The 144,179-nt window shown below is 43.2% G+C and overlaps 3 protein-coding genes across 3 annotated transcripts in view; all 3 read right to left on the reverse strand.

The window, feature by feature from the left end:
• Window positions 1-2,109: 2,109 nt before the first annotated feature.
• On the reverse strand, window positions 2,110-54,205 carry LOC134392872 (cytochrome c oxidase assembly protein COX16 homolog, mitochondrial). Its single transcript, XM_063117596.1, has 4 exons — window positions 54,080-54,205; window positions 30,939-31,016; window positions 17,166-17,228; window positions 2,110-2,389 (listed from the first exon to the last, which is right to left on the reverse strand). Exons 1-4 carry the CDS (start codon window positions 54,173-54,175, stop codon window positions 2,297-2,299), a joined length of 330 nt encoding a protein of 109 aa, XP_062973666.1. The 5' UTR covers window positions 54,176-54,205; the 3' UTR covers window positions 2,110-2,296.
• A 17,297-nt stretch (window positions 54,206-71,502) lies between these two features.
• On the reverse strand, window positions 71,503-122,043 carry LOC134393760 (deubiquitinase DESI2-like). The gene is made up of 5 exons (XM_063118851.1): window positions 121,830-122,043; window positions 86,029-86,101; window positions 81,710-81,803; window positions 79,457-79,598; window positions 71,503-71,745 (listed from the first exon to the last, which is right to left on the reverse strand). Exons 1-5 carry the CDS (start codon window positions 121,866-121,868, stop codon window positions 71,503-71,505), a joined length of 591 nt encoding a protein of 196 aa, XP_062974921.1. The 5' UTR covers window positions 121,869-122,043.
• Window positions 122,044-143,937: 21,894 nt separating this feature from the next.
• Window positions 143,938-144,179, reverse strand: part of LOC134393409 (disintegrin and metalloproteinase domain-containing protein 21-like) — a 2,196-nt gene continuing 1,954 nt past the window's right edge. The window contains 1 exon segment of the mRNA XM_063118437.1: window positions 143,938-144,179. This exon segment is cut by the window's right edge and continues 1,954 nt beyond it. Within this exon segment, the coding sequence (XP_062974507.1) occupies window positions 143,938-144,179 (242 nt within the window).

Below are 144,179 nucleotides of genomic sequence, written 5' to 3' on the forward strand. Positions count from 1 at the left end.
AATTTACACATTTGGCCTAGCTGTTGTGGTTGAGGTTCGTTCTCTCTCTCTCTCTCTCTCTCTCTCACACACACACACACACACACACACCGTGGAATATCAACATGGTGAAACAGCTCCTGTACTGTTCAGTCTACATGTGAATGAAGCCTCACACATCAAGGAATCAGGGTCAGTTTCTAGAAAGTAAAACAAAAATTATTCATTAGTAGTAGACTCCTTACAGGACACAAGACAGAAGCCTGAGACTGTTGGACTAAGTAGTAAATGGTAACTGGGACACTTGCCCCTGCTCTGGCTGAGGTGAAACTGAAGCCTACTTCTAAAATTCTGGGATACAGTACATCTCCATGGCGGCCTTCACCGGAATGTTCCATGTACCATATGCTTCGCAACTTTTTATTTTCCACCATGATTTATATTAATGTGAGATCAGATGTAAATCTTTTAAAAGTAAACACATACCTACCAAGAATTAATACATAAAGACACAGAATCACACAATTACATGACTGAAGAAAAAGCCATCTTTGAGTTAGTCTCAGCCTCCCTCAATCTCAAAGTACACACAGCATGAACAGCCAGGAATTGCTGAACTTAAAAAATGTTGGGTTAAAACATTCTACAGCTTTTGTACAGGGAAAGCTGCCACCAGCAAATTGAAGAAGAGAGCAAGGCTACTGTAAAATAAAATGTGTGGCAAGCAGAATGAGCAACTGATGGGCCACAATAGCTCTTGTGGCTCCATGAGCTTGTATTTAGCCTCAGACCACAACTGAAGCTAATGGAACAATTATTTCACTGGGACCTGCTGGGTGATGGAAGCTTGATACAGCAAACAAAGGACTCTGTGTAAGAGAAGGCTGCTCATGAAGAATTCTGAGTGCTTGAGGGACTGAGGTGTAGCCTTGGCAAGTCATCTTCCCAGACAAACAGGCAGCTTGGAACCTTTCCTCAGACATGTTACTGTTCTAAGTTGGGATATTTCAAACACTCACAAGAAGCTTAACTAAAGATCGAATAGCCTTACCTGGTCCACAGTAAAGTGGTAGAGCACATGTGTTGCATGCAGATGATCCCAGATTCAGTCCGTAGCACCACCAATGAAAGGACCTCAGGTAACGAGGCTGGGACTCCAGTATGGTCAGCTCAGAACTGCTCCCATTCACAGCAGACAAGACTAGGTCAGATGACCTAAAGTTCTGATCCCATAGAAGAGTGCTTCATAAGTTCTACAGGATCATAGGAGAGGGCCATAGCTCAGTGGTAGAACACATGCTTTGTATGCAGAAGGTCCCAAGTTCGATCCCCAGCATCCCCAGATAGGGCAGGAGAAACTCCAGCCTGAAACCCAGCCAGTCAATACTGGGTGGGATGGGATCAACGCTCTGTCTCAGTATAAGGCAGCTTCCAATGTTCCTATCAAGCAGCACTTTGTTGAAAAGAAAATTCCAAGTGCCTTTACAAAAGTAGTAATTCCTATGTTTTGCTGAAGGAAGACGTGTTCTAGCCTACACTGAAGCCTTTTACTGTCCTGGCCCAGCTCCCCCAAATGTGATGCACTCCCTCCTTCCCACATTGAGGCTCACACCTCACTCTCCTTGGATCCATCAGCGCAGATTTCTTGCTGCCTCCTACAACATACAACCACTGAAGTCAGGAGTGGGCAATGTGGGCTAGAGGACCACAACTTCTATCAGCCACAGTTAGCCAATGGTGAAGGATGATAGGATTTTAGTCGTAGGCTAAAATATCTGGAGTGCAAGTTCCCCACCACTAACTTAGAAAGGACAGCCTTGGGAAGCATGTGTCATGGGTGATCTCCTCAACCATCCACTCAGAGGTTGAAACAGACAAGTACACACTTTTCATGTTCACTTGTAAAGCTGGCAACGCTGACTAACACGGCCAGTATTACATTAACATTCATAAAATTCATGGGTCTAATAAAAAGGCGAGAACCTGGACTAAGTTACTAGATATCAACCCACCTTTCGATGTCATGATTTTGGCCTTAACTGGTTGAAGAAATAGCAATAAAAGAAACTCTGGTGTTCTTGGCTAAAATGGTACAATTATTACACAAATAAAATGTACGGAGTATATCAGTTATTACTGGGAATCACACATCCGGATCTTTATTTGTAAGTTTCTGCTTAGCCATGATATCAGATCAAGACAGTTATTTCTTTGCTGGAGATAACCCCTAGTTATCCCATTCACTGGAAAAAGGCAGAGTTCAATGAAACACCAAGTGAATGAAGCCAGGCTGGCTTTCAGAGAAGTTCTGTTGCTGCTACCGCTGCTGATCTTGGAAGGACTTGGAATCTTCCCACGGACGGGGCCCTCGGATGTTCTTCCAGTCTTCAAAGTTGGCATTTTTCACTTTCTGTAGGGAAAAACAGGGGGGGGGACCCCAATATACAAGTTGGAAAACATTACTAGATCCTTCAGACATCTTTGATTCCTATCCATGAGTTGTAGCTTCTCCTTTGAAACCCGTGACCAAGATTTGTAGAGGAAATGTAGGGCAGTATCCCAATCGAGTGCTTATGACCCTGCCAATCTTTTTTGCACCCCACCGATTATCTTCTGCAAGCTGTGGGTCTTACTGATACCGTTGCGAAGTGGGACACACTGCTCATGTAACAGACGTTTAGTGCTTCCTGGGGGGAGGGGGAGCCTCAAAATGAGCAGAAACACTCATTTCTGGATCAGAATAGGTAGGCAGAGCTCACTTATGCAAGCTCCACTGACCTGCCCTGTTCCACAAATGAGTGTTTCCATTCATTTCTGGTTGCTCCTGAAAATGCTAAATCTCCATTCCAGAGTCAGTGGGTGCTGCCTGTGGAAGGGAATTGGCAGGGCGCAAAAGAATTGACGGGGCGTAAGCGCCCTGTTGGATACTAGCCAATATTAAGGAAATATGCAGAGGAGAACACATGTGAAGACAGAATTGAATATATCCAAAACTGTAACAGAAGAAAAGATGGAGATCCTCACGCCAGAGGTGGAACCTCTCATTTTCATCTGGCGCTTTGCAGCTTCCCCATAATCCCCTGTTACATGTTGCTGTGCCTCTAGAGCTTGGCTAACAACAAATTCACCACATACTGAATTTCTGCCAGGAGTTCATTACTCATAGGGTCCTTTTTAGCAGATGTGGACAAGACAAGAATTGTTGATTTGAGGTAGCGATAAAACTGAAAACGCACACAGACAGTATGACATCCCCTCTGGTCTTTCTTCCTGGGTCAATCGGTACAAGAGATCGTGGCCTGGAGGCACAATCAGTGGTAAAAGCAGAAAATACAACTTATTATATTAATAAAAACTGAATTGAAAAACAAATAATAAGGCCAAGAAAATTACAAGCACCTCAGAAACTTAGGAGTTAGAAATAGCTATTTAGCTTTGCAGAAGGCACATAATGAAAATGTTTGTGCTGTCTTCCAAGAACCAGAAATTTTTTTTTCCAGAAAAAAGCAAACTATTGTATAACCTGCCTGTTAATTGAAGCAAGAAATACTGGGAGTTGGGAGGAAAAAGTACTGGGGATCCAAAATGCTGAATGGCACCCCCAGGCGTTGCAATAGGTTCAAATATTAAGAGAACCTGGTAGGAATTATTAAAAGCCATGGGACTAACACATGGCAAGACATGACCTCCTGTGCTGAAATTTCCAAAAGCCACCAGATATTTGAACACAGACTACAGACGAGAGGGACTCAAAATCTCACATGGAGCCTAGGGGTACACAACTGAGGTTTTGAAAGGAAGAAAATAAAATCCAAAGGAAATATGAACTGGGACCAACATAATCAGCTGCCCATTCTATTTATAAGATGTGTTTTTTATAGCCAATCTACTATACTCAGTTTAAGTAGCGTCTCCCACGATTCCTTTTAAGTTAGCAGCTCAAGTCACTTTTCATCTGGTTTAGTTATTTTATACTCCCTAAGCAACAAGCGCTTTTCTCTATTAACAACTCCATTTTCCATCTTAATATTGAAAAAAGGGAAGAAAGGCAAAGAAAAGAAAGAGCTGCTCTTCATTGCCTTGTCTTGTTAGGCCTGTCCAAGAGGAAGTTTAATATCTTTGGAACTCCATGCCCACTTCTTAAAGTTTTCCTCCAACAAACACCCTTCCTTGGGTAGGCAGATTACTTACACCCAGAGCTCCTGTTTTGCTTTTTTAAATAATTATACAGAGAACAGAAATCCAGTTGGTGCAATTTCTTCTCAAAGTATACCTGGCTTATGAACAGAAAGCACCTAAAATAGACTTTCATTTTTTAAAAATTGAACATGTCCCAGTACTCCAAGTAATATCTTTTTATAGTTTCCACTGAGCTGCCCCCCTAAAAGGTAGAGTTGCAATGTTTAGCCAAGTAATCAATTAGATTGATTTAACAAGCAGATGCGATCAGGCCGATTTTTATATATTAAAAACAACAACAATACATGCAAGTACTTAAAGAAGTGCAAACAGCAGGTACATTCTTAAGAGGTATTCCACCTTCTGACTGACATGGGGGAGGCAGGGGCTGCCTCTTGTGAGATCCACCTTCTGACTGACATGGGGGAGGCAGGGGCTGCCTCTTGTGAGATGACGCACTTGCATGTTGCAGGAGGCACCAAGTGAACGGTTACCAAGTGTCCTTGTTAACATGTGTACACGAACCCACATAATTTACATGTATTCAACAAACCCGGAAATACAGTGATGTTTTACAAAGAAATAGTGAGCACATGATATATTTCACACTGTACCTTCACAAAACGGAGAAATTAGCTCACTGACCAAGATTAGGAACAAACAACACAAGTTTTATCTTACCATAAATGTTTACAGAGAGACAAAGACTTGATGAGTATATCAACCTCCTAGTCCTGGACCAGCAGGATATTTCTAACAACATGCTAATATCAGGACCCTCTTGATTCTAGCTGCCAGGAGCCTCTTGCTATAGGGCAGGGTTCGAAAAGTGCAACCCATGAGCCACATGAGGCCCACCAAGTCATTTCTGGCAGCCTGCCAGACCCTTTCACATCTGCCCCCACGGTGGTACTTCCTATCCCTTGCTTATCTGTGATCTCTTAGAAATCAGAGATGAGCAAAGGATTCTCTAAAGTCTAAGACAACCATTCCAAAACAAACATGGGTGCTTTGAACAAATTGCTACAGTGATGCAAACGAACTACAAATACGTGTGTACAAGTCAGCATAGCTGAGCTTCTCAGTACCAAAAGACAAAGAAAACAAGTGTACATAGATTTAATTAATAACTTAAAATTAATACAATTGATCAGCTAGGATTTCTTTAAATTGGGTAAATGGACTTTAAACTGAACTACTGAAAAGTCCACTACATTTTCTCTCTACTTTAAGCCAAAGCAAAACATTAGCAATATCCGGGGTGGGGTGGGGGTGCTAAATCAGGGTAGGGAACCTTTTTCCTGTTGAAGTCCACATTATCTTATTAAAAATTTGTTGGCTCTGTACTCCAGCAGTGGGTATGGACAGAGCCAAAGGTGAGTGTGGAGTTATGGAAGAAATTTCGGTATGCAAGAACGATAAAGATAACTGCATCCAAGCATTCTCCTTCTCCAACTTGCTCCATTCTCTCCACCAACTTTGTAGCTGAGAGACAGAGTAAATAATATCAATAACCCAGATTGCGACTGGTGAGGGGGCTTGGCTTGGGAAAATGGGCCATGGCCTGAGGAGACCCCAGAAGTCAAGACTGAAAGAACTGGAGGGTCCACATATGGTCCTTGTGCTGGATTTTCCTCAACCCACCCGAGTTAATGGTTGTAACTAGGGATGTGCACGGACCCCCGCTCCGCTTTTCTTCAAGATTCACGATTTGCGGATCGGGCCTCTTCGCTCCGCCTATGTCCGCTCCGCTCTGCTGCGGAGCTCCGGATCCGGATCGGAGCTCCGTTTCCCCCCCCATAGGCTTGCATTGAAAGCTAAAAAAGTATACAACTTTTTTTCTGTTAAAGTTAGAAACCTCAAGTTTGGCACCATGACACCTCATGGAGGTATACACACGCACGCCAAGTTTCAAGCCAATCCCATCATCCCCTGATTTTTGGGGAATTTATGAAAGTCGGACACCCCAGTATCTCAGGGATTTAAAGCTGCAGACAGCTCAATGGGCCCATTTCAAAGGAAATCCCAACATGCCATGAATTGGGGAGTAGAGATAAACCTAAATATTAATCTTCTTCCACACTTGAAAAATTGATTTGGAACTTGAGCACAGGAAGGACTTCTCCCCTGAGTCAAAGCAAGACACACAAAAACCATCCCTGCGAGGTGAGCAGGGGAGGAGGGAGGGAAGGCAGGCAGGCAGGCAGCAGACATTTCTGGGGGCACAAGGAAGTGAGCCAAGGATAGTTTCAAAGACAGTAATGCATATAAAATGGAATAAATAAATAAATAAATAAACAAAGGAGGGGTGGAATTAAAAGCAGCAGTGTTGCTGAATAAACAACAAGAATAATTTTTTAAAAAAGGCTATATCTGTCTTTTACCAGTAAGAGGGGAGTGGACGTGCCCAAGGGGAGGGGGAATCATCTGCCAATTTGACTGGTCCTGTCTAGGTACCAGTCTTTAAGAAGCAAACGCTCACTTCAACTCATGATAGGCATTCTCTCCAGTGATTTACCTTTGGAGGACTCTGATGATCCTCCAAGGTCAGGAGAGTGCACTGGGCACGTCCACATGCCCTAGGGGAGCTCATCCCCTTGCACCACATCTATGCAGTTGTTCCCCAAAGTTAGGGTGGGTAGCAGTGCTGTGTTTTCTATCTCTTATTATTGGCTTAGTATATGATTTCAGGTTGTGTTTGTGCATTTGGTGGGGCTACTGTTTTAAAAAACACTGGGAAAAGTCCGTTCAGACTAAGAAAGAGAAGTTCCCAGAATCCCAAGTTACCCGTTTTGCCTATCCCCTCCTCCAACTTTGGGATCATGTGATCATGACCGGGAGTTGAGTCTGCCCCTCAGCCCTTCGAAAAAGGTACATTTTCCTGCTGTTTTACCCGATTTTTCCAAAAATTCTAGCAAGCGAACCGCAGAACGCAGAGAGCTGAGAGTAGGCTCAAAATGACCCCCAGCCATGACTCTCTAAGCACAAGAAGTTTCAGAAAGATAGCTTAAAAAACAACACAGTTATCCCCTATTCTTTTCCGCAATGCAATTCTATGGGTGAAATTTTTCAAAATGGCGATCGGATCGGTCAGCGAAAAGAGAAGCGCTCCGTGTATGGGCGCTTCTCTTCGCCGTGCTTCTACAGGTCCCCGGTCTGCTTCTACTCCGCCTCTGGGCAAGGCGGAGCAGGCCAATTCGCTTCTGATTCTCCCCTTCTAATCGGAGCGGAGCACATCCCTAGTTGTAACTTACTTCCCTAATCTATATCAGATGGCATGGTGGCAGCTAGGACTAGTTCAATGTCCAATATGACGTCCTGGGTTTAGGCAACTCCATTTACTCCAAATCTGTAGAAGGTATTCTGTTCTGGCCATTATTTGGCAGTTGTGTTGAATACTGTTCTACTGGGAAATAAGAAAGCAGAGCTGAACAAGAAGCGGAATCTTAATACAAAACTTCACTGAGAAGGGGCAACTTTTCTGTTTCTGCCAACTTTGGTAAATGCAAAAATAAACAGTTGACAAGGAATCCCAATAATACTCAATAGCCCCTCTAGTGAACCTTCCATGATGAGAATGAAAGATTGTAATTAATTATATTTTCTAATGAGGAGTGGGGGGTGGAGGAGAAAGGAGACATACACATGTAATTCCCATATCGTAGCACTTACGATGCTCCAACATACTTGGTTTGACTATGGCTTAAAGCTTGATCTATACATGTAGCAGAAGGAGCTGATAAAGTCCACATCAAAGGAAATGTACCATTTCATGTTCCAGATGTGGGATACTATTTTTAAATGCTCTGCAACATACCAAAAAAGTGCATACCATAGGAAAACTAGAAAAGCAGGAAGAAAGAAGGTAGGGCTAATATATTAGCTCTGCAATGCTACTCTTTCTTCTTTATCTTTTCTTTCTTTTTATTTATTTTTTGTCAAGGATATTCACCGCTTACAACCTAAAATAGTGCAGGCTTCTCTACCAGCACTTTATCACCTAATGCTATGGTATGTGTAAATACCAGCTTGAAAGAATTAGCCCAGGGCCAAAACAGGTATGTTCGTGTAATGGCAGCCTTCCCGCCAAAAAAAAATCCCTAATCCAGTCAAAGCTGCATAAAGTATGGAGTCCATAAACATAATGACATGTGGATGGGTCACATTCCCTCCTCAATTTGAAATGTCTGTGTAAGTATAGCCCCAAGCCTCTAGTTCCCAGTGCCCAGCTCTGAACTTTCACCTCTCCTACTGTTGCTTCAGATATGAACCCTTCACTTACACACTGGATGAGCAAACTCAACCCCTCACATAATAAGATTACATTTATTATTAACCAGATGCTTGAGAAGAACAGCTGATTGTGTGGTGGCCCTGTTTTTATGTTATGTTATGTTATTTTATTTATTGTACTTATTATTAGCATTTTTATACTACCTTATTTGCAAAAAGCCATGAATGTGGTGCACAGCAATTTAAAACAATAAAACCTCAAAATAAGAGCATTAAAAACAGTAAAACATTAGAACAGGGGAGCAGAACCTCAGGCTTAGGGGCCAAATCCATCCCTCCAGGGGTCCCCAAAAGACTGTGCCCCTTTCGCCGCCTACCAATCATTTGGCAGTTTCTGGACAGTTCTTTCTGCATTCTCAAAGGTTGAAATGCCTCTGCTGAGGCCTAGTTCTGCTAAAATATTTCTGCTAAAATAGTCTGGTCCCTTTGGCATTTGGGCTCTGCCTTTTTTGCCTTTGGCTCGGTCCGCCCCTGGAATGTAGCTCCCAAGAGAATTCGTCCCTTGGACTGAAAGAAGTTCAAAACCCTTGCAAATGTTAAAACAACTACATAATTTAGAAGGTTACTTTTAAAAGGTTACTTTAAAAAGGTTACTTTAAAAAGCTGGGTCTTCACAGCCTTTCTAAAAGCCAAGGGAAGGGGAGCCAACTATACTTTTTGAGGGAGAGCATTCCATAGTTTGGGAGTGATACAGGAGAAAGCTCTGTCATGCGTGCCTGATAAACAGGCCTCTGTAAGTAATGGTGCCCTCAAAAGGGCCTCTCCTGAAGATCATAATATTTGTGTAGGTTAATAATGAGACCAGTAGCCCCTAAGATAGCCAGGTCCTAAGATGTTTAGCTTAGGTTAAAGCCAACACCTTTCAATGAGCCTGGAAAACAACTGGCAACCAGTGCAGCTGGTGCACCAAGTGTAATTGTGTAAACACACTCCTTGCCAGCACCAGCACCTGAAGAAACGAGGACAGCGTAGCATCAAAGGGCACTTCCAAGGGGCAACCCTGATCCTTTAGGGAAAGAGCAAGCCCTTCCAGAATGGATTGAATCCCAATCCCAGAGTCAGGCTAACCAACAATACGATTCTTTCCCTTCAAAGTGGATTGGGGCATCCGGGGAGGGGGCTGTGCCTGGCTGCGTATTTGTGTGGGATGTTTGGTTCAGATGAGATGTTATCTGACTATTGGAGGAGCGGCAGGAAAGCTTGCTCTTCTACCACACAAGCTACGTCTTCAATAAGTTTGATCAAAATTAAAAGAGGAGATGGGCAGGGATGGAATGCATCAATCCTAGATCGAATCATTAAAAAGCTGGAGTTAAGGGGGAGAAAAATGGTTGAATCAACACTAATGATAAAACAGTATGTGCACTAATAAAGCATGTTTACCCTAGCGATCAGAGAGAAAATGAGGGAGGCAGCCAAAGTTGGACCACTCACCTCCATGAACCACCACAATGGCACTCCAGTACATGTAAGAAAAATTGGGGTATTTCTCCCTGTCCCCCTTAGTCTCCATTTGCTACTGCTATTTCACAGCTGGCTATACTATACACACATCTGGGGGGAAGGGACAAAAAATAAACAAATAGTCCTTGTGCAATGAGAACATAATATAACCTCCTGCAAGAACCATAAATTGGAATGGACAGAGATAAGCAATGGCTTGACAGTACACTTGACAGAACTGTCACTTTTGGGGAAAGCCTGCACACACTGCTGAGTCAGGTGAGTAACTAGCAGAGGCAAGGCTCAAGTACCGAGCACACTCGAGATCCCACTGGTTCCCTCAAGCTTCATCCTAAAGAGGGTTAGCTTAAATGTTCAAGACAAGCAAAGGATTGTTAGGTGGAAGGAGGAGAAACAATCTCTGCCCAGTCCTACCCTAGGCTGTTTTGCACTTTGTAAACCAACAGACTGAATCCAGTGCTGTGCTATTATTTCAGTGGTTTTCTACACCACACTGGATCCATTAAGCAGGGACACCTCTCCACACTGCCAAGCATACCTAGGCAAGAGGGATCACAGTCAAGCCCTTAGCTCTGAGTTGGGAACACATTAATGAAACCTTTGGGCACAGCTTTACTCAGTGAGCGTAAGGCCTAAACAGCTATTCTGAGCTGCTTGGAGACAGGACAGGACATAAATTTAATACAAATATGCTAATTTGCTTTGGAACTCTGGGGATTAGAGTTATTTAGAAATAAAGAAAATGGTGATTACAAGAAGTTCTCTACTATTTAAAGAAAATTAGCTTATCAGGATATGTTTGCTTCTTATACTTGCCTTTGTTTTGGGGTTTTCACACACACACACACACACACACACACACACACACACACACACACACACTCCACCACCTCAGATAATGTAGACCACGGTGTTCTAGCATGAAATCCTGTGCTTTGCATTTTTACAATCTGCTTTACAAGGTGCATCCCAGAAGTGGAGCTCCGCTCCCATTAGTTCTGGTGGCACTTGTAGAACGACCAGTGATTTATTAGGCAAATGAGACAGCAAGGCCTAGCTGGCTGCACAAGAACATACACACTTGTGAGCAGAATGCTTAAACAGTGTGTGTATGTGTACTTGGGGCAGTAGCTTATTCCCAGAGCACCAAATAGACAGAACACATGATAGACCTGCAAGTGCAGCCATTTGATATATAAATATATGCACCAATTGTAGCTCTCGCATGAGACCTTGAAAGAACATCAATATCAGAAGCAGTGCTGTATGGATAAACAGAACTTCACCCGTCTTATACAATACAGCTTAGTAATTATTCACCAGCACAAGCTCCTTCTCGAAATATATGGTACTAATATGAACTACAAACTATTCCCCCTTCTAAATATGTTGTTTAGAGACTCTCACTGCAGAAACAAAAAAGTGGTTGAATGGGGGATTGAAGCAGCTAACATTCTAATTAGATAATGGATAACTATTAGCATGCACTTAATAATGAGTGCTATTACCATACGAGTTGGGCAGAGATTCAGAAGAATAAGGCTGTCCTATAAAGGACATTTAGCAGTCATCAATCAGAAGGGAAGAAATGAGAGCTACCTCTTCACTGTCCTGAAGTTGCATCTGCATTACAAACATTATAATTTTAACCCTTCTCCCTAGGAGCATGGAAATTGTAGTAAAAATTATGTTAGAAATGCATACACCCTTCACAATTTCAAGGAAGCAACAGATCTTTAAAATATGTATATGCCGCAAGAACAGTTGCTTCTAGTCAGCATCACTACAGAAATAGTACTGAGGCAGAATGCAAGAGGTTTACCACATGCACATGGATTCACTCTGTGTGTGGGGGGGGGGGGTGCGCGCACGCGCAGAAGATGTAAACTACCTGTAGATCTCCAGTTTACTCTTTCAATAAGGTCCTTGATGTGGAACAAGGCCCTGAACTTCAAGATTCCTTCCTATTTTACTGTTCTAACCTTCATTGAACAATACACACAAACCTATAAAGCCTTTATACAACTGTTGGGAATTTGCTATTACCTTTAACAAGGAGTACCATAAAAAAAAAATCATATATCTTTCTCCTTCAAATTCCATTCATCTTCTCGTGCAATGGCAACGAGACTGAATGAAATCGTTTTTACAGCACCTTAAAAGTACCATTTACTCATACATTGAAAGGAAGCACAAGGTGACCAAACCTCCAAGCATTCTGCAAACACAGATCATGGCTGTTACTGCAAATCTCCCTTCCACCAGTCAAAGTCTGATTCAAGTATGTTAAGGGCAATGGAATCACCACAGCCCAGCCTTCTCTGACTTGGTGCTCTACAGATATTTTGGACTATAACTCCTAGGATTCCTCAACACTGGCTCATGGGAGTTGACATCCAAAAGATCTGTACACATCTTTTCTAGCGGTCCTCAAAGGGGTTTGTAATAATTTATTTATCTATTTATTACATTTTTATACCACCCAATAGCCGAAGCTCTCTGGGCAGTTCACAAAAATAAAATCAGACTTATGGGCAGACAATATTGCCCTCACAATAATTGATTTGGAATACCTTTCTCCGCTGTGGCACCCCGGTTGTGGAATGAGCTCCCCAGAGAGGTCCGCCTGGCGCCTACACTGTACTCCTTTCGTCACCAGCTGAAGACCTTTTTATTCACTCAGTATTTTAACACTTAATTTTAACTTAAATTTAAATTATACTGTTTTAACTCTGTATTTTAACCTTATATCAATTTTGCTGCGTGGTTTTATCCTGGTTGTGCTTTTTATATTGTATTTTGTATTTGTATTTTTAACTTGTTGGTTGTTTTATGATGGTTTTAATTTTTGTGAACCGCCCAGAGAGCTTCGGCTATTGGGAGGTATAAAAATGTAATAAATAAATAAATAAATAATACCAGGTGCTCTTCCTGATATCAGACAATGGTATCATGTGACTCCTGAAACTGTTTCCCTGAAAGGTGGTAGTGGTAGCAAAGGGTGGGGTGATGGTACTGGTGGGCAGATGTTCTCCAGAATCTTCTCCACAGCCCATCAGGTGTTCCTGTTGCCATTAGTACTCTGAGCAGATGGTACTGTTCTGTAATGACATCTATTATGCATGAAATGTCACACCCTAACTTTTAACCATTAATTGCAAAATTACCTATTTTCAGACTTTTCTAGTAATCAGGACAACTTGAATCACACATTTACCAAATTTTAGTTTTCTAGATTATGTGGAAGTACTTCACCACTTCATGCACATCTCTTTTGAGGAAAAAAAAAGTTTGTAAATGTACAAAAAAACAAAGGGTACCAGCCTTCGGCAAGACTGAGGCCCTTTCTACACCTAAGGATTATCCCAGGAAAATGGAGGGATTGTCCCTGCCTGCTCCCGGGATCTTCTGTGTGTCACTTGGATGCACAGGGATGATCCCGGGGAAAAAAGCAGGTGTAGAAACGGCCTGAGACTCTGAATAGGAGAAAGGAGGGCACATCATTCCTAAAAGCAAGTTTCCTGATTGAGGTCAGGGTAGTAGTAGCAGTAACAATAACAATAGTAACAACTGCAGGCAAAGTGTTGAACAGTTCACTATGAGCTCATGTTTTTCTTCAAATTCCCTCTGTACATGCAGGGCTGTGGAGTCAGAGTCGTGGAGTCGGAGTCGGAAGCAATTCTTGGGTTACTGGAGTCAGAGTTGGTAAAAATGTACCGACTCCGACTCCTAATAAATTAAAATTGTATATAGAGTTGCGATATGTCCCTGAAAACCAAGATTGTCCTGGGTTCCAGCCAATTCCAAAATATTCTGGCTGGTTGGACAAAAATCCTGGATTCACAGTCCAGCTGGCCAGAGAAATTCAAACCCCCCCTCAGTGGATCGGCAGCAGCAGAGAAAAAGACGGATCAACGTGCTGCCTTTTCCAGAGTGCCGCTGCTTCTTCACAGGCAGGCTCAGACGAGTCACCGTGACTCAGGTGCTCCAAGCATGTGAGTTCCAAGCACAAGAAGGAGTTTGGTAATCTTGGCTGGTTGTGGTAAGTGCTGGGCCCCGCTGAGTTGTTTGTGGGGGAAGAAAGAGTTTTTGGGGGTGTATGAGGGAGGGATTGGGGGGAGGAAGGAAAGGAAGCACAAAAACAAACTTTCACTTTTAACTGAATAAAATACAGTTGTTACGAAGTAGCTCTCCTGTGAGTGAGCAGTACAGACTCCATTTTGAGGCAACCAACAGTCAAGGTGTCTTCACCCCTCCATCTCCAACAGAGATGAGGAAAAAAACACAGGAATGGGGCTGAGAGCAATCACAAGGCTAGGTCAAGCAATTCATTTAGATAAGAATCACCTTACTTAGCCACAGATGCTCTATGACCAATGTCTAAAGATTCCTTACAAGTGTGTGTGTGTGAGTCTCATTAGAATGTGTGCAAGTTGTACACAGGTCTAATGAGAGCATATCACGTAACACAGTAAAGGAGATTTTTATTTGGATTTTAGAAAATATAACCTCATTGTTTTCATTTTGGGGCTTCTTTAATAAATAAAATAAAAAAACCAGAATGTCTTAGATACAACCTTTAGACCAGGGCTTTAACAGGTTAGGGTTCTAAAAAGTTGCATGCTTGCAGTCGATGTAGGAAATATATAGAAAATTTATTTCCTATATTGATATATAATTAAAGGAGTCGGAGATGCCATGAATAAAGGAGTCGGAGTTGGAGGTTTTATGTGCCGACTCCACAGCCCTGTGTACAGAAGCATATAATTAAAGATATCCAACATATTATTTATTTATTTATTTATTTATTTATTTATTTATTTATATAGCACCATCAATGTACATGGTGCTGTACAGAGTAAAACAGTAAATAGCAAGACCCTGCCGCATAGGCTTACATTCTAATAAAATCATAATAAAACAATAAGGAGGGGAAGAGAATGCAAACAGGCACAGGGTAGGGTAAACAGGCACTGGGTAGGGTAAAACTAACAGTATAAAGTCAGAACAAAATCTTGTGGGTTTACACCTCGACTTATATATCTAGCTCAGAGATGTGCCCCTGGACATCTTTCCTAGAGTTCACCAAGGTGGCCTACACCTTCCATTTTAAAAAAAGGAACATATTTTCTTACTGGAAGCTGGGATTGCAGTGAAATTGGATTCTTTTGGTGCTGAAAACTGGGTTCAAAGGAATTGTTTAGTGACTCAGACCGCCACCTCTTCCTTGTACTCAGTCTTTTGGGCAGATTTCTTGTACCTTTTCCATACCTCCCATGGCAGCCATTTTGTGGTGGTACCCAGGACAGTTTCTCAAATTGCCAAATGTAACCAAATGTCCCAAAAAGGTCGCCTACCCATGCTTTTGCTGAACCCTGTAGGTTCTGAGACACTTTCCAAACTGGGACAAACTGAGTTTCCCTCTACTTTGAGAAATGTGTCGATTTCCAGTGGGTCAAGGCAAAGCATAAGAATTCTTTAGCCACTTCTTCCATCAGGTACAATCCTTGCAAGGATAATCTGAATGGATATTTAATGTTTTCCTAATTCGTTTTTGTGGTATTACTTTTAATTTTCTCATAACAGTTAATACAATTCTGGCTATTTAAATATTTCCCTTCGAGAAACTATTTAAACCTAGCAGAAAGGAAGTACTGCATATCTATCTATGCACACAATTCCAGAATGAGTTGTGGGGAGCTCATTGTACTATGCACAATAATTGTACTATGTACAATAATTGAATAAAATAAAGTTAAATCAATATTAAAACGAGACACTTTTTTTTAGCTATGTGATAGTTCCTCCACATAAATAAATCAGAGCAGAGTTACAATAACAACAAGGGAGCATGGAAGGCAAAAGGCTTCCGAAAAGGCAAACAGATTAAGAATTTTAAACATGGATATTTAGAGAGGCATTTCATTCCACTTACAAAGTAGTAATTAATGATTCTGAATGAAAATGCATTTTTAAATATGGTGATGCCCTAGACTTAATTATTACCAATCATATTTTCCCCCTTCCTCTTCCATCCTTAAGTAAATAGTAAAAACTGAAGTGGAAAACTGCTCTACATAAAATGCTTGAGAAGCCAGACGAGGGTATTGGATCAGCGTTGGTCTGTATTCTACTCCTGCTGCCTACCCTCTTTGATCTTCCTTGGAGTCTGGCTCTAGACCTAGCTAAACAAGGATTGCGAAGGGAGTGGGGAGAAGATGACAAAATTATAAATCGTGCGGAGAAAGTGTATGGGGAGAAGTTTTTTAGCTCTCTCCCATAACAATAGATTCTGGGGTTATCCAATGAAGCTAAATAGTGGGAGATTTGGGACAGACAAAAGGCAGTACGTACTTCTTCATATGGCTTAGGCTTAGCATGGAATTTGCCACCACAAGATTCTAACTTGAATAGGTTTAGAAGGAGATTAATCGAGGATATGGCTATCAATGGCTACTAGTCATCTTAACTATATAATGCCTCCAGGTTCTGGGTCAGCATGGCTCTGATAGCAGTTGCTGGGGAACACAAGCAGGAGTGTGCTGTTTCACTCATGTCCTACTTGTGGGCTCCCCACAGGTATCTGGTTGGACAGGCCTTTGATCTGATCCAACACGGCTCTTACGTTCTTACTGTCCAAGTAAATAAAAGACAATGGAGACCTCTCCTGTCCTGGTGAAAATGAAATTCATTTCCAGTCCTAAGGCTAGTCATTAGTGGAAAATGCGTATCTTCCCAAATCACATGCATTTCTTAAGAAAATGAAAAAAAAAATCTTTTCAACGGTATATATTTTAATGCTGGCTGTCAAGTGGAGCCAGAAAACCACAAAAGTTGCAAGCAGCATGAGAGGCTGATAAATTAACAGCCAGTGTCACAAAGGCAATCATATGGTTTTGCAATTAGCCACATGGATCCATCATAAGGTTAGCTGTATAAATGGAGGCATATGTGTATTCCAGTCAGACCTGCAATTTTTTTATAGTCTAACCACAGGAACAGTAAAAATGGCATTTGCAGTGCTGTATTTGGCAGATGGACATCAAAGGAGGGGTGTGCACTAAAAAGGCTTTGAACTCTCAAAAGATTGTTTCTACCAAAATAAATAAAGCAGCCTGGTTTTACTGGATGGCTTTGAAATTAAAGCCAGGGGTTGTTTAATTTTAGTTATGGGTAGAAAATGCCATATTATCACTAGGGCAGGGTAGAAAAGAAAATGCTTTAGTACCAGTACATGCAGTGAACCATACCTCATATTCCGATTCCAGAGTCACTTTGCTATTTTTTATTCTTTCTTCCAAAGCTGGATCAACCTGCCAAGTTAAGAATAAAGAAAATATATAACAAGTAAATTTGTTAGAAATCCTAATTTTCTGAAGGCTGACAAATCAAGACTTTTTTCTCTCCAGCCTGTTATAAATGTACTATTTCCCTGTGTGAGGAAAGGAAAGGAAAGGAAAGGAAAGGAAAGGAAAGGAAAGGAAAGGAAAGGAAAGGAAAGGAAAGGAAGTGAATCTCTTAATTCATAGATGATTGGCAAGGCATCAGTATTCTAACTGGTTCTTTGTGACAATAGGGTCTGGCAAGATCTACAGAATAGATCTTGCAAGGAGTGGTCAACTTGAAATTCTGAGCTTTTCACCTAGATTCTCCTGGCTAGTCTACAGGAAGGAAGGAAGGAAGGAAGGAAGATTACCAGCATGTTCATAAATGGTACACTGAAAATGTCTTGCACCCATTTCTATTCCTAAAATGAGAACCTGGACAGGTTGACAAATCTCCAGGGAAGATTTGGTTTATTTATTTTCATGGCTAGATGTACTTTTTTTCTGGCTTAATTCCAATTCTGATCACAAACCAAACAGTTTAAGATTGCCAGAGCCTCACTAAAGTTCAACAGAACTGATCACACCAGGAATACAAACACAACAGCCACGTTCTGCTCATTTCCTGTCCTCAAGGAGTCCATTTTGGAAACTGCATACTGATGTTCTAGAGACTTGAAGAAACACCTCGTTCCAAAAAGATGGTATACATTCAAACGCATAGCTAACAAATTCTGCATAGTTAAAGCAATGGTATTCCCCATAGTAACCTATGGCTGCGAGAGCTGGACCATAAGGAAAGCTGAGCGAAGGAAGATAGATGCTTTTGAATTGTGGTGTTGGAGGAAAATTCTGAGAGTGCCTTGGACTGCAAGAAGATCCAACCAGTCCATACTCCAGGAAATAAAGCCAGACTGCTCACTTGAGGGAATGGTATTAAAGGCAAAACTGAAGTACTTTGGCCACATAATGAGAAGACAGGATACCCTGGAGAAGAGGCTGATGCTAGGGAAAGTGGAAGGCAAAAGGAAGAGGGGCCGACCAAGGGCAAGATGGATGGATGATATTCTGGAGGTGACAGACTTGACCTTGGGGGAGCTAGGGGTGGCAACGGCCGACAGAAAGCTCTGGCGTGGGCTGGTCCATGAAGTCACGAAGAGTCGGAAACGACTGAACGAATAAACAACAATATACATACTGTCATATTCTCTCCACTTCTGAAAGTGGTGAGAAGTTCCAGGGGTGCAAGCACTCACCTGGGATTGGATTTCTTTGGAAGGAGGGTCACTGAAGACTTATGACATTCTTAATATTTGAGGGCTGGGTTTTTTGCAAGCTGAGCCAGGTGGACTCATAGCTTAAACACTCCAGCAAACAACTAAATCCACTGTCCCACATCAGATTTCCAGAGAAAGGCAGCCAGTATTCCAAAATGCTTTAGCAAACACGGCCCCCAAGGTCAGCTTTCTGTAACTCTCTCTGATTCAAACTGCATTCTCCTTTTCACACACCTAGGGCAGTATCCAATATTGTCGCTGTGCCTCTGCTCATTCTGCTGTACCCGGAGGTCTGACTGCTAGCACAACAGCAAGCTAGCTCTCCCTAAAGTAACCAAAAAATTAGTCTGAATCCTCATTTCTGGAACATGACAGCTCCCTTCTGCAACCTCTGCTGATCTGTCCCATTCCAGAAAGGAGCATTTAGTCTCATTTCTAGTTGCTTCAAGATTTGCACTAGCAGAATGACCAGCACTGGATATTGTCCCTAGATTGTATCATCTTTAGTTAGAAGTTGGGGGAGGAAGGCATCTCCCCATTAAACATTTTCTAGGCTTTCTGAAGATTTATTGAAGATTGTCTAACTAATTCCCATGAAAGCACATCACCTGAATATTCGGGGCTATTAGCATTCCTTTTTCATGTTCAAGACTCTGTCCAGATATATTGCCTTAGGTTAAGGCAACACAGGGACAGTCCTATTCACAGAAAACTAAGAGGAAACCTATAACGATTTCAAAGTGAACAACTTGTAAAGTTATGGGTATGAATGCAAGTATAAAGTGTTGGTACTATTTTCTTTCTACAAGCTCTCCCCTCCACCATGCTTATATATCCACTACCTTTCTGGCATTTGACCTTTCTGCATACCTCAATAGTACAAAACATTTTAAACATGAAGAAATGGTTCTGGTTATAAGGCGACGTCTGCCACTACTAAATATGTTCTATGATGGCTGAACCTCCATGATGGCTCGTTTTGGTCCAACAATAATCTAGTCTGAAAGCTAGGGCTGAACTGCATCAATGCAACTCTCTGTCCTCAAGTGGAATAGATAGTTTTACCACAAAAAAAAGGGGGTGGTGAAGAGGAGGAAAAAACCCAGGGAAGAATACAAGGCTCCATAGCAGACTGGCAGTGTCAATTTCATTAAGTAACCAGAAAGAAAAGATTCTTTGATGGGAAAAAAGGTTTCTTCTTTTCCTCCTTATGGCAGTATCTCTATCAACCCCTACACTGAATTCAGTCCTGAGTTGTAGAAACATTTCACAGCCACAATGTATTTATAGATACAAATTTTTGGCCAAAGGATTGAGGCTCACAGTAAAACTCACTCTGCTGTGTTCAAGCCCTTACTATAGCTTTGGCTTTCCTCTATGAACTAAATGGCTTACAAGACCCTCTTCAACTGTACAATTCTATGATCCTTTAATGTATTAGAAAAAACAAACAAACATGTAACCCAAGTCCCTAACCAGGTCCCTCAACCCAAAAGATTTTAGGGTTATTGGACTGTTGGGTAAACTGGCAACACTTTACTTTGAGGTTGGCAATCACTGATCAAATATTTGTACTTCAGAATTTTATGGGCTGCAAAACTAATTTACACTGTTGGGCATTTCCAGAAGATTAAGAACAGTTGTTTACACCCCAGAAAGGATATTTGTAAGTGGTGCTGTTTAAAAATTGAGCTCCCTTTCCTGCCATAACCCATAAAGTGCAAAATAAATTCAGCTTTCATGCTGGGAAGGCAAAGATATTTTTCCCTTCCCCCAACTCAAAGCATGAAAAGAAGCATACACTAAGAACTCTGGGATCCAGCAGTGGTTACACATTACTATGATATTATTATTATTATTATTATTATTATTATTATTATTATTATTATTATTATGTATGGACTTTGGGGAGCTTCCCTGATATGGGGCATTACCAGCGTTGGAAAGCATGAGATCAAGAGAAAATAAAGTGAGCTGATGAAGAATCTTTCTTGATTGATTCTGGACCAAGGCAATACAGGCCTATACCTACCACTATTTGCCATTGCTAGGAAGCATAGCAATCATCAGCTTTTGCAATGCTGTTGGCTTCCTTTGTCATCTTTGACATCTAACAAGTGATCTTTTCACAACCTTGTCAAAGATTTACTTGATCCATCATTTATTCTTTTTTGCCGTATTGCATGCCCATTTTAATCTTCATTCACAGGGCATCAATATGCATGCTCTATCCCTAAATTTTGTGATCAGCATATAGCTTTCTAGAACTCCTAAGCTGGCTTGTATATTTATTATTTAGACATTTTCTTAGTTTCATTGATATGCTGGCTAAATACAGTCTTTACTGGGCTTTGAGATCTTAAATACAAGCTGTCCAAAACCACTCCATATCGTTTTCACTCTCTTATTCAACAGAATTTTAGTAGCAGACGTTAGCTATCCCAAATATTCATGATCTAGGGTTCAGAATATCACATCTATGCAGTGAACCAAGTAAATGGCTTGGATTAAAATAGCTTGTTCATAACGTATAGGATAAAGAATTGTGTGCTGTTCACACCTAGCCTATCACTGCCCTAAATACCCACATCCTCTAAGGGAAAAGGGGAAAGTCTTGCAACGTGTTCTAAATGTTAACAAATTCAACAGTGCATCACCTTTCTCTGGTCATACACTCAGCTACAGAACCTACTCAACTCCCTTGTGTTGCACTACAAAGTGTACCTCTATATGAACTTTTTGTGCATTCTTTTCATGGATTTCTTGTCTACCTTCACCAAATATGAGAAAAAGAACCTCTAAGGTATTTGACTACACATGCCCAACTTTTTTGTCAAAATAAAATAAAAAATGCTTTGCACTGGAAAAGACCACAGTAACAGAGGCCCATAACAATTTAACACAGATGGAGAAGGGGAGGAATTTCCTGTGCTACAAATCCTTTTTCTTTCCAGTTCTCTCTTTCCAGCCTTAGCCACCCTGATTATTATTATTATTATTATTATTATTATTATTTATTTATTTATTTATATAGCACCATCAATGTACATGGTGCTGTACAGAGTAAAACAGTAAATAGCAAGACCCTGCCGCATAGGCTTACATTCTAATAAAACCATAATAAAACAATAAAGAGGGGAAGAGAATGCAAACAGGCACAGGGTAGGGTAAACAGGCACTGGGTAGGGTAAAACTAACAGTATAAAGTCAGAACAAAATCAAGTTTTAAAAGCTTTAGGAAAAAGAAAAGTTTTTAGCTGAGCTTTAAAAGCTGCGGTTGAACTTGTAGTTCTCAAATGTTCTGGAAGAGCGTTCCAGGCGTAAGGGGCAGCCGAAGAAAATGGACGAAGCCGAGCAAGGGAAGTAGAGACCCTTGGGCAGGCGAGAAACATGGCATCAGAGGAGCGAAGAGCACGAGCGGGGCAATAGTGTGAGATGAGAGAGGAGAGATAGGAAGGAGCTAGACTGTGAAAAGCTTTGAAGGTCAGCAGGAGAAGTTTATATTGGATTCTGAAGTGAATTGGAAGCCAATGAAGAGATTTCAGCAGTGGAGTAACATGGTCAGAGCGGCGAGCGAAGAAGATGATCTTAGCAGCAGAGTGGTGAACAGAAACCAACGGACTGATGTGAGAAGAAGGAAGGCCAGTGAGAAGAAGGTTGCAGTAGTCCAACCGAGAAATAACCAATGCATGAACAAGAGTCTTGGCAGAAGAGACAGACAAAAATGATCGAATCCTGGCAATGTTACACAGGAAAAAACGTCAGGATTTAGCTACTGCCTCAATATGAGGAATAAAGGAGAGCGAGGAATCAAATATAAAGCCAAGACTACGAGCTTCCTTGACTGGAGTAAGTGTAACATCATTGACAGTAAGAGAGAATGAGAGATGAGGAGAAGGTTTAGGAGGAAAAACAAGCAATTCAGTCTTTGCCATATTAAGTTTCAAACGACGATGAAGCAACCAAGCTGAAATATCTGAGAGACATGTTTGCCACTTGCAGGGGATCTGTGCCCTTCCATTCTACAAGAGGAGGAAAGATCTGCATCATGACTCCAGTTTTGCCATCCACTATTAAAAAAACCATTAAACTAATACCCAGATGCTAATTTAATGATAATGTCCCATAAATTGGTATTTGAATTTATTTATGTAAAACCTGTGCTCCCCTATCCTTCAGTTTTACATCTCCCAGGATAGCTTGCAGTCCTTTAAAAAAAAAGAAAGCTGAATCATGACTATAAATATGTATCTTTGATAAAGTCGCCTAAAATAACTCTGTTTTTTAGCTTACGTAGTTACAGAAGTCCCCACAAGACATGTAAAAAAATTAAATCTGACCAACAACAAAACAATGCTAATAAAGCACACACAAAAAAGTTGTTTATAATTAGGAGATACTCAAAAAAAGCAATATACTGAACTATAACATAACAAACATGAGTAGGGAATTAGAATAAATAAACTGAGGCCACACAGAATACAAAGATGCACATTATATAGAAGTAAACATAAAGCTGGATAGAATGCAATCTGAGAATCTTGGTATGAACATAGATCTTGATCTTTACAGGATTCCAGCATAATCCTGTTTTGCAGTGACCACTTCTTCAGAAATTAAACTAAATAACGCCTCAAAGACAACACACACACCGTGGGAGCAACGATAAGGATAGAAAATATTCTTTGATTATACTGCATTACTTCTCACCACAAAACATGTGTTATCTCCAAAGCTAATAAGGCTCAAATCACAGGCAGCTGGTTCACTCGCTCTACTAGCAGTGAGGGTTTTTTTTTTTAATGCAAATTAAATCTGCCCTGATGTTTTGCCTTGACTACATTAATGTGAAGACTATTTTGCTCACTTGTCCAAATGCTGCCTAGGATAGAGAACATGCACACCAGATAGCTATTGTTAACAAGCATTAGCATTACATCGTAAAAGCTAGCAAACATTTCTTACAGAGTCACCTCCTCATTACTGAAACAGTAGCTCCTCTCTATCAACAGATGAATGTTCAATTGTGCCATTCATGGACACGATGGTGGTGATGTTTTGTTTTTAAACAACAGCAACAAGGGAAATTCTGACTGCAACAGTCCCTTCACAAGACATTTGTTTCACTTTCGTAACAGTGGTGCTGTGAGAACAAGGCTTCAGGATGGAATTTTGGAATGGAGCCAACAGTGCAGATCACCTATAGGGTGCAAATGCTCTTTATTTAGGGTTATTTACAGTGACAGAGGGGCAATGACAGGTTCTGGCCGAAGAGCCCACAATAACATAGATGGCTTTAAAAATATATTAGATAAATTCATTAGGTATGTGGCCTATTAGCCGCAACTGTTTCCAAGTCCAGCAAGTATACCTGTGAATACCAGGTGCTAGGCACCAGCAGGCCCTGCTTGTGAACTTTATAGAGGCATCCAGCTGGCTACTGTTGCAAACAGAATGCTGGACTAGATGAAGCCGCAGGAACCAGTGGGATGCTGTGATGTCAGACTAGGACTGGGCAGACCCCGGCTCAAACCCTCAATGTGCTACAAAGGTCACAGGGTGACCTGGGGCCAGTCACCATCTCTCAGCATAGCCTACCTCCCAGGGTTGTTGAGAGGATGAAATGGAGGGAAGGAAGAACAACATCTGCTACGCTGAGCTCCCTGGGTGAAAGGTAGGATATAAAATGCTGTTAGCAAATAAATAAATGTGGGGCCCTTGCTATGAGTGCACAGCCAGCCCTGACATCACTGTGTTCCTCTTTCCGCTCTCTCATTGGCTCTGTTCAGAAGACACCTTAAACCATGGCGGTTAAGCCACAAAGCCGGGATGTGTTCAGAAGACACCTTAAACCATGGCTTTAACCATGGTGAATAAAGCAAAAAGCCTTATTCACTGTGGTTAAAGCCATGGTTTAAGGTGTCTTCTGAATGGGCCCGCTATAAAAGCATCTAAGCTCCACTACTCCCAAGAGGAGCAGCATAAGTTATAGCCCTAGATGAGCTAACCAAGGAAGGAAACAAACACTGCCCTAAACAATTCATAAAAGGCCTGCACAACAGTGGAGAATACTGGAGAGTTGTCAGAGATCAACATACTGATTTAAAAACACACACACATGGGACAGGAATGTATGTAGAGACCCCCTGTGGCAGTTGAGAGACGAGAGAATGCATCCAATGTGATATAGAGTGGGGGGGGGATTGGGAGGAGAACATGGAATTCAGAGACCTGCAGCGTAAGGAAACAGGATAATCAACGTAGGGGCAAAATGACGTGTAGTGCTGTAGAAAGAGAGAAGAGGGGCAGCGCTACAGACGATAAAAAAAAAGAAAGCTGTGAGGTTGCAGAAAGAAAAGAGAGATGTGCCCTTCCTGAATTAATTTAAAAAACATAAAAGCAGCAACTAGTTCAGAGAAATACAGGGTCATATTTAGACCATTTATTTACCACCTTTCCAATTTAAAATGGGGGCTTAAGCACGTCCAAAACCAGCCAGGCTGCTATTGAAAGATACACAACTTGGTATATAGGTTCTCTTTTTAGAACTGGAACTCTTCTGCTGAATAACTGGCTGACTCATCCTGAATGTAATGGAGGTAGATGGGGCAAGGGAGTAAGAAAAGTAAGACACCTATGTTTAAAATATTAAAAGACAATTCCTCAAGGTGCCTTTGTAAAGCCTCTTTAATATGCTGTACCTGTACTTTTACAAACCACTTAAATAGCCTGAAGTGCAGGATTTAAAACAAAATGCCCTCGAGGCTTAGGCTGAGGAAGAGGAAATGTTATATAGTACAGTGCTTCAAAACTTTCCTTCTTTCCTTCTGTTCTTCAAAAAGGGTGCAATTATATGAAAAACGCACTGGTGTTTTCTGCTAGGTTTTGAAGCCTTTAAACATCAAACATGCAACTTGGAGATTCATCTACTGCAGTGTCGTTAGAGAGAGATCTGCTGGGTCATCACATTTATTTCTATAGTGCATTGTTACTAACTTGTTTTGAACTCCAATTAAAATCAGTTTTCTGCAAGTCCGATTGACCCATAACTCAGGTATTTGGTCCCTTACATTCAAAAGTATGATTGTCTTTTGAGGCTGCAATGCCCCTGGAGCTTCACGTAAATAGAACTAGAATATGTTGAAAAGACACAACCCAAGGACCAGATTCTCCTCCTTGTGCATGTTCAGAGAAATACATATGTAATGGTTTTGACTGGAAGAAATGGTGAGGAGGCTTAGTGAGTTCTCACAGGTCTGTTCAGTGTACAAATATATATCAATATCTTATATACATTTACGATCATATTATGCATGGATAGAAGCTAGTATAGTCAAATGTAGGCAGCATCTTTCAGAAGGCTTCAGGTAGCCAAAGTAGGCCTCTTCAACAGCAAAGCTTTCTGACCTGTCCCTCACGCTGCCAATTAGTGCAAGGCAGCTGTAGCTCCATATCTTTTGCCTCTACTCTCAGTGATAAGGGCATTGGACATTATTTCATTCCTTAACCTGGGATCGTTCTTCCTTTTGCTTGGGAAAGTTTTGGCTTTCCAAAGAAAACAGCTCAGCATGTTCCCAAGGTAGGGTAAAATGTCTCAAAGATCTAGATAACCTTGGGAACAAAGGGATTTCAGCAGTCTCGCTTTAGGAGGAGTTGCAAACTAGCCTGAAGAATCTGCTTTGGCCCCGAGGAAAGGCATTCTGTATGCCGTGGGGACCCTGACATACAACCAGGTGGACAACTGCTTTGTACCCTGAAGGGACGTGAGCTTTCTTTGTTTATTCTTTCTACCCCCATATATCATCTTTTATGTATTCAATAAACTGTTAAACTGAACCATTAACAATTCAAGAGAACATAACAATTACATTCTATTATTTGTTCACAAGTAATGGTTGCATCTACCAAATAAAACTTCTACATAAACATCAGTAGTTTCAAAATGGCACTTAGGTGGGAGCAGCTTCATGTATGAAAGTAAATTATAGAATTTAACTACAACCCTTTAGTTCATACATATAATGAACCATTCTTCAATATTTCATTAAAGGCATCAAATTCTTAATCAAATGGATTCACTTTTCCTCAGGGCTTAAAGAGAATAAAACCAGAGCTCAATCCAAGATGCACTAAATAGCAGTCAAAGTAGCTTCTATACTGACATCTAGTGAACTGCAACAGCTATAGGAAAAAAACATCATCCATAATTTTAAGTATTTACACAATACTTTTCATGCCCAAAGTGCTTTATAAACACTTACTTTCAAATCCCCGGTAAAGCACGTAAAATGAGAATTTATGTATTTGTATTGCTCTAAATAGATTTCCTTGGAAGCAACAGAATTGTTTTTGAATGCCATTTTGTTTTTGTAGCCAATATTTGTTATTCTGAAGATGGCATTAGAAATATCTGGAGAGTTTAGGTTCATGTAGTTTGCATTCAGAACATTGTACTGATGGGAGAAAATTGCCAACACTGTTTATAGGACCAGAACATTCAGTCTTTTTAATTTGGACTGAACGCAGGGGTCCTATAAACACTGTTGGCAAAGAGTTGAGTGTGAAGTGGAGCAAGTACCATGCTAAGTTTTTAATTTTTGTGTATACTGGTGTGTGTGTGTGTGTGTGTGTGTGTGTGTATGTGAGGTGCTTGCTAAATACTGAGGCCTTGAAAAGAACAGATACTATATTCTACATAAGGCACTAAAGCACCAGAGTCATCAGGGATCTTGTTCATGGTACTGTAAGCACAGCTGAACACTAAGTACCTACTCAGGTCCACCACATACAACACCTCTAGCATCTTTCCCCATATCACAAGTGGATCAGCGCAATCACAGGCTGATAGTGGGGTAGTACAAAGTTCTGAATAATTGTACTTACAAACTCTGCTGGACAGATTGTCTGGATTGGGAGTTGGAAGCCCTGTGCAAATTCTACTTTGATGGTTGTTTCCAGAATGTGGTGCTGTGGGATTATCGTCTGGGCCTTGGTAGCTATGCTATTGGGTTTCTCATGGCTCTCTTCTATCGACCATGCTGTTCAACATCTACCTGAAACCAGGGGGGGAGGTTATCTGGAGGTGTGGGCTGACATATTATCAATATGCAAATGACACCTATCTCCCTCTCCCACCCCCCTTTTCATTAAATCCAGGTGATGCATTGGTTGTTCTGAATCAATGCCTGGACATGGTAATGGTCTGGATGAGGGCCAATAAACTGAAACTCAATCCAGGCAAGATGGAGGTACTGTTAGTGGGTGGTTTATCTGCTCAAGTAAGTGATGTTCAACCTGTTTTGGAGTGGGTTGCACTCACCTGAAAGGATCAGGTTCTTGGTTTCAGGTGCTCTTGGATCCAGAACTCTCACTAGAAGCACAGGTGAATTCAGTGGCATGGAGCACCTTTTATCAGCCTGGGCTGATATACCAAGCACATCCTTATCTGGAAAGCGATAGCCTAGCTACATTTATCCATGCTCTGGTGACCCCTCATCTGAATTACTGAAATGTGTTATATGTGAGGCTGTCTTTGTAAAAGGTCTGGAAACTTCAGCTGGTCCAAAATAGGGCAGCAGGATTGTTAACGGGGACTGGCAAATGTGATCATATTATGCCAGTACTTTTCAATCTGTGCTGGCTGCCAGCCATGTCCGGCCCCAATTCAAAGTGCTAGTTTTAACATTCAAAGCCCTAAATGGCTCGGAGACAGATTACCTGAAGGATAATCTGGACAGGTTACCTGAAGGACAGGTTACTGGAAGGATAATCTGGACCCTAAGATTGTTCTCAGTGGTTCTTCTCTGGTAGCCCCTACCAAAAGAAGTGAGGTGGACGGCTACTAAGAAGAGAACCCTTTTTGTTTTAGTATCCCAGTTGTGGAATGAGCTTCCCAGAGAGGCTCACCTGGTGCCTACGTTGCACTCTTTCCGGTGCCAGGTGAAGACTTTTTAATTTCCCCAGGCATTTTGGTCTTTCAGTTTCTGTTGTTTTAAATCTTTGCATTGCTGCTAGTTTTTATTTTGGTTTGTACTTTTATTTTATAGGTAGTTTTAAACATTTAAGGTTTATCTGAAGTTATATTTTACAGTTTTAATTGTTGTGAACCACCCAGAGATCTTCAACTATTGGGTAGTATAGAAATGTAATAAATAAATAAATATAAAGTCATAGCACTGAAACACTGTGCATTCAGAATCCAGGTACTGAAACCAGCAAGGGGGAGGGGTGGGAGTTCTTGCCTGAAACCTTAAACAGGGTCGACAATCTGCTCAAAGACAATACACAAAACTGAAAGACAGCTAGCAGCCTTTTCCCAGATTGTGACAGCACCTTTCCAAGCTGTTGCTATCATGGGAATTGCTGAGGCTTGATCTGTGTACAGCTTGGTTCACACAAACATTTCCACATGTGCCTGGGGAGAGGCCACTGCAACTGCTTGCAGGGAAAGGGGAAATGACTTGAGTAATCCATTGTGTGGAAGACATCGACATATTCCATCATTCTTCTCTGCTGTACTTCAGCATGGCTCAAAACTAAGGCTCAAATAGAATCTAGGATTATTTGCCAGAAGCAAATCTATTTATATATCATCATCCAATTCTGCACCAGTGGAAAAACAAAAAAATTACAGTATTAATTATTCAGCTGCATCAAACCATCCACTAACTGGGATGTGCAGCACTGAACTAGTCTGATTTTTTAAAAAAAATATGTTAAGCAAATGACTTTTATTATTACAGCTCTGATGAACAACAATAGGTTGTTCTGAGTAGTACAAATGTTTATATCACTCACCAACCTTGAACATGTGAAATGACATTTCTAAGTGATTCTTTAAAAAAATTGGAGTTGCAGTCAAGTTGACACACTAATGAATTTGGTCTCTGAAAATTAACTTATACAGAGAAATTAGCAAGGGTTTTTCTTCATTAAACTCAAAGTTCAGCCCTATCTGAATTGCTTAACAAGAAGAGGGGGAGGGGGACAAACAGGATCATCATCAATCCCTTGCTACATGCAGTCACTGTGATTAGCTTATTGAAAGCCAATTAAATGTAGGAAGCCTGGCTAGACAAGACAACTTAATTATTCCGTAAAGTTCAGCAACAGACTCCACAATGGCTGTGCATGCCCTTGTTGGCAGACTGAACACACAGCCACCGCTTTTCTAGAAAAAGCTTTTATGCTTTATATGCCGCCTGACAAAGGGCGGATCCGCACGTCGGCCCCAGAGCGCATTTATGCGACCCCAGGGCACCCCGAAAACGATAGTCTGTACTTGCCTGTAAAAGGAAATGAGGAAGAGCCGCCGCCGCCGCCCAGCTTCCTGCTCCCTGGCCGGCTCGGAGAGCTCTTTTTGAAGAAGGCGGGGTAGAGAGCTTCTTCCGCTCTCCACCCAGCTCTCCGTCCCGGCCGGGGAGCAGGAAGCTGGGTGGCGTTGGCGGCGTCATCGTCTCTTCCTCGTTTCTTTTTACAGGCAAGTACAGACTATCGTTTTTGGGGTGCCCTGGGGTCGCATAAATGCGCTCTGGGGCCGACGTGCTGATCCGCTCCTAGACAGTGGGTTGGCTTGGTTTAACTGATACCTTCATTATGTCATAGTGCTGGAGGAAAAGGCACCATATCTTACTATGCCCAAGAGCCATCCCATTTTATATGCTTATCCATCAATTATGCTTATAATTCTATCCTAATTTCACAATCTGCTAGGAAATTCTGGTCCATACCTTATTTGCTATATTTTGATTTCCCTTTGCTCCAAAAACAGAAGGTAACAACACACCAAGATTCTTAGCCATGCAACCAACCTACCATGCAACACTGCAGGCAGGCCCAACACAAGTCTTGGCAGCTCAGAACTACCGATACTTAGCCCGCAAAGTGTGAAGGGCTGTGGAGACAGGCAGTGAGGATGTGGAGGGGACAAGGCCAATGGGCCCATCCCTATTCTCCTCCTCATGTAATTCCAATCACATGGGTAGGGGAGAAATTCTAAATTTCATCAACTTAACAGTCTTTTAGCATTTAAGAAAGCTATAAAAACTGATCTCTTCCAGCAGGCCTATCAAGTGGAATTTTAGGATGCTTTTAGTATGTTTTTAGGAAGTTTTAAATATTGTGTTTTGATTAATATTTTATGTATTTTATACTTCTTGTTGTTCCCTGCCTTGATCAGGCTGTAGAGGCAGGTTAGAAATTATTATTATTATTATTATTATTATTATTATTATTATTAATAATAATAATAATATAAGGCTACAGTACCTTGGCCACACATGTACTAAAGTTTCATCTTTCTCCCAAGCATATACATTTGTATGTCTGTTAGTCCTCGTAACAGTTGGCACAACCCAATGTATGCTGTTTGTCCAGTTCTCTTGAAGCTTGCACTCTTTAAAACAAGGAGAATTCAGCTTACTTTGCTGTGGAGCTGATGAGCATCGTATCGAATCTGGGTGAACTCACGAAGTCCAAAAGAGCCACCAACTACAAGCAGCTGAAACATATAAAATGAGGGGGAAGTTAATCAGAATGGATGCAAAATAGAATCCAAAACATTATGTACAATTCTGAGAGGCTACAGACATAGGATGTGGACTCATCTTGAAGAACTGTTGTTAGGATGCCCAAGGTGACGATGATTTATTTCATTTCTACACTGCCCAATAGCCGAAGCTTGCATAATGCATGCAAAATCTTTAAATCAGGGGTCCCCAACAGTTTGGGTCCAGTGGGCATATTTGTAATATTGAGGAAGTGTCATGTGTACTGTCTCAGAATGGCTGCCATTTACAAAATTCATGCCATGATGGGTATGTCCAGTCACGTAACATCTACTTCACACAAAGTCATACTGGTGAGGCTAAGGGCCTGTTCACATATCACACTAACCCATGATAGGTGGCAAGCTATGCTGGGTAGGTGGTTATGCAAACAACCTATTGTGCTCCCGTCAGAATATCTCACAAACGAGCAACTCAGGGTAGTTTAATTCCCCCCTGCTCACCCCTCCTCCCCTTGTAGACCTCCCGCCTGGCAGGGGAGTTATCCCAACTTCCTTTGCAGTAGAAACCATATCCTGTGATTGCTCACGCTCCTGCTACTTCAGCAGCCAAACTCCTATTGGTCCACTTCATGCAAGAGGCATCTTCATCTGCCTCAGCTGGCTGCCCGTTCTCAGTCCGCTGTCAATCCATACCTGCTGCTCCCCACCCCCCCTTTTCAAGCCTTTGCCAGCTCTCATTCTCACGTTTTCTTCCCCTTCCCTCCCTTCCAGTCCTACCCCTTCCTACCCAGTGCCAATTCCTTACCTGCTGCCCTGATTTCAACGTCTGAATCCCAAGACTTTGCCACTTCCCCTCCCGCTCCTAACCACCCTTCCCTTCCATTATTTTCCCATGGCTGCCCCCCTCCAGTGCCGCTTCCTTGCCCATCGCTCTGATCCAAGCCGGATTTCCAAGCCTTCACCAGCTCTCTTTTCTCCACTCATTTTCAGCAAAAAAAGAAAAAGAAAAGAAAAGGTGGGGGCTCCAACTCCTTGAAAGTTTGCAGGCATGTGATGAAATTTAATATACAAGCTCCACATATACCTGTTGCACTACTGGATAAATGCACCACTTTGCATTTTCATGAAAAGTGATGTTTTATCAACACATGAAGCTGTTTGGGAAATGGGAGGGAGGGGAAAAGGTTGCTTTGGAGCCAGAGACACAGCTGAATGTGGAAGGAAATCCAGCTTGATCAAGGTCACTCTGCAGATTAGACACATGTGAGAGCGAAAAGAACTTTGCGTCTTTGCAGAGTGCATCAGCGAAGGTGGAGGGAAGGAGGAGTAGGGTAGCAAAGGAGGGGGAGCACTGGCAGTAGGCACAATTTGTTGCTAGGCAGATCTCTGGAACAGAGATCGCTTGACAGGTCTAGAGCAACAGCAGCTTTTTTTGCTGCTCTTGCAGAGCGTCTCTGTAGGTGATCGCCATAACCCACCATAGGTAAAACAACACCTACAGTAGACCGTGGGTTCTCAGGGAGGGTTGCTTGTGGGAAAGAACCCACTCTGTGTAGGGCGGTGGAACAGCACACATACGACACACTAACCCATTGTGGTTTACGTAGGAAACCAAACTACCTTGATTTGTGTGCTGTGCGAACCCAGTTCACAAAAGGACAAACTCTGAGAACACCCACAAACCTCCACTCCACAGTCAACACTCACAAACAAATCTCTGCCCTGCTCCCTCTTGTCCCCCACTGGGTTGTCCTCTTCAGCCCCTTGACCCACCAGCTTCCTGCCCCCCCCCCCCACCGCTTGCCAGGCAGCATAATTCCTCCATTGAGTGCAGGGTTCCCTCCCCCAACACACACAAATTGCCAGTGTGCCCCCCACCCCAATCTGGATTGGGAGCCTAGTGTAGGAGGGAGGGGAACTTTAACCCATGGGAGGCCTGATCTGGATTGGCCAAAGTGGTGGTGGGGGGAGGGTCATCCCCCTTACTCCCATGCTAGGATCCTGATCAGTACTCCTACTGCACTGGTGGTTTTAAAAAGCCCTGCCTACCTACCCCTGCTCCCAGTCACTCAACAGGCTTCAAACTTCCTTCCCAGCGGATACTACTTGACCCCTCCCTTCCAATTTATCATTTTCTTCTTGGCAATTGGACACACTTCAAAGTGAGGTGCTAGACTGTAACCCACCCCCCTGCCCATCAGTTTCACTTTCTAAGAATGCCTCTTGGACCAAATGCTCCCAGGGAAATAAAGATGGCACTGAAGGCTGGCCCTTCAACCTGCAGTGAAAGTTTGGTACAATAAAATGTGGGACCTTGCAGTGATAGCTAAATTATATTAGAACAAAAGAAAATAGAAATGGGATACCTGTACAGAAAGGTGTGTGTGTGGGACTTTTACTGATTATTGCAAAAAGAATGTAATACATCCCAATGTCATATATATATTCTTCATGAAAGTTTATGTTAACATTTATGGTATATATTTTGCAATGTTTTCCATCCTCATATTTCATTCAAGTTTATTCTGATATGGGGATTTAGTATGATTAATTAGAGGAAGACATGTTTTTTCTCTGTATGTTGAATAATATATTTTAAAATTTGCCTCTTAAAACAAAAAGCTAAGCATGCTATAAGTATAACATTGGCTCAGACCCAGCAACTCTTGCACAATGGCCCAGGGCACAAATATTAAAGTCAGTTAAATGGTACATGTGGGTGCTCGTGTGAGAGATATTGATGCTGTTCTAGGTAAGAGGTTTGTACTGTTTCCTGAGAAACTAACTTGATTGACCATCTATGTCAAGTGGGCAGGTCTACGACAGCTTTCATTTTCAAACATATCAACAATTCCACTTTTGTACAGAGGATATCCTGAAGAATCAGATTTTCTTGATCTCTGCTGCCTTCCAGTGTTCATATCTCCCCTCCTCTTGAGTCTCCTTCACTTAGCAGCATTAAGGAGCCTTAGCACCAGAGTCCCGGCACCTGTTCTCACCATTTTCATACTTTTAACAAGTGAAGCCACATTACTCAGTAGGTGGATTGTGATGCCAAGGTGAAAAGGACCCAATTAAGCTTCCAGAACACACCAGCAGGTTGGAACCAGGATCCTACTGTACGTTATTATATAGCTGGAGAAATCAATTGCTGCTGCACCTATATCATAATTAGTTCTGTTGTTATTAGCTCCAAACCACCGAGACTTATGAATAGGAGCTGTAAAAAAACAGGAAAGAAGTGGACATCTCTGCATAAAGGAAAATGAAACTACTTTTCTTGGTCAAACCATGGCATAAAAAGTACCTTGCTATACTGCAGCAAGATCATATATATTCATGCATGACCAACCTTGGTTATTGAAGAGTTCCATGTATGACCAAATCTGTGGATCATGGGCCTACCCTAAACACATCTGACAAAACAGAAAAATAGTAAGGAGTAGATTCAAATCCAAAGTTGGTAAAGGAAATCCTCTAATGCTAGATTAGCTGGTACTAGCCCATGTGATGTAGCCTCTATGACTAAAAAGAATAATTAGTAGAGGTCTGACCTTATGAAAGCAGTGAAAAGGATTGAATTGAGCTTTTGTGGGGTGGAGCCCAGGCCATTTTTGAAAAGGTTCTTACATTCTGCATAAAATACCCTCCCTTCAGCATTTATTGAGAGGACCTACAAAAAGGAAGGAAAAAGTGTTCATCACTCAGATTGAAGGAAACAATGCCCTCATTTTGATTTGATTTTGTGACATTGGCTATACAGCATTGTAACATCACAAGCTGAGCAACAACCTGCAAATGGATTTTAATCCAAAGTAATATTTTAATGAACATACACAAATACTGCTGTCTTCTTTAATAATTATTACCACTGTAATAATTTACACAGGTGGACATCGAATGTAGCTTCACTCTACAGTGATTAAGTGTTTATACATGAACACTGGTTACTCAAGCCAAAGCAACATACTGTATGAACAGCAGCTACGCTGGACTGAAACAGCTGCACTAGGAAGTTATGTCTCCATAATAGAAAGTAACAGTTAGCTTTTGCTAGAACTATTAAAGTCTAGTTTGTCTCACTTCAAGCATGCAAAATGTGTGCTACAGAATCCATGTTAATGTTACAGTTTATTCACATAAAGATACAACAGCTATATCTCATAACCCAACTCTTAACAAATTGAAACGGACCAATATAGGCCTGCCATTAGAAAACGAATGGAACAATCCGATATGTATCTACCCAAAACTAAGTCCCACCAAGTTCAACAAGGCTTGCTCCCAGTTGAATGGACACAGGATTACAGCCTAAATGACCCTATGCATAGCCCCCCCCCCCCAAATAATGTTTTTCACATCCAGAGTAGTCAGTTGGATTATGGTAGTGGTCCTCAACCTTTACAGACTCAGAACTAAACATAGAACCTACTTTCAACTTGTAAAGTTTTATTATTATTTTTGTCTCTTTATAGTTGTGGTGCCTCTGGTGCAAAATGCCCTAAGTTAGTTTGCAACAGAGCTATGGCTCATGACCCACCAGCTGAAGACCTGGGAGGGGCAATAATTCAGCAGTAAAAAGTCCAGCGTGAAACCTGGGGAGCTGCTGCGAATCAGTGTTGTCAATACTGGGTTAGATGGATCAATGGTCTGACTCAGTATAAGGCAGCTTCCTATGTTCCTAAGACCAATTAGTTATGACACTTACACATGCCCAACGTGCTCTGGATTGTACCCATCTGATCCCATAGAATCAGCATTAGTTCCCTTGCATTTTTTTCTTTGAACAACAAGTCATATAATATATTCCTGTCGCTCTCACATTTTTCTTGACCAAGGTTGCCACATCTTCAGGCAAGAAGAAGGGAACTGGCTTTCCCCCCTCATTCTCACATTTCATTTACCAATGTGCCAACTTTAATGTTGGTCACTGACTAAAAACTCAGCTAAAAGAGATTTGTCCAGGTAACATGAGTGTGATTTCACTGACACAGTGCAAGCCACAAATCAGCAATTCCTTGCCTTGGGAACCAATAACATAATCTGGATCTGCATAAACTATAGCTGTAAACTGGTGAATATACTTCAGCAACATCAAGCACGCTCTTCCAACAATCCCCAGAAGAAAGTATTTGGAATTATCTTTCAGAGCAACAAGGCCTTCTTGGCTCTGGTGCCTGTGGTCATAGAGACAAGACTTCTCCGAGCCTATTACAAGATATACCAAAACCTGTAATATGATGACTGGGCCATACACCAATGAGCTGAGGCTATAATAGACAACCCACCAATGTCCTCTCTAAGGCTCAGTCCTCTCCTTGACCCCCAAACCACTAAAGCGCTCATCCCTTTCAGACAAGATCTGTTTGTCTGCTTCAGTCTAGTGATTACAGGGAACAGTACACTTTAAGGGTCAGGATAGACTTATTTTCTTTCTTTGAAAGGAACAAGTGAGCCAATTTTGATTCCCAAGATACTCTGTCACATCTTGGCAAAGACTTGTAGTAATTAATACAGATGCTGCTGCTGTTTGTACCTTCTGTTTCACTGTGATGTTTTTATTTCTTATTGCTATAATGGATATTTTTACAAGTTTATATAAGCTGCTTTGGGCATCAAATGATGGAAAGGCAGCATATAGATAAATAAAAATCTATGACCAATAATCTTGCTTTCCCAATAGACAGACAATAACGTATAATTTGTCTTCAAACGCAACCTATTTTCCTAGTTTAGGGGCATAACATAGTTTGTAACATTGTGCTCTTTCAATTGTTAGTTCTCCCTACTGTAGACATTTTTGTATTGGATCAGAGGTTTTTCACGTTTGAGATTAACAACACGGGGGATCTGTTAATATTTTGTAGTCTGTGTGTTATACAAGAGAAGCAGGAGAATTGTCTCACTTTGACTTTGACTACTGTAAAGCCCTGAAAACATGGATCTGATGATAGATTTTACATCTGAAGGTCACCTTTAATAACACATAACAGGAATATTCCTCACTTGGCCTGCTTCCAGGATACTTTGTCAAGCACAGTCTAGCAGCATTGTGATTAAGATACTCAATATTCAGAAAGGGATTTTGTTGATGTTTCAGTGAGTTCACACACACACACACACACACTAATGTTTAAATGAAATTGTGTGCACAGGATACAAAGTAAAATAAAACATGGGATGTGACACAGAAGCACCATCTGTCATATAGGCTCAGCAACCTCAGCAAGTGTTTCATGCAGAAATTGACATTAATTTCTCATTAATAGCATGTCGAAAAGCTACTTGCAGTTCCTTGAGGAAAAAGAATGATGAGCAAACATCTACAGATGGTATTGGGCTGACTATTAAAGCTACAATAAAGATGGAGTATATTATTACTCATCAATACATAGACCTGATACATTCAGTCAGGCCTCTGATACTATAAAAACTCTGCACTCTACTACAGATTCTGATCTCAACAAATTATTCAGCAAAACCTCAAGCAGCCAACTCCTAGGTTAACAAAACATGCAGAAATTGTTCCAGCACTGCCTAGCAATGTGCTATGTTAGCTCAGTTCTGTTGCTAGAGAAACTCATTCTATGCTGTAGCACTGATTTCAAAAGCCAGATTACAAAAATTACATTCCCTTTGTCACAAATCCCTAAATTAATCACATCACAATATTCACTGCTGGCAACACCGATCATGCACTAGTGAAAAGAAAGAATGGGAAATGTTATGAAATATTTTACTCGGAGAAAGAATATGATAATTTTCAAGCCTCTTCTTTAAGGTTGCTGCTGTTGAAGCCTCGAGCTATGCATTGTGTAGCTGCAGAACTGGAACAGTCAAATGAAATATTCTCTTTTTACTTCACAGTGATGGGAATTACAGAGGTTTTGGGGGTTTCCTTTCCGAAAGAAAAATTGCTGTGTGTGCAACTTAGGGCTGCCGAAAGGTCCCAATTTGACAGCTCTGGAAACTTCATTTATTTCTTATCCAAGTACAGCAATGGCAGTGACGTTACCAATATGGCGCAACCACAGCCTGAAAAAGAGGCACCCCAAAGAGTCTCCAACTTTTTATTTAGCTTTCAGATTAAGTTGAGTTTTTGCTGAAGGCAGCCCTTACAAACAAAAGAAGTGCCCTGCTGGATCAGACCAAGGGTCCATCTCATCCAGCACTCTGTTCACACAGTGGCCAACCAGCCATCTCTGGCATTTTGTGCTGGCCCATTCTTCTGCTCCAGGAAGCATATGCCAACAAAATATTTTTGTCCAAGGGAGTTTATTCAGCAATTGCAAATTTTGAGCTTGAATAAGATGAGACTTTAAAAATGAAAGAACCTCTTATTCAGTCACTTTTCTCCATTAAATTGAGGATGGCTAAGGCCTGTATTCTCAGTGGTCTAGTACCCTGCAAGCCTATTTTGCCCCTGAGCTATAAAGAATGTAACATAAAGAATGTTCCTTAGAGATTGTACTCCCACCTTAGAGAATGTATTTCCATCTACAAGTCTATTGTTGCCTTCCTTGTCTCCCAGTTTTCCTCAGTACAGGCCCCCACTAGCCCCTTCCCTTCCATCTCAAGCAACCCTGACCCCAGAAAGCCCTCCTGCAATGTGGAGCCAACACACTCCAAATTGAGCATTGCTGTTCTTCTCCCTGCTGGTTTGCAAGAGGGCACCTCTAGTTATAGGCAGCCATCCCATAGTTTCAAGAGTCACTCCAAGTACTCCTGTGGAAGCACTCTCACATATGTGGGAGTCCAATGTGTGGCTTGATGTAAGTTAACTGCCCTCAAAGATGTGGAAGAAGAAATGTGGAAGTGTGCATACATTTTGGATAAATAACGTGTTCATAAATTGGCAAACACACATTCTGAGTCCAGGTCATGGACAGTCTCTCTCCTCCATTTCAAGCAGAGGGGAAAGCCCTAAGAATAAGTGCCATGGTGAAAAAAAGGATAAATTCCTGGCGTTTTTCTTAGTCTTTATGACATAGGCTGATAGAATTCTGCCAGGACAACTCACTGTGCATAACAAACACTCTCTTCCAACAACCGAAAAGACAGCTTTATACATGGACTTCACCAGATGGCCGACACCGAAATCAGATTGACTACATCCTTTGCAGCCAAAGGTGGCGGACATCTATACAGACAGTAAAAACAAGACCTGGAGCTGACTGTAGTTCAGATCACGAACTTCTTATTGCACAATTTAGAATAAAACTAAAGAGAATAGGAAAGACCCACAGATCAGTTAGATATGAGTTCACTAATATTCCTAATGAATATGCAGTGGAAGTGAAGAATAGATTTAAGGGACTAGATTTAGTAGATAGGGTCCCGGAAGAACTATGGACAGAAGTGCGCAACGTTGTCCAAGAGGTGGCAACAAAAAACATCCCAAAGAAAAAGAAAACCAAGAAGGCAAGATGCCTGTCTGCTGAGACACTGGAAGTAGCCCAAGGAAGAAGGAAAGCAAAAGGCAACAGTGATAGGGGGAGATATGCCCAATTAAATGCAAAATTCCAGAGGTTAGCCAGAAGAGATAAGGAATTATTTTTAAATAAGCAATGTGCGGAAGTGGAAGAAAATTAGAAACATCGGAGGTAAATTCCAGGCAAAAATGGGTATGATCAAAAACAAAGATGGCAAGGACCTAACAGAAACAGAAGAGATCAAGAAAAGGTGGCAAGAATATACGGAAGATCTGTATAGAAAGGATAATAATATCGGGGATAGCTCAGACAGTGTGGTCAGTGAGTTAGAGCCAGACATCCTGAAGAGGGAGGTCGAATGGGCCTTAAGAAGCATTGCTAATAACAAGGCAGCAGGTATCCCAGCTGAACTGTTTAAAATATTGCAAGATGAGGGCATGCCATATGCCAGCAAATTTGGAAAACACAAGAATGGCCATCAGACTGGAAAAAATCAACTTATATCCCCATACCAAAAAAGGGAAACACTAAAGAATGTTCAAACTATCGGACGGTGGCACTTATTTCATATGCCAGCAAGGTAATGCTCAAGATCCTGCAAGGTAGACTCCAGCAATTCATGGAGCGAGAATTGCCAGATGTACAAGCTGGGTTTAGAAAAGGCAGAGGAACTAGAGACCAAATTGCCAATATCCGATGGATAATGGAGAAAGCCAGGGAGTTCCAGAAAAACATCTATTTCTGTTTTATTGACTGTTCTAAAGCCTTTGACTGTGTGGATCATAACAAACTGTGGCAAGTTCTTGGTGGTATGGGATACCAAGTCATCTTGTCCGCCTCCTGAGGAATCTGTATAACGAACAAGTAGCAACGGTAAGAACAGACCACAGAACAACGGACTGGTTTAAGATTGGGAAAGGAGTACGGCAGGGCTGTATACTCTCACCTTACCTATTCAACTTGTATGCAGAACACATCATGCAACATGCTGGGCTTGACGAATCCAAGGCTGGAGTTAAAATCGCAGGAAGAAACATTAACAATCTCAGATATGCAGATGACACCACTTTGATGGCTGAAAGCGAGGAGGAGCTGAGGAGCCTTATGACAAAGGTGAAAGAAGAAAGTGCAAAAGCTGGGTTGCAGTTAAACCTCAAAAAAACCAAGATTATGGCAACCAGCTTGATTGACAACTGGCAAATAGAGGGAGAAAACGTGGAGGCAGTGACACCCTTTGTATTTCTGGGCGCAAAGATTACTGCAGATGCTGACTGCAGCCAGGAAATCAGAAGACGTTTACTTCTTGGGAGGAGAGCAATGACAAATCTTGATAAAATAGTTAAGAGCAGAGACACCACACTGACAACAAAGGTCCGCATAGTTAAAGCAATGGTATTCCCCGTAGTAACCTATGGCTGCGAGAGCTGGACCATAAGGAAAGCGGAGCGAAGGAAGATAGATGCTTTTGAACTGTGGTGTTGGAGGAAAATTCTGAGAGTGCCGTGGACTGCAAGAAGATCAAACCAGTCCATACTCCAGGAAATAAAGCCAGACTGCTCACTTGAGGGAATGGTGTTAAAGGCAAAACTGAAGTACTTTGGCCACATAATGAGAAGACAGGACACCCTGGAGAAGAAGCTGATGCTAGGGAAAGTGGAAGGCAAAAGGAAGAGGGGCCGACCAAGGGCAAGATGGCTGGATGATATTCTGGAGGTGACAGACTTGACCTTGGGGGAACTAGGGGTGGCAACGGCCGACAGAAAGCTCTGGCGTGGGCTGGTCCATGAAGTCACGAAGAGTCGGAAACGACTGAACGAATAAACAACAACTTAAGGGTTGTTAACTGTCCTCCTATCAGAAGGATAGTTGTTCATTCAGATAATTTTCCTCCCCCCCTCTTTTTTATTTGTTCTTTGTCAAATATAAAAGAAAACCCAAAAAATAGCTTTAAAAAAATCCTTAAATCAAAAATTGGACTTACTTTCGAGCATTATATGTAGCAATTTCAGTATGAAAATAAGTTTAATTTTCTCTAATTTGCTCCATTTCCCCACCTCTCTTTATTCCAAGGGTATTCCATAACCCCCCTGGGTTCCAGCAATATATTGTTATGCCCTAAAATGTTCCATGGCTAATTTAGTTTTGGAAATGCTGCTCTAGATTAGAATAAGGATGCCCACTCTTCTGCTTCTATTTCTTTAACTTTAGAAAGGAGCTCCAAGGCCCTGAAGATATTTGACCCAAAGCAGTGCATATTCACAAAAAAGCATGGGAAAGATGAAAAATATTTTAAAAAATGACTATCCAGAAGAGAAAAACATAGGCGACCCTCTATACACACACATCATCTAGCTTCAACAGCAGGGGCCTCCTCTTTCAGTTGTCATTTTGTCTAACAGAAAACCAGGTCTGGCAATACTGGAGAACTGATTACTTACACAATACTGCAACTTGCCGTTCTCTGACCTCCCCATCTCTCCTTGTTGCTGCCAGATGAATTATTCTGCACTAATCAAAATCAGCTAGCAAAATCAGCTAGCACAACCTTCTCAGACACATAAAACTTGTCTAACTGCCAGTATTACAAGCATGTGTGGGGATGTTTTCCCACTCAATTCAAGCTATGGGAGATTTACGTAGGAGATAATCTGCCCCTCTTGGAAAAATAGGAAATAAGCATCAAGACAGTATGCATGCTCATGCTCCCCACATTCCTTGGCAGGGTGGTTGTCGTCGTCCCCCGTCCCCCCGCCATTTTACAGATTGGGAAGCTTCATAGTGCACCAAGGGATCTCTATGAAGATCACTCCCATAGAGATATGTTGGCACGCTATGAAGCTTCCGTATCAGGAAAATAGGGGGGGGGGAGACCCCATTGCTAAGGACTGATGGCCCCCACAGTCCTTGGTAGGGGGGTCGTTTTCACACACACACCATTTCCTGCTTTTTAAAATTATCCTTATAAGCAAATGGGCTTATAAGGGAAATAAAAAAAGGCTGGTGCCCCAGTGGGGCAATGTTTGTGGATGTCCCCACACCCTGGCATGAAGGGGGTTCTGCTGGGAAGTGGGTCTTTAAGACTCTTCCTCCCACCCATGTACCCTGTTTCTTCTGAGTTGCACCCCATTTCTTCTGAGGAAACGGGGGCACCAGGCATGGGGGCAGGGTAGAAGTGGAACCCCTGCCACCCTTCCCCATGCCTGGCACCATAGAAGAAACAGGGTGCTTCCCCAGCTCCCCATAGGGATCTCTCTCTCTGCCTTGCTTTTGAGAGCTGTCATTTTTGACAGCTCTGAAGAGCTTCATGCAGAGACAGGGACTGCAAGGGGGAATCCGCACCACTATTCAATGGGAGGACAGAGAGGGGGTAAGGGTGGGTGGGGGAAGAGCTAGTCAACTACAGTTAGTTAATAGTGAACTTGTGGTTGATAATTATCGTGTCATCTGAGGAGTACTCCCTAGATAATCGGGTTGACTATTAACCCACCATTGACTACTGTGATGACCAAACAAGCACATGTTCTAGATATGGTGGGATATAAATGTAATGAATGAATGAATGAGTATGTTATTCACTGATTCACATGGAGAATCTACTTTTAAATAATGGCACGGCAGAGATATGGAGGGGGATTTTTTTCCATTTCATAAGTTCATTGGAAACAATGAATGGATGCCAATTGCAAATAAACAATTTGGCAAGCTTGGAAGTTTCAAAGTTGTAATTAATATTTTTCAGTGACTGTCCCTATCAAGTATATGAGAGAATGTAACCTTCATGCTCTCATCCATCTTGAATAGAGAGGTGCAAACAATAGATGCTCCATATTTCTGCACAAAGTACTCCATTTAAGTAAAGCAGCCCAATTATTACTTGAACCAAAGTGGACAACAGCATTGTGCAAACAGTGCATGGCACATACGTCCCCGCCTGACGTCTAGACTGTTGTAACCAAATTTTCAACATGGAAATGGATGTGGGCAGGCATAAAACTCTAGGGGAGGTGCATAGTAAAAAAAAGGAGCTCCCTTAGGCAGATTAGAACGTGTCTTTCATAATGGGTAAGGGAGAACAGAAAAGGCATTTTTCAAAACCCAATCTCAACAAGAAGGCAGCCCATATGTTCCATTGTGCAAGCATGAGCAAAAATGGCTTCTTCAACCAGACTGTTGTCATTTTGCATTACACACAGTGCTTGGCCAGGTCAGATAACAAGGGAATTATCACAGCTGCAGCTGTTTGAAGAACAAGTCTGTTGAGGTGGGTCAAGAACAGCTTCCTGTTAAAAACAGGGCTGTCCCTTTCTTCCCTTAAACCAAAGCACATTTCATTTTAAGAAGTGATGAATGTTCTCTCCTCTTCATTTCAGCTCCAAATATAGTCAAAAGCTATAGCTATCTGAAGACTGTTTGGCATTATTTCTTCAGTTGCTTCCACACGACAGGGAAGGGAAGCATCACACACTCCCATAGAAGAAATTAATATTCTCTTTTACCATACTGCATTCCATGGTGTAAGAAATTCTGGCCAGGAAAAAAAGGATAAATATATGGAGCCCATCATCTCCAGAGTTAAATGACACACCTCTTCCCATTAATTGGGCAATGACTTCCTTCACCAGTTAAATGGACTACAGGGTAAAAGAGGAAGTGGTGGAAAAGCCCACAAAGCAAGAAAATTCTGAAAGAAAAAAAGAGGGAGGAGGGGTAAAAAAGAATGAGTTAACAAAAAGAGCAGCTATAAGGCCCTCTGAACCATAGACAGCATCACTTAGTAAATGGCATGACGGAGCAATGCTCAAAGCCTGAGAGCATCATCTGAGGAGTGTTTTATAGTATGCTCGTTACTGGCTACTTAGAGATGTTTGCAGGTCCTTTTGATGACGATACCCACCTCCCATGCATCTCCCGCTCCTTCTGCTCTTTTTCCGTGGCAAAATAAAACATGGTAAATCCGACTTTTTGACTGAAGCGAAACTTGCTGCTATTTCCTGCTGTGTGTAGGAAAAGCAACGCGATAAAACTGCCCAATGAATGGGCCACGTGGTCGATGCTTGCTTCCTCTTTCTTCCCGGTGTGAAGAAAGAGGAAGTTGCTTGCCTCTGTTGTGGGACAGAAAAGCGATGGTAGGGAGATGCAATCCCCCACCCCACCCTGTCTGATGCTGCTCTGAGAAAGGCTTACCAATGTTAATTCAGTTTAGAGGCTGCCTCCTTTTTATGGCTTATTGTCTATTAAAATTGAAAGTAGCCTTTAAGCAACATTAGATGCACCACATTTTTGAATGACAATTTTTCTCAATTAATTTTCTTCAATTAGTTGTCTCAGAACTATGGAATGCCGTTCCCATAGGGGTTACTTTTGCATAAACATTTTCTGACAGCAGTCTTGTTTCAATTTGGGATATATCTGGCTACCAGTATATCAATATTATTTCTTATTTTATAATTTCTTGATTTTCAATATACTGACAATCCACTTGACTTCAGCTTTAATCATTCTTCTTCCAACATTAAATAGTATTATGAACAATATGATACCATCCATTGTATCTACTGCCCTACTACAAATGCATTAGATGTCAGTAGCCACAAACAACAAATGAAGGCCCTGGCAAATACAGAGATTAAAATCTGGTTTGCGAAGATCTGTTAACATATGCAACTGGAAAAAGACTTGTCAGTATGATAGGGTGTATTTATTTTCTCATATAGAAATCAATGAAGACATTGACTTCTGAAGGACTAGCAAAATACCTGCAGTGACAGCTATTGAGTTTTGGGGCAAAACTTGTAAACTTCTCCTATGGATGCTCCCAAGTTCAGCAGTTTCCTTTTCCTTACAGAAGTGAACGGCTTCCATTCATCTGAATGAGAAACAACGAAGTAGCAGTGTATGAGCATCCTCCAAAGGGCAGGAGGAAATGTGCACCACAAGTTCTGCCTGATCAAACAGAAATCAGAAACTTGCATTTGTAGATATGATATTAAGGTTTCTACACTCACCTTCTGTTTATCTTAAAGGGATTCTTTTGACTATCCTTTAAGATGAGTTTATTGTTCTAAGTATGTAATTCCACATGCTCAGGAAAGGGTCTAATAGTAGTTTATTGTAGCAGTGCCAAAGACTCTTGCACTCCCAGTACAGTAAGGAAGAGTCACATGGGGAATGAGTCACTGGCAGCTGCACCCATTATCAGAAATGTGAAGTCAACACTGGAATAGCAGTTACCATACTTTAGAAATTGGAGCACCATCTACTGTACTTGAGAGCCAGGTGCACTTCTAATATGGGTTGCAAAAAGGAAAGAAGTAGCGCTCTCTGTCCTTTGAAATCAGCTTGGGAACAATATAGAGAAGTAAGTAGCAATGAAATGTGAAAATCTATGCAAGCAGCACAACCTCTTGCAAGACATGTAAGAAATATCCATGAGGTCACAAGAGTCCATCCCAACATCCGGACAGATGTTACCATCCTGATGCTGCAGGATGTTACACCCTGGAGCACACAAGCTGTTAAACAGTGTTTAATGCCAGCTTATATCACTCTCCTAGGTTTGTGTTGGCTTATGCTAGGCACTGATATAACACATACTGTCAAGTTCATAGTTGGAGAAAACCTGATTGGCAAAATCCATCAAAGAACTACTGTGTCTAGTTCATTTCACTGTGTTGGTTTATTATTATAATAATAATAATAATAATAATAATAATAATAATAATAATAATAATTTCTTACCCACCTCTCCCTTTGGATTGAGGCGGGGAACATTAGTACAGGAATCAACACATCTTAAAAATCCTTGATTTTACATTGATCTGGGTAAGCCTGCTGGAAAAGGCTAGTCTTCAAAGCTGCCTTAAAATCAGAGAGAGAGTTAATTTTACGAATCTCTTCCGGCAGGCCATTCCACAATCCGGGGGCGACAGAAGAAAAAGTCCTCTAGGAAACTGATGTCAGCCTAGTCTTGGCTCACTGAAGTAAGTTCTCCCCAGAGGACCTGAGTGTGCGGGGCGGACTGTATGGGAGAAGGCGATCCCTCAGGTAACCTGGACCCAAACCATTTAGGGCTTTAAAGGTAATGACCAACACTTTGTACTTTGCCTGGAAACTAGCTGGCAGCCAGTGGAGTGATTTTAATGTTGGGGTAATATATGCTCACCCCTAGATGTACTGGTGACCAACCTGGCTGCCATATTTTGAACTAGTTGAAGTTTCCAAACTAGGTACAATGGTAGCCCTATGTACAGCACATTGCAGAAGTCAAGCCTTGAGGTTACCAGTGCGTGCACAACCGTCTTTAGGTCTCCTGACTCTAAGAAAGGGCGCAGCTGGCGTATCAGCTGAAGCTGATAGTAGGTACTCCTGGCCATTGCGTCTATCTGGGCTGTCATTTGGAGCGATGGATCCAGGAGCACCCCCAAACTGCGAACTCAGTTTTTCAGGGGGAGTGTAGCCCCATCCAGAACTGGTTGACACACCTCCAAACCTAGGTCAGAGCCCTTGACAGCAAGCACCTCTGTTTTGTCTGGATTCAGCTTCAGTTTGTTTTGCCCCATCCAGCCCATTACCGCCACCAAGCATTCATTCAGAGGAGACACACTCTCCTTAGCTGATGCTGTTATTGAAGGCATAGAGAAATATATTTGGGTCATCAGCATACTGATAGCACCCCGCCCCATGCCTCCGAATGATCTCTCCCAGCGGTTTCATGTAGATGTTAAACAGCATTGGGGATAGGATGGCACCTTGTGGTATGCCATACAACAGCTCCTTTTTTGAGGAGCAACTATCCCCAAGCATCACCATCTGGAATTTACCTGAGAGGTAGGACCGGAACCACTGGAATACAGTGCCCCCGATTCCCAAACCCATCAGGTGTTCCAGAAGGATACCATGGTCGATGGTATCGAAAGCCGCTGAAAGGTCCAAAAGTACCAGCAGGGACACACTCTCCCTGTCAATACTCATGCGGAGATCATCCACTAACGCGACCATAGCTGACTAATAACTCACATCCCTCATAATCCAATTTCATCTCTGGTCTGAAGGCTTATTTTGTTATCTATTCACATTTGTTGTCTTCCTAATCCTGAAGTATAATTACAATAATTTAAAAAATCCTTTTAAAATAACTAAAAGACAACTAGCAGATACTGAAACTACATTTCCCTTACAAGGCTTCAAATTGTAAGTTATGATCCACAACTTGGTCATACCAGTGGCAAACTCACCATTTGGTAACTTTGGAGGGGTGGTGGTTAAGACGAGAATGACAGTAAGAGAAAGAATGGCATACAAAGAATAAGATTACCGGCCAAAGTTAAAAGCTGAAGACTACTGCTCTATAAGGTCACCCCTAGTTACTAAAAACCAGATCCAAATGGGAACAAGTCCTCAGATTAAAAATACAGGGCAATTCTGGTTTTTTTGCAGTTCTAAAAGTAACCCCAGAAACAAGTAGAAACATTAGTTGCCAGATAGGGACAGATCAGCAAAGCTCCCTTTTGGGAACTCCACTGGCCTGCCCCACTCTGGAAACGAGTGTTTCTGTCTGTTTGGGGTTGTTTGCAGAACCACAAAATTCCCATTGGGCAAAGGGCACATGGGCACAATAGGATAATGCCCTTTGTGACACACTAGCCATATCCATTTTGACAAATCATATGTAAAGCCTGATTCAGAGAAAGCCCAAAGCCACCTATTAGTTGGGCAGTACAAACAAGTTTCTAAAACAACACAAGGATGATGATGCAGTTGAGATGGGGTGGGGTTGAAGATCAGTTTTATCAGACTTATATATGATCACAACACCAAAGGCAAATTACTATTATCAAAACAGTAGTCTCCTATCCCTTAATTTGTTTTGTTTTGCTTTAAAGATAATTGGGAAGCTACTACTAAACCTTTTCCCTCCCTACTGCTATTGGACCAAAGTTTTCCAAGAAACTGATGAGATACCTGTCAGTTTTACTGAAGCACAAAAGATTCTCAGTTGCACCAACAAAGCTGATCACAGGAGAAAGATTTATGCTCATACATTTAATTACGACCAATATAACTGAATATCTTAAAATTCTTCAAAATAATCAGCAGATAGCCAAAGGAGATCCATAGGAAAAGCTTATACAGTTTCGACATTTGACAACAAGGTCTGCTAGCCTTTCACCAGAATCAACTTCACTAAGGGGGCAATCCGTCGCATGTTTAAACAGAAAAATGCCCTACAACTCCCCTCATGTTGGCTGGCTGGGGCATGCTGGGAGCTATAGGTCTTTTTTTCTGTCTAAACATGCATAGGACTGCATCTGAATTTATTTATTTATTTATTTATTTATTTATTTAGAAGAAGCATATCCCACCTTTCAGACAAATGATCCCAAAGGCAGTTTATAATAAGTTTCAATAAAACACACATAACCCAGCAGCCCTTGGTCCCCTGGCCAGTGGATGGGCCCAAATGTGCAACTGTCAGTTGGAGCAGAGTGTTCTTTCTGGCAAGAGGGTGGAAGCTCCCTGAATCTGCTCATTCTCTGACCACAGGACGGTGCCAGGACGGTCTTCCCATTACCATGGTGATGTTTTTCCTAGGAGACAGGGGATTCACCTTTACAGTGGCACTTGGTCCCCTGGCTAACGGCAGAACCCATGGATGCTTAACCTCCAGTTGTGCAGACTTGCCTCCATTTGGGAACACCTGAAAACTGAGAACCCCAATACATTAAATCACTCTTCTTGTATTATGCCTGCCTACTGGGTAAAGAAATAAGCATGAATCCATTTAACAAAGGTGCCACTACGAGAATTCTACAGAGCATTCTACAATTCATTCTTTTCTGAAAATATTTCACATATAGAACACACAATAGCATATGTTTTTCTCGGGGGGAGGGGGAATCAAACAGGTTTTACAATGTGCCACCACTTCCCTATATTGAGTTTTATTGCATTAGGTTGCCCAGTGCAAATGCTTTATTATATCAATTCTTATGCTGTTATTGTGTTTGCTGTGTGTGCTTTTAACAGCTCAGAAGAATTCTGTGCTACTTGCTTCACTAAGCCATCATACACATTATTGAAAACGAAAAAAGAAAAATCTCCTCAGTGTAAACAGATCTTGGAGAGAGAGAAAATAATAGTATAGAAAACAGGAATTCACACAAAATGCTACATTCTATACAAAGTCACATTTGCTGTCTGTTTAGTGTCTGCAGAAGCACGTACCATTAAAAATTGAAAATGACCAGAATCCTGAAACGAATGACACAAAAACTGTCAAAGAAGGGAAATCCACTCCCACAAGCAAACAAATTCATGTCAGCAAAAAACAAATCAGTGAAATTCAAAGGCCACCAAGCTAAGTGTTCTGTAGCCCATCAGCTATATATTATGTCCTTCAAGATGCTCGACAGCTTTTGCAGTCCAAGCAACAAACTCAAGTAGGTTACCAAGGCGCCAGCACACAGCAATACATAGCCGTTGGGCTGTACTCAGTTGTGCAGTACTGTTTAAAGAGTAAATTACTGAAATGAAGCACTAGAAAGAGGATTTATCCAGAGGAAACGTCTATAGGGAAACAAGCATCAGCTGTTAACAGCTAAGAGAATGGTAGCTATAAATTCTCAAGCTCATTTAGCAACTGAAGTAACCTAATTGGCATAATAGTTGACCAGGTATTCCATGAAGATGAATGCAAGGGGTTGCAGAGGAGCAACAGATCCTCCTCTGACAACCCACTTAGCAGGGGAGGAACAGAGTACTTCCTCCCTCCACCAGTCCACTTGGCGGAAAGCATTTTTCCCCAGTTGCCAGCCAAGAGGCTAGATGCCTGAATTTCCAGGTGGACCACAAAAGATGGGGCTTTTCTTTCTCCTCAGCTAGCACAGAAACAGAGGCTTCCAGTCTCAGGCCTGAAGCAGAATTCACACCATCACCACACACCCCTCCTTCCCTCCTGCTACTGTGCACACATGCCCATCCCCCCACCCCCTTTACCTTTGCTGCTGCACTGGGGCTCTCATGAGATATCATGAGGAATGGCTGCTATCTCATGGGACACGTACAAGATCTCAATCTGGAACCCCACAGCGACAGAGAGCCAGCCGCTTTCTTACTGCGGGCAATGCCGCAGCAGGAGAGCAGCTATGATGAGCTCTTCTGACTGGTGTGGGGGAGAGGCGCAATTTGCCACTCCTCTGGTTCCACTGCCTCATGTAGGCACCTCATCCTGCTTCATTGGTGGGCCAGCCCTGGCCAGTCTCACAGTAGCCTAATTGTACTGCTTTCCGTTTCTTTTTTTGCAGGCTAGTAACTTTTGTGGGCTTATTTACAAGGCTGCCCAAAGTGCACACTGGCATTTCTTTTTCCAGTTATAACAAAGAACTTTGCTGTATTAATCCATAGGCAGATCTAATCAAGGATTCTAACCATGGTCAGCCAGTAGTATCTGGGAAGCTTCGGAGGAGGGCATGAGGGCAATAGCCAAAACAACACCTAAGAAGGCCAGACATAGAAACAAGAAGGAGAGCTAGTTCAGTGGTAGAGTGTATGTTTTACATGCAGAAGGTCCCAGGATCGATCCCCAGTATATCTCCAAATAGGATTGGAGAAACTGCTTCCTGAAACCCTGGAGAGTCACTGCTGCTCAGTGTCAATAATACTTGGCAAAATGGACCAGTGGTCTGACCCAATATAAGCCACCTTCTTATGTTCCTAACCACAGATCAGTGACATTCCAATGCTTTCACCTGGTTACCAATTGTCCATACTTGGCTGGATTTATCCAGTGTCAGGAAATTAGGGACAGGGCACTACAGAAATAGAGGAATTGTGTTCCTCCAAGATTTGAGACAGCCTGGGAAAAGATCCAGAATGCTTCCAGAAAAGACATTATTTACAGCATCATCCTGCCTCCTTCCCGGAATTTTATGGGGATCCAGACGACCCCCATAAAATCTGCAATTTATTGCTCTCCCGTGTTTTCCCACCACATCTGTCTTTTCTCTTACCACTGAAAATCCATTAAGAAAAGATGTAACAGCAGTCTATTTACTGGTAGCAGAAGGAGCCTTGTCTGGAAGCATAACCGGGTGGGTGTGTTCCCCACCCCCGTCCCCGAACTTTCACATCTCTAGCTCCTCCTGCTCCTCACATGGTTGGATTTCACTCATTGTTTGGAAAGTCAGCATTGTGCATTGATCTAGCCCAGCCTTTGTCAACCCAGTACCCTTCAGATGCATGTTGTAATTTAAAAAAAAATGTGGGGCGTTTTGTACATTTCTTTTCCTAGGTTTTAAAATGTATATTTTTAAAATTTTGTAAGGCCGCCTTGAGGCCCAGTATTGGGCAAAAGGTGGGACGACTGGAGGAGGGCTAACGTTGTCCCTATCTTCAAAAAGGGCAAAAAGGAAGAACCTGGGAACTACAGACCAGTCAGTCTGACATCCATCCCTGGGAAAATTCTGGAGCAGATTATAAAGAAGTCAATCTGTAAACACCTTGAAATCAATGTGGTGATCACTAGAAGACAACATGGATTTGTCAAAAACAAGTCCTGTCAGACAAATTTGATCTCATTTTTTGATAAGGTAACCTCCCTTGTGGACCGTGGGAACACTGTGGATGTCATATATCTTGACTTCAGCAAAGCTTTTGACAAAGTACCACATGACATTCTGATTAACAAACTAGCTAAAAGTGGACTAGATGGAACAACTATTAGGTGGATTCACAGTTGGCTACAGAATCAGACTCAAAGAGTACTTATCAATGGAACCTTCTCAAACTGGGGAGAGGCAACGAGTGGGGTGCTGCAGGGCTCAGTCCTGGGCCCAGTGCTCTTCAACATTTTTATTAATGATTTGGACGAGGAGGTGCAGGGAACGCTGATCAAATTTGCAGATGACACAAAATTGGGTGGGATAGCTAATACCCTGGAAGACAGAAACAAACTTCAAAGTGATCTTGATAGGCTGGAGTGCTGGGCTGAAAAAAACAGGATGAAATGTAATCGGGATAAATGCCAAGTTCTACATTTAGGAAATAGAAACCAAAGGCACAGTTACAAGATGGGGGATACTTGGCTCAGCAATACTACAAACGAGAAGGATCTTGGAATTGTTGTAGATTGCAAGCTGAATATGAGCCAACAGTGCGATATGGCTGCAAGAAAGGCAAATGCTATTTTGGGCTGCATTAATAGAAGTATAGCTTCCAAATCACGTGAGGTACTGGTTCCTCTCTATTCGGCCCTGGTTAGGCCTCATCTAGAGTATTGCGTCCAGTTCTGGGCTCCACAATTCAAGGAGGCAGACAAGCTGGAGCGTGTTCAGAGGAGGGCAACCAGGATGATCCGGGGTCTGGAAACAAAGCCCTATGAAGAGAGACTGAAAGAACTGGGCATGTTTAGCCTGGAGAAGAGAAGATTGAGGGGAGACATGATAGCACTCTTCAAATACTTAAAAGGTTGTCACACAGAGGAGGGCCAGGATCTCTTCTCGATCCTCCCAGAGTGCAGGACACAGAATAGCGGGCTCAAGTTAAAGGAAGCCAGATTCCAGCTGGACATCAGGAAAAACTTCCTGTTAGAGCAGTGCGACAATGGAATCAGTTACCTAGGGAGGTTGTGGGCTCTCCCACACTAGAGGTCTTCAAGAGGCAGCTGGACAACCATCTGTCAGGGATGCTTTAGAGTGGATTCCTGCATTGAGCAGGGGGTTGGACTCGATGGCCTTGTAGGCCCCTTCCAACTCTGCTATTCTATGAAATAAATAAATAAATAAATAAATACAATTTGCTAGTTGGGGGAAGCTGGGAATGTAGTTCAATACATTTGGAGGACACCAGGTTGGGGAAAGCTCTCTCACTCCATCTCTCATTTCAGGTTATACTCCTTTTTCAGAGAGGCTGACAACAGTGGCTATATTATTATTATTATTATTATTATATTTATTTGTATCCCGCCTTTTGCCCAATGCTGGGCCTCAAGGCGGCCTTACAAAGTTTAAAATATACATGGCGGGGGGATATATCAGCATTACTATTTATTACATTTATGTCACTTCCCATTGCAAAAAGCAGTCTCAAAGCGATTTACAAACACAATACAGAAATCCATTATTAAAGAAAAAGGAAGATTATTTTTTTAAAAAAATCCAAAACAAATATCGTATGACGACACATCATTTAAAACAACACCAACACCGAACAGCCCTTTCAAAAAACATTACAACCTGTTTTAAATTACATATGTCATACTATATAGTACATCTTATACAATCCTAAGAATAAAAAGGTGACCCCACCCCCAGCCACCCACCCCAGTTTTCCCTTCAGGTCATAGAATCTCCACTTCCCCGTCAGGCGGGCTGAAGGCGCGCGGAGAACGCGAAGGCGGCGCAGGGGTGGGGGTGGAAGAGCCGTTATTTTAACGTCATTCCCGCCCGCCCGCCCGCCGGCCCCCAAACCCGGTTCCTTACGCGCCCTCTCAGAGCAGAGCGCAGGGGGGCTGCCCTCGCGCCGCCTGTCACGTCAATACCGCCCCCTGGCGCTACAACCAGCGAACGCCATGGCCATCTAAGCCCCTCCCTCCAAACGCCTCGCCGTCCCGCTGCCGTCACTCACCATCATCGGGATTCCATAGCGTAGCGTCTTGCTTTTCCGCAGCGCTCGAATGCCGGCCATGACGAGCCCCGTCCACCGTTTCACCTCATTAGGCATAGAGACAGGCCGTTCCTTCAGCACTTCCGCGGTCACGCAAAAAAAAAACCATGTCCCCTGGATTCCGTAGCCGGAAGCAGCAAGGTTCCGCCGTGCGAAGGTGCCGCGCACGAGAAACCGCGCCGTGATTCCCTGAACAAAAAAGAAGAAGAAAAAAAGAAGCCCGGCTGCTTAAAACCGGCGGAAGCAGAGCTCCTGTGACTTTAAGAACGGCTCGACAGGCAGGAATTCAGCTGGTGCAGTTTTCCCCAGTTTGGAGACATGGCAAATTAAACGAGTATCAAAACGTGAAGCCACCGTGGTTAGTGTGCTTAGCATAGTTAATTCTACAGAGTTTATTTAATTCTATGTCAAGCTTCGTCCCGAGAACGCATTTCCCACAGTCCCCATTTCAGTGGGGCTGAGACTCTGCTTTGGGTTTCAGTCAGAACTCCAAAAAGAGCTATCCGAGGTTCTCAATCCTATTCCGAAAATAGGTCCAACACGCTACATGACCTTCCTGACTGTTAGAGCAGTTTTATTGTTTATTCGTTCAGTCGTTTCCGACCCTTCGTGACTTCATGGACCAGCCTACGCCAGAGCTTTCTGTCGGCTGTCGCCACCCCCAGCTTCCCCAAGGTCAAGTCTGTCACCTCCAGAATATCATCCATCCATCTTGCCCTCTTCCTTTTGCCTTCCCCTTTCCCTAACATCAGCCTCTTCTCCAGGGTGTCCTGTCTTCTCATTATGTGGCCAAAGTACTTCAGTTTTGCCTTTAATACCATTCCCTCAAGTGAGCAGTCTGGCTTTATTTCCTGGAGTATGGACTGGTTTGATCTTGCAGTCCACGGCACTCTCAGAATTTTCCTCCAACACCACAGTTCAAAAGCATCTATCTTCCTTCGCTCAGCCTTCCTTATGGTCCAGCTCTCACAGCCATAGGTTACTACGGGGAATACCATTGCTTTAACTATGCAGACCTTTGTTGTCAGTGTGGTGTCTCTGCTCTTAACTATTTTATCAAGATTTGTCATTGCTCTCCTCCCAAGAAGTAAACGTCTTCTGATTTCCTGGCTGCAGTCAGCGTCTGCAGTAATCTTTGCGCCCAGAAATACAAAGTCTGTCACTGCCTCCACGTTTTCTCCCTCTATTTGCCAGTTATCAATCAAGCTAGTTGCCATAATCTTGGTTTTTTTGAGGTTTAACTGCAACCCGGCTTTTGCACTTTCTTCTTTCACCTTTGTCATAAGGCTCCTCAGCTCCTCCTCGCTTTCAGCCATCAAAGTGGTGTCATCTGCATATCTGAGGTTGTTAATGTTTCTTCCTGCAATTTTAACTCCAGCCTTGGATTCGTCAAGCCCAGCACGTCGCATGATGTGTTTTGCATACAAGTTAAATAGATAAGGTGAGAGTATACAACCCTGCCATACTCCTTTCCCAATCTTAAACCAGTCCGTTGTTCCGTGGTCTGTTCTTACCGTTGCTACTTGTTCGTTATACAGATTCCTCAGGAGGCAGACAAGATGACTTGGTATCCCCATACCACCAAGAACTTGCCACAGTTTGAATGGAATCAGTTACCTAGGGAGGTTGTGGCCTCTCCCACTCTAGAGGCCTTCAAGAGGCAGCTGGACAACCATCTGTCAGGGATGCTTTAGGGTGGATTCCTGCATTGAGCAGGGGGTTGGACTCGATGGCCTTGTAGGCCCCTTCCAACTCTGCTATTCTATGATTCTATGTTTCTCATCCTTGCCCTAATGCCTCTGTTTTTTCTAGAAATTGAAAACTGGTTGGTAAACTATGTCCAGTATTTAAAGAAATACCCAACATGCAGGCAATGCAATGTGCATGATACAGCACTTCAAAGCAAAGCAATGACCACCAGCTTATAATTTTATAGATTTTAAAAATTTTAAATTAAATTTATAGATGTATATGTAGCATATTTTAAAATGTTAAACATTTCTCTATAAAACTCCAGCTTCAGTCACAAATAAGAATATACTACAATACCACTTGTAAGCTGAACCAGAATCAATCAGGAGCAGGCCAAACCTCAGTGAAGAAACACAGATTAACAAATTTATATAAATTTATAAACTGGATGTGCTACTGGTGGTCATTAGTTTTGTTTAAAAAGAAAATATCCCACTGCCACAGAAGGTTGGTGGCAGTGCCTAGCCGCTAACAATGAAGAAATGGCATGCTAAAATGGGGGATATGAAAGAAAATGTGAATCTGAGAAAAGTGTTGTGTATTTTAGGCAGATTTGATCAGACTGACTAAAGCTGAGTACATTCCACCAGCACTCTGGTCATGTGACCATATCACATACTTCAATTTGGCAAAGTAGATTTGACCGTTCTCCTGGTGTTTCTCCACTAGATGGCATGTTCTTTATATCAAATGTTAGTGCAATCCCTTTTCTTGTTGCTTGCAGAGAATTAACAGCTATAAAGTAAATGAAGTGTTACCTTATCTTCCATGAAGGCTTCTAGATTACACAGAGCTCTTCACCAAACAGAATCAAGAAAGCATTATACTCTACTGCCTTTGAATTACTGTAGATTGTCAATTCTCATTGTTTTACTATGATTTTATTAGATTGTAAGCCTATGCGGCAGAGTCTTGCTATTTACTGTTTTACTCTGTACAGCACCATGTACATTGATGGTGCTATATAAATAAATAATAATAATAATAACCAAAGGAAAAATAAACACTTATGATTTGAAAATAATCTCTAGGTAATGTTTATGGGTAGGTGTTTTTTAAAAAAACTAAACCAAAATGCAACTCTGATTTCCTGTGGGAGCTGGCAACTACATAGCTTAATTTGAGCCAGAGTTCACTAGGATGATGTCTTTGAATTCATTTTTCATCACCAGGGCACTAGCAATGGTTCATGTGAAGAAATACCACAGAAATTAGTTTCTGAGCATGTGCAGGGCATCTGTCTTTCATCCTTAATTAACTTCAGCCTCGCCCCTTGCATTTGGGATTAATGGTGAGATTTCTCCCCTCTCCCTTTTTACCTTTTCTTTTTAAAGAACAGAGACTGTGACTTCCAAATAAAATTGAACCAGCACTACAAACTTTTAAAATAAGGGTGCCCCCAGCTTATATTCAGCTTTCTCAATGACATTATTTATATATTTACTACATTTCTATACCATCCTCTGGCCAACTCTCTCTGGGTAGCTCACAAATTTAAAACCTCAAAATGCAACATGATAAAATATAAAAGTTTTAATCAGCATAAAACCAAATTAAAAATCCGAGTAAAATCTAGCAGTAGTGTAAAAATCTAAAAACACATTGGCCCAGTTCACATAACATGCAGACTCACTATTGGTTATTTAACCTATGATGACCCACAGTATGTGCTGGCTGCCATTTTGAATATGCAACTCCTGATGGGGTTGCATGCAATGTGCTGTGCAAACCTGGCCATTGGGGGTTATGTAAGGGTTAAACAACCCTTGTCTAATCCTACATAAACTGAGAATTATGCAAGGGTTGTTTGGCCAGGTTCACATGATGTGCTGGGGGTTGCATATTCAAAATGGCTGCCAGCACGTGCCATTGCTCATCGTGGGTTAAATAAACCATGGTGAATCCAGTGTGTCATGCAAACCAATAGTACATTTAAAAACAAAGCTGAAGAACTAAAAAGCCTGGGAAAATAAAAAGGCCTTCACTTGGTGCTGAAAAGACCATGATGTGTAGGTGACAGGTGAACCTCTCTGGGGGAGCATTCAGTAACCACCACTGAAAAGGCCCTGTTAGTAGCCACCCACCTCACCTCATTTGCTGGAGAGAAGCACCTTTGAAGATGATCTTAGGGGCCAGGCTGGTATATATGGGAGGAGACAATCCTTCATTAGCTGCATCCTGAGAACAAAACAGGAATGATCGAGCCCACCTCCACCACCCACCAACAGATCCTGTATGAATAGTATAGGACTTGTAGCAATCAGTCTGAGGAATTGTCAAAGTTGCATTGTCTACACCAGCCGTTTATTCCAGAATATTATCAAAGTCGTCCCTACCAGGCCATATGACACACAGCTGGTCCCGCTGTGATCTTGGGTCGACCCCTCAGTTATTCAGGAATATCACTGACTGCTTTTTTAATGTTTTTTCTGCTCTCTCGCTACAATCCCAAAGTCCACTGCTGGTGTGCCACACACTTAATGAAGCTGTTGCTGTTTGGTGCAAGGACCTGGCAAACAGCCAATCAGCTGTGAGGTGCATGGGCATGTTTCATCGCCAAGGTGTTTTTTTAAAAAAACACATGCATATCTCTGCACAGGAGCGCTTTTTTGACACAGTACCTATCCCCCCTTGTGTTGCTGCATGTCTGCGCTGGTGCGCAGATCTAGAGTGACCACATGAAAAAGAGGACAGGGCTCCTGTATCTTTAACAGTTGTATAGAAAAGGCAATTTCAACAGCTGTCATTTGTATGCATACAGCACCTGGTGAAATTCCCTCTTCATCACAGCTATTAATTTATTTATTGCATTTATATACCGCCCCAAAGCCGAAGCTCTCTGGGCAGTTTACAAAAGTTAAAAACAGTAAACGTTAAAAACAAATATACAAAGTTTAAAAACATAAAAAGCATAAAAACAACAGTATCCTTGTAAAAACAGCTATTCTGGGGTCAGTTAGAAACAAACAACCCATGGTTTCTGCAAGAGCTCTGCCAGAGTGACCAGATATAAAAGAGATCAGGGCTCCTGCACCTTTAAGTGTTGCGCTTAAGAGGGAATTTCTACAGGTGCAGCATGCATACGAATGACACCTGCTGACATTGCCTTTTTTATGCAACTGTTAAAGATACAGGAACCCTGTTCTCCTTTTCATATGGTCAGCCTAGCATATCTCAGGAGATTTTTTTTAAAAAAATTATGTGCCCCATAGCCGTCTGCCTAGTCCTGCCCATATTTGGAACCACCGTAAAGGGGCACATGTTCTCCCTCAACAGCTCTCCTTTAATTGCAGGAAACATCGGTGGCATGTTCCCTGTGAGTGCCGATCGTGGAAGCTGGGAACCCTCGCAATCATCCTTCCTCCATTGCAAAAGGGCTGTAGGTGTAGATTAGGCTCAAACTGGCGGAGGCTGGGGTCCGTTAGCAGCCTTCGCATCAATGTGATGGTGCCAGTCACATGTAAAAGCACTAAGGAAGAAGGCAGAAAGGGAGTGAGGGCGAGGCTGTGCAATGGCTGTGATTTCTGTTTGACTCCAAAAGATGCTTATAGACTGCTTTGTAGCGCTTTTTAAATTATTCTGATGTAGCCACTAGTTTTTAATCTGCATCATGCCCTGGTAGTGAACAGATCTTGGTCTGATTCAGCAAGGCAGTTCCTAGCTGTTATGATCTCAAGAAGTCTGTGAGCTGCCTTAAATGGATAGGATAAAACTATTTGATTCTTTACATTTTATTTTTATTCAGTAAAAAAATATACAAAATGCCTCTGAATTATATGCACCCAAATTAAGGCTTAAAATCAAATATAGTCAAATCCTAATTTGATATCTGATCATATTAACAATGCATGATGAGGTAAATATATCAAATATTCTTATTTTGCTCAGTCAAACATATCCCAAATCAAAGTTTGGAACTATTCCTGTTTTTCCAGTTTATGAAAATTAAACATTTTGCTGTTGATAAACCCACATCAATAATTCATTCTTATTAAGAACTTTTGCAGGGCTAACCTAAAATAATGTTATGGCTACTGAGGACAGGACATTTCCCTTCATTCTTTAATTTAATAAATAAAAATGGTTCCTCTGTGGGTACGAATAGCCAGATGCTTGCTCAGTTACATTTGATTAACTAGGCTGTAAAGGGGAAAGAAACCAGTGTTTGCTTGTGTGTGTGTGTGTGTGTGTGTGTGTGTGTGCGCGCACGCATATGTGTCTTTGTGTAGCTAAAGAGAATAATTTAGTGACCATAAAAGAGAAAGAAGTCCAATTTCCTCAGCTGGCTAGTGATGAATGGGCTATGGTTATACAATTCACTTTTGCAGGATTTGCCACTGTCTGGATCCTTGACTGCTCCCTATGTTCAACTAATGTTATTTTTCAATAACATATATTACAAAACCAGTATCATCCATATCCAGCTAAGCAGATCATTCTGCACACTTCAGCGGGTCATTTGCTGGATCAGGAACCACAGGTATAAATTGGGAGTGTATCCAGATGCACCCTGGAATGTGCATCTGGAGTGTGGAAGATATTTATCTACATAGCATCGCTTTCTATGGAACGCCCATCCTAAAGAATCCCTTTCCTGAAATGATGAAGCAGTGCTAAAGAAACACTGCTATTCATTCAGTGTCTGAATACTCCACATGTGAGTAGTACAGTCCGCGAGTCCTTAAAGGATTATTATTATTATTATTATTATTATTATTATTATTATTATTATTATAGGTTGAGCAGCAAATCACTGTAATGTCACAAATAGTATTCAGTCTGTGCTCATGAGATTCTTCCAGTATGTGTCCACAGAGTGTTTACTATTATGATAAAGATATTTGCTTGCATGGGGGTGAATCACATTTTCCCACTCATTAGATATTGCTCTCTAAGTTGTTGGTAAATACTATTTTCCTGCAAGAGCAGCACTACCTTGCCAAATAATCTAAATCTCATACAACTCTTTTTTTTTTTTTGCATCTGCACACATAATCTCAATAGGAGGGGTGGGTGACACAGGGGCCACGGGCCACATGTGTCCCCCCAACCCCTAATGTAGCCCTCCATTGCCCCTTGCTGTGTCCTTTTGTTAAACGGGGAGGGGGGGAAGTTTTGAAAAGTCATGATTTGCTTATGAAATTTACCAACAACAAGTTAAATTGATCCATTCTAAGCTTCTGTCACAGTTGCTGTGACTTTTCTATACCCCTCCACCTTTTTTGTGGTGGTGGGAGTTTGGGCTGCAGAAAATTGAGGGGGGAGGAATTGGCCCTCGGACTGTTGCTCACCTGTGCTGTAAGATTCTGGCTCTAAGAGAGCTCATACAGGCTGCCAGAGAAACAGGGCAGAACTATGGGTGGTAGATCATTCTCTATCACGTTCACTCCCCTCTTGTCATAATATATGTATAATATATGTACAGCATGGGTATGGCCAGGTCACAGGCATGCCCAGGATTTAATGCTAAAGAACAAGGGCACATTGCAGACCAAGCACACAGGAGGACCCTCAACTAAAAGGAACATAAAACGACTCTGTGATACTGCAACTTTTCGAGGCGGAAGTGGCTCATTAGGTGTGTGCTGGCCATGACATCAGGTATCACAAAGGACATGAGAATGCACCCAAGCCTCAGGAAAAACCCATCGTGACAGCCTCCTTGTTGCTTTGCTGTTGTGCCACTTTACATCTCTCTCTCTCTCTCTCTCTCTCTCTCTCTCTCTCTCTCTCTCTCTCTCTCTCTCTCTCTGTGTATGTGTTTATAAAATTAAAAACAATAAAAATTCAATACAGGAACAACCAGCAACCAATGAAGGCAACATGGAGTAAAACAGCAAATAAAAAGGATTACATATTTTAAAAACAAAACTGTTATTAAGAGAAATTGAAAGGCCTAGGAACTAACCGCCTAGAAAATTTCATTAAGATCAGTCATGTAGTTTTAGAGATAACTGTGCTTTTATCTCCCACTGAATTTCTGAAACAACCATAAGCAGTCAAGCACTAGTGCTTTGAGTAGTTACATTAGTCCAAAGAGCAAGTATAGAAATAGCATTTTAACCAGAAAAGAAATAAGCAGCTCAGAATTAATCTTGTGTTGTTTTGTTAACTCCTAGTTGAGTGCTCAGCTGCATTGCACCAATAGCTACAGGACTGCAGCCTGATAAATATACTCTTCAAACATATCATACAACACTTGATTTGAATTTTGGCTGTATTCTCGAACTAGTGAACTCAGAGGGTTTAATGGAAGTCAACATGCATTGGATTGGACTGCATATCACCTTTTTTCTGGGTTATAAAAGATAATAAGTGTGCCTGGACCCAAAGAAGCAAAGAAGTTATAAGTGCAGTACAGAATTTCTTCAGTTTATCTAAAGCTTTTTGAAGGACAAATCCATTCATAAAGCAGTAAAATAGCTATGGTTGCTTCCACACTAAGTGTTAGTTTGGGACAAGCACAATTCACTAAATTTTTACAGAGAATCTAGACAATATAATTGCCAACCTATTGCATTCCAGTGTATCCCCCAATTAAAGCACCAACTTGACTACTGTGGGCTGGCTAGTGCTATTTATTCTTCCCTATTATCTCTTTGATTTTCCTCCTTGCCTCTTCTGCTTCTCAACTTTTGCCACTTTAATTAGTTGCTTACTGTTCACTCTCACCATCCTCAAACTGGCCCTTAATTAATCAGTTCCTGCTCCCTGTGAAGAGGCAGAGGCAATTACTCTTATCCCCTTTCATTGTTTTGCAATTGCAATTGCACAGTTATGTACCTGCATGTTCAAAAGAGCATGATGGGAATCAGTGCAGATCTCCTTTAGGACTAGTATGACCTAGAAGAGGACTTGTTTGTGGGAGCAAAACAGAGAGAACAGGAGATTTTTTAACATTTATTTTTAATTGGAAATGTGGCAGTTTTGTGAGAATAATATCTGAATGAATTGTTGACATTATTATAACCATATTTGTAAACACTCATGGAGTAGGGAGGTGGATCACACCCATTCAGCACTAGTTCCAGACCTAGGACAAGATTCCTTCAGAACCCTACCATTACTCACTCAGTTTTCCTCTGGTGTTCTCAGCACTGCACCCATTGGCCCAACCCCAGACCCTACATTCATCAGAAGGTTGGAACAGATTCTACACATGGATGTTCTGGAAAGGTTTCCCCAACATAAACACACCCCTGGGAAAAACTCAGGTTCCCTGCTGTCTGTTGCTGGAATTGAAGCAGGACTTGCTGGAGCCAGAAGTGTAACAGGCTGAAGTGCAGCAGGCGAGGCCAGAAGGCCAGGTTTCTGGTATTTATATACCAGCACTGGACAGTCCCAAAGCTTGATCCTGCTTGCCAGTTTTAGCAGCAGTTCTCTTCTATGCTCGATCTTGGACCTAGTAAAGACAGCAGGTTGCCCAGAACCTTGTGAGACAGGCCAAAGGACGTGTTGCAAATATGTGACCTTAACGGGATTCTCCAGCTCAGCCCCTTTGCTGTTATGCTGAAGAACCAGGAAGCAATCAACAGACCAAGGAACTTTAAAGGTGGAAAGTTACTGAAACTACATAAGGATCTTGGTGAAAGGTTGCTGTTTACCACAGAGATGGTCTAAGAAGACATTCCTTTTTGAAGTTTATTTCACCTAAAGGTGAAGGAAGGCTGCTTCCTTGTTCCACTGTTGACTATCAGCCAGAAACTAGATCTCAAGAAATGGACAAGGCTTCAGTGTTTCATTCCATTACAGAACAAATGTTTATGTGAATGTTTTCTTTGCGAGGAAAAGCCGTTGTCTTACCATCAGAGGAGGAGATACATGGGGTGTTGTCCTTTTCAAATTTCCTTCTGTTTTTTTCAATTGGCTTCAGGATCATTGTAATGAGTTGTCATGGTATAAGCATGCCAAATGGAAGCTGGTGACTCCAACGTCAGTATGGCAGTGAATCCGCTCTGGGTTTCAGTCAGAACTGTAAAGGAGTGTGAATCTTGGATAGCTCCTTTACGGTTCTGAGTCATTCTGACGAAAACCCAGAGCGGACATCGGAGCCACCAGCCTCCACTTTGCATGCCAAGGGTAGGCTACCTGTTTTGGGCTACAACTCTCATAGGCCTCAGCCAATATGGCTGCTGGTCAGGGATTCTGGGACTTGTCATCCAAAACATCTGGTTGCCTGTCTCTGATGTACATGATCTCACATGTTCCAGTGTAAAGCCTGTCAGACAGACACAGGTGACCACAGTTCAGGACCAGAACAGTTTCAAAGTAGCTCATGGTCATGATTTTCTGAGAAATGTTTCGATGTTCCTCTGCACTATGTCCTATATTTTTAGAAATGCCAGGAGCAGAGCTTGAAGCAACATTGCAGTGTGCTACACATGGATGCCATTGGTCCCCAGTCAGCTGATAAGCATTAAGCCTCTGGGACAGCCGCCCTCAACCTGGTCCCCTCCAGATATTTTGGACTTCTATTCCCATCAGCCCCAACCAGCATGACCAATGGTCAGGAATTCTGGGAGTTTTAGTACAAAATATCTGGAGGGCACCAGGCTGGGGAAGGCTGACATAAACTGAAGACTGCTCACTTTGGGGTGGGGGGAACCATGTTTAGCAAAAGATTAGCATTCTGCATGGTAATGCCTGTTTATAGAATGTATTCTTTTGAGGGTTGGTGAGGTGGAGGCCATTACATGAATTTTCTAAACAAGCAAGAGCTGGAGATACACAATACAGGGAATTGAAGTGTCCAATACAAAGGGAAATGAAAGTATCCGGAAGCCATCAAATAATCCAGAAGCCATCAAATCATCCCAGAAACTGATTTTATTCTAATAGGTTACTGAAAGTGATTTGAAATATGAACTCAATAGCAGAGGAGGAAAGCAAATTGCATAACAACCAGGCCACAAAAGTGCAGAGCTCAAATTGAGGCAGTGTATGTTTCTGAGCAAAAGACGTCCACATATAAATGGAGTTTTAACGGGAATGCTATTGTGTTGTGTCAAGAGAACAGATCGTTATCCCTAAGCTGTTGTTTAGTGAATAGCTAAAAAGTTTCCTCCACAGGCTGGCCAGCTCAGTCTTCCCCAGCCTGATGCCCATGTTGGGAAATTAGGAAACAGAATCTGGGGAATAGCGTGAATGGAACACAGCTAAATGTGTATGGCTAGATTGAATAAAACGAATAGTTGAAAAGGGGGCAAGCAAGTACACAAGGAACAGCTTTCTGAGTCTGAGACTGTAGTCTCATGGAAATTCAGTAGGACGATACATCTGATGGACTATCCTGATCAGCAGCTCCTGTCTAAAATACCAAGCAGGGAGATTTTTTAGTCTTGCCACCTGGATCTCTTTAACCCAGGGGTGGAGAGCTTGTGGTCCTCCAGACATTTTGCCCGGCAACTCCCCGCATCTTTCACCATTGGCTATACTGGCTAGGAATGATGGGAGTTGATGGCCAAAACATCTGGAGGCCGCAAGTTGCCCACCCCTACTTTAACCATAGATGCCAGAAGTTGCATCTAAAACCTGAGATATAAAAGTGTCTGTGTGTGTTTAACCACAGAGCTATGGTCCTTCCCTCCTTAGAAACTATGAACAAAGGATGATGCCATGTACCCAAAAACCTGCCATCCAGGAAAGCTGCTATTGTCAATGCTCTGGCAGCTTCCTGCAGTAAGTCAGCAGTTACATTGCCCACTTGATGGCTTCTCCATTTTTCACTTTGTTTTTTCATTAAATAGAATTGTTTAAAGAATCACAGTAACTATAGATTTAAATTTTGAAATGGCACAGAGAAAAATTAATTGCAGTGATATTTATATATTCCCAGTAATATTTCCTCCCCACCCAGCCCTATCCATGAGTTGCTGTATAAATGTTCTGGTCTGAAGCTTTACTCTGAGATTAAATGCAAAACAGAAGCTCAGCTGATGGATAGCTGTCATGGCATCAGGAACGATTTGCTCCAACCGCTCATCATCCTCATTGCAGGTTTCTCCTTCCAAGTGGATGTTCCTGCAGTGACCTTCACTCAGTCCCCTCAGAGGCAGGACCTGAAGCCATGTGTTACAAGTCATTGCACAGCACGTAGATTGCAAGGCTGTTTGTCAGACCTGGGGATTTTGGAAGAACCAACATTCAACCGCTCATAATCTTTCAGGGCAATCAAAGGGCAACCCAGCCAACATACTTTTTCCTCCTTGAAAAGCAGCTCTACAAATTTAAAAACAGTGGTAAACATCATCATCATGGTTTCTATATGTGCTCAATCAACTTGGAAAGAAGAGACTGTGTGGTGCCAGTTTGGAGGATAAACAAAACAGCAGACAATGTGGAGTCAGCAGTCCTGAATAGCCAAAGAAAACAGAGGGCTTGACTGAGATATGACTAATTCTGGGCATGGCATTCTAGGATTGCAGAGGTTTAACTAATATTCAGTCTAATAGCTGCCATTAATTCAGATATGAGGGTTTTTTTAAACAACAACAAGAAGAAGACCTAATAGCTCATACTGAAAGGCCTTTGCACTGTGCGTGTATGGAGAAGGGAGGCACTTTCCACATTTAGAATATAGAACACATTTCCCTCCACAGTGGTCATTTGGAAGCAGAAGTACAAGCATGGACATGGATATTTTTCTTCTGATCCAGACTATGTTTACGTAGGTAGCTACTATGAAAAGTTTCTTTGATTGAAAGGGGATCACTGTCAGTAGTAAAACCAAACATGGAAATCAAATCTTTCATCTGGTGCGCATGTGGACATCCTGGATCAGTTTTAGAAAATAAAAAGTCCAGGTAACTTAATTACATAGAAGCTCTGTGCACACCCATCACTGCATCTTCACACTCTTGAATTTCTGTCTTATCCTAAGGCCACTTGTTCAAGGCACAAAGCCTCCGTGGGAAAGAAAAGAAGAAGGAGCTGGCAATTGTACTTGCAGCCTGTTTACAACTTGTAGCATTGCAAGATTGTTTTTGTGACATGTATGGAGCTATCAGGCTGAATCAGGTCACTGACGAAGGGCTGCAGCGTAGTGACAGAAGGGATGCTTTGTATGCAGTAGGCACTGGGTTCATTCCTTTCTATTGCCAGGGGTAACCCCTGGAGAACGATGACCAGTCAGTGTAGACAGTATTGAACTAGATGGACCAATGGTCTGGCTTGGTTTAAGGCAGCTTCTAATGTTTCTGTCATTCTCTCTAACCAGTGCTGTCTACACTGGTAGTGGCTCTGTAAAGCTATTTCTAGCTCTGCTTCAGGAGATCTTTTTAAATGGAGATGCCAAGAATTCAACCTTGGACCTTTTGCAGGCAAGGTATGTCCTCTACCAATCTTTATCCTGTGGGCTCTTATTAGCATTTCAAACAGGCCTGTCTGGCACTAGGTTTGAAGAAGCCCTCTGGGTCCTTTGCAGGGCAAATCCACAATGCCTTTGATCCAGTACCCTTCACACCACCACCACCAAGCTAACCAGGGGCAGAGTAAGGGGGGAAATGTCATTCCTTCCCAGCTGCATTGACTTTTCTTTTTTCCTTTCAAGGACCTGAGCTGAAAGGTCACCCACTAGGTCAGACAGTACTGCAGTGGCCTCCCTGCAGCTTGGTCCTACCTACTTGTCACTGGGTAAGGTCGGGGGCAATGTATCACCTGGTTGGAGGGAGCTGGACCACCTTGGTTGAAGTTAATGTTATCAGTGGCCACCATTTTCTGTCTCCCAATACTTCTAGGTACCATTCACGATGTAGCAACACTATGTTGGGGGCAGGCCCAGAGGCATTGGGGGGAAATATGGCTACTGCAGAGCTGCCTGGCTTGACATCCTTGGAAGTCAAATAAATAAATAAAAATAAAATCCTGGTATCAGCCCCAGTGAGTCCTCCAGGGCCCATTGGGCCCTGGCATTTGCCTGACCATGCTGGCTGTTGACTCTGGGCTGATTCCAAGAAGATTTCATTTAAAAATTGATAGCCCCCCATGTTTGGACATAGAAGATTCAGTGGGTACCAAACCGCCCAGAGAGCTTCGGTATATAAATGTAATAAAATAAATAAAATAAATAAAGGGTCTCACCCATGGTGCAGCTACATAGATGGGACTTGCTGCCAGTAAAAGTAGAGAAAACAATTATTTTGGGAATGGAAGAGATCTTGGGGACAGAGTACAAAGCTCACTGAAAAAACAGCTCAGCTAGCTGTGGTAAAAAAATAGTTTGTTCTGTGCTGAATTTGTCCATCTTTTTATTTTCAACCATTCATTGGGGTGGAGGGGTGAAAACAAATCAGGTACTGGATGAGAATTTTGGGGAAATGTGAAGTGCTTTAGGGCTTACTTTAGCGTAATGAGGTGGCCAAGGCATACGTGTGCCTGTGTTTTTTTTCTTTTTCAACTTAAGTCCCATTCTCCTGTGTTTTGCAGCCTCTCCAGCTACATGTGGTTTCTGAAGGGCCCCCTAGAGGACTCCAGGACTTCCTCCCTTGGCCCTTTCCAATACTGCTGCCTACCGAGGGCCTGAAAGCTGAGCCAGGCGCCTTTGTTTTTGCTGATAAAAGGACAGCACCACCACCACCTCTCACTGTGCTTTCTGGCACTCAGCAGGCATCAGTACTGGAAAGCCCCAAGAGAGGAAGTCCTGGGTGTTCTCTAGGGGGCTTTTCAGAAAGCAGAAGCAGCTGGAGATGCTACATAGGGTGACCATAGGGAAAGGAGGACAGGGCTCCTGAATCGTTAACAGTTGCATAGAAAAGGGAATTTCAGCAGGTGTCATTTGTATGCATGCAGCACCTGGTGAAATTCCCTCTTCATCACAACAGTTAAAGCTGCAGAAGCCCTGCCCTCTTTTGTATCTGGTCATTCTACAAAAGAGGGCAGGGCTCCTGCAGCTTTAATCATTGTGATGAAGAAGGAATTTCATCAGGTGCTGCATGCATACAAATGACACCAGCTTAAATTCCCCTTTTATATACTACTGTTAAAGATACAGGAGCCCTGTCCTCCTTTCCATGTGGTCACCCTAGCCACCATGGGCTTCACCCCTGCTGCTACGTCATTGAACACGCAACCAAAATTTGCAAATTTGTACTTTTAAAAGGATGCTTCCTACGTACCTACTGAATTTCAGCCATGAGAGCAGTAGGGGCACAGAAAAGACTGGGGGAGGTACATGTAGCCCACAGGTCAAGTGTTTCTTATCCCTGCCCTAGTGCCTCAGTTTTTTCTAGAAATTCAAAACTGGTTGGTGAACTATGTCCAGTATTTAAAGGGGGGAAATGATATGCAGACAATGCAATGTGCATTGTCCTCCTTTTCATATGGTCACTCTAATGCTACAAAGCACAGGAGAACAGGTTCTAAGTTGAAAAAGAAAGAGCCCATGCACACCTCGGACACCGTGTTATAGCAAGTTAAACCCTTAAGCACTGCACACTAAGACATTTCTCTGAAATTCTCACTATCTCTGCAAAGGAAGCAAGAAACCAATTGCCTATTGGCAGGGAAGTAAAGAGGTTGCAAAAATCCAGGAAGGGATCCAGCACAGACCTAAAAACAATGCCATGTTAGTAACCATTAGTCATAGTGCTGAAAATAATCATCATAATGGTATTATATAAAGTGTTGGTTTGACCACATTTTGAAAGTAATGTACAGTTCTGGTTGCCATGTTTTTGTTTTTTAAACATGAACATAGAGGAGGAGGAGGAGGAGGAGGAGGAGGAGGAGGAGGAGGAGGAGGAGATTGGATAGATAGAAAGTATGCTCTCGAAACATGAGACGTCAGGAACATCCCATGAAACTGATTTGGTAGTAGGCTGAGGATAAACCAATTGAATGGTTTTGTTATGCTACATATAATTATGAAATTCATTGTCACAAGATATTATGGTCATGGGCTTAGGTGGCTTTTTAAAAAAGGGCTACGCATATTCGTGGAAGATAGGTCTATCAATAGCTGATGAGGCAATGAACACTACACATTTCAGAGCTTGTAATCTTCTGAGTGCCAGATATTAAGTACGCACAAGCAGGAAACAGCTATCACCATCTCACCTGCTTGTGAGCTCTTAACGAGATCTGGCTGGTCGCTATTGCCGAAATGTTGGCAGGGATGGAACTTTGGTCTGATCCAGCAAGGCATTTCTTAACACTGGGACATGAAGAAGGCTGCTAAGTTACAGCTCTGATAAGGATGAAAGTGTGATAGCAAAATGTTCTGTCCTGGTCCTTAAATATTGAACAAGTTGTCTTCTGCATTTGAAAAGTTTCAAGGCATTGATTCAGTTGTGGTTTCACCATCCTCATCCTCTGGAGTCTGTTATCAAAGTGAATATGGAAAGAGTCCCACCAATTCAGCCCCAATACCAGCCCTAGATAGGGCTGCCAATTCCATTCTAGATAACAAGTTCCCATGCAGTGTCAGGTCAAGATATTCTGATGTCCAAAGTGGGGCCAAAATGCCCCCAACACTTGTTTCTGCATCAGACACTGATTTCTGACTTCATCTATCCCACCCCATTCCCCCAATGGTGTTGCCTGAAGCAGATCGCTTCATCTTTTTGTATGGCATATCTTTGACATGACATGGAGAAATTAAAGAGGCTCAGCTTTCACATCATGAAGCTGCAGGGAGGGACTGTAGCTCAAAGGTTGATCACTCATTTTGTATGCAGAAGGTCCCAGGTTTGAACCCCGGCATCACCAGATAGGGCTAGGAAATAGTCCTGCCTGAAACTCCAGAGAGCTGCTACCAGTCAGTGTTGACAATACTGGGCTAGATGGATCAATGGTCTGACTCGGTATGAGACAGCTTCCTTTGCTCTTAAGCTTCAGTGATGGAAAAATTATGCCTTTTAAATGTGTCCAGGGTGAGATTAAAGGCTTGAGAACTTCTGTCTAGAAAAGAATTAGCAATCCTAATTATAGCTCTCATTCTCTCTATCTCAATAAAAGTCAGACCCACACATTCATTTCTAGATTATTTTTGCTATTGTAGTTGAAGGGTGAAGAGTCCTTCAGTCTCTTATACAATATTCTAATTCACAAAAAACAAAAACCTACAGTGGTCGAATGGCAGCACCTTTCATTTATGCTTCAGATGACTTAAGAAACTAGTGATTACAAAAAGAAAGAGAAATTAAGAGATAGAGAGTTAACTGGAGCCTGTTGCTGGTCTTCGGGATGAGAAAGTGAAGCTCTGGTTCTAGTCCATTATTTCGGTACTTCAAGGAAGCGCACTGTAGGTAAGATGCCGCCTTGGAGGAACCGGAGAGAAGGCGTTTCGTGTGCACGGCAGGAAGAGGCAGAGGATTAAAAGAGTTCCAGATGAGGAACTTCTCAGTATGGCTTCCCTTCAGGTCCTGTCCCAGACATTCCAGCAGGTTTTGTTTTGTTGTCCTGGATCAAACAGTGCATGTCAGCCCCAGGAGCGGGAACGCCAACCTTCGTCGACAACGTAATTCTAGAATGACGAGTCGCTTTGCTGAGTCGCAGCAGTACTTAAAAAAAGAGGTTTCATCTCCTCTCGGCAAGGGCGCTCCCCAGTGTTCTTGGGAGAAGGGTAAGGAGGGAAATGGTAAGTGAGCAACAAATGGGAGGAGGCAAGGTTAGAGGGTGACTCAAATCGGCACAGTTCACACCCTCGTATGTCTGCAGGTTCGCGAAGGACCGGAGGCGGAGGCCGCTGCGGATGTGGACGGGGACTCCTCATCCGTTGTGTCTCCCTGCTCTTCCTTATGGAGGCCGAGGCTGATGTGGCTCTGCAGGGCTGCCGGAGTCAACCATTCCTTGGGGAGGCAGCTTTGCAGGAATGGAATACAGGAGCTAAAGTAGGCCAGGCGGTTGACCCAACGTGGGATTTCCTTCCCACACAGGATCTGTGGAATTGGCAGGGGAAACAACATGAAACGGTTACGTTTAATGTGCGTTTTGAGTGGGTTCTTCCATTGGCCATCACCTCTCCACAACTCCTTTCACCATGGAAGGGAGCTGGGAGAGGCAAAGTATTACCAGTGAATCAACAGACAAGCAGAAGCACCAAATAAACTGTAAAAGCAAAGAGGAGCTAGGCAGCAAGATGGCATTTTAGCAGTCTGAGCAGCTTGCAACCTAAACTATACAATCCCTAATGGCTCTATGCTGAAGATTCCAGAGAAATAAAATGTACTCATGTCATTTCTAGAGGAATGTGGCAGATTTCCTCTTAAATACCGTTCTTACAATAACCCTGGGCAGTGGGACCAGGGAGGAGGGACTGTGGACTCCTCTACAGGGAAAAACAGAAGCCTACAGGAATCAACAAAACAAGCTGGGCCACACGCCATACATTTCATTCTGCCTGCAAGCTCTAGGGACAAGACAGCCTTCATCTTGCACTGCTGAGAATGGCAAATGAGCATGCATGAACGCAACCCCCGCATCGTACACTGTGAAATGATAGCCCAAGGCAAGCAGCGGGGAGATCTAGAAAACTTTTGAAATCTATCCAACAGCAGCTGGCCAAGAGACCTCTGCAGTCAGATGGCTTTCTGCTTTGTGACAAAAGTGGATCTAAGGATATTATCTGTCTGTTGAATGCCCCTCATTTTATGGAACCACATTGGGCTGCCACATGGGACTCTGGTTTCCAGAGAAAAGGCCTGAACAATGTCTTATCATATCTGGAGCAACCTGCCAGCTATGTACAGTGCCCTTGCTTTGCAAAGGGAAGGTTCCCTATGACCACTCAGACCACTGGTCCATCTGGCTCCCTCTCTCAAAATACTAGAACCCGGGTCATCCCACGAAGCTAATTGGTGGGAGATGCAGAACAGATAAAAAAAGTACTTCACACAGCCCAGAGTTAAACTATGGAATTCACTACCATAACATATAGTGATGGCCACCAATTCAGATGGCTTTAAAAGGGGATTGGACAAATTCCTAGAGGAGAAGGCTATCACTGGCTACTAGTCTTGGTGCTACCTACAGTATCAGAGGAAGTAAGCCTTTATACACCACTTGCTGGGGAACATGTTAAAGCTGCAGGAGGCCTGCCCTCTTGGCCAAATATAAAAGAGGGCAGGGCTCCTGCAGCTTTAACTGTTGTGATGAAGAGGGAATTTGACCAGGTGCTGTATGCATACAAATGACATCTGCTGAAATACCCTTTTCTACACAATTGTTAAGGATACAGGAGCCCTGTCTTCCTTTCCATATGGTCACCCTAGCTCACATCTAGTTTTGCCCACATCTAGTTTCACAAAAGGAGAAAAGCTTGATTTGAAGTGAGGACAGACAGCCTGGCAATGGTGTGCAAGGTCCCAGCATCATATAGTTGTGCCTCTTTGCATTCTGAAATTTGGTACCTGCCTTTCCTTCCTTTGCTAAAAGCTACACACATAAGGAAGAAAGAGCCAGAACCAGGGCAGAGTAGCAATGATGTGGTGCCACGAGCCCCCAAAACCTCACAGTTTCACTCCTGCGGAGTTGTCCCCAGGCCAAGGAGCAAGTGTGGGGTGGAGAAGCTGCCGCTGCGCCGCTGCCACTCGTCCCCCCCCACCCCAGGGCTTTCCCTTGACAGCCAAGGGAATGGAGAACTTTGCTTCTCCCCACACTGCCGCCGCTGTCTGTCCTTCCCTCCCCCCACCTCTCAGGGCTTTCCCTTGACAGCCAAGGGAACAGAGGAAAACTTTGCTTCTCCCCATGTCAGGGGCAGTGTGGGGGTGTTCTGGTGGCCATTCAGCTCACTGACCCCTTTCCCAGGCGGACAACAACCAATCAGGACTCGCCATCCACCTAGCCATGCCTCCACCATGCCTACGGAGAGGTGATAGGCAGCTCATGTGCCATCCTTGCCTCTCTGGAGAAAAAAGTCAGGGTACTTCAGAGCTTTTGGGGAAAGCCTTGCAATGGCTCCACACTGGCTGCTGTTTCACGTAAGTGACACAGCAACATCGAGGAGCCACCCCGGGGCTTTCCTCACATATAGACAGCCCCTGAATGAATAGGTGCAAGAGACAGGGCCTGCTTGGTGGTGGCACCACAACAGAGAAGTCCCTCTCAGTTCCAATGGGGATTCATAAGACTCCTTCTTTTCATGCTGTTTGGCAGATGGTAAAGCCAGCTTTGAATCAGTGACTTGCTGTTTTTAGGATATTTAGTTATGCTCTCGCTGAAATTTTCATATTGCTGCCCCTCCTTGTTTTAACTGTTGTTGTTTTTAATGAATGTGTCATTTTAACTGTTTTGTTATATTATTTTTATTGTAAGCTGCTTTGCTTAATTTAAAGAAAAGTGGGATATAAACAGGGCTGGCCCTGTTGTTAGGCAGAATGAGGCAACTACTCCAGGTAGTAGATACTGGGGGCAGCAGGGGCAGCTTCCAGCCAGTCCTTCTGAGCACTCACACCCCGGCATTCCACTCACTTGGAGGAGAAAGCTCTGTGGGCCACATAGCCTGTCCTGCACCCCCTAAACTAGCCACTCTCACTTGTGGTGGAGGACACTGTCCTATCACCAGTGTTGAAATAAGATTCAGCTGCCAGTCCAGTTAGCTTCTTAATGTGGAATAGAGAGGGAGGGGCGCCTTCTTGTCCTTTGCCTCAGGCAGCAATATGTCTTGGCCCTGCCCTGGATATAAATATGAAGTAGGCTGAGCTAAACCAAGCCAAAACACCGGGGTGTGGTGAGCCAAAGTTCTTCAAGCTCTAGGCTTCCAACAAATACCCATTTCCCCCTAACCTGAGCTGTGGAGTCCACCAATGTGAATGGTCAATCATCAACTTCAGCCTAGCCAGTCAAGGCTCCAGTAAAGAGGCAAAAACACATGCTCTACACTCCCACCAAAATGCCCTCAATAGTCCCATTCTTTAGTTCAAAGGCAAACCAGGCTTGCAGTGTAATTATCCTTCTTTCAATGTGTGAAAGTCCTTGAGACGAAGATTTTTAAGTATAGGGAGCAGCTGCAGGATGTCAAGAAAGGTAGCAAGTGGCCCTCTGGGGACGGCTTGGTTATAATTAAGACTAAGATTGCTGGTGACACTGGAAAATAATGGGTTTCACTCTGAATGGGTGAACAACTGTAAGTCATCCAAGCTACTGCATTGGCACGAAATGGTCCGTCCCCCACAGAACCCCAGTAGGTGTAGGCCAGATCTACACCAAGCAGGATATAGCACTATGAAAGCAGTATGAAAGTGGTATATGGCATGTGTCAATGGGCCCCAACAATTGTCAGTGCACTTCAATACTGCTATAAAGTAGTAGTGTGGCTCCTGCCTTTTATATAGTGCTTTCATACCACTTTCATAGTGCTATATCCTGCTTGGTGTCGATCTGGCGCTAGTTACAAGCCCAGTGTCTTTGAACAACCACAATTAATGGTCGAAAGGGTGATTATGTTTATGCTGTGCTAGATATAAGATGATCTATGTTATAGCTTTGAATTGTCTTTGAAGAAAAGTTTAGTAATGTGAGAAAGCTGTCCTGGCATCTACTGGACTCAAGGATACAGTTCCAAAACCAGGGATCATGCCTATTTCAGATTCTAGTTAATGTCACCAAGGGTTGTAATTGTGGAGTTTGAAGTACATACAGATGTCCCCAGTTTGAAACTTCCAGATAGTTCTGAGCCAACCCCAAACCCCTCCCAGTGCCAGGCTCACCTCAGTGCCAATTATCCCCATTGCTTTAGCTGCCCCTTTCCCAGTCCCACTGGAACTTAACTGGGAGTGGTGACAGCAGTGAGAAGAAGACCTCTCTCAGGTCTCTACATAATCTATTGCTCCCAATGGTGGGACAGGGGAGAGGCCTCTCAGCAGATCTTCATACTTAAGCAGGTGTAAACAGGGTGAGGCACTCCCTCAAATACTGCTGTTTAGCCATCAGTTTAGTGACAAACATGTAGTTTCCCAGGGCTTCTGATTGCTTGGATAACTCCTTTAGAGTTCTGACTAGTTTTGGCTGAAACTCAAAGCGGATCCACCAACCCACTGACATTGAAGCCACCAGCCTCCACTGCGTATATATTATTTATTTTATTTTATTTATTTGTTGCATTTATATCCTGCCTTTATTCCTCCAAGTAACCCAAGGTGGCGTACATAATCCTCCTTCTCCTCTCCGCTTTATCCTCACAACAACAACCCTGTGAGGTGGGTTGGGCTGACAGCGTGTGACTGGCCCAAAGTCACCCAGTGGGTTTCCATGGCCGAGTGCGGACTAGAACCTGGATCTCCCGACTCCCAGTCCAACACTTTAGCCACTACATCACACAGTGGCTCTATCATATGTGTGTGTGTAGATTCTCTCTCTCTCTCTCTCTCTCTCTCTCTCTCTCTCTCTCTCTCTCTCTCTCTCTCTCTCTCTCTCTCTCTCACACACACACACACACACACACACACACACACACACACACACATCATATCATACTTCCTATAAAGTCTAAACTGATGATTAGAACACTGGGTCAGTCTGCCTTCAGTTTGGAGACAACTGTTTATGTTGCTGACATTAAACTGCTAGCACCAATTCCTAATCAGGATTACTTGTTCCAGCTAGGAGCTGCAAATCCTTAAAATTTAAACCTTTAACCTCTTATCAAGCAATTGAAAGAATTAATAGAACTTTTAAGTTTCTGCTATAATTTTGTTCTCTTTCATTTCTGTGATTGTTTCTTCTTCTACTTTTAATAAATAATGAACAATCTTCATAAATTACTGATTGGAGAAAATGAAGTTACAATCAGAAGAATCCTAAGCTATTGGTTACACTTATTCAAGTGTAAACTGAATGGTACTGGAAATTGAATGGTTTATCCATCAACATGGCATTGATTCTAGGCCAGAATTCCAAATTTTGTGAAACTGCTGTACGAAGTTCCCACTGAACAATCCAGGATATTTGGGGGGCTGCCTAAATGCTCAGAAAGCCCTGGGGTGGGTGCACGGTGGCACAGTGTTGATTATATGACGCCGCTGCAATCACGCACCCACCCCAGGGCTTTCCGCTGAAGCTACGGAGAGAAAAAGTTGGGGATTTACCCTGACTTTTTTCTCCAAGAGTGAGGCGAGGACACACAAGACCATGTTAAGTCAGCCTCTCGCCTCACTCCGGAGTCGCAGCGGAGGTGTGGCTCGGTGGTGCCTGGTGGAAAGCAACCTGTGATTGGTCGCCTTCCACCAGGAAGAGGGTGGGGTAATCTCTGGTCCCCAGATGGCTGCCCAGAAACCCTGCGCTCCCTCCTCGGCATTGGGATTACCCACCGCCACTCCAGGGGAGAGAAGATAAGGGGTTTCCAAGGGACACTGCCCTAGCCCGGCCCCATGAAAACACCCCCTTAATATTAAGTTTTCTCAAAATCTGTCATCAGAATTATAGGCAATTAGTTGGCCCACCCCTACCCATATATTGCAAACATTATGCTAGGTTTGTGCTTAAATAGAAGTGCTGCAAAGTACTCGTGCTGAAATTCTCTCTTCTACTCTACTATTAAAAGTGCAGGAAGCCTCTTCTCTTATTCACTTGATCACCCTACTGTAAGAAAAACTGGACAATGAAATCTAAAGAAATAAAGAAGGAGTAGGTCCAGTGGTTCATGCTACAGTAAAGGGGAAATTTTCTCCTTTCAGATAACTATAACAGTACAATGTCATATACATATTTACTCAGAAAAATCTCCTATTGCATTCAATTGGTCGAAAGGGAACAGGGGAAACACCCACTGACCACTAAGTCCCTTTCTGGTCAAAGGTCTTGTTTGACCAGAAAGGGTTTTTTGTTCCTAGACCAAAGGATGAGTAATTAAGCGTTTTTGTGACCAAGACTAGGGCTTCTAGCGCTACCCTCTTTCCCTCATTAACAATTTTTCTGTAGTAAGGAAAAAGATGGAAGACGCAGTTGGTAAACAAGGGAGCTTTACAAATGGAAGACATCATTGTCTGGATACACACACACACACACACACACACACACACAGAGTAAAATTCCACGAGGTATTTGGCACATCCAGAAGCACCCCGGGGTCCAAATCTCACATCCATTTCAGGGGATTGCCACCCAGAGAAAAGTGTACGCCGTGCAGCTGTTTCAGACTGTTCTGGGCTATAAGAGAGTGGCCATTTGCCAAATCTAATGTGGACAGTCAATGGGGTTCATGAATGGGGTTAGCAATGGCTTGGCAAAAGTCATATCTAGGCTTAACACTGCCTATGGCAATGCATGTGCAAGGTACAATAGCTGAAGCTTTGAACTGAACACCCTAGACTGATTTTTTTTACTCCATGGGAAAGGAATTGCCCTGATTTATAATGTGGAAGCCTTTAGGTGGAATTTGAAAAGGATAAATACTATTTGCTCCTATGTCCCTGAGGAACTTTGTCTCCATAGTTTTATGAGATTTGGTAATTGATATTTAGTAATGTAGCAATTTGTCTATTTTAGGGTGACCAACTGTCAGGATTTCCCTGGATTTGTCCTGGTTTTTGTTCTTTCCGTGGTGTCAGGGGGGATTTTCTATAATTTTCAATAATGTCCTGGAATGACACACCTTCCCCTTTAAGGCTGCCATTAGCATGGCAGGAGGGAATGACATGCTTTCTTGAGGCACATCATTCCCCCACCCCGAGCTCCAATTGAGGTCTTAAAGGGGAAAGTGGGTCATTCGTGGACGTTATAGAAAAGGCCCCAATTGGAGTGGATGGTGGTGGTGCAGAATGAAATCCTTTCCCCTCCTCCACTCCAATCGGGTCCTTTAAGGTGGCGGGGGAATAACGTACTTTCTGCAGGACTCAGAAAGCTGCTTCCCCACACACACACTAGGTGTCCTCTTTTTTGGTTTCCCAAATATGGTCACCCTATTTGCAACATTTTCTGTTTTATGGTTATGTTGCAAACGATAAAATTCTTGTCTAATGACGTGCTATATTGGTATCATTGGCTAAAACAAAACCCTGTTGCCTGTGAACCCGCTCTAGCCATAGGATAAATTGCTCTGATGTCATGGCATGTTCACAAACATTTAATTTCAGAATGAGAGGCAGTTAGCAATGGATGCTTACCCTTTAGCTTCGCTGAAAGAAAGAGTAATTTTGTTTGGGATACGGATACATGGACATGAGCTCAGGAGATAGGACCCACTACACACTGTTGGTTGGAAAGGCTGTGGGACAAGGAGCAGGGATGGGGAACCCCTAGGGCTAAGTTCAGTTTTGGAGAAGCACTCAGGGGCTGCATTCCTGTGGTAGGTGGGGATGAAACGAAACATACAAAAACTACCGGTGGTGGCCATAACTCAGCCTTAGGAGAGGCATTACAGCCTTTTAGGGCAAAGGCCAGGCTTTGGAAGGCAACGGGAAACGAGTGCTGATGGCCGGAATCATGCAGTCAAGAGGTTTGTTGTTGGGAGAAAGATGCAGGATGAAGGGGAGGAGCTCAGAGTTACTCCTGAATTCAAGGCCAACTACTGTTTTAGTATCTCAGCTTGTTGAAGCTCTACAAACTGATCAGAGACTTCTTCGTGGCTAGAGCTGTATTTGCCTAAATAGTCCCACAAGCATTGCTGCAGGGTCCCAAAATATTGCACAGAAAAGAAATGGTAGCGGCGCCCACCTCTGCCAGAGCAGCTGAGAAGTGGTTGCAGTTCTTGTGCATGAGGTGGTAGGCGTTGCCCTTGTACTCCTTGCCCAGTTCCTCCATGATTTTGTCCACATCCTCTTCTGTGAAGTCTGTAGTGCCCAAGGCTATGGATTCTCTGGTTTGAAAGAAAGGTGACAATCAAGAACAGGAAACATACAGTCAGACAGTGGAGGCTGGTGGCTCCGAAGTCAGTGGGTTTCAGTCAGAACCGGTCAGAACCCTAAAGGACCTTCCAAGGTGCTTCTGCACTTAAAAGTGCTTCCTGTGGCAAGCCACTGTACGTGAATGGGACGTCTCCTTAAACTGCACACTGGTCACGTACAGTGGCTTGTCACTTGTGGTGTGCTTTTCTCCATGCCACCGTTATTTAGAGTTTGGGCCCGCAGTGGCCTGGAGTAAAAAACGTCCAGTCTGCATGACCTGTTACTTAACACAAATAGCTCTGACACAACAGAAGCAGCCGCCACGGGGAGCAATTGAAAGCAGCATCCTTAAAGCAACTGTGTGTCTGCCCTAGATCTTGCTCCTCCCATAGCATTTGACCTCCCTTCCAATGTTTTTGTGCCTCTCATCCAAAGTTCTCCAGGCATTTTATTAGTCACTTTCCCCAGGATGTCAGTGAGACCATTCCATTTAGGACCTGAATAAATCAGCCAAATTTAATGCTCCTGAACTCCTTATACTGGTTACTAATTCTCACTCTTCCCCTTGGGGCATCAATATGAAAATGTTCAAACAATGATACATTTTCAATTCAGACATTTCAGGGTATTATGACCCAGCAGACATCAAACTAGAAACTTCTTTGTTTCCCCTAAAAGGTTGTTATGTGCAGATGTTCAGTGCAGCAGGAAGAAAACTCTGAAAATGCTCAGAGACTCCAAACCCTTCATTATTAATTTAAATGTTTCAATATGCTGCACTTTATTTGTTTATTGCATTCATATCCTGCCTTAACTCCAAGGAGCTCAGGGACCATGCTTTCCCCCCATGTTATTGCCACAACAACCCTGTAAGGTAGGTTATGCTGAGAAATAGTGTCTAATCCAAAGCCACCCCATCAGCTTCATAGCTAAATGAGAATTTCACCCCAGGGCTCCCCAGTCAAAGGCCAATACTGGATTCACTACAGCATAAAAGAGGTTTTGGACCTCTCAGGTTTAAGTCCTGGGCTGTTTTAAATGATGCCATAAAACTAAGGATGGGCGAGAAGTTTATTTCAGTTTGGTTTGATAAGAATTTACCAAAATTTGCAGAGTTCTCCATAATTGGAATAAAAAGAACTTGAATCTTTTTTTAAAAAAAAAATAATGTGGGAAAGAATTGAAACTGACAGATTGATCAACCCAAGCCCAGGGCCTTGAGTACTTTGCTCTTTGAAATCTGGATTTGAATCCCTGTGTATTTAACCATATCAGTGGCACTGAATTACGGTTGCCACTTGTCTTTTCCTGGCAGGCTCCTTATCTTTGACAGCTACATGGCAGTCAGGTCCTTTATGGCCCTCTCTGTACTGGCCATAGCTACACCTATTGAATTTGACCGGTGGAGATGGAAGAGAATTTTGTTTCAGTTTGTTCAGGGTAAAATTTTACCAAAATTTGGGAGAAATTTTAATTTTAAAAAAATCAAATGCAGAAGAAAGCAAAAGTGACAGATTTGTACATTCCTACTGAGAACACACAAGATGGACAACAACAGAGAGTTTCCCAGCAGAAATCCACCCCTCTCAACCCACACCCTTCAAGTTTATGCGTATGGAAAGGAGTACAGGGCTCCTCCTGTATCTAACAGTTGAATGGAACTGTTGAATTTCAGCAGGTGTCTTTCTATGCATGCAGCATCTGGTGAAATTCCCTCTTCATCACAACAGTTAAAGCTACATGAACCCTGCCCTTTTGACCAGATACAAAAGAGGGCTGGGCTCATGCAGCTTTAACTGTTGTGATGAAGAGAAAACGTCACCAGGTGCTGCATGCATACCAATGACATCTGCTTAAACTCACTTTCCTATACAACTGTTAAAGATACAGGAGCCCTGTCCTCCTTTCCATATGGTCACCCTAGCGCACATCCCTTGACTGTTAGAAAGAGTCAGAAAGTAAAAGTAAGGGCACTTGGGAAGGGAGAAGAAAATGGAAGACTGGAGTTAAAAATGGAGAGTCCTGTTGACAGCACCTGGGCTGCAGGATGACATTTGGGGAGAGGAGAAGGAAGGGCCCTTACTTGAATTTAAAGGTCTCGCCAAGCTCTACAGCACTGCCCGGGGTGATTTCGAAAATCCCACTGAAAGGATAGGGATGCCCTCCGTAGGCAAATTCTGGCAAGGAAAGAAAGAGACCGTAAGTGATTGCCGGAAAGCTCCCTCTGGGAAAAGGCTACACCAGCCAAAGCTGGGATTCTCACTCAGGAAGAAGGTACCCCCCAGGTCCCATCCCTCAGGATGATACAACGTTGTGGTCTTCCCTCACCATTAAATAACTTGCTTCCCTACCCTTCAGCAAGGTGATCAGACTGCCAATTCAGAAATGTAACCCAACACTTTACATCAAATAATGTCTTCTTAGCAGCCATCATTCAGCATCCAGGCTAAGAAGCAAGCCCACAGACAGCAAGAAATCAGAGGTGTTCTGTAGACAGTTTAATAGCATCTATACCTTTGATTTGAATTGAAAACCCCTGAAATTTATTTTTCTAAGTATTTCTATAGTTTTCTGTTAACCCAGTACAAGTAAAATGTTAAATAGTTATAGAGAACCCAAGATAATAATTAGGGAAGTTTGACCCATCCTTTAAAATAACTAGATAGGTTGGGACCACATGAGCTCACCTGAATCCCACCCCAGCAACAGCTGTCTGCCAGGATGAATGTTAGCATCCAAGCCAAATAGCTTCCCAGAGTTGGTTTCATTTAAGCCTAAACTCCAGGTTTCTTGGGTAAAAGGCAGTGTTGCAACCAAAGTTCCACAGCAGATGTCATTACTGCTGGTTCTGGTGGCAGATCAATCCTGGACACATTCAGGGTGCCTTGGTAGTGCTGATCCAAGACATTTTGCTTCCTGAAGTGGTGCCCAAACACACCCCTTACCAGGCTAACACGAACACTTTTTAACATATTGCAGCACCATTCAGACACCTGGAAACGTTGGGCTACCCAGTCCTGCCTTCATTACTTCCCTTCCCCACTCATGATGCCAGCTGAAGCCAATCACCTTGCCTTGCTGTGTGGCAGGGCCAGCCAGTTCCGAACCTTGGACAATCCAGAGTGACCGAGAATGCTTAATATTAACGTGAGTCAATATTGCAGCAGTATAGAGGGTTGGTTAGACTTGTCCTAGTTGCATCAGAACAAAGCAGTGCTGGTTCCAGGTTTCTGAAGGCCCACCATGACCCAGACAGCCATGCTGGGAATTGCGGACCTTATTTCTGTCTAAACAGAATTTTAGGATTGCATCTCAGTGGTTGACAGGAAGCTGGTGGCCCCTTGCTGCCCATCTCTGTTTCATATTTTACACAGAATGTGACCAATGACTATCAGCTAAGGGTCATCTTTGCTATGCTATTTCTTAACAGTGAAATAGATTTGTGGTCTATCATGCCTGCGATGACTGCTCTTGGCAAGACACTGCCTTGAGATATCTCCAATGAGATTTTCTCATGGCAGTGCTAGGAATTTAAAAGCCACTTGAAACAGTAATGCTGGATATACGTTGCACTATCTTCATGTAATGAATAATAATATTAGCATCTAGTGTTCAAATTGCTGCATATATCTTACATCAACCCTCTAAGGTTGGTCAGTATTATTATCATCATCCTAATACTGGAGATACGGGGAGCTGTCCACACCATGTCTAAGGCCAGCTAATGAACTCATGGCAGAGGCAGGACTTGAACCATAGACTTCCAGGTTGACAGCTCAGTCCATCCTAGACCAACTCTCAAAACAGATGATGAGGATGAGGATGAGGATGAGGATGAGGATGAGGATGAGGATGAGGATGGATGATGATAAATAAGAATGGGAAGTGTTGGAACTATAGCTAGTAGTGCTCAGCAAATGAGACTTGCAACCCAATGTTGAAGTGGGGAATTCTACTGTTCAGGACCCAAGCCACTCAGTCTGTACCGCTCCTCCACCAACCCATTTTCCAGACAGTAAGCATTCCATGGCCATGGGGGGCTTCCCTCCTAATTAGGGAGGTTTCCCCTAGAGATTTTTTCATTTTTCCATAAACCTAAGGGTTTCTCCAATCCTTCTGATACCTCCCTCTTTTCTGTTTTGCCTACATAAGTAATCACATTCAGAACGTGTCACTTGGAAACACAGGGAAAGATATCAGACCTGAAACTGGATAGAACTGCCAGATTTGTCTTAGAATAGTCACAGCATCACTCAGATCTGGGTTGTGGCCTAAACCAACACAGAGAATATGGTTGCCAGATAATCGGGCGGGGGGGGGGACCCCTTGCCTCGCCAGATTCATCTTCCAGAAAAGAGTTACTCTCTCCCACTCTCTAACATTTTTGCCTTCGGTTCCACCCTTGGATCAGCCAGAAACCACTAAGCATTTTTGTCCATGTCTGCTCCCTGGATTTGCTTCTCAGAAACAAAGGACCACAGTCCCTTGCACCACTTGGGTACCAGTGGCATAACTTCTTTAAATTTTATTTTAAAGTTGGAAACTTAAGCAGACTGATTATATAGCCATTAGAATGCCAGGTAGGCCTTACATCAATAGCTCTGTGAAGAAGCCTTCGGGTTGTGTAGGATTCCCACAACACCTAACAATCCACAGAGCTGCCCCTTTGTGCCCTTGGGTCCTCAATGCAGCTCGGAGAGCTGCCTATTTCCACATTTTCCTGGACCATCCTCCTCTGATGGTCCTTGAAACTGGACGTTCCAAAATGGCAGAGGTCATCATAGGGTCAACAATTCAAATTGCCTTCTGCAGATAATTTGGCACTAGTGAACAATCACAGAAGACTCATTGCTTTTGATGACTGAGCCTGGAAATGCATTCCAATAAAGAAAAAGAAAATGATCTTTAATGCTACCATTCCCTCACAGTGCTTAGAAAGCTTCTTCTTCTAATTGTAACCTATCCAGCTCCTGTTTTGGATAATAAAGCATCATGCTACAACTTTAATGCACATCAATTATATCCACGAACATTTCCTTATTGAAAGTCCTGGCATGATGCAGAGAGTTGGGAGTATCTGGCTACATCCAACTCTGCACTTCTATCAGGGCTGACATCAAGGGTAGGCATCGTTGGGCGTCTGCCCAAGCCCCCACACCAGCAGGGGCCCACTGGCAAGAGTCCGATAGACTGGCTTCTCTGCTTTCTAGTCCCAGAGCCAGACCAGGATTTATTTACCCCAGTGAGTGAAAAAGCTTAGTGAATATTTTTTGTGTATATATGACGTAAGTGTCTCAGAAAAGTGAGTCTTACAAAATTCCAGTGGTGGTGGTGGGGCTGTGTGATGACATAGGGCTGCCGCGCTATTATGTAGTTAGCATAAGTTCTCACCCGTTTATGCTACAGAGATGAATTTTTTTCTGAAATGTTTCAAATTTAATGACAAATACTTTTCGTAATTACACATTTTCTGTTCACTTCATTAGTTTTTGAGATAATTTCATTTGAACGTATAAAATCAGTGTTCACATTGGTGATGTGTGACATTTAATCATGATTTACTCAAAAACGATATAACTTTCGAAAGAATACTAAAGAACAAAAAAGTTGCAATTTTTAGTGAGGATTAAGAAAATGTATAATAACACAGGGTTTACCCCCAACGCTTAGGGAATTATGAGTGATATCTCGTTACACGTCCACTTTCTCACGGTCATATGATTCTACAGTTTATCATACAGGGCTTTCATTTCAAAAGTATCCACCCTAAATATGTCTCGATCTGATGCACAGATCACTTTGAACATTTTTTTTTACAGTTGAACATGTTCAAATGTTCTTTACAAAATTCCAAACAGGACGAGTATGATGAAATATTTAAAAAGACAATTGATTAGGTTGTATGGTTTTTAACAAATGTTTGTTCATTGTCCTCATTCTGGCCCAGTCAATGGTGATGGTGAGAAGGAGGAGCAGGAGATGCCGCGGCCTACTTGCTCCCTGGCTCTCTGCCTGTCAAGTAAGCAAGTGGCAGCAATGATGAGAACGTAGATGAGGAGCAACAGCAGCTAGTCAAAATAGCAGTGCGAAAACAGATGCACTGAGGAAGGGGGGGTCACTGCGGATGTCTTACCCAAGTGCCCCCAGAATCCCAGAGCCAACACTGACTTCCATGAATTTTTATTTGTTGTTTCTTAAAAATAAAAAAATGGCAATTGCAAGCTGTGTTGCAGGAAAAAAGGCATGTAAGCAACTGTGGGAGTGAACACGTCGCTCTCTTTAAAGGCAAACTTCCTGCCCATGAGAAATAGCAATGCATAATAAACACCAGCACCCCTTACTTTTAGACCATAATGGAAGATTCCACCCATTTTCAGGCATAACTGACAGAAAGATCCATACCTCTGCCGTAGATCTCAATTCCAGAGTGGAAGACTCCAATGCCCAACGTGGAGGTGTATTCATTTATCCAATACTAGAGAAAGGGGGGAAGACAGATTTGGAAGCATTAATGGAACAGCCATTGCCTGGATAGTCAAGCGTTTATGTACCAGTCTGTGTAGTTACTGCATCACACCTTATCCTGGAGGTTCTGGTTGGGTTACAATTGCAAAACATTTAAAACACCGAAGCAAGCTTATAAAATACATCCGATAAAACAGTGAGAATAAAATGGCTCAAAACACATAAAAAATAACTTAACCTCAATCCCATGTGTTTAGAAGAAGATGTTCAAATGCCTCTGGAAGAAGTGCTCCCTGCTAATATTTTTTTTTCCAAAGCTTAGATACATTTTTGGGGGATTACAAATGGCTATAACCCACGGAGGAACTGCAGAACTGAGTCAGAACATGGGGGGTTATGAAGTGTGTCAGAGTAACCACAAAGCTGATCTCCCACTTGGTAGATTCAGCAGGAGTGAGGAGGCTGCAGGGAGATTGTGTTGGCATCGGGATGCAAGTCTCCAGAAGATCTGGAACTGATGAGATGAGATACAACAAGGAATGGGAATTCAGCGTGTTGTCAACATTTACTCAGTCAAAAGTTACAGAAAAAGAATAATCACTCTAGCTACTATAGTTTTCATTAAAATGTAAAGTTAGCTGAAACTCACTATTCTGGAGGGAGACTTTTCTGCCTTTCCTTAACACCTCTGCTGACGCCTGTCAGGCCCCTGATTCCTATCAGGTCCTTGACATTGGCAAGTTGAAATCTTTCAGTCTGCCAGCTATTGTTACTGGCCGGCCTTGTCTTTTCTGATCAATCTGCTGCCACATTTTATAGGCCATCAGAGATCTTGCCTTGGCGCAGCAGGCATTTTGAGGATGAGAAATTTGCAGTCTTTATTGTGGGGTGGTGGTGGTGGTCGTACTGAGGAATTTCCTCACTTGCATCTCTAGGAACCCCGGGATAGAAAAGGGAGAAGGGATTGCTGGATTTGAGTGAAAGGAGAGGCCAAGCAAAGAAATCTCAATTGCTTCTTATTTTGCAGGGGATGTGCCCTGAGTTGCAGGCAAAGGACATGGCTGTCTGTGAAGATGGGCTTTGAACTGTGGGGTAAAGATGGTAAATGGATTGAAGTTCCTTTCACTTGCTGGCTCAGCTCCAGTCAGCAGTAGTAGAGAAAAACCCATTTCAGAGCACATCAGTCCCAAAGAGGTACCAGATAAGTTTGGGGCAGAGCTTGAATTTAGGTAGTGATTACCTTCACACACACACACACACACACCACAGGGGAAGATGCCAACTGCCCCTTATCCTTATGTGTGTGTGTGTACATTTCTTGGTGATGAAGGAAAGGCCCTGTTCTTAATTATTACTGGACAGATTCCAGGGATCAGCCTGACAACAAATTTGGGGTGTGTGGGTCTTTCCACAAATTAAACTCTGCTCTCCAATGATCTGCACTCAGGACACTGATCAGTGGTGGAGCGGCAGGAGATTTTCCAGAGAGTTGTGTGGATAGCCAGGATTTCTGCTGTCTCCCCAATGTCAGTTGTCGTCTCATGATCATGCCAATTACTTTGGCGGTGACTTCAGCCTGTTCAGCACCACCCAATTGTGGCCAAGGAAGGGAAATTTGGGGAAGCCACAATCACAGAGACTATGGAAGACTCCTTGCACCAAGCCACCAGAGTGGGTCAGACTCCCAGTGCTGCATTTAGGTCATTTTAGATGCTGGTTGAGTGGTCTTATTGTAGGTGGTGGAGCCTTTAGATAGGGATCACTTCAAAAAATACAAAACAGTTGTGTTGTGTTTGGGGTTCCTCGTGCTCATTCTGTTGAGTGGGGCCCTGGGCTTCTGCCCCAAAGTACCACTGCTGACTCCAAAAAAACGTATTCTTTATTTATCTTTTTATTTAATATATTTGTATCCCACCCTTCAAAGCATGTACTTCCAGGAGGGCTTGCAAAAATTGTAACAAAGCAATTAAATTAAGAATTTATTTATTTCATCCTTGATTGTAAGCTTCCTGGAGAACCTTTTTGTTTTTGGCCAGCATGTAATTCTCATTAACAAACAATCCAAACAAATTTCAAAGAGCACAAAAAAACATAAAAAGAGTTAAAAAGTAAGAAGTAGCATAAAACACAATCAAGGTTAAAAGGCCTGGGGAAATAATGTCTTCTTTGTCCAGTGGCAGAAAATCGTAAGAGTTAGTGCCAGGTGAGCCACCCTGGGGTGACCATTCCAGCAGTTTGGGGCCACCACTGAGAAAGCCCTTTCCCTAGTCAACATCTGCCTCACCTCTGGAGTCACCTGGAGATCAGCCTCCATTATCGACCTAGAAACATAGGCTAGTTGAGTTAGGCCAGCCTTCCACAACCTGGTGCCCTCCAGATGTTTTGGACATCAATTCCCAACAGCCCCAGGCAGCATGACCAATGGTCAGGAATGCTGAGAGTTGTAGTTCAAAACATCTGAAGGATGCCAGGGAGGGGAAGTCTAAGTCAGGTTGTAACCCTGGGAGCAAGCCCCAGTGAATTCTATAGGACTTATGGAGTAAACATGCATAGGATTGTGATGTAATGCTTGTTCACTGGCCTGTGCAGCTAGAAACGCTGCTTTTGCTGGCTACAGTCTTTGCCACAAGACTTGGTTGGGCTGACCATAAGGATTCTCTCGGTTCTTGGTTTGTTTTCAAATAACACAATAAGCCAAGGCTGTGCGTGTGCTCTTCTCAACATCCAGGTTCAGCACCATGGTAGCCAACATGTGTTGATTATTTGATTTATGTTTGCATCCCGACATAATTCTCAAGCGAACTGTGTTTGTTTAATACACTTGTAATTTCCAAAAACTGAATAAATATAGTGGTAAAAAAGAAAATCAAGTCTGGATTTTGTGACCTGCATACTCTGTACATATTTGCTAGTCATGAATAATGACAAGAAGCTTTGAAAGGCACTATGTGGATAGCGTCATTATATAGTTTAGCCAGTAGGTGGCAGTGGACTTAGTTGTATCTGGGTGGAGTTAGAAGTTTTCTGCGCCTGCTCTGTTCTGGTTTGAGACAATAGTTCTGTCTAGCTTTCTGACTAGTGCATCCTTAAGGCCTTCTATGACAGGCTCTGAAGCCCCAGACCCTCAAAATCCTGTTCAATCCCTCCTCTGGCTTCTGATATACCACCAAATGTTTCCTGCAACCTTCATATGACCTAGAAACTTGCATTTTAAAAAGATTCTCAGCATATTGAGTTTAATTTCTGCATTTGTGTGCTACAGTAACAGAAATCACACAGCCCTGGTGATAAAGAGTTGGAGCATCATCACAAGGGGAAAACACGTTTCCTTACCGTTGCTTCTCCACCCACACTTTTGTCCCTCATTAAAGTGGAAGTAAACAATGTGCACATGGTCCATTCAGTGGGCCATTTTCATCGTGGGGTTCTCCTGCACACAGCAGGAGATAGCAGCAATTTCCATCTCTAAAAATATTTCGGACTTCCTGGGGTCTTTTTTTTATTATTGTGGGAAGGCTAGAAGGGGCAGGAGACGAACGGGAGGCAAAAAACATCGTGAACAGGACCTGCGAAAAACTGTGGCTAACCAGTAATGAGCATGCAAAAGAGCACTCATCTGATGATGCTCTTGGAGCGTCATCACACGGGGAAAATCACGTTTCCTTACTGTTGCTTCTCCGCCTGTACTTTTGTCTCTCATTACTTCTTTTTTCAAAAGAGGAAGTAAACAATGTGCACGTGGCCCATTCAGTGGGCAGTTTTGATCATGCTCCTTCTCCTGCACACAGCAGGGGATAGCGGCAAGTTCCATCTCTAAAAATATTTTGGACTTAGTGGGGTCTTTTCTTATTGCGCTAAGAAGGCTAGAAGGGGCGGGAGGCACATGGGAGGCAGATGACGTTGTGAGAGGGACACACGGAAATCTCTGAGTGCCCAGTAACGAGCGTGCAACAAAACGCTCATCTGATGGAGCTCTTGGTCAGCAAATATATTTTGCTTCTCTCAGCTAATCAGCTAAGTTGCTTTCCACAAATCCCTCAGCTTCATTGTTTTCAGTGGGGATTTTTCTGCCACCTGGACTGTATCTAACCACCATTCCTAGGTGGCCCTGATACATAGAAGTATCAACTAGTGTGTTCCTGGTGGATATACTTAATCCACTTTCTTTCACTTTTTACTTGCATTATTGATGATTCTGCCAACCCTATTAGCTCTCTAAGTATCTGGAGATGCATTTTGAATGAACGCTACAGTTCCATATTAAAAACAGAGTTGCCTTATTATTCAGCACAGGAATCCCAAAGGTGAGGAGAAGGAGGCAGGCTCAACCCAAATAGCATAAGCCCCTCATTCCAAAGGGCATCGCCAGCAATTCCTCCCCATTTTACACGCCTGCTCCCTGGCCAGAAAGCCCCATAATGTTCCTTGGTCTCTGGCTGGGAAATTAATGCTTCCATTTTAGGGCAAAGGCTGGCATATGACTTGAGCCTCTGTGGTCCCAGGCCCATCTGCCACCTCCACCTCTGTAGTACGAATCCCAGTATGCCCCTTATTAGGCCGGCTTTTGCAAGCTGAACTTTGCACAGTCCTGCATTAATGAAAGTGGGGAGCTGAGCAGGACGTGCGGTGCTGTGCACTCTTCCTACTTAGGGGCATTCGCACACGGTATCTGTTCCAATACAAGATCTATTCGAGTCAGAAAAATACAAATAAAGCACCACTTGGGGCAGAAAGCTGGGGCATAACTTAAATAATAAATAAATATGCACACTCTGCACACACGGACACACAAAGGTTTACAGCAGGTTTTGAATGATTCAGGCTATATCTGAGTTAGTTGCAGGGAACAGCATCCCCTCTGATCCTGATGTTTGGGCTGCCTATGCTTTTGTTTATGTTGCCAAAATGGTGAGGATCCTCAGACGCGAGGGAAATCCTGCGGTCTGCATAAGTACAGCAAGTCTTAAGGGGGGGAATCCTAAGGAGTGAGAGTAATCCCCCAAACCTTCCTGTGAAGACTGAGCAGGCTTGGTGGATTCCTGGGCCAGGCAAAGACTATGGTGTCATTGCCAATCCTGATGCCCCAAACAACCCGTATTGATCCATTCGACAACGACCAACCCCAAAGACCTGTGGCCTCAGTTATTCAGAGCACGCACACTCCTGCTGCTTTCCTTCTGTGCTTATTTTGTTCATTATTTCGTTCATCCCTAATGTGCATTTTACCTTTCCGCCAAAGGAAGTGAGTGCTCCAAATGAAATGCAACAGAGTTTACACAGGCACGCGGGGTTAATTGCAAAATGATGTTCCGGCTAGTAAGAGACAAGAGAAAGCACCTCGTGTGAGCTGGTTGTAGGTCGAACCAAGGACAAGTGGGGGAACCTGCACTAGGCGCCTGAGTAGAGCTAAGCAGCAGCGGATCTGAGCCTGGTCACAGGTTAACAGTTGACGGAAAGACAGTGCAAGTAGTGGGGGCAGTGAATGAGGCTCATGTCTGCCTCAAAAGCAAGGCATTCACTCCCACTGATGATCAGCAGGGATCTATTTTGAAAAGCAAATTAATCCAAGCATCCACTTTGTGTCCCCCCACCCCCACCCCGCACTCTCCTGCCCGCTTTCGCCCCATCTCCAGAGAGCTGCATGAGCAGCTCAGTAGGGTGCATGACTAAACTCTGCGAACAATGCGTGGCTCTCTCTGGAACAATCCTCAGAATATCTCTGAAGGAGTCTGATGATTCCTACGACACAGTTACTTGGTGAGCTGGGAAAAGCATGGAGACTATTTGTTTTTTTGAAACCCACTGGCACACTGCTTCTCCAGACCTGACAGCACGGTCAGCATTCAGAGCTGGGATGGGGTAACTGTGCCCCTCCAGATGTTGCTGGACTACAACTCCCATCATGTCTGATCAATTGCCATCCTGGCTGGGGCAGCTCAGAGTTGTAGGTTCCTCCTGCCCCCCCCACTTTAGGGTGTCCAGATGCCAAAGAATACACGCCCCCCCTGAACATTTAATTGTTTTGTAGAAGAGAGAATTTAGGCAGGTGTAACAAGTCATGAAAGTTATACTTGCTCTTCTACAAAACTATTAAAAGTACAGGAGCCCAGTTCACTTTTGCATCTGGCCATCTTATTAAGGGCCTTCAGTGCTATATTGGGGCAAGTAACTTTCTTAGTGCTATGTCCAGTCAGGTAACCACAAAAATAAAGCCTGGAACCCTGGGCTCCTGCTGTGTGCTCTGAAAGTCACATGTGGCTAGCCCTCATAGTTTCAGAGACATATTTGAAAGTCTGGGCAAAGTCTGCTGAAGGTTTCTGTACGAGGAAAAGTCTTCAGGAGATCAAAACTGGCACAGTGATATCTCCTAAGGCGGGCTTTCAGCATGCCAAATTTGAATCAGATTGGGTAATCCCTTGATTTAATATGATTTTAAAAATCCCCCCCCCTTAAACTCTTTTCCTGGTAGTCCACAAGTGTGAAGGATCGATCTTCCATTGCTTTGATTATGTGAAGCTGGGAGACTTCAAGTTCATGAACTACAGATCTGCTGGTTCCCTTACTCAAAAGTAATTCCCATTGATTTCAACTGCATTTACATCCTATTCATACTAAAATCCCATGCATATTTACCTTTGAGTAAACCCCATTGAACAGAGAGAGACTTACTTCTGTGTAAACACATATAGAACTGACTTGTAATAGTGTGGTCACTCAGAACCTTTCTTTTTTAAGTCTTAAAACAGCAAACTGGAAAGAAGTGCTCTGCAACCCCATGCTTACTTCTGAGATCTTACTTCTGTTTACTCAGAAGTAAGTCTCTCTCTGTCCAATGGTGTTTACGCAAAGGTAAGCCTGCATCTGATTTTAGTATCTTCATGCTCCAAAGCCTCCAGGTAGGATGAGGGGAATGGGCGTAGCCTAGGCAACAGGGAATAACCACGTCGGTAGGGAGGGCACGGTGTCCAACGACCTCTAACCAATGAAGTGTAGGAGAAGGTACAAAGGAGATCTGGGGGATGTGCATCTCAATGAAAGAACAGCAATGCGCTGGTGCGCACGAGAGGAGAGGTAAAGATGAATGAAATGTAAAAGCGCAAAGGTGTAAGTTGATCAGGGTTTCACACGCTATGGAAATGAGGGCGGATAATTCGAGGGTAAACCAGGGCAAACGTGCAGGTCTGGTGGAGCTCTTAGATGGTAAACCTGAATGCAGAGACTGTCATGCTACAGCTTTGTAACCCACTCTGAGAGCTAAATGGTGGGGTAAAAATGCTTTAAACACACAAACATAATAAACCAACCCTGTTTACATTGTCAACGGGGCAGTAATGACGTAATGTGCATTATGCCTACTTTGACTCAGGCTCAGACTACATATAAGCTCGGGTCTGTGATTCATTCCCCTGAAGGATTAATTTCTGTTAATGGAAATCAGCTCTAGAAATTCTGATCAAGAGTGTGCTTTCTCACATAAAGCAAAATAAATTCTATGATTCTATGAAATAAAGTAAAAAAAAAAAATCAAAAAAATATCCAGCAACATAGTATTTTTCCATCCCCAGCATGGGTGATTTTAGAAGCAAAATGGCCGGAGGAGAAAGTATTAAGCAAACCTCCCCCACGCCACACACATTCTGTCATTCTTACATGTGGAGGGAGGAGGACGCATCACACAGCTGAGCATCACGTGTAATTTGAACCTCAGTCCTCCTGGCTGCAATGAAGTTATGCTGAACAGCTTGAAAAAATGAGCAACTGTGAGCACGTGGGAAACATTCCATCGGATCTTTAAAAACAGAAGTATTCCACACGGAATGTTTGAGATCGAGTGCGGAACGAAAGCCCAATAAGATGCTTTGGGGACATGGTGCCTCAGGCTTGGGATCCAGCCCACACAGATGAAATAAACACTTGAAGAAGGAGGATGTGGATTTAAAGCCGGTTTACAAATACCCCCAGGCGCTCTAGATTCAGTACACTGTAATTAAATCGTAAGCCAGCCTTCCTCAATCTGGCACCCTCCAAGCATGTCAGACTACAACCCCTATCATCCCCAGCTGACAGGGCAATGGCTGGGGATTATGGGAGTCATCGTCTGAAACGTCTGGGGGTCGGGTTGAGTAGGGCTGCCTTACGTAGTAGCAAAGGCTCAGGGGCCAGGATGATTTCCATTATTTTGCTAAGGACCCAGCCTGCTTAACAACTTGCCATCTGCATTATGCTTCACAGGCCAGCAGCCAAGGCTAAGTTGAGTGTTACTGGCAGCTGGCACACAGTTTGCCTTCCAAAGAAGCATCACTGGACTGAATTAATCATCCTGTGAACAGTCACACTGCTTCTGGATGTACTCTCTGTGCTGATAATTAGAGTCATGTTCATAGCAACACATGCTTCTGGGGGTCACGAACAAAGGGAGAATTCATGTGCCTCCATGGGGGGATGCACAAGCTGCCTCTGCAGTGAGTGCGTGCACGCACACACACCTCTTTTTATGGCAGAGATGCATGGTTGGCCCAGTCCATGAGACTTTTTGCCCCTGACTCTTTTTTCACATATATAAAAAGAGCAGCCTTGGGACGCTGCATGGCTGTGTGTGAGGGCAAGGAATGGTTTACAATGGTATATTTATGCACCTGGAGCTCCATAGGAGAAAATCAGATGGGAGGGGGCAACTTTGAGTCCATAAAACCACTGGGGAGTAGGGGTGGAATTAAGCACATCCCCTCCCTGCATTTCTCCACTCAAAATTCCAGCGTTTCAAGTCTGTTTTTCAATTAAACAAGAAACAAAAACAACCCATCAGGATTTTGTTGCAAGTAACATCTACTTTGCCCCCTGGACAAGTGGGGGAAAAGATATGTGATACTCTGGCCCCAGAATGTCATTTCAAGCACATAAAACTGTAGAATTGTGTCACGTGAAGGATATTTCTGAGACCTGGCCTGGCCTACACATACAGCAGATTCTGGAGGTCAAAACAGTCTGTGAACTGTAGTGCTTCAGACTGCAGGTGACAGGGATATATGTTTCCACATACAAGCCAAACTAGTGCATAGAAATGTAATACATGAAACGAAACTGTGGAGAAAGCTAGGTGACTCTCCTTTCCCCTAGCACGTAGCTTTCTATGTGTAAGCAAGACAGGTGGCAACCAGAGAGAGAGAGCCTTCTCAGTGGTGGCACCCCATTTGAGGAATCCCCTCTTTAGAGATATTTTGACAACAGTCCAAAACATTTTTTATTCCTTAAAATTATTTATTAATTTTTAAAATCCTCCCTATAACAAAAGTTCTTTGGGTGGATTACATAAAGCTAAAACAATAAAATACAATGCATATAATATGTATTAAAATATTAATGCATTTTAATGCATTTTTATTTTGTAACATGTTGTGCTATATTTTATTTATGTATTACTTTGTTTTTATAAATTGCCCTGCAAGTTCCAATGAAGCACATAATGTAAAACTTTTAAATGAGTAAAAAAAAATAATAATAATTCTTTGGGGAGAAGGGAAAGGAGGGAGAATTCCACCGTGTGATTCCCCACCTGCTGTCTGGCAGTATTGAACTGAAAAACTTTCTCCAATTTCTCCACACTTTTTCACATGGAGTGTTTGACTGGCAACAACACTTCCTGCCCTCCCTCTACTCTAAGGAATCTTGGGGGAAATAAAATGGTAGCCACACAAGCTGGAGAAAATTTTGGGGAGCAACATCACTGCCAGGACCCTGAAACAAGTGATAGCACCAAAAAGCCTAAGTTGGGGACGGGGAGTGGCAGTTTCTGGAAATCTGCTCCTACAGCCGAGCCTCAAAGTTTGGGTTGAAAGTTCTTTTAAAGGTTTGGAGGTGTGTTTGGTTGCAACACAAAGGAGGGCCTTCTCGGTGGCTGCTCCCCGACTGTGGAACTCCCTGCCAAAGGAGATTAGGTTCGCTCCCTCTCTGCTGTCCTTCTGCAGGCAGGTTATGATCTTTTTAATCAGCAGGCTCATGGTGAATAAGTGAGTCTGTTGTGTTGGATGTTGTTTTTATTGTCTTATTGTTGAATTTTAAATTGTTTTAATGCATTTGTTTTATTATAAGGAGCTTCGGCTATTGGGTGGTATAAAAATGAAATAAATAAATAAATAAATAAATATAATCACGTTTTATTTATGATTGTTAGCTGTCTTGAGGGCCATTTTTCATGGTAGAAAGGCAGGATACAAATTAAAACAATAAATTCAAATTTAAGTTTTACCCTGTGATCTGCTGCTTGCATGGAATGCTCGTCCATTCTTTTCATTCCCCAACAGCAAAGTCCACTCGCGCAGCATCGAAAAGGAGACTAAAGGACGTTTTTTAGTTTTTTTACGCAGTCTTGTATTTATGAACGGAAGTGTTTGTTTTGTTTTGTTTGTTTAAAATATTTGCATACCACCCGTCATAAAAAATGGATCCCAGTGCTTACGCAGGAGTACATGTCTAAGAATGCAAATGTAGCCACAAGCAAAAGCTCATCAATACATAATTCATGCAAGGCAGAGAAAAATACATTTGTGACATCGAGGTTGAAAAGCAGCCAAAATCGTTATCAGAGCCAGCGCCATATTGATTCAGGGAGCCAGCTTGGGGCAGGGAAGTGGGAGCGGGTGGGAGTACAGTCTCACCATTCACTTTTGGGGCTGTATTGATCCGCCTGTGAAAAATGAGATTATGGAGGAGGAAAGAAGAACCACAATTTCTGAAAAAGTGTATTTTTCTAATGTTGTTTTTAAAAGAAAGAAAACAGGAAGAAGAAGAAAATAAAAGACACACACTCCCTCTAATTCTTCCTTGGAGCTCCAAAGAAGTAAGGAGAGGAAAACCCACCAACCTGATAATATACTTGATCCTCCGGGCTTCCAGAGACTAGATAAGGATTATTATAAAAAGGTGGGGTCTGCAGCAAGAAGTTGCAGTGCGGAATGCTAGCAATAAAATATTGCACTGTGGAGTGCTAGCAACAAAACAACAGGGTTGGGCTAAATGGTGGTAATAAATATAATTAGAACAATTGTATATTATCACCAGTAAGTCCAACCCTGTTGTTTTGTTACTATTTGTCTAAGCATTGGTAGATATCTCCTGTTTTGTATGGTCTACATTGTGAACTGCTCCTGTTCTGAGTTCCATGCCTTCTTCTAGGATACTCCATTCCCTTCCATCCCCTCCACAGAAACGCAGCATTTTGTTGCTACCGAGCACGCTCAGTCCTCATTGGGTGGTTTTGAGATTTCCACCCCTGTCTCCCCTTTAACTTTCCCCCCTCCCTAAAGTTCTTTAAAAATTATTTCTGTAAACCTTTCTGTCCGTTGGGCCAATGAAACTCAAATTCCACCTGAGCATCTCAATGGCATTCAGGGAAGACAGTTTCAAAGCCCAGTTTCTCCTTCTTTGCCTTTGCCAAGTTCACCATATGCCTCCCCTTGCTCTGTTCTTTCCCCTGTGTTGAATATTCAATTGTAAGCTCCTTGAGGCAGAGACCTCTCCTCTTGTACTTTGTAAGGTAACATATATAAGTCATAACAATAATGACAACAGTAATAATAATTAATAATAAAGAACATAGGCCTTAGTTAGACCTACCTGAAAGTCCGGGGGAGAGGAGGGGAGACCTTGGATTGTGAATAACGCAAGATCTCGCCCCCGTTTACTCATAAGGCGCAACAACCTCAGGAAGAGAGGTGTTGCACCCACCATTTTTTTTAATTTTTAAAGAGACAGCAGCACTTGAGCGACTCACAGTGAGGTTTTTTTAAAAAAATAATAATAATTTCCCCCACTCCACCCACCCTACTCCGATGGGCGAAGCTGGGTAAACCTGCGGAATGGGCCACATGCTCCGCGGACTTGGGCTCAGCCCGAGACCGCAGAAAAAGCGGGGCCAAAGGGAGGGATGATCCCGGGATCCCCTGTGCATCAGGTGGATGCACAGGGACGATACCGGGTTTCACCCCAGGATAGAGCCTGGTCTAGCTAAGGCCATAATTTCTTCTGTCTACCCTCAAATACAGTTGCTCCTATTTAATAGGTCAAGACTCAGAACAGTTAAGACTACCAGCTTCCAGGTGAGCTTTGGAATATGAGAGGTGGGTGGACTTTTTGGGTTTTTTTTTGATCTGGACACTCTTCTGGAATCATAGAATCATAGAATAGCAGAGTTGGAAGGGGCCTACAAGGCCATCGAGTCCAACCCCCTGCTCAATGCAGGAATCCACCCTAAAGCATCCCTGACAGATGCTTGTCCAGCTGCCTCTTGAAGGCCTCTAGTGTGGGAGAGCCCACAACCTTCCTAGGTAACTGATTCCATTGTCGCACTGCTCTAACAGTCCAGCTGGAATCTGGCTTCCTTTAACTTGAGTCCATTATTCCGTGTCCTGCACTCTGGGAGGATTGAGAAGAGATCCTGGCCCTCCTCTGTGTGACAACCTTTCAAGTATTTGAAGAGTGCTATCATGTCTCCCCTCAATCTTCTCTTCTCCAGGCTAAACATGCCCAGTTCTTTCAGTCTCTCTTCATAGGGCTTTGTTTCCAGACCCCTGATCATCCTGGTTGCCCTCCTCTGAACACGCTCCAGCTTGTCTGCGTCCTTCTTGAATTGTGGAGCCCAGAACTGGACGCAATACTCTAGATGAGGCCTAACCAGGGCCGAATAGAGAGAAACCAGTACCTCACGTGATTTGGAAGCTATACTTCTATTAATGCAGCCCAAAATAGCATTTGCCTTTCTTGCAGCCATATCGCACTGTTGGCTCATATTCAGCTTGCGATCTACAACAATTCCAAGATCCTTCTCATTTGTAGTATTGCTGAGCCAAGTATCATGTATATAGCAGCAGCACAATGAATATGGAAACTCCGTTGGAAAACAAATACATGTCAGAATCCAATTGGCCAGAGCACAACCTTTCAGCCCAAGGACCAAACTCCATTTCAGAGAAGCTTTCAGGGCTAGTGGTGAGCAGACCGAAGGCAAAAGGGGCAACCCCCAAAATGTCAGCATGCTGTAGCTGAAAGCCCGTCCTGACAGTAACTCAGGCCTTAGCTAGACCTAAGGTTTATCCCGGGGTCGTCCCTGCCTGCTCCCAGGATCCCCTGTGTATCATTTACATGATGACCCTGGGACGATCCCGGGATAAACCTTAGGTCTAGCTAAGGCCTCAGCTTTAGGAGAGGCATTGCAACCTTTTAGAATGGGGGGGGATCACACAAAAGATAGAAGCCCCCAAATGGTCACTGGTCAGGAATGAGGGATGGGACCTGGGGAAGGAGTGTGTGGCCATCTGGGGACTCTTGCAGGACCAGATGGGGACCCCAAGAAGGATCGATCCCCTTCCAGGCCAGAGGTTCTGCCTGCCTGCAATGGGAGAAGCTTCCCTCTGCCCTTGTTTGTGCAGAGGCAAAGAGACAAATTAAACTTGACACTGGAGATGCCCGAACAGTCTCTTGACGTATAGCCACAGGGGGCTGATGGGCGCATTGTGATCCTCAGTTTGCATCCAAGTTGTACGAGCCTCGGATAGCAATGCAGTGAGGGTAGAGAGCAGCCGCCATTCTCACCAGTGAATAATATGCCTGAGGAAAGAGGCTGCTATGCACAGGACTCCTTCGTTGGACCAGACGGGTAAGAGGGGCAGTTTGTGGGTGTGGGAATGGGTGTGTTAAAAAAAAAGGGGGGGAAGATCCTTCTCTTTGCTCTCCATGTTCTTTGGGAGTGGGATGTAATTGAATAAAAGGCAGGAGAAAATTACATAAATCATATTCTCCCCCACCGCTCCTCGCTCTACACTTGTGCAGTATAGAAATAAACCTCTAGAAGGTCTCCTCCTGTGACATGCCATTGCTTTGCAGCAGATGCTTCAACACTTACAGCTTAAGTATACAGTTTCAGAGTCTTTAAAGCCATTAACACGCCAGGAAAAATGTGTATGGAAATTTAAAAAGCAAAAGTAATGACCAATTGAATACCGTTTGACAGTTCCCCCCTCTCTCCATCCCTTTCACAGAGGGATTCTAGCTGTCTCCATTATTCCTTTTGAGGCCTCAGACCTGTCTCATTGAAATGGAAATTAAAGTCCAGGATGGTTTCTGCTCTGTGCCAATGCCACAGTTTAAAACTCAAGGGAGTTCTCTTCATCTGGTGGGGTGGGGTGGGGGTGGGGGTGGGGTGGGGGGGGTGGGGTGGGGGGTGTCTATACACTCTACTAACCCCGTAGTGTCTGTGCAGTGGTGCTGCGCTGTTTATAGGATGCATCTGCCAACTCATAGCCACATCAGACGCTTCTCCCCGAAACTACATGTTTTCAAAGTGCCAATTTACTGCAAGTTTTACCTTTGTGCCAAGGTCACCATGTTGTTTCAGAGCGTATAGACAACCCCCCCCTTTGGTTTGGGTTATCCAGCGGGTGTAAGCGTGGGAACGCAGGGCAGGGGGTGGACTTCACGAAGGGAATGGCTGATGGCACTGCAGTTTCTCCTGGCGAGATAGCCCACGCCCCCTCCTGCCCTGTCTAGCTTTCATGATTTTGCCTTGCAGCAGTGCTGCAGCAGGCTTTTGAGCTAATCAACTTCCAGCATGGTGGCTTATAGACACCTCCCCACCCCAGCTCATGTGGACTGTGAGCCTAATCAATCGGCACTTCCAATAGGAATTAACTCATATGTCTATGGAAGTATTTAGAAAACACCTTACATGGTTTTTAAGTATTATGGCCCTATGTTGGTGACCTATGTATGTCCCTCATGAAACATAAGCCCAGTTCACATATGCTTGCTCATCACTTGATGAATGCCACATCAAATGAAGCTTGTGTGAATAAAACTATCATGTGCAAATAAGCAATCAGAAACCAAACATGAGAAAGGTTTCATAATACTTCATCTCAGACACAATGCTTTTTAATGGAGTCATTTCAGATAGCCATCTGTGAGGCATCAGTAATTCGTAACCAAGTGATGAGATCAAATGAAATACATGCATATGTGAGCTCACCTTCACTCCACCCATATCTTGACCTTCACCATGAGACAAGGACCACTTGCTTTGAGAAAATAGCCATTTTGGTCCGTTGCTTAATAATTCGTGGAGTCCAATGGCACCTTAACACTTAAAGTGATAGTGGTGTGAACTTTTTTTGTAGGCTACAAACTTTTTCAGCAAATGCACAAAGATGCCTAGAAGATTAATTAGGCTCCACTTCACACATCCAATGATACAGGCATTAGTGAGTACAATATGTTGATGCCATAATTTGTTAGTCCTTAAAAATATCACAAAACTATTTTGGTAATTTTTGCCTTTTGTGATCTTTTGAAACATTGTTAGAAATACTGGCAAGATCCTATTTAGAAACAGCTAATTAAAAACATAACTAAACATGTCCATTAAGCTATAAGCCTTATAGTATAAAGTGTGTAGTGTAGTAATAAAAAAGTTTTACTTATTAAAATTGTGCATATCAGCAGACGAAAATCATACACACATGCAGACTGAAGGTTATATTGTAATGAATAATAGAGAGGGACACTGTGTTCTCTTGTTTTCTGTAACTGTGTACTTTGTAGACGGCTTCCTCCATGATGCTTGTTTTTACATAAGTGAAAATAACCTGATAAACCACATCGCTTGACCAAAAGAAAAAGTGTACAATCCGCCCCAGACACTCAGGTCTTCTGGGAAAAATCTACTTCAGCTAGCAAAAACTGGATTAAAACTGTTACCCAGAGGACCTTCTCTTCTGCGGCACCCAGACTGTGGAATGGCCTGCCAGAGGAGACAGTCAACTTAACAGTCTACTAGCATTCAAGAAAGCTATCAAGACTGATCTCTTCCCGCAGGCCTATCCAGTGGAATTTTAAGATGTTTTTAGAATGTTTTTAGGATGTTTTTAACAATGTACATTATGGTTAATTCAGTTTTATGTATTTTATCGTTTATTGTTGTTCCCTGCCTCGATCAGAGTGGAGAGCCGGGTAAGAAATAAATTTATTATTATCATCATTACTATTATTAATAGAAAAATCAGGCAAAGTCTAATAGTACCTATTATTCTGTCTCTCTCTCCCTCCCCACCCACCCTCACCAGATGTATAGCACTGTTATCATACAAGTTTAGCTCCACATCTTCACCTTTATTGCCCACTTACCACGTTACCACCAGCTAACAACATTTACAGTGAACCTCTGTGGTTATAGCAAAGTATTCCTTCATGAAGAGAGTTTACAAAAGTGAAGTCAAAGAAAGCTAGCTCGCAGTCCCATTTTACAGGCGGATTTAAGAGTGTGTGATATTATTGGATTGCGCAGAAGAGATGTATATCACCAATAAAGTTGATCTGACTTACAATGGGGAGAATGACATGATCTACAATGCAGACAACTAATATTGCTGCTGGATACCTCCATAATCCTATCTCGATTCACAAGTGTGGAGGTGACATGTTATCAAGGAGTGGCAACGACGCCAGACATCAGCTGAACACCCACCTCTTTATGTGGGCTTTCCCTGAGGGGTGAGCCCACATACAGCCACTATGGTTATAGTTTTATTCTTGACTTGTTATTATTTTATTGTACTTCATTATAATATTTTGTACGGTTATATTATTATGATGTTAATGGTTTGAAAGTTCACTGGAAAGTGGTATAAAAACAACTGCGTAATAAAATAAATACATTAAATAAATACTGTTTCCTGCTATCCCAGTGTGGTAAAAGGCACTTATGAAGAGATCGTGAACATGTGCAATTGTGTGTGTCCGTGTCTATTCACATCTCTGGGTTGAAGTAAATACTTCCAATTCATTTTATTGTTATAAAGGGGCCCATTAGGAGGGTCTCATTTCAGCTACTTCACACTTCTTCTTTTGCACCACTGTCACTAATCTCTTCAACCTTACTGTTCATTCAGGGTCTATCTCTGGGATTCCCCCCCCCCCTTGAATATTATGCACAAAGGACTTGTCCTTTAGAGTCTCCTTCAGGGTAATTAGAGGCTATCAACTCAAAACCCCTCCAGCCACCTTCCGGGGGAGAACAGACAAGAAGACAAGAGGCATCTGCACCCATTTTTTTCTATACATAAGTGTGCAGAGCCTTCTTCCTTACCACTGGTGTTTCTGCTAATTTTCCTTTTGTTAGAGCTCTTTTGAAAGAGGTCCCTTTTTATTCCGGTTTTTCTAGGAACTGGCCCACGCACCTGTTCTTGGCCTTTGTTTCTGCTGCCCCTTGACCACATATGGCACATGAAGTATTTAGCCACAACATCTTTCTCTTTCATTAGCAGAGAGATTCCCTGGGGCAGAACCACTGGCTTGGTGACAAGTGAAATTGATTGCAAAGAAAGCTTTTATTTCCTCTCTTTCTCACCTCCTCTAAGTTCACCGCATTCAAATGCATTTTTCTAAATGGGCCTTTTTGACTCATTGTTCCTGGTTTCAAGGAAGCCCAACACTCTGCAGAAAGTGAAAGCCAACACGTAATACATGCCTGCATTTTACCACAGTAAAAATAAGTATTTAAAACTGTACATTGCTTTCAAGCGACAGAATAAAAATGTCTTTTATGAGTTACATCTACAGCCTGGCTAGGGTGACCACATGGAAAGGAGGACAGGGCTCCTGTATCTTTAACAGTTGTATAGAAAAGGGGAATTTCAGCAGGTGTCATTGGTATGCATGCAGCATCTGGTGAAATTCCCTCTTCATCACAACAGCTAAAGCTGCAGGAGCCCTGCCCTCTTTTGTAGAGTGACCAGGTACAAAAAAGGGCAGGGCTCCTGCAGCTTTAACTGTTGTGATGAAGAAGGAATGTCACCAGGTGCTGCATGCATACCAATGACACCTGCTGACTTCCCTTTTCTATACAGCTGTTAACGATACAGGAGCCCTGTCCTCCTTTCCATATGGTCACCCTAGCTCTTACCTAGATTTCCAACTGCCCAATCCCATTCATGCTTACATGGAGGCAAATCCTATGGAATTCAATAGGACATCCTAAGATCGCACCTGATATATATATGATGCTGTCATTATTTTGAGTGGCCGTTTCGGGTAGAACATTGGACAGAAGTTAAAACATCAAAGGAAGATATCAATATTATTCATGCCAGTTTTTCTTCCCATCAGAATCAGGGCTAATTTGCAACAATTCCCTAAGACGGGATGGGCAGCTTGCGGCACTCCAGATGTTTTGGCCTACAACTCCCACTATCCTTCATCATTGGCAGTGCTGGCTAAAGTAGATGGGAGTTGTAGGCCAAAACATCATAGAATCATAGAATAGCAGAGTTGGAAGGGGCCTACAAGGCCATCGAGTCCAACCCCCTGCTCAATGCAGGAATCCACCCTAAAGCATCCCTGACAGATGGCTGTCCAGCTGCCTCTTGAATGCCTCTTGTCTGGGAGAGCCCACAACCTCCCTAGGTAACTGATTCCATTGTCGTACTGCTCTAATAGTCAGGAAGTTTTTCCTGATGTCCAGCTGGAATCTGGCTTCCTTTAACTTGAGCCCGTTATTCCATGTCCTGGGGGGACAGGTTGCTTACACCTTCCCTGAGGCCACCATGTATCCACATCTTCTGCCTAGTCCATATACTCAGGGAAGGAAGAAAACATGTGCTTCAAACAACATTCTGTGTACTCTTTCCCTTGGAGGAATCACCTACATGTAGGGAAATACAATGCATAATAATGCCTCATAAGTTCACTGCTGAGCAATGGTCTGTGTTTGTTCACGCAGCTCCAAATCCTACAATCTGTGTACTGGACTAGAGAGAATGTTGGAATATGACATATATTGATTTGTAAAGCAATAATTTCTAAATAATTGGAACTTAACTATAAGAGAACAAGCCTAAATCATCAAAAGCAAGAGTGTGTTGTTGTTGCTGCTTCATACTGGCACAGCTGTATTCAACACTGCAGACCAAGAAATGACAATGGGCGGAATTCAGCCATAGATGAGGTTATTGATTCCTGTGGGAGAATTACGCACGTATCTAACTAGGGTTGGATCTTGTCCAGCCATCTTAAACTATGTGCAAAGTATTTCTCTTGTCATTTTCTTTTACCTACTTTCCTTTCGTAATTGGACCACAGCAGCCTCCACAGGATTCTGTGCTATGTTTTATACAATTATCTGCCATGCTGGCAGAGGCATGCTGGGTATCCATTTATACAGCACAAGGCAAGCGACATCATATATGAAAAGGCAGAATTCCCTCTCCCATAGACGAATGATCCAAGATAGGAGAAACTGGAGGACAAAGGAAGGCCTCCTACCTCTCAGAACTAGGCATGGGACAGGAAGCCCTGCAGGAAGAAATTCTGTCACAGAAAAGCAGCTGGTGAAGCTCTTCAGAGGGCCAGTGAAGCGGCAGCCCAAATGCCTCATTGTGAAGGGTCGTTCCTCACAGGGAGGCATTCTGGATAAGGTGGCCGTGGAGGCCGCCTGTGCTGCCAAGACACAGGCAATCTCCAGGGCCATCTCACCCAGAAAGCCTTGCTAGAAAGGACATGTCATGGTGAACAAGGCAGGCAGATGGACAGTGGTGGCCGGGGGGGGGGGGGAATGGAAAAGTGGACAAAGGGCAGTAGCTGGGGGAGATGAGGAGAAGGGAAAGAGAAGAGGAGGAGGAGCTGCACAGCCAGGAGGTAGATCGGTAGTGGTGGCAGTGGTGGCTGGGGGTGGGAGACGGTGATGGGGGTGGCAGCTTCCGTGGGGAGGGCAGGACGACTGCCTGTCTGCCTGTGTCTGCCTGTGGGGTGCCAACATGTTACCTTGCCTATGACACCAAAACAGGCCAAGATGGTTCTGCATTTTAGCTAAATTTGTCCATTCTAAGCATTCTAAAGCTCTGCTGAACTTTGCCACTGGACTTTGGCAGCAGACCACTATTTCCCTCCTTTTTTGCAGGTGGTGGGAGTGTGGCCTGGACCAAGACTGGGCCGGGGGTGGTGGTGGATTGGTCCGAGGACCAGTCAAAGTTGCCCACTCTTGGTTTAAGTTAACTTTGCTATACACTAACAAAAAAAGAGAGAAATGATCCCTAACCAACAAACTATAGATTCAAACTATAGATGTCAGGATATCTATCTATCTATCTATCTATCTATCTATCTATCTATCTATCTATCTATCATATACTACAGAGGTGCAGAACCTTCAGGGTATGAATTCTTCTGCCATACTTTCTTCTACAAAGTACATAAAGATACATTAATAAAATCACAATAAACAATATTCAACTACTATAATGCCAAGTATCCTTTCCACAAGGCCATTGTTATTAATGGCCTAGTGGGAATGGGGTGGGAAAAGCACAGCTGAAGTATCAGCCTGGAGTTGTTTTTGCCTACCTCTCTCTTCCATGTTTGTTGTCCTCCAAGTATTTTGTCCTACAACTCCCTGTAAACTGCCCAGAGAGCCCTGGCTATGGGAGCGGTCTATAAGTGCAATAAATAAATAAATAAATAAATAAATGATCCCTCACCATTGTCTTTTTTTTAGCTAGGACTGATGGGAGTTGTAGGACAAAATGTCTGGAGGGCCACATGTTGTCTGCCCCTAGATTAGTCAGATAAAAAAAAAATCTGTCCTTCATAAGAACATAAGAAGAGCCATACTGGATCAGACCACGGGTCCATCTAGTCCAACACTCTGTTCATACAGAGGCCATCCAGCTGTCAACCAGGAAGCCATAAGCAGGACATAGGGCAACAGCACCTTACCACCCATGTTCCCCAGCAACTGGTGTACATAGGCGTACTGCCAATATAGGCCTACTGCCTTCAAAGAACTCCTTTTGTTTAGATAATCAATTTTCATTATGCAAAATTTGTTTGTTGCCTACCCGTGGTTCAAAGTGGCGTACAGGTGCACATATATGGATCACATAACCTGCTACTTATCCTTGCAGGAAACAAAAAACATATTGCACTATTGCGGCAAGATGGGATGAGCCAGAAAAGAAATTGAACTGTCAATAGAAATGTGCTGTTTTTCAGCTGCTGAAAAAACACCAGTAATCCTTTTTAACCTTGACAGGTGGCAACAGGGTGGAAGGAAGGACTGGGCTTGATGACTGTGTGGGAGCTAGAAAAAAAATAATCCTAATGAATTGGAAAAAGCAAATCCATAGCAAGAAGATGGATTTGGATTTCATCCCATTGGACAAGGAATGAATGTGTGCAAATGCCTTTTGCACGCAATGTCTAATTGGACAATTATGTGTTGATCTGTGAAAACCTTTCCACGAATTGTACTGTGGTAGGAATTAACCTAAGTAGAACCATAGTTGCCTGGTCAGACAATTGGTCTGCCTAGCTTAATCCGGACACATCAAACAATGTTGTAGAGGGAATTGCTGTGTTCATGGTGCATTAACAAGAGGGTTCCTTTCCTTCTTGTTGTTTACTACTCCCTGCCGTCTAGAGTAGCAAGGCAGTGAGTGTAAGGATGCGCTGCTGGTACAGATATACCTCTTATATACCACTTTCATAGTGGAATATCCTGCTTGGTGTAGATGAACCCTTAGAATAAATAGAAAATAATAAAATACCAAGGGAACTATATTTAGCATTTTGTTCCAAAGTGCTCTATTGCAAAGCCTTTCTCATTCCTTCTGGCTCCCACCATCTGAGTTTAGTCACATCATAAGATCTTTTATGTTAGTGCAGGATTGGGTTGACTACAGTCTTATGGGGTGTATTTTTCTTTGTTTTAAACCTTTTCCCTTAGTTAATAAAAACAAATAAGTAATCCATGTAAGTGATCCCAGGTGCTTTGCTGAATCTAGGACCAGCTCCAGGTTAGTGAGAATCCCAAGCAAAATGATCCGTGGTGGTCCTATTCATAGAATCATACAGTAGTAGAGTTGGAAGGGGCCTATAAGGCCATTGAGTCCATCCACCTGCTCAGTGCAGGAATCCACCTTAAAGTAGGGTGACCATATGAAAATGGTCTTTAACAGTTGCATAGAAAAGGGAATTTCAGGAGGTGTCATTTGTATATATGGAGAACCTGGTGAAATTCCCTCTTCATCACAACAGTTAAAGCTGCAGGAGCTATACTAGAGTGACCAGATTTAAAAGAGGGAAGGGCACCTGCAGCTTAAACTGTTATGATAAAGAGGAAATTTCACCAGGTTCTCCATATATACAAATGACACCTGCTGAAATTCTCTTTTCAATACAACTGTTAAAGATAAAGGAGTCCTGTCCTCCTTTTCATATGGTCACCCTACCTTAAAGCATACTTGACAGATGGCAGTCCAGCTGCCTCTTGAATGCCTCTAGGGTGGGAGAGCCCGTGACCTACCTAGGTCATTGGTTCCATTGTCATACTCCTCTAACAGTCAGGAAGTTTTTCCTGCTGTCCAGCCAGAATCTGGCTTCCTGTAACTTGAGCACATTATTCCGTGTCCTGCACTCTGGGAGGATTGAGAAGAGATCCTGGCCCTCCTCTGTGTGACAACCTTTCAAGTATTTGAAGAGTGCTATCACGTCTCCCCTCAATCTTCTCTTCTCCAGGCTAAGCATGCCCAGTTTTTCATAGAGCTTTGTTTCTAGACCCCCTGATCATCCTCGTCACCCTCCTCTGAACCCCTTCCAGCTTGTCTGCATCCTTCTTGAAATGTGGTGCCCAGAACTGGACGCAATACTCTAGATGAGGCGTAACCAGTGCTGAATAGAGAGGAACCAGTATCTTGTGTGATTTAGAAGCTATGCTTCTATTAATGCAGCCCAAAATAGCATTTGCTTTTTTTGCAGCCACATCACATTGTTAGCTCATTTTCAGCTTGTGATCTACAAAAATTCCCAGACCCTTCTCGCTTGTAGTATTGCTGAGCCAAGTATCCCCCATCTTGTAACTGTGCCTTTGGTTTCTATTTCCTAAATGTAGAACTTGGCATTTAACCCTATTAAATTTCATTCTGTTGTTTTCAGCCCAGCACTCCAGCCTATCAAGATCACTTTGAAGTTTGTTTCTGTCTTCCAGGGTATTAGCTATCCCACCCAATTTGGTGTCATCTGCAAATCTGATAAGCATTCCCTGCACCTCCTCATCCAAGTCATTAATAAAAATGTTGAAGAGCACTGGGCCCAGGACAGAGATCTGCTTTGGTGTGATGCTCTGCATGCTATCCAGGGGCACATACTCACTTCTCCTGGCTGTGGGTTTACCTGGCAATGGCAGCTGCTGGGCTTGAGAAGCCACTCACAATTTTAAGTTCCCACAATGCCCCAGAAGAACATTATAGGTCTAATCTACACCAAGCAGGATATTGCACTATGAAAGCATTATGAAAGCAGTATATAAAAGGCAGGAGCCACACTACTGCTTTATAGCGGTACTGAAGTGCACTGACAACTGTTGGGGCCCATCGACACATGCCATGTATCGCTTTCATAGTGCAATATCCTGCTTGGTGTAGATTAGGCCTATGACATCTGCTCTGGGGCATTATGAGAAATGCAAAACAGCAGGCAGCTTCTCAAGTGCTGTTGCCAGATACACCTGCAGCCAGGGGGCCAAGCAGGCAGGTGTGGTGGGCCCTGCTGCCAGAGGATGGCAGGTGCTGCCCCTGACCTGGGCTGGATCAGACCAAGAGTGATTTTGGCCAGTATTTTTGGCAAAATTTCTTAACAGGCACTAGATCAGCCTTCACCACCGTGGTGCCCTCCAGATGTTTTGGACTACAACTGTTTTAATATTGTATTTTAAATGTGGTTTTAATATTTATTATGGACTGCTGAGGGATTTTATTATATTTAGCGTTATATAAATGTCACAAGCAAACAAACAAATGAATAAATAATACACCCCCACCAGCCGCAGGCAGCGTGCCAAATGGTCAGGGATACCTTATAAAGTAGCCCTGCTCCTTGCCTGAGAATGATGGGAACACCTGTCCACCACATCTGGAGGACACTGTGTTGAGGAAGGCTGCACTAGATGGTCCCCTGGAAACTTACTGGTGCTCTGCTAGCAGAGTGTGAGAGCTGCCTTTTGCCTACTTCAGAGGACAACTTTGTCATGTCAGATGGAAAATGACTTCTTAAGCTTTCGTATGCCTGCAGTAATGAACATGATGTCAAGTATGAAGCATACCAGGTGAGGTAGGCGGCAAAAAGAGGATTGGAGAAGGAGCAGGCAGAAGAAGGCACCACAGCTGTTTCATCTCCTGCTTCTTCGGAGGATTTACAGGCAGGCACTCAGTTCGTACAATCACAGGGGCGGTTACCGTATTAACAATTCTGCATGGCCGAGTGTGTGCTGGCCAGATTTGTATAGTTGCTCTCACCGGTGCCCCTTCTTGTGTTCTCTAAACCTGGCAAGGGTGGCTTGTTGGGGTGGGCAAGAATGAAACAATCCCACAACCCTCCAACAGCCCATGTGAACCAGGCCAAAGTGTGAATTTACAGCTTATGATTGGCCATGCTTGCTAGGAATTATGGAAGTTGCAGGTGTCAGGATGGGGAAGGATATATATATATATATATATATATATATATATATATATATATATATATATATCATGGAACTGGGCCAAAAAACTCCAGAGGTTGCTACATACATATAGCAAACAAGTGTTCGGCAACATGCATGTAAAACTGCTTCATTAGAATGGGGAGTGCACAGCTAGTTGAAGGATATTGCCACTCGTATCTAAACCATGGATGCTGATGGCTCCGATGTCAGTGGGGTGAGGAATCTGCTCTGGTTTTCAGTCAAAACCAGTCAGAACTCTCAAGAAGCCATTCAAGGTGCTTTGTATATATATTTGTCTGGTCACACACATAAATATGTGCTTGCTTGGGTGGTGTGTGTTTATTTATTTATTTATTATTACACTTATTTATTACACTTATATACCGCCCCCATAGCCAGAGCTCTCTGGGAATTTCTGTAAACCGCCCAGAGAGCTCTGGCTATTGGGGTGGTATGTAAGTGTAATAAATAAGTGTAATAATAAATAAATAAATAAACACACACCTCCCAAGCAGGCACACGTAATCCATCGGCACATAACCTGTGACAGCTTGCCTAGGGGGCCACGTATTTGAAAGCAGCCACCATCCACAACTCTGCAGCAAATGACTGTAATATTTCTAATTCTTTTTAGCAGAAGTGATATTCCTACAACACAAGATACTGAGATTGGTTGCCAAGCAATGTTGCTAAGCATAATCTCTCCATCAGTGATAGAAGAGCTATTGAATGATATTACGCAGCCACCCACGCCATGGAGCTCATTAAAGCTAGCGAGCACTGAATATATGTATTATATGTCAATAAATACTTTTGTAAGCCGCCCTGAGAGCCTTTTTGGCTGAATGGCGGCATAAAAATGCTTAAATAAATAACATATAAATAAATAAATAAATAAATAAATAAATAAATAAATAAATAAATGCATACATTGCCCCCATCCTGGAAATACATTATAGCTGAGAATATCATCTTCACTGAGAATTCCCAGTGCCTTTCTGTATTTATTAATAAAGGAGGAAAAATGACTTCAGGGTTTTCTGTCAACATCCAAATAGTGATGTTTCTACTAATTAGGGATGAATGGTGATTGGGGCTTCCCAAATGTTTGTAATTAGCATTGTTTTCATTTGCCTTCTAGCCAGTAGGGTACACCGTTACCTACTGGAAACTGGCAAGGCCTTTTTTAATTCCCCACGTGCTGACCAAAGGGAAACCTGCCAGCAGTGGTGTGGTCAGTTTTGAAGTGCAGGCACTCAACATGGGCCATATCTACACCAAGCAGGATATGACACTTTGAAAACAGTTTAACCTATAAAGCCTTACATGGCTTGGGATCACAATACCTGATGGAACACCTCTCCCGACATGAACCTACCTGTATACTACGCTCAACATCTAGGGTCCTCTTCTGGGTGCCTACTCCAAGGGAAGCTCGGAGGATGGCAACAAGGGAGAGGGCCTTTTCAGTGGTGGCCCCTCAATTATGGAATGATCTCCCTGATGAGGCTCACCTGGCGCCAACATATTTTCCGCGCTAGGTCAAGACTTTTCTCTTCTCTCAGGCAGTTAACATATACTGAGGGTTGTTTTAAAACTGACCCCAGAATAGTTGTTTTAAATGGATATTGCTGTTTTTATGCTTTTGGTGGTTTTAAATTTTTGTATATTTGTTTTTAGTGTTCACTGTTTTTAACTTTTTTAAACCGCCCAGAGGGCTTCGGCTATGGGGCGCTATATAAATTTAATAAATAAATAAATAAATAAATAAATAAATACGGAGTGTGTCCTGGGCCCCAACAGTTGTCACTACTGTTATAAACCATTTTAAAGCAGCAGTGTAGATCCTGCCCATGACAGCCCTCATGGCCGCTGTTCCCAAGGACAGTCCAAAAATGCAGGCATCTGTGTTGATCCATCTCAACAAACCAGTTCTAGCAGTTTTCATCTCCATCAGGAGCAGCTCTTTTGTAAAGTTAACGGATCATAATTGCACATTCAAGATCAAGCCTCTCCAGAATACTTTGCATTGGAACAGGGACCAATACATCGATGCTGGGAAAATTCATTCCCCGCCCCGCGCCCCCACCAGCTACTGTGAAGATAGTAGGATTGCAGCTAAGCTCAGAGGGAACGGGGAATTCGGAGGGGCCATGGCACATGATGCCAGTGTCCCCATCAATTAAAAAATGGTCTTTGTGCTGTGTCCCACTGAGCTCTAGGTCCAGTACACCACTGGCTGTTGAGGCTAATGGATGCACATAACAATTACATTTCACCACCAGTTAGCAGACGACATGGCAATTAAGAACACTCTGTGTGTGTGTGTGTGTGTGTGTGTGCGTGTGTGCACGCGCATGAAGCCCAAAACTGAATGGCCTGAAGGGTAATATCCCTAGCAAGAAAATACTGTAGCTCTTGATCTCAGTCTCATTTGGATTGCAGCAGAGCCGGGGATTCCCAGAAGAGTTGGTTGGCCCATTAGAGGCAGGCAACAGGAGGGCTGGTGGAAAGTGTAGCCATTTGGCCTTTCTCGTGTTGCAGCTCACCCAGCCACTCAGGAGATGTCAAGGAGCCATTGTCAGATGATGACCTCAGGAAACATCTGTGATCCTCCCCCAACACATGCACACACACAGTTCATTTAAGTTTAAAAAAAGGAGTGAGGTATTTCTTTTTATTGCTAGCTACTTTGAGTGGCACCATTTTATTTTATTTTTTGCAGAAAAGTGGGATATAAATCAAATAAAAACATAAATTTTCTTAAGAGTAAGTTGATCCCTTAGAATGTCAAATCCCATGAGTGCCATCCAGCTTGGTCAATTTTTGTATATTCAAAAATGGTTTATTAATTTATTAATTTATTACATTTATATACCGCCCCATAGCCGAAGCTCTCTGGGCAGTTTACAAAATTTGTTTTTAATGTTAACTGTTTTTAACTTTTGTAAACTGCCCAGAGAGCTTCGGCTATAGGGCGGCATATAAATGTAATAAATAAATAAATAAATAAACCATTTTTGAATATACAAAAATGTAATAAATGTAATAAATGAATAAATAAATAAACCATTTTTGAACACCAGAGAGTAACTTTTAGGCTGCCCTAAAAGTTAGCAGCCCCTATTTTATGTGGCAGAAAATAAATCGTATAGTTGTAGCTCCTCACTCTAGCTATTAACATTTCATTAAGCCTTCCCTTGATGGCCAGCCATGGTTCACTTTGCATTTTGCTTTTTAAAAAATCTATTTTAAGGTGTTTTATTCTGTTTTTTACTTTATTTCATCTTGTACACCGCTCTGAAATTCTGAATGGGGAGCAGTATATATTGTAAATAAATAAATTAAAGACATTTCTTTCTCATACGTGTCCATCAGAGTGAAGATAAATGGCTACAATCTTTGAATTACACAAGACCTCAAGGCTTCATGAAGCAGTGATTTCATATCTGCACGGAGGCCCTTAATTGAACTTTCATCCTCTGGCTATGCTTTCCTGTGGCTAAAGTGCTCCCATGTGCCACAGGAGGGTTGTGTGCTTTGTCAGACAAGACAGAGCTTTAAGTTCATGTTAATTGCTATCCCCAGATGTGAATCCTTTCCCAACTCCCACCATCACACTACATCTGTTTTGTAACAATTGGTTCACAACTTATTCTCCCCCACCCCAGACACATACATCTATGCTGTGCTATACCATCATTGTGCAATAAAGTGCAAGTGTCAATGCTATATCCCAAACTCCAATGACATGCAAGGTAGGCACTAATTTGCAGTGTTGGGATTTATAATGACATCATGACCCAGGGGCTCAGAGACCCAACAGGAAACAAACAGACAGAAAAAGACTGCACCTTGTCATACTGCCTCCTTTCTAATCGAGCCGATCAGTCTACCTTTGAATATAGTCCAGAAACCTCAAACAGTTCCGAAAGTTGCTGCCAGATTGTTATCAGGAGGGAACAGGTTATATCCATTCTGCCCATTCTTTATTGGCTTCAGTAGCTGCAGATTGGTCCTGGGCTCAGTTGAAAATGCTGACTTTAGCTTTTAAACGTGGGCATGGGTAACCTGCAGCCATGGGGCTACCTGTAGTCCTCTACCTAATTTCAAAAGCCCTCTGCAAGCAATCACTTCAGAACTCTGGTGAGAGTAAGAGTGAGAGAAGGGGGTGTCAGAATGAGAGAGGAGGGGGAGTGCCAGAGAGAGAGAGAGAGAGAGAGAGAGAGAGGGAGAGAGAGAGAGGGAGAGAGAGAGATGCCTAATCTACACCAAGCAGGATATTGTACTATGGAAGCCGTATATAAAAGTCAGGAGCCACACCAAGCAGGATATAGCACTATGAAAGTGGTATATGGTATGTGCCATGGACCCCAACAGTTGTTAGTGCACTTCAATACCGCTATAAAGCAGCCAGTAGTGTGGCTCCTGCCTTTTATATACCGCTTTCATAGCGCTATATCCTGCTTGGTGTAGATGAGGCCAGAGAAAGAGAGAGAACGAATGGCTCCAACCACTGCTGGCTTAGGCCCTGCCCACTGCTGCTGTGCAACCCAACCCCTACCCCTACTTGAAAGCCAAAACAGCCTGGGACCAGAACATCCCAAGACTTGTCGCTTCCCATATGCGCCTGCTCAACATCTGAGTCCCTTCTTGTTGTCAGAAGCTTGGATGAGGAATACAGCCTTTCCTTCATTGCACAAAGGCTGTGGAAGGCATCCCCAGAGAGGTACCTCTGGCCTTCTCTTCCCCTGCTTTTCAATGGACTTTGAAAATTATATTATTTCAACAGCCATTTGTTTTTAGCTAGTACCTCTGCTCTGCGGCATCAACTGCTTTTATTATTGTTTTGTTTTGATCACATTTTAATTTACTTTTGTTAGACTTGCTTCTATTTTTAACCTTGTCCACCACCTTGAGTGGGTGTATGCTTCAAAAGGCAGGATCTAACTTTTGTGATGAATAAATATAAATATAAATAAATATAAATGGAGAACCAGTGTGGTGTAGTGGCTAGAGTGCTGGTCTGGGAGTTGGGAGATCCGGGTTCTAGTCCCTACTCAGCCATGGAAGCTCACTTGGTGACTTTGGGCCAGTCATAGGCTCTCAGTCCAACCTACCTCACAGGGTTATTGTTGTGAGGATAAAATGGAGAGGAGGAGGCTTATGTACACTGCCTTGAGTTCCTTGAAGGAAAAAAGGCAGGATATAAATAAATAAATATGACACTGAGGAGCTGACCCATGAGGGGAATTTGCCTAGCTGGCTCATGACCAGAGGGAACATATCCCACTAGGAATGTAAGAACTGCCTTCCTGGATTTTAGCAAGGTCCACTTGAACTTAGGCTGCATTTCCAGGTTCTGCTTAGGACAGACCAATGACTAGACATGGGATTCACTGTTTTTCAGTGGGTTGTAGGTATAGTCCAAAAGTAGCATTCCAGGTCTAGGAATAGCATTTGGTCATGCTAGGCCAAACATGTATCCTTTGAGGCCTCTAGTAATGCTCATTCCAGGTGGAAAGTGAAATCTGTATGGAAGACCCATAGCTCAGTGGTAGAGCACATGCTTGGCACACTGAAGGTTCCAAGTTCAATCCCTGGCATGTCCAGGTAAAGCTGGGGAAACTCCTGCCTGAAACCCTGAGGAGCTGCTGCCAGTCAGTGTCAACAATACTAGGATAGATGGACAAGTGGCCTGACTCTGTATAAGGCAGCCACCTAGGTTCCATTTTAGATCCCACAATCCATTCTGGTATGTTGTTCTCATATGATCTGAATTCTACCAAACCATTTAGGAGTAATAGCCATTGGCTCCATCAATTCTTAATTCTATCCTGTTGAAATCAATGGATGTTAAGTACAAAATTAGGTGCTTGTGGCCTAATTAGTTTCAACTCAATATTAATTGCACCTAGTGTCCTGGATTGCTCCTGTGTATTTAGGCATGGGGTCAGTTGATAGTTAAAGTCTATCAACTGATAGTTGGTTGCTTCACACTCTACAAAAGAGGTGAACTAGCTGAGGGTATGATCCAGCCAAAGTTAAGCATTTTAAAAGTCACAATTTCATTTGTTCGTTCATTCATTCATTCATTCATTCATTCATTCATTCATTCATTACATTTCTATACCAGCCCCATAGCCGAAGTTCTCTGGGCAGTACACCAAGATTAAACACCATTTAAAATTCATTAAATATTGTGTAAAAGAATTTACATAAAAACATATTAACACACAGTACGCCCACAGATAACATATATCTAAAAACAATTTCTTCAGACAATCAAGTCGACAATCCAGGACCTGATTAAAACTCATTATACGCTGCAAAAGCTTGAGAGGGTCTCCCAGTGATTTCAATGGGGGAGATTTAAACCAACGCTTAGCTCTCATGTTGAAGTCCATCAGCATTCAAAGTGCTTAACTTTGGCGGATCATGCCCCAAATGCTCGCAACTTGTTTTTGTCAGAGAAAAGAACCAGTGCTTCTTACACCACAGGAGGCTTCCTGGATTTGATGGCCATTGATTTGGGCACAGCAGCGGCTGTTCTTTAGCCAATGACTGTTCAATCCAGGAAGTACCATTTGGCAAAGGCATCAAAAAATGAACCCCTCACAAGGAAAAAGCATGTTAATTGGATTGTAATCTCCTGCCTTGTTACAGCCAGCTGTTTTTCTCCGTGTCACCTTGTCTGAACTGGGTAAATTCTGAACAGGCTGCTATATTGCTCAGAGCATATGAGATAAGCATCATTCTATTCTGGCACAGAACCAGGTTTCCTTTACAAGGCACCACATGGTAAACTTCTAAGCTGCCAACCTTGGAACTCTGAACCCATAGAGAACTGTAGGTGTTTTACCTGAGAAATGTATTGTGAGGTAGAATGAATTATACATATAAAGGTGGGGGTGAAGGATAGGAGTAACATAGGGAGACAGATAAGAATTGGAATTATCATAAGCCCTTTTATATGCTGTAGACCAGCTTTCCCCAACTTGGTGCCCTCCAGATGTTTTGGACTACAATTCCCATAAACCCCAGCCAGCATAGCCAATGATAAATACTGCTCTTTCTGCCAGGTTAGTCTGGTGGGAGACTATCTCTCTTTGTGCCCATAACACAACTTTATATTAGAGCAGCCCTGATGAAGACACCCCCAGCCCATGAAGGCTTCCCGTCCCTCAACTTTTAACACCAGCAGGCTGAACAGAGGGAGATGAGAAGGAGACCAGGGCCTTTCCACCAGCCCTGCTAATAAATAAATGAATAAATAAATAAATATTTTCCTATTTTCGTCCCTCTCCTGTTTTCCTTTAGTGTTCCATATTTTTAGTTTGTAAGCCTGCAGGCAGGGACTGTCTTCGTTTATTGATTATTTGTAAGTCACTCAGAGAGCTTTTCTGAGGAGGAGCATAAAAATCTTAAATCAATCACAAACAGCCTCCCCCCTCTAATCTGGTGCCCTCCAGATGTGTTGGCTCGCAGCTGTTCAGGATTCCAGCCATTTCATTCAATCACCCCTCCCCCTGATCCTCCACAACTGTCAGTCAGCATTCTTAGTTCTCACTGGACTGTATTTCTTATGGGGTGGTGGTGGTGGTGGGGAAATTGTACCCTTAGTTTTTTCCCTAAAGATTTTTTGTACTTCTCAAAACCTCAGGGTGTCCCTGATCATGTTGATCCCTCCCTCATGTACTTGTGTCATACTGGTTTGTATATATAAGGACCAGGACTTGACCGAGGGGACAGAGCAGGCAGAAGTAACATCAGGGCCTGCTCCTGCTGGACTCTTCCCCCCCCCACAGGGCAAACTGCCATCTTGGCCCTGTGGGGAAGAAGAAGGACCGAGGGGACAGGAGCAGGCAGAAGTAACATTGGGGCCTGCTCCTGCTGGACTCTTCCCCCCCCCACAGGGCAAACTGCCATCTTGGCCCTGTGGGGAAGAAGAAGGACCGAGGGGACAGGAGCAGGCAGAAGTAACATCGGGGCCTGCTCCTGCTGGACTCTTCCCCCCCCCCCACAGGGCAAACTGCCATCTTGGCCCTGTGGGGAAGAAGAAGGACCAAGGGGACAGGAGCAGGCAGAAGTAACATCGGGGCCTGCTCCTGCTGGACTCTTCCCCCCCCCCACAGGGCAAACTGCCATCTTGGCCCTGTGGGGAAGAAGAAGGACCGAGGGGACAGGAGCAGGCAGAAGTAACATCGGGGCCTGCTCCTGCTGGACTCTTCCCCCCCCCCCACAGGGCAAACTGCCATCTTGGCCCTGTGGGGAAGAAGAAGGACCGAGGGGACAGGAGCAGGCAGAAGTAACATCGGGGCCTGCTCCTGCTGGACTCTTCCCCCCCCCACAGGGCAAACTGCCATCTTGGCCCTGTGGGGAAGAAGAAGGACCAAGGGGACAGGAGCAGGCAGAAGTAACATCGGGGCCTGCTCCTGCTGGACTCTTCCCCCCCCCCCACAGGGCAAACTGCCATCTTGGCCCTGTGGGGAAGAAGAAGGACCGAGGGGACAGGAGCAGGCAGAAGTAACATCGGGGCCTGCTCCTGTTGGACTCTTCCCCCCCCCACAGGGCAAACTGCCATCTTGGCCCTGTGGGGAAGAAGAAGGACCGAGGGGACAGGAGCAGGCAGAAGTAACATCGGGGCCTGCTCCTGCTGGACTCTTCCCCCCCCCCACAGGGCAAACTGCCATCTTGGCCCTGTGGGGAAGAAGAAAGACCGAGGGGACAGGAGCAGGCAGAAGTAACATCGGGGCCTACTCCTGCTGGACTCTCTCTCTTTCTTTCTCTCTCCTCCCTCCCTCCCTCCTTGACTCCTTTTCCTTGTGTGTCATGTCTTTATTAGATTGTAAGCCTGAGGGCAGGGACTGTCTTTTTTCCTAAGTGTAAGCCGCTCCGAGAGCCTTTTTTGGCTGAGGAGCGGGGTATAAGTATGGTAAATAAATAAATAAATAAATAAATAAATAAGAGTTGAAATCATTATTGGTATATATGAGTGTGCTGGAATTTTGTCACATTCATATTACTGTCAATAAAAACAAGTGATTATTGTTGGTGGATGTACAAGACACACTTCCTCAAAATGGTTACTCACATGTGCAAAAATATTAGAAACAATTCAGTGTTCTACAGTTGGTTGGGTGGACACTGAAGGGTATCAGCTATTTAAAAGCAGACTCATCATCCTCAAAATTAAAACAAACAAACACCAACATGTGATGGCTATTTAAAAGCTTATGAATGCTGAGCCATTAAATGTCTGGAACAATTTCAAAAGCACACACCATCCAAACACTGTCTTTCGAAGGGGCTTTATGAACATAGATAATACCTGTTAAAAGCTGTACTGCTTTTAAAATATAATATTTTAAAGGGGGGGGGGGAAACCCAAAGGTTAGAAATGGCAACCAAAGAAAAGTAAAGAACGTATTACTAATTTGAAAGTAATCCATGGAGCCAGAGTTGATTCAGTACATTTTCACTTCAATGGTTAATTAAAGCAATACCCTCAATAACTTTTACCAAAGGAAGATTGGAGGCAAAAGATGACCCCTTTCCACAGTGAACGGTGCCTCTCCCTGATTCTCTTCCCACTTATTATGAAATTAGCCTTGACCCATAGAGATCCAAGGTGACTAATCTAGCAATGAACTCCTGCTGATGTCAGGAGGAAGCGTGATTGCTGGCCAGAGGTGCTGTTATATATCTTTGCTTTAGGCGATCCCAACAGATAGGACATAATTTAATATTCAAATACTAGTCAGTTCTTCAGTTCATGATTATGCTCACTGAAGTTCTCTAAAACCTTTTACCATAATTCATGAGTGAATCCTTCATGACTTACTCATGCAATTGAGCTTTTATCAGTCTATGAGATGCCTCATAAATGTTTCAGAGGCAGAATTTATATGAAAAAGTTGGCTGTTGGGTCTTATTTGACAATAAAATTAGTTAATATTTTGTGTGCCTGCTAAACGTTTGAGACTCAAATCATAAAATATAGGGGAATCGTCCTATCAACCAAGAGGACCCAAGCCAGTTCTTATAGTGCAGAATTTTATTAAGAAATTCATCTTGATAGATAGTCCATAGGAAGCTATCCATTAAATCGAACTCTATGCTCTGGACTCTCCTATTCTTTGATTGATGTTACAGGTCTTCATTATTTGCATATCCTCTTTTCTTTATTGGGTTTACTCCACGTAACAAGAGGCCAGTAGAGAAAAGGAGCTAAAATTTTATATGAGCAGCATTAAGGCTGCTATCCTATATACAGTTACTTCTTAGTAGACATGCATAGGGTTGCACTGTAAAGAGAGTGCTTGCCACTAGCAAACAGTCGCGGGGGGGTGGGGGGGTGGAGGAATGCCACACTTCCTATGACACAATGGTAGAGGCGTTGCTTGTTAAAGCAGTTTGTTCCTGGAGTGACAATATTAATCATAAAATGCACCCCAAAATACCATTGAACCAAGGCATCTTTTCCAACTGCCCCATGCCCCTGGGGTCCAAAGAAGGTACATTAAGTTGATGGCTGCAATCATATGCAGGCTTACATTGAAGTAAGCCTCCCAGAACTCTATTATATTTTACTTCTGAGTAAATATACATAGGGTCAGGTTCTGGGGGGTGGGGTGGTCTTTGATACATTAAAGATAAAATCCTATGTACAGTATATTTACTAATCAGAAATATGTCCTTCTGGGTTCAGTGGGACTTACTTCCAGGTAACTACATTTAGGATTATTGCAGCGTAAAATACATTCTCCCTCGTCCCCCGCTGTTTTTCTTCCTCCCTAGTCTAGGGCACTTAATCGCCTTGAAAGTCAAGGGCATCAGGCATGGGAGCACATCTCTCGCTGCCTCTGCCCATCCTTAGCTGGGCTTTTGAAAATTAAAGTGTGTGTGCGGGAGGCGGGGGAAGGGGGAGGGAGGAAACCCTTTTTGGAATAATCTCCTGAAAATCCTGCCCGCTTGTACCTTTAGCCTCATCTGAAGAGCAGCCCCCCCTAAAGAAAACAGGAGGGGGGGGACGGAAAGCTCGTGCCAGCAGCGGCAGCATCTCTGCCGCGAATGGCTGTGTGGCAATTGAGCCCGGCGGCCAGAGCCGTGCGCGCTGCTTGGCTCATCATAACAGACCCTCTTGTCCAATCACATCCCGGCGTCGTCTCCCTCACCTCCCGCCCCGAACGGAGGCATCAGATTGTTTCTTACTCACCATGTCATAAACATTCAAAATCACCGGTTCATTTGCCATTGCGGATTGCAGCGAAGGCTGGATTTAAGCCCTTAATTCCCTGCCAGATGTGGGCAGTGCCCAAGGGAATGGGATCTGCGCTCTGTGTTTTTTTTCCTTTTCTGTCTTTCTTTCACCCTTAGCTACACAGGAAAATCAGTGTCCATGCTAGGACCAGTCAGCTGTTGTGGGGATGTCCGGGGGAGGGGAGGGGGAGGGGGCTTCCCTTGCCCTTCGATGCCAAAGTTTCTTGGTGGAGATGCTTCCTTTTCACCTCCCGGCAGAACGTTCAAGTCATTTCGTTTTGTTTGTTTTAATAATGCAGCTGATGGACGTGGCAGTGTTTGCACACAGCCTGTTCCAAGCAAGTCCGGCTTCCTAAATGCAAATCCCTACCAGCCTCACCAAAATGCAGACTTGCCGGCTTTAGCGATCAGCCCTTGTTCTCAACACCTCAGAACGGGGCCGGGGAGTTGGGGGGACATCGCAAATAGAAAGAAGAAAGGGTCAAAGGAGCCCCCTGGTGCAGGGATCCGGATCGGACTTTCAGCCAAAGTATAGATATTTAGAATGAATGTCAAAATGTGGACTGGCATGGGGGAAGGTGCTTCGGGGAGAAGGGAAGCTGAAAGCAAAGATCAGCCCCCATTTCTAGGCTAGAACATATCCAGGACAACGGACCTCGTACAGAAGGTAAGGTCTCCTACACATATGATACACGACGCCTCGAAATTCAGCTAAGGAGGAAAACACAGCTGCCAACGTTCCTACTGCTTTGGTTCTCCTGTGCTTCTGTCCCCGAAGTTTTGCAGTCGTGGGGGACGGGGTGGGGGAAAGTGATCCGGGTACTGAATTTCACCTTCCCAAGCCCAGCTCTTCAACCGGCCTGTGGCAAACAAGCCTGCTCGTTAGGGTTATTTGGGGAGGGGGGAAGCCAGGAAAGGTTTAGGTAACTGCTTCAGTCTCCAGAAGGAAAACCAGGTGGAAAAGCCTTTAAGGGGAAATGGGACGTGCACCAAACCACTTAGTTCAACCTCTGGAACGGCTCGCGGGGCAGCTGTCCAGAGTGCTGAAGTCTCTCCAGCCGTCCATCCCGCGGACCTCCAGCCTGGGTCCCCGCGTGCCAGGAGCTCTCCAGGTGCTGAAGGCAGGGCAGGAGCGACCACCCGGGATATCCGCAGGGCGAAGTCTTGGCTCTTCTCAGCACTTTGTACCAGAGGCTCACCCCCCTCTTTTCCGTGCCAGCTCGCCTCAACAGCCACATCCCCCGGTGGTTCGAAAGAGCTGAAGAGTATCGCTCCATCTTCTCCTGAGCGGATGCATCTCCGAGGGGAGATGTTTAAACCAGGCGAATGAGGTCAGAGAGAGCAGTGATCACTTCTCACGGGGCAGGGAGGGGGGTGTCCTGGACTGTCTCCTATCCTGTGCCTAGTTAGGACTGTGCATTCTGCCAACAATGCACATTCTTGCCAGAGTCTCGCAAATCCCATTCGGATCGGACCTGGAGGCCAGAGCAAACTGTGAGATCCATTGCGGTATATTCCTTCCTGGGTTTGCTCCTCCCTCCCCTTCCCCCCAAAAACATAGTGGGATGTGCATGAAAGGGATAGGAGGGGGAGGCTGGGAAGGGGAAGGAGGAGGGGGCTGCCTTCCTGTGCCCAGTGATCTCAGGGAGGGGAGAATGCTGACCTTAAAGCTGGAAAAGCGCAGATCCTGTTGGAGTAGCCCAAAAAGGGAGCTGGGATTACCTCATCTGAGTTGGAGGCGTAGCTGAGGCTCTCTGCCAGCTTTCAGCCAACCACATCTGAATGAAAATTGCAGAGAGCCTGTTACATCAGCATCGCCCAGCATTCCCCGGTCTTTCGCAGGCAGCAGCTGAATGCTTTTCCCAGCTGCATGCGGACTCTTCAAGACAGCAGAGATCTTGACTACCTTCCAATTGTGGAATGGCAACATCCAGCAGGCACATCGATCTGGAGGAGTAAAAGTGCTGTTCACATGCTGGAGGGAGGGGGCATGCTTGCCTGTTCTGAGCATTATCAGGTTTTTCAACAGAGACGACTTGTTTCATTTGATCAATATGGAGTTTAATGTTGATAATTCTATACCTGACCATTTACCACTTCCTTTTCTCTCTCTCTTTTTTAAAGGGTGTGTGTGTAAGTTTGAATTAGAAGACTGGCTAATTAGACTGGCTAATTAGTCTAAATGTCCTCGACTTGGTGCCCTCCAGATGTTTTGAACTACAACTCCCAGAATTCCTGATCATTAGCCATGCAAGCTTGGGCTGTTAGGAGTCCAAAGCATCTGGAAGGCACCAAGTCAAAGTATGGTGGTATAAATCCATGTCTTAGAGCTCCATCACACCAGTGTGTTATCACACTCTCATCATGCCTGGTTTGTGGTTTTGCAGCATGGCACTCAGATGATGTCATGCCTGTCCTGCAGACTCCTCACCTCTTCCCCACCCTTTTTCATGTTTTCCTAGAGTGGGGAAAGTCTGGATTATTTCCCCCAAATTGAATTAAAGTGCCCTTCAGCCCCCATGTAGTGCTGTCCTCTCGTTATTTCCTTTGTTGGGGGCATGTGCTTTGAAGGGGAGAGTGGGGCGGTTCTCCTCCAGCACCATGTTGAACCAATGGACTTGTGCTGTCAGTTGAATGGACCTTTACTGTTCCAACCCCACTCTCATTGCCTGCAGAAACGGAGCCCTGCTGATGAAACATTAAATTGGTAAATCGCTAGACAACAAAGCCAGAGGGGGGGAGGAGCACATGTTCATCACAATGTTACAACCAATGAACTGGAGGCAGAAGGAGAAGGGGTGGGATGGGGTGGAGAGGAAGACCAAACAAACAAAAGTGAGGTTTCATCAGTATAGTGCGATACCACAAACCCATGTGAAAGGGGCCATTAGCTTGATGCGCTAATGAAATGGAGATAGAAATTGCAGAGGCAAACCAGGGGGAAAAAGTGGGTGAGATGGAGCCCTTAGTATGTATTAGTTGCCAGGACACATTTAAAGGGATAACAGAAGGAGTGTGTGTGTATGTATGTGTTTGCATACACGTGTAGACACACAGGTGTATGTATACAGCCTTCATTCCAACTGCTGGGTTACTTTTTAAAGAGTACCCTTCCTGCTGACCTCAATGGGAAATTCCTATAGAATGCAATGGATGAGGTCTGGATCTCAAACTGCTATCAGTCTGATTGCTCACAAAGGCACACGATTGCTCACAAAGGCGCTCAGGTGGAAATTTGGTTTCTGCTTCTAGCTCTTTTTACTATTGCAGCAAAATGTTGTTTTGTTATCATCTTTAGGGTGGCAGCACAGGATCCAAAAGTGCTGTCCAAGAGTGAAACATTACTGGAAGACTTGGGGGAATTGGCTAATCCATCCATCCTGATCCCTGGAGATTGCAGAGGAAAGGCTCGGCTCAGCTAGTCCACTTCAGGCTACTCAGTTCACAAAGGCACTTCTTTTGCTGCTCAAGAGACAGCACTGGGCTGAATTCGTGGGGATTATTAATGTTGGCACAGCCTCTATACACTGGAATTCCCCTTGGAACACACATTTTGATGGGAAGGCCAGGTGCCAGGGACGATGGAGGGAGGATATCACTTTTGCCAGCCTTCAGAACAAATCTGAAGGCTGGTAAAATATCTGTGTGGGGAACTGGTTGCAGGATGATGCTGGCAGGTTGTATAGATGAAGCCCCATCTGTACATGCCCATCTTAATGGATTCACTGACTGGCTATAGGCAAGCCATTATCTCCCAGACTCAGTTCTTCATCTGCAAAATGGAGCAGGCAGCGGGGGGGGGGGGGGGAAGCAAACCAGGTAAAAAGAAAGAAATGGTATACAGGGTGCAGCAGTTAACATTTCTCCCATGCACCCTTTTTGTACCAGAATTTAGTATTTTGACCAAATTTACCTACTCTTAGAAAACTATATTGTATTTGTGGGGAAAGGAAAACAGAATTCAAGTTTATACTGAAATGTTACTAGAAAATCCCAAGCTTAACAATTTAATCTTTGGGTGGTTGTTGTTTTTAGAATAATGAAGGAGAAAAGGAGGGAATGAGAGGAAAGAACCTCTAAGGCATGACATTATAGTTTAGTTAGCCCAATGTGATTTCATTTTAATCTTCACTGGGACACCATAAATCAAGCCAACAGTTTATGTCTTCTGTGTGCTCTGTTACAAAGCAACATATATATTTTTTGAGTTTACAGCTGATGTTCCTTTATAGTTGCTAAACAACAACAACAACTTTGCCTTAATGAAATAGGTTTTATCTGCATATTAGAACACAAATGCTGAATTCCCCCATCACATTTTACATTCTGGAGTGGGTGTTTAAAGTGGGTTTTGATAGTAATATGAACTTGGATTATATATATCTTATAACAGGCTCCAAAGATCCATTCCCATTAATTAGCAGATTGCATGCTGTGTGAGAGCCTGACACTTGCTTCCTTTTCATTGTATGGTGTGGATTTTTTGACAACCCCCCTCCCAGCATGCGTTAGGCTATTTGCATTCCAGTAAAATAAAAATGCGTCTCCCTCAGATATGATTCAGTCATGTGGGCAGTTGCTTTCCAGAAATATCACGTGCCTCAGTTAGTGGTCAGCAAACCTATAATAGCCTCTCATGTTCCAGTCAGCTGACTTGAGTGTTGTCAGGGAACATAACTGGATAAGCGATATAAAAGGGTTCTGGACAAGGGCTGCCCCCCTCCCAACACACACACACACACACACACACACCAGAATTCTCTGAACATCCCCACTCCAACATCAACTTGTCAAAGACAGGGCTGCCATTTTCTAGTAACCAGAACCTAGCTTGTGGGAGGGGAAAAACTATTTTCATCCTGTCTTGGTACTATGTTTCCTAGAATTAACAATGTCATTCTAGAATGGTTGGTGCTATGTTTACTGAAATGAATAAAGAAAGTTCCTTTCTGGTCTCTGGGCTGGATATGGTATGAAAGCTAACTTGGTGGATGTGCTGTGCTGTGCAGCATTTGATACTATCAACCATGTCATTCTTTGGAACTGACTCACTGGAACAGGGCCCGGGGGCGGGGGAAGAGTGGTGGTCAGTGTTATGATGATGCCTGTTATTGTGCATTGCCCAGAGACCCTTCACTATTGAGCAGTATAAAAAAGTAATAAATAAAATAATAAATTTCTGCCACGTTTCGCATGAATTGATGCTTCCAGACACTTTTCAAGGGTGGCTTTAGACAGAGCACATTGCAGTGTGCTAACCAAGTCATGGGTAACTCTTTCAGGGGGAATGCAACTCCTTCCAGAAGAAACTGAATCACAATTCTCAAGACAGGCCTTCTACTGACTTACAGCACCTCTGTCTTATCTGAATTTACTACACCATATTCAATCACACCTAGCCCATTATTGAATACAGACAACATTCAAGGTTATTGACATTTTCATTGGTACTATGTAACAAAGAGCAATAGAGCTCAATATCATCAGCATACTGATGGCACTTAACTCCAAAGTTCTGAATGACTTCTCCCAGCAATTGTGAAATAACATGGGGGGGGGGGCAGGATAGAACCCTTTGGGATGCCATGGAATTGAGCAGTAATTCCCCCAAACTACAGTATGTTCTGGACACAATGGGCCTGTTCAGACAACACACTAAGCAATTGTTAGGCTGCTAACCCTTTTGCAGCAAATGGTTAGTGAGCATGTTTAAACCGTGGTTATGTAGCCACCATGGATAGGAATGGCTCACATGACACCCTTAATCATAGTTCACATGACACGCTAAGCCATAACGTTTAGCTCAAAATGCTTAACCACTGTGGCTTAGCATGCTGTCTGAACAGGGTCAATATGGTACAAAGGACTGGAACCACTACATAACAAGGCCTAATCAGAAGCCGCTGGGAGGTCCAGGAGAACTAATAAGGCCATGCTTTCCCCATCCAGTTCTCAATATAGAATTATCCACCAAGGTAACCAAAGCAGTCTCACTTCCAAACCCAATTAAAAGCCTGATTGAAATAGGTCCGGTATCAGTATGTCTGAAGTGTAACACCAGCATCTTCACAGTTATTTGTCCAAGAATGGTATATTTGAGACAGACCTATAATTAGTATAATCTACTGGATGAAGGGAAGATTTCTTTAATAAAGTCCTAATTACTGCCTCTTTAAGCAAGAGGGAACAATCCACTCTCACAAAGAGACAATAATCACCTCCTTTAGCCATGGCATCAATCCTGCCATTGCTGATTTAATCGGCCAAGAAGGGCAATGATTGAATGAACAGGTGGTAGCCCTGATCACCCCAGAAACCCTGTCCACATCCTTGAGATCTATAAGCTGAAAAGAATGCAAAACAAATGGGCAACTGGTTGCCAAGGTTACATCAATCTGAGCAGCCCTGATGTTGGAGTCTGAGTCAACAGAGATCTGAGACATATTACCCACAAAGAATGAAGCAAATTGTTCAGGAAGCCCCTAACTGCTCCTGCTCCCCCTTGCCTGCATCCTGGTAAGAAGGCCTCACACAGTGCAGGAAAACATCCAGGCTTTATTCTGCGCAGATGTGGCGGCAGCAAACATGGACATTTTCTTTGCTAGTTCAAAGCTAACCAGGTCATGATCTGACCATAACAACCGAGTCACATGCAACTTGTCTACCATCAGAGCACCGAGTCCACCAGAACTGAATATCAAACTATAGAATACCAAATCAAAAGTGCCCTGCAGGCCGTGCATGGCCAGATATTAATTGAGACAGGTCCTTGGTTGCCATGGTGGACATGAAATCCTGAGCTACTCCTGACTGAACAACCTCATCCTGAACCCAGAAAAAGAACCCTGGGGTGATCCATCATCCGCTATGAGATCACCCCGGCTAGCTAAGGAACAGAGACTGGGCAACAGGGGCGACTTTAAGCCATGATGGGTTAATTAGCTATCCACAGTAGCTTGTTTTGGAAATAAGCTACTGTGACCCCCATACGACCAAACAAATAAGCTACTGTAGGGTGACCATATGAAAAGGAGGACAAGTCTCTGTATCTTGAACAGCTGCATAGAAAAGGGAATTTCAGCAGGTGTCATTTGTATGCATGCAGCACCTGGTGAAATTTCCTCCATCACAATAGTTAAAGCTGCAGGAGCCCTGCCCTCTTTTGTATCTGGTCAAGCAGTGTTCCTGCAGCTTTAACTGTTGCGATGAAGAGGGAATTTAACCAGGGGCTGCATGCATACCAATGACACCTGCTGAAATCCTCTTTTCTATACAGCTGTTAAAGATACAGGAGCCTGGTCCTCCTCTCCATATGGTCACGCTAAGCTACTGTGCATAGTTTATTATACTACTGCGTGTAATCTGAGTCATCACCCTGCCCCCTTTCCTGCTGCAGTCCTCCCGTCCCAGCAGTGATGCTGTTTCACCCACTGACAACATCACAGCAGCCTATTTTAACCTTCCACAATATCCCAATGAGAAGGGAGAGGTCAATTCTCCGCTTCCAGCCTCACCCCAACAAGGGGGTGGGGGTGGATTTAAAAGGCTGGAAGGTTGCAGGATCAGGACCAAATGTCACACACGCCTGATGAACCATCCAAATCCTGCCTGATTACACATGAAGGAGCAAAAAACCTGAGCGCACCGAAAAGGTGGTGGCACAAATAAGACCTTGGAGGTTTGCAGGATTGGGTCCAAACTTCATACATAGACTCCCCATTGCAGCGATGCCCGTGAGACCCACTGAAAAAACCCTGTGTGCTGACAAAGCCACACAAGTAAAAACACCTTTTCACCAAAAAGGTGGTAGCAGCTATAAAGCCGGAGTTATGGGGTTGACTCATTTGATTTAAGACCAAAGGGTTATAGTCCAGTGGAGGCTGGTGGCTCCGATGTTGGTGGAGCCGTGAATCCACTATAGGTTTCAGTCAGAACCTGTCAGAAGGATCTTGGAGAGCTCCTTTAAAGTTCTGACTGGAACCTGGAGTGGATTCACCAACCCACTGACCCACTTTACTGCACTGAGCAGGGGGTTGGATTCAATGGGTTTATAGGCCCCTTCCAACTTTACTATTCTGATTCTATGACCTCGGAGCCACCAGCCTCCACTGTTACAGTCAAGAAATGCACTCAGACAGTCTCAGTGGTGGAAATGCTGACAGACAGACAGCAAATGCTGCCTCAAAATATTTCTTACTAAGCTCTGTTCAAAGACACAACTCTTCCTTTGAAAAAATGACTCCCAAGCCTGATCACGAAGCGCTTTTGAAACTCTCCTAAGGCAGAGAAGAGAGGTTGCAGTTTGAGACCAGAAAAGTAAGTCTCAAGTCTCCTCAGCTCAGCTTTCCCTGACCTGGTGCCCTCCAGATGTGCTGGACTACATCTCCCAATGGCCATGCTGCCTGGGGATGATAGGAGTTGCAGTCCAGCATATCTGGAAGTCATCAGGTTGGGGAAGGGTGCCTTAGCTCATGGGACAGTTCCATCTCTCTTTGGATTTTGGTGATTATTATTTCTTGGAAGAAAATTAATCTTATTTTCCCCAAAGAACATGGGAAGCTTCATATTCAATTTCCCATACTTGCCCAAACCACTCTCCCTCACCTCTCTTCACATATATATGTTTGAAGCTCCTCAAGTAGACATAGTCACTCTGATTCTTGCAGACTTATCTTTCAAAATGACAGTTTAGCACAATGTCAAAATGTATCTTCCTGTATTCCATTTATTTCTAAAGACAAAGGTATTTCTGAACTTTCTTTTATCAGCTTAGGTCACATTTTATTGCCCTGTGCTTTCAGGAAGTAAAGTTGCCCATGGAGAAAGTGTGCCATTGCGAGAGCGAGCAAGCATGCAATTCTGGTATTAAAGCACATATTTCTGCAAATTTCATTTCTGAAAATTTGATGTTCTGACCTGGAAAGGACAACCAGCTACTGGATTCCATGTAGGAATGGGAGAGAAAGTCATTCACTTTGCACCTTGCTGTGAACTCCCCTAATTTTGCAGTTTCAAACCAATACAGAAATCAAAACTCAATTATCCTGGGGAAATTTGCACTTTGCTGAATTTTGCAACAGAAGTCTCCAGTTAAATAATATATACAAAAATGTGTGTATTAGAGAAACATCCACACAAAAATACATATATTATCATATTAGCATTATATTTAGAGAAATTGCTTGCAAAATATGCGCATATTGCATACAAAAATGCATATAAGGAAAAATTTGTATGAATTTGTATTAGAAAAAGTAAACCTCTCAAAATTCAGGATGAACCAAATTTAAGATTGAAAAAAATGAGAAACTGAATTTGACGTGTTTGCCATTCCTAATTCCAAGTAGATTCCACACTTAACATTGGCATTGTGCTAGTGCACTATCATTTACACTAGTGTTTGCACTCTGTTGGATACTTCCCTCTATTTTCTGAGTCACAATCTATTTTTGTTATGCAAGTATTAATACTGTCTCAACAGTCCACACTCATCGACAGACGACAATGAGAGTATGTCCACACATGGCTCTAATTTAGGAAATCAGATGCATTATGTAAGTGCACCCAGTCCTCATGGTACCCATTGTCAGTATGCTTCATCCAATCCAGGTCCCCATCTGAGCAGGGGTAGCAAAGGTGGGCATCTCACATTGACAATACCACTGGGGAAAATGTGCCACTCTTTTCTCATGCTGAACTGGAAGCACAGAAATCTAACATCATCATCATCAACAACAACATATTTTCATTTATTTGTTACCCGCCTCTCCCTCTAGATCGAGGCGGGATACAACACAAATGCAAACACCATAAAATACATATAATTGATTAAAATATATAAAACTAATACATTATTAAAAGCAGCACATTATTAAAAGGCATCTTAAAATTCAGCTGGGTAGGCTTGCTGGAAGAGATCTGTCTTTACGGCTTTCTTAAATTCCGGACGACTGTTAAATTGATGAATCTCTCCCGGCAGGCCATTCCACAATCTGGGAATGGCAGAAGAAAAGGTCCTCTGGGTAATGGGGGGAGGGAGATCTTCCCATTTGAGCATTTCTGCATGTGGAGTCCTCCCTCTCATGGAAGGTCCTTCCCTCTTGCAGAAGGCAGATCCATGGTCCAACCCCTAGAGTCTAGATCATGCTCAATCGGAATGGCACAATAACTGTAGCGGCATTAAATGCTTCATCCTTGATGAAGATTTTTTATTTTTATTCCTTGCCATGGAGATTTTTTATTTTTTTACGAAATTAGATCAAATGTTTTTTCGATCTAGTATTTCCTATAGTTTGTGTTAACTTTGATGACAATGACAACTGCAATTTAGGATGCAATCCTATGCATGTTTAGACAGAAAAAAATGCCCTGGGAGTTGTAGGATTTTTCAGTCTAAAACAGGCATAGGATTGTGCCTTAATGTCCTTTTCTGAATATAAATAGTGCCATTTAGTTTGCCTAACTAATACATCAATGACTAGCAGTCGAACCATGTTTCTGATTTGTAATACTATTATTTTGCTAAAGCTAAGACAGCTGATCCTGCAAAGAAGATTTAAGAAACAAATTTGGCCTAACAATGCCTGCCAGACAATATACTGGGGGGAAAACGTAGTTCTGCATTTATCTCATTTAAGGGCAGCCAATTAAAACAAGCAACATTCCGTTCGGTCTTTGTAAAAAGACAAACCATTGTATAGATCTGCTCTCTATCTCCATCTGCTGGTAAAGCTATATCATTTCCCCCCCCCCCCCCTTAGATTATGGGACACATCAGCCTTCCCCAACCTGGTGTCCTCCAGATGCATTGGACTGTAATTCCCATCATTCTACAATGGCTGCAAATGATGGGAACTGCAGTCCAACACATCTGAAAGGCATGTGGTTGGGAAGGGCTATGTCAGATTGTCAACAGAGGCCTTAAAGCATTCATTATTCATCTTGCTTCTCTGTCTGTTTCTCTAAATGTTAGGGTTGTGCTCCGCTTCTCTTCATTTCAGAGAAGCAGGAGCGAGGCGGCGTGATTCACCTCCGGAAAAGGCAGAGGTGAAGAGAGTCGGGGGGGCTGTGGATTGAGGTGAAGACAATCGCTTTAATCCGGAGTTCTGGACGCAGGTAAGTGGAGGGGAGGGGGACTCATTTGGTGGCGCTGCCGCCGAGGCCTCTTCCAGCTTCAAGCCGGGGCCTCAATTGAAGCCTGCGATGGACGCAGGTAAGGGGACGGGGGGATTGGCCTACCTGGCGCCGCTGGCGCTGCCATCTATACAGCAGCGGTGGCAGCAGCACCAGGTAAGGGGGCAGGGAGGAGGGAGGCTTACCTGCATCCATCGCGGGCTTCAATTGAGGCCCCGGTTGAAGCCGGAAGTGAAGGCTGAAGCGTCTTCCGGCTTCAAGCTGGGGCTTCAATTGAAGCCCGTGATGACAGACACAGGTATGGGGGGGGGTGGCTTACCCGCCACCACCGCCGTCTATGTGGCGACGGCGGCGAAGCCAGACTTCGCTCTGCATTGCTCCGAAGAGGATCGGGCTCGATCCGGATGTTCCAGATCAGGCCACGAAGAGGATTGGGGGGCCCTACTAAATATTAAAGATAACAGCAAATATCATTCATTTGCAGGGACCCTGATGATGCTTTACAACCAAACGAATATACCACAATACCTGTGCATGTGTTTATACCTTGGCAACTTTTATTCTGAGCTCATTTATTTAATGACACATCATTTAGCAAGATTTTTTATCTTAAGAAGAATGAGACAGAATCATTTTTGGTTGAAACAGAGATTATTTGCCCAATTTGAATCAATGGAAGTTTTCTCTGGCACATACAGTAAGTGTCTGGTTAAAAAAGGGGGGGATTTGCAATATATGTTTAATTTTGCTGTTACACTCACAAAAAGTTGCCCTAATGACAAAAACTCAGGCTAATCAACTATCTTTAATAGAATATAACTATACAAACATCTACTCAAAATTAAATAAAACCTAATAAAGTCAATGGGAACCCACCACCACCAATTTAACCAGTCTTTCAAGCAATAATTTACAGTTGCTTTGAAGCAGTCCCAAATTCAGTCTTGCTTAGAAGTCAGCTTGGTCCTATAAAAATTGCTGAATGCCTTTCGATTCTCTTCATCAGTGGCTATTGTACAGCATACAAGACTGCATCATTTTCAATGTATGGCCATGATGGATCATTCATAGCTTCTTCACCTGCAGAACAGAAACATCCTACCAGGGCCTCCAGGTAATTCTGAACAAAATGCTACCCAAATCCACTGCTTTAGTGTTGGGAGAGCATTTCCTCAGTGAAGTTTGTTGTACATTGGAATGAAACTCTACCTTTAAAAAACACCAACAACCGTGTTGATTAGAGGGACGGTGAACAAATTACGTGCACTGCAAATATAATCATGTTAAATTTGGATCCAAATATTAGAAGGAAATGGCAGATTTTCTAGCTATGTTCATGCTCAGAGTTCGCCTGGCACTCAAAATGCTTCCAGTTTTGCAGTTTGTCTGAGCAAGCACAGGCAGGCCTGGGTAGGTGCTGACTGGACCAGCCATTTTTCCCTTTTCCACCCATCTTCTGAGCCAGGAGCAAGGAATGTCTGGGCCTCCGAGATGTTGTTGAACTCAAACTCTCATCGGCAAAGTCTGTAAGGGAAGCAAATGCTGAAATGGCTTTTTGAATGTTTTTGCCATCCTGATTTGGCACAGGGGAGTGGGGATATAGGTAAGAGAGTGTTCCCAGTTGATCTTACACTGGGACACAGAAACAGAGGCTCTCTTGTCCAGTGCAATTCAGAACATATTAACCCAAGTAAGTATGTGCAGACTTAGGTGCGTCAGTAACATGCTGGGGCCTGTATTCAAAGCAAAGGCAAACAATCCTTCCTTTTCCCACCCACTCAATGCAAAGGCAAAGCCATCTTTCTATCTTCCACCCATCTCCTAATGACATTTCTAATACCTGAATCAGGCGTGTATACAGTCTTAGGTGTGTCAATAAAATGCCGGTTGCTGCATTCAAAGCAAAGGCAAGCAAGAACGAGGCTGCTGCAATCTTGTCAGAAATTCTTGGTCTACAGCTATTGATGACATACCATTAGTGGTTGTTGTGACACACCCCTTTAAGTGAACAACAATGAACCATGCAATTAAAGCATGTGTTTGTACAACTGTTTGGAGCTGAATGGGAAGGCAGAGGTTTACACTTGACTACTGTTTGTGTCGGACCTGCTGAGACATTTCTAATGCGGACGTACAGTATTGTTGCCATCAAGAAAAAAGAAACCTTCGCTGACTGATCTCCCGTGGTCCCATTCATTTGCCAGGGAAACTGAAAATCCTCACTGTCTGGAGGCTTAAGATTACCACAATAATGGGGATCTTAGGCTAAATCGAGTTGCTTGCCATGAGAAAAGAGGAGCCTAAACCAGGAAGATCATTTGGGATTTACCGGTAGGTCCTGGATTGAGTTGCAGTAGACTGGCAGTAGATTTTCTGACTCACAGTGGCTGAACAAAAAGAAACAACCAAAAGGGTCCCCCACTAACCAGGTTTGGTTGCTGAAATAAAGAAAGCTTGGGAGGAATTTGTGTGATTGAGGCCAGTTCCAGTCTTGAAAACAATTCCATGGTTTGAGCACGTGCTCACAGGCACCCAGGTCCTCAGTGTACAAAAGTTCATCCCAGTCACCCCCGCTGAGCCACCATTCTGCATGTGCCCATGGTTGGTGGCTCTTGAGCTCCTAGTAAAAAACAAAAGTAGATCCGTAGAGCTTAAATAACAAGAATCATCATCCATAACAGGCCCTGCCCTTAAGGTGGCCATTTATGGATTGCCCAGAAAGAGGAAATGCATCACCCAAACAGTGAGCAGCATTTTTTGTAATATTTCCATATGCTAATTTATATGTACAGATGCAAATTTAGAAATAATCGTGATCGTTTCAGTACATCGCACCCTACTGTCGAAGACTGTGACCTAGGGATGTATGGATTTTATAAAATCCATTCTGTCTGGCTTTTGTGGGTTGTCAGGTGTCTTTCATTTCAGGATTTCTCCCCATTTCCCGCAAATTCACACTTGACAAAATGTGCAAATGTTCCCAAAAATGCGTATCTCCCCAAATGCACATTTTCATGCATTAGCCTATGGGAGAAACGTGCATTTTCGGCCAGTGTGTTGCATCACTCAAGGGACCAGGGGGCACATAGCAAGCTGCCATACAAAGCAGGGATGTACAGAATTCATAAAATCCATTCCATCTGCATTCCATGAGCTGTGAGGTGCCTTTCGTTCCGTCGTCCGCTCATTGATAGAATTGGTATTTCCCAGTTTCCCAAATTTGAGCAAAATTCACACTTGTGAAAATGCTTATAACCCACCCAAAGTGGGCAAATTCTCCCTAAAATACACATTTTCATGCTTTAGCCAATGAGGAAAATGTACATATTCTGCCAGTGTTCTTTTATTTTACATATTTTTAAAAAAATTGCGTAGAATTCCAAAAAGTGCAAAAAAAAACCACCAGTCTGCAAGTCCATGGAATCTGTGTGTCTCAGGAAATGCCAGTCTGCTGCAGAATCCATGGGTCAGATTTATAGAAATTCAAACTCATTTGATTCTATTGTGGATTTCTCAGACATCCCTACTGTGATCAGGTGAACTGTGTGTCTGCTGCCTGTCTTTCAAGCTGCTGTCCCAGTGCTGTTGATGGACAACAGTTCTGATGGTTCTTTATCTTTAAACAAGAATTGGACTGCGAAGACCAACAAACAGAGGACACCTTCAGAAGACTGTCCTTTGTAAAAGAAGACTACCTGACCTAGTTTGTCCATGGAAGTTGCACTTAGATCACAAGGCAAGTATTCTCTGGGAGTGAAAATAACTTTCTCATAAACCTAAAACTAATGCTATGTGAACTAATGCCAGGAGTAGATTCTTAAGCACAATTACTGCTTTGGTTTCTTTAGCACAGAATACGAAATGACGAGTGGGTACCTTGGTGGAACAAAGAGAATAAATACATACATTCCTTTGTACAGAAAATCAAAGGCCATTGTTCAGCTGTGGATTCCAACAAAGCTGAGACTAGCATCTTACTCTAGCATGTGGTATCTGACATTTACCTTCCCTCTCAAAGGGACTTAATTTTCACAAGAAGCTTAACTGCAAGTAATCTATCAATTACCATGTGATGTATGTAGAATGAATGTCCTGTTAAACAAAAGCTCTTTTCCAGTGGTACCCCTTTAGTTGAGAGGGATCTGTGTTATTTATGGTGTTGACGAGACACTTTTTTTTCTTTTTTCTTTTTTCTCCCCCTCCCCACATTCCACCACTAGGTTTTCGAAAATGAAACAAGCAGTTCAGCCGACAGCCCCCAAAGCCCTCCAAAACACAAGGAGAACAGCAGGAATGTGAGACATAGCTGCTCCTGAGGGCGTGTGTATTTCTCCAACCTGCGTTACCCAGAAATGGATGTGGACCAGACGCATTTTGCATTTGGAAATCTGTACACTTCCAGACTTGCAATGTTTTCCATAGAACAGGAAGCATGCATCTGATATCATTGGAAAGGTGTACGAAGAAAAGTGAATGCAGTTCAAAAATGTGTACAAACAGATTTTTGTCAATGGGTGGAGGCATACAAAAATGTGTATAATTTGAAAAATATGCACAAAAGTGTGTGAAAACAAACAAACACACAAATTGATATGGTAAAATAATAATATAGATCTGGCATATCCACCCATCACTAGAGAACAACCTGATCAAGTAGCAAGTTCCACAAAGTTGGTGCCACGGCTGAAGAGTCTGGATCCCATGTCTCCCCAGTCTGGCCTCTGATGCCTGGAGCATTTGGAGCTCACAGGAGAGGTTCATATGAGGAAAGGTGCCCAGATCATTGGTGGCCTTTGTAGGTGAAAACCAGCACATGAAATGGGATCCAGAAACAAAACAGAAACCAGTGGAATTGTTTCCAAATCAGTGCAATGGGCTCTCTGAAACAGGCCATAGTTGGCAACCAGGCCACCGCATTCTTGATGAGGTGTTTCCAAGCAGGCTTCAAAGATCGTTCCATATGGAGAACATGAAATTAATTCAGGGAGAGTCTTGACCAAAACCAGGATGTTGGAGATCAGCCAAAAATAACATATAAGGAAGAGAATCCATTAAGAGTTGGATTAACAACTTGGTGTTTCTAGCTTTCTTAGATGTACTCCTTGTTGCCCTGTATCTACTGGAAGCTTTCCACTTGTTCTTCTCCACAAAGGGGGGTTAACCCATCTCCCACAACTCACCTCTGCCATTTTCTATAAGTCATGACAATTCTGTGCAATGCAACTCTGCTGATGCCATGTGCAATGCTGCACCTGTTGATGTCATTGTTACTGGCATATCAGTGGCTGCTCAGTGAGCCAGTTTAGCAAATAGCATAACAGGTTATGATGCCTGGCTGGCACAGTGGTCATTATACCCCATCCTAAATACCTATTCACAGCTGCAGCAATGAACTGGGTTGTAGGTTGTGATCTGCCAGGGTTAAAATCTAAGGCCTTGAATAATCAACACACGTTACTGGTGGAAATTCATTTAGCATTATCTGTGCACTGCAAAATTCATCAGTGTAAATCAGTACTGCCTTCCTTGTAATAGGGATTTTTAAGATGGTCCTATTTAAGCTACAGTTCTGGTTATTTGCATTAGATTTACTGAACCTCAGCTATGAGAATTCACTGTCAGCTGAAATAAGGGCATGGCCTTTTATTTGCTTTGAACATTTTCACCTAGCCTTATTCATTGCTTTCCAGGACAGTGGACCGCTGCGACTGAGTTGCAGTATGAGTAATTGGGTCATATTCACTGTGAGTGTACTTGTGGAGAAGAAAAGACAAATTCTTTAACAAATCTTCTACAATCAAAGGCATATTTTTTAATTAAGAGTATATTTTATAAACTCATTTTCTGTTTGTCATGTCTTAACTTATTTGGATATTCCAAATATCTACCCCAGCCTTCCCCAACCAGCCACCTGCCAGATGCAGTGGTCTACAACCCCAATCATCCACGGGTAGTGTAGCCTTCCCTTTGGGGAAAGCTGATCTACCTTTGACCAAAGTCTAGAGAATGACAGGACCACCAAGAGACACATACTTTGATTGCCTCAACTTGCAGAAGCAAGGGAGGAAATTGAAAATACTTATAGGTTTGATTCAGGCATAAACTGCTTTCTACATGAATTAATAATGGAAGACTTAAATATTATACACGAATGCAAGATTCTGGTTGATTTTGAAGGAAAGATGCCTGATTGGGAGGTTGGATTCTAAACAGGTCAAATTAACTTGTTTGAATCTAAATTTGACCCATTTAACGCTCTGTATCCACAACAGAGTGCTAAAAGGACCAGCTGAATTTCACCTTTTTACCGCAATGAAGTGATTTGCTGCTGAAATTCAACAACAGACTGCAATTCTTCCCCAGCCCTCCATGGCATGCGGGGCACTCCAGGGGTGGAGGGGGAAAAAACATCCCCAAATTGCCCACCCTGCCATAGCCCAAGAAAATCAGTTTCTGCTGATGTTGAGTAAGCCCTCAAGGGATGAGTCATATGTGCACTTCTGAAAGAAGCAGAGAAGAGCTGCTATGAGCAACAAACCTTTATTTAAGTCAACGTCTTCCCCCTGCCCTAGCTCTTCCAGGGCCCTTGGCAGCTACTTATGTGGGTGTGTGGGTGTGTGAGTAGAAAGTTGAGTTCAATTGTATGGATCAGATTTTGTAGGGGTGGCAAGAACAAAACAAAAAGCAGTCTGTGAAGTTGACTAAGGACTTGGCTTGCAGGGCAAAGATGCTATATTAACAAATGTTTCAATTTAACCTTGCAATCTAAGTACACCCTGAGACAATGATTCCACTAGCTCACCATTCTGTTGCAGAGCCTGCAGGGAGAGATGAGCGATGAAATTGACTAAGGACTTTGGCTTGCTGGGCAAGGAGGTGAAAGGGACTAATATATGAGCACTTGGCAGTCACCTAGCAACAGCACCATGTGCTCCTCAGTTACTTCTGGATTGGCTAGTATTCCTAATGCGCACCAGCTTTCCCCCTAAACTCTCCAGCAGTGATGACAGACTCGAGGGTTAAAAGTAATTTTTTAAACCTTTCTTTGTGCCAGTACAAAGTGTTCTCTTGCACAGTGAATGTTTGCACATGAGTGTGTGTGTGTGTGTGTGAGAGAGAGAGAGAGAGAGAGAGAGAGAGAAAGAGAGAGAGAGAGTTCTTGTGTTTTGTAGAACTGCTTCAGCAAGGATATGTTTAGCAGGTGATTTTTTAAAAAATAATAATACGTGCAAGACTGTATCTGTGAAACATCCGCAGACAGCCATGAAAAATTGTGCACATGGAAGTGAATGCAAAGTAGTTGGCAAGGCCCTCTTCATTCCCATAAAACCTGTATTTCAGGGAGACTGTGCCAAGAAGCACTTTCAGTAGGTTACCAAATGTGCCTCCTGTGGCTTAGTGCTACAAGTCAATTGTGCTTGTCTATGCATTCAAAGCAAAGATGTTCTCACCACAACAGAACCTAAACTTCCCCCTTTGATCCTATTCCAAATATTAACTCTGTTTGATCTCAGCATCTTCCGTTAGGCAGCATTGCCATAACCGCACATCACAGGCATTCTCATCTCATCAAAATCAGGATTATCTGAAAGTTTGGATGCCCCTTTCTCAATCCATTTGGATCACGATGCTGTCATGTACTTGTTTATTTATTTATTTTTATTTTATTACATGTATATACCGCCCCATAGCCGAAGCTCTCTGGGCGGTTTACAGAAGTTAAAAACAGTGAACATTAAAAACAAGTATACAAAATTTAAAACCATCAAGAATATAAAAACAACAATATCCTTTTAAAACAACTATTCTGGGGGCAGTTAATTACAAACACTTCAGCCTATGTCGTTAACTGCCTGGGAAAATATTAATTAATTAATATAGAGGCAGCTTGCATTTGCAGAGGCAGAGGCCACCATTTGCAAAGTGAGGCACTTATTGGTTATCACTGCTCAGCTACAACAAGCTGCTAAAGTGTGACCAGCAACACACAACGTAGCAGTGTATGATCATCCCTAACAGGAGTGCGTCTGCTAGCCATGTCCTCCTGCAGGCTCCTAGGAGCTGTAAGCAACTGAAATAGGCATTCCACAACTCCCATCTTTCATTTCCAACTAGCCCACACCACCAGACTGTGCGCTGGCATGGATCCTCAAGGGCACAGGGCCAGCAGCATTTCCCCCACGGTTTCTTTCTCCATGAGTGAAGAATGAATGAATGGGGCCACCAATCCCCTGCGCTGGCAAACTGCCCAACTCACTATTGATCAATTCGTTCATGCGGGAGGAGGGGAGGAGTCATCAGTGGAGATAAGAGCACAGAAAAGAAGAGATGGACAATGACTGAGACGTCAGAACAGCACCTTGACTATGAGTAAACAGCTCAATACATGCAAGCTTGTCTAAACGGAATGACTTCATTTTCTCTTCTGCTAAGCCTACAACTTTATTGGAATGAGGACTTAGCCGACAGCATCACGACACTTGTCCAAATGGGGATGCTGCTGTTTAAATATCTATCAGGAGTGACTAAGATTTCTCATCAGTTTCCTGAACAGACAATAAAAGTCTGCATTTCTAATAGTAATGTGCTGCAACAAAGAGATGCTTTGGAAGCTGGTTACTGTACTCTTACCTCTGTGGAGAAAATGAGATACCCAAAGGCTGTATTCTTACTTGATTGTAGGGCTTTTGAGTTTCCCAAACTGGAAAAAAAAAAGCATTTATTTTGCTTGCTGAAGGCAGAAAACGGGAAATCGGTGGTATTTTGGGGGAAATCGATACAATTACAGTAGTGGTGATGGGACAATTTGGGGAGAGCATTCATGGTACAGTGCTTTTATCAGTGGATATTGGTGGCTCTGATGTCAGTGGGGCAGTGAATCCGCTCCAGGTTTCTGCCTGAAACCTGGAGCAGATTCACCACCCTACAGATCATCAAAGCCACCAACCTCCACTGATTTCTAGGAGATGTTCATCTCCGCATCAGCACATCTCAACTAATATTAAGAACATAAGAGCCAGGCTGGATCTGACCAAAGGTCCGTCTAGTCCAGCACTCTGTTTAGTGGATTGCAGCTAGTTCAATATATGAGGGGTGGGTAGATGAAGGGTCTGCATGCTTTCTCACAAAAACACACCCTATCCATTCATTCACTTTCACACACACTGTTTGTGAACGGCTGGCTGGAGCATGTGTACATGCACAAGAATAGATTCACATGCACCCTCAGCCCCCATCCAAACTGAACAATGGGGACGGGGTGTGTGGTGTTTCAGTTCAATTCAGTTCAATCTATTTCAGTTCAATATTTAGATTGTCCCTTTCTAACCCTTTGTGGAATTTATATACTGCTACATATAGAAAAAATTCACCATAGGGACCAGTCCTATGGCTCCTAGACAGTATTTGGGGAGGGGGGGAACAGGATTTTTCAAATTCCTGGATCAGAGGTGGGAGGGAGCACTCCAACCTCAGACTCAAGCATCTGAATTCCCTTCCGCCTTGCAGCTAGCATGGAGGGGACCATGCTGGCTCCCTCTCTCAAGTCACAAAAGCAACCTGAGAGAGGAGCGAAAGGAGGGCAGTTTGTGGGCAGGGAGGGGACCTCCAGTCTCCCCAGCCTCCTTCCCAACTGCTCTGCAGAGCCCCAGCTAGATGGGCGAAAATGGCTGTTTAGCAAAAATGCTAAGCAGGAGGAGCACAAACCGGAAGCTCTGAGCTGGAAGCCTGTCAGTCTCGGAGTTCAAAGGCTAGTGGGCATCTTGATAGGTATGCTACAGATGTCAGGTATGCTTTATTGTGGATTCCTGCATTGAGCAGGGGGTTGGACACGATGGCCTTAAAGGCCCCTTCCAACTCTACTATTCTATGATTCTAGGATTGCACCCTTCATCACTGCAAGGGTGTATGAGAGGTGTGCATGCTTTCACACAAACACACACCCTCTCCATCCATTCACTTTCACACACACTGTTTGCAAACGGCTGGCTCGAGCATGTGTACATGCACAAGAATAGATTCACATGCACCCTCAGCCCCCATCCAAACTGAACAATGGGACGGGGTGTGTGGTGTTTGTAGACTCTTCCTGCTCAACCCATTGGTGGGGAATGGACTTCAGCTAAAGACTTCATTTATCTGGAATGCAGCCCCATTCCCCCAAGGCTCAGCTGTTCCCTGCTGAAGCTCAGCGGTGTGTATGGGTCGGAGGAGACTTTGCAGGAAAAATTTCCAAAGCATTATATCAATGGGGAGAGGGCTAAACGTCACCTTTCCCAGGGTCCCCCACGCTACACAGCTGCTGAGTAATAGGAGAAGAAGACTGCAGCCACACCACTTTTGCCAACTGCAGGAGGAAATGCCACTGATCACATCAACAAAGAAACTGGACTGGAAGCGGCCTGGGAATAGAGCATTGCCCACCTGTGAACACTATTGTCTCCATCAGTCATGTAAGCAACGCTAAGCAGGAAGCTAGCCTAACCTCACTGGGGAGCACTGTGTGTGTGGGGGCACTAATGATAAAGTCATCAGTATCATTGCTGAAAGACATCAAGCTAGAATAGTGTGAATTCACTACTTACCATAACTAGGTAGCACTAGGGAACAGTGTCGCAGTGCGAATGTTTACGCTGCTGTTTCCAGAGCTATGGGGTTCTGTTTGAGACAGGGCCTTTACTCAAGGTGTGTTATCTTCCCTTTCAAAGGACAGATTACCCCCCACCCCTGGTGAGAGAGATGGAGAGATCCCGGTAGGTTAAATTATAAGGTCAGCCAGAAAATATAGGAAAATATTTCGCTCTTGTGGATAAACTGAAGATTTTATTGTGAAATAAAAGCAACTGGAAACCAGTTTAAATAACATCAATTCAAAATTTCAATAAATGATTTACATCAAACTCTGCATTATTCTCCCCATATATTTGGGATACTTAATCAGTTGTTCTCTGGGGATTTCCTTCCTCTGTTGTTTTTATAGGAGAGATTCTGGAACTCAGCCTTTTAAACTGGTGCTTCAGCACACTCCTATAATATACACCCAGGCCAAGAGCTAAAGTGGCAGCAAAAAGGACAGATACAGTTCCTACAATAATTTGTGGAATGACAACGCTCCTTTGCTCGAAACCAGGTCCACTGTCAATGCTACCACCGTAGCCTTCCATAAGACAGTCAG

The sequence above is a fragment of the Elgaria multicarinata genome, chromosome 2 (assembly GCF_023053635.1).
Source record: "Elgaria multicarinata webbii isolate HBS135686 ecotype San Diego chromosome 2, rElgMul1.1.pri, whole genome shotgun sequence".
Classification (NCBI taxonomy): Eukaryota; Metazoa; Chordata; class Lepidosauria; order Squamata; family Anguidae; genus Elgaria; species Elgaria multicarinata.

Bases quoted from the DNA above. Each gene is read 5' to 3' on its own strand.
- LOC134393760 (XM_063118851.1), bottom strand. From the start codon at position 121,868: ATGGCAAATGAACCGGTGATTTTGAATGTTTATGACATG. The intron at 86,102-121,829 runs GTGAGTAAGAAA...CCCTTTCTCTAG, and splicing joins TTTTGAATGTTTATGACATG to TATTGGATAAATGAATACAC. The intron at 79,599-81,709 runs GTAAGGGCCCTT...CTTTCAAACCAG, and splicing joins GGCGAGACCTTTAAATTCAA to AGAATCCATAGCCTTGGGCA.
- LOC134392872 (XM_063117596.1), bottom strand. From the start codon at position 54,175: ATGCCTAATGAGGTGAAACGGTGGACGGGGCTCGTCATGGCCGGCATT. The intron at 31,017-54,079 runs GTGAGTGACGGC...TATATGTTTCAG, and splicing joins GCTATGGAATCCCGATGATG to CTGCTTGTAGTTGGTGGCTC. The intron at 17,229-30,938 runs GTAAGCTGAATT...TTAACTTGGCAG, and splicing joins CTCATCAGCTCCACAGCAAA to GTTGATCCAGCTTTGGAAGA.